Source organism: Castanea sativa, chromosome 8, assembly GCF_040712315.1.
Source record: "Castanea sativa cultivar Marrone di Chiusa Pesio chromosome 8, ASM4071231v1".
Lineage (NCBI taxonomy): Eukaryota > Viridiplantae > Streptophyta > Magnoliopsida > Fagales > Fagaceae > Castanea > Castanea sativa.
In genome coordinates, this window is record NC_134020.1 from 23,665,587 (window position 1) to 23,809,260 (window position 143,674).

The 143,674-nt window shown below is 38.2% G+C and overlaps 6 protein-coding genes, 1 long non-coding RNA gene and 1 pseudogene across 10 annotated transcripts; 5 read left to right on the forward strand and 3 right to left on the reverse strand.

The window, feature by feature from the left end:
• The first annotated feature begins 16,847 nt into the window (after window positions 1-16,847).
• LOC142606044 (uncharacterized) lies at window positions 16,848-18,488 on the forward strand. Its single transcript, XM_075777455.1, has one exon. The coding sequence runs from the start codon at window positions 16,848-16,850 to the stop codon at window positions 18,486-18,488; it is 1,641 nt and encodes a 546-aa protein (XP_075633570.1).
• A 5,721-nt stretch (window positions 18,489-24,209) lies between these two features.
• On the reverse strand, window positions 24,210-25,836 carry LOC142608161 (uncharacterized). Of its 3 annotated transcripts, XR_012839434.1 has the most exons (5): window positions 25,768-25,836; window positions 25,567-25,669; window positions 25,363-25,474; window positions 24,851-24,943; window positions 24,210-24,711 (listed from the first exon to the last, which is right to left on the reverse strand). It is a non-coding gene; the product is annotated as an uncharacterized LOC142608161 (long non-coding RNA). The 3 variants fall into 3 exon arrangements; XR_012839433.1 differs by lacking the exon at window positions 25,768-25,836 and having other exon boundaries at window positions 25,567-25,758; XR_012839435.1 differs by lacking the exon at window positions 25,768-25,836 and having other exon boundaries at window positions 24,692-24,740; window positions 25,567-25,758.
• A 12,821-nt stretch (window positions 25,837-38,657) lies between these two features.
• Window positions 38,658-43,267, forward strand: LOC142608319 (putative disease resistance protein At5g66900). Its single transcript, XM_075780068.1, has 5 exons — window positions 38,658-39,552; window positions 40,280-40,689; window positions 40,978-41,339; window positions 41,886-42,097; window positions 42,203-43,267. The coding sequence occupies exons 1-5, from the start codon at window positions 38,847-38,849 to the stop codon at window positions 43,036-43,038; spliced, it is 2,526 nt and encodes an 841-aa protein (XP_075636183.1). The 5' UTR covers window positions 38,658-38,846; the 3' UTR covers window positions 43,039-43,267.
• Window positions 43,268-67,435: 24,168 nt separating this feature from the next.
• Window positions 67,436-79,048, forward strand: LOC142607694 (uncharacterized). Of its 2 annotated transcripts, XM_075779284.1 has the most exons (6): window positions 67,439-67,662; window positions 68,080-68,173; window positions 69,082-69,160; window positions 69,680-70,372; window positions 77,885-78,216; window positions 78,343-79,048. In XM_075779284.1, the coding sequence occupies exons 4-6, from the start codon at window positions 69,744-69,746 to the stop codon at window positions 78,828-78,830; spliced, it is 1,449 nt and encodes a 482-aa protein (XP_075635399.1). In that variant the 5' UTR covers window positions 67,439-67,662; window positions 68,080-68,173; window positions 69,082-69,160; window positions 69,680-69,743; the 3' UTR covers window positions 78,831-79,048. The 2 variants fall into 2 exon arrangements, with proteins under 2 accessions (XP_075635400.1, XP_075635399.1); XM_075779285.1 differs by lacking the exon at window positions 68,080-68,173 and having other exon boundaries at window positions 67,436-67,662.
• An 8,893-nt stretch (window positions 79,049-87,941) lies between these two features.
• Window positions 87,942-94,278, reverse strand: LOC142606045 (proline--tRNA ligase, cytoplasmic-like; annotated as a pseudogene).
• Window positions 94,279-94,317: 39 nt separating this feature from the next.
• Window positions 94,318-95,243, reverse strand: LOC142606046 (serine/threonine-protein phosphatase 7 long form homolog). Its single transcript, XM_075777456.1, has 3 exons — window positions 94,795-95,243; window positions 94,608-94,698; window positions 94,318-94,518 (listed from the first exon to the last, which is right to left on the reverse strand). Exons 1-3 carry the CDS (start codon window positions 95,241-95,243, stop codon window positions 94,318-94,320), a joined length of 741 nt encoding a protein of 246 aa, XP_075633571.1.
• Window positions 95,244-111,003: 15,760 nt separating this feature from the next.
• Window positions 111,004-111,423, forward strand: LOC142606048 (uncharacterized protein At4g02000-like). Its single transcript, XM_075777457.1, has one exon. It carries the CDS (start codon window positions 111,004-111,006, stop codon window positions 111,421-111,423), a length of 420 nt encoding a protein of 139 aa, XP_075633572.1.
• A 25,067-nt stretch (window positions 111,424-136,490) lies between these two features.
• Window positions 136,491-141,055, forward strand: LOC142607846 (putative disease resistance protein At5g66900). The gene is made up of 5 exons (XM_075779492.1): window positions 136,491-137,405; window positions 138,061-138,461; window positions 138,737-139,098; window positions 139,658-139,869; window positions 139,958-141,055. Exons 1-5 carry the CDS (start codon window positions 136,757-136,759, stop codon window positions 140,791-140,793), a joined length of 2,460 nt encoding a protein of 819 aa, XP_075635607.1. The 5' UTR covers window positions 136,491-136,756; the 3' UTR covers window positions 140,794-141,055.
• The last annotated feature ends 2,619 nt before the right edge of the window (window positions 141,056-143,674 follow it).

Below are 143,674 nucleotides of genomic sequence, written 5' to 3' on the forward strand. Positions count from 1 at the left end.
GTATGACCCGTATTTTTTTTTCAAATAATAATAATAATAATAATAATATGTTTTGAGTTTTTCACATGAAAACTTTATATATATATTTGAGCCATTTAGGAATCTTAAATGGAAAAATAGACCCCACATCTAGAAAAAGTGAAAAACACTTTGTTTAGGAAAAAAAAAATGTAATTTGAGGAAAAAATGGTTGGTCAACAATAACCAACGGTCAACGATTGGCCTGTGGACGGGGAGAGAGGGGGGGTGGGGGGACCGTATGAAGGTTCTATTTTTATTTTTATTTTATTTTTGTACTATGAAGTTTACTTGTAGTATTTATTGAGTATGAAACATTTCAGAAAATGTTTTTAGCTTTAAAAAGCAATAATTTAAAATTAACACTTTGCTAAACTTGTTTTCTACTTGTGATTTCTGTCGCACCAAACAGAAAATACACAATGTACATGTGGAACTAACTTCCCTTAGTTGCAATGGTATTTAGCTGTTTTTCGGTTGACCCTGAGCCTAGGCCACTTAGGTCATGGCTTAGGGCCTCCTATTAGAAAGACCCCAAATGTGGGGGTAAATAAATGGTTGTTTTTTTATTATTTTTTATCAAAAGAAATATGTGAGTGGTATTATTTTTCTTTTACGGGAAAAAATAAATAAAATAATGTTATAATCACAAATTATTTGATAATATTTTTACAAATTGTTATTGTGACCAACTTTTTAATGGTATTATTTTTCTTCTCCTCTCAAAAAGGCCAAAAAAAGAATAATACTGCAACCACAAATTATTTTATAACATTTTTATAAACTATTGGTGTGACCAGCTTCTTATTAGTTTTCATCTAGGCCTGCTATTAATATCAATTTTTTTTTCATTTACCAATTACCATTCACCACATCAATAGTTTGTAAAAAAGAATTGTAAAAAAATTTGTATCTCTAGTATTACTCCCCCCAAAAAAAAAGTGATGTTAAAGATATGAGAAATGCTACAAATACAAATTATTTTATAACATTTTTATAAACTGTTGTTGTGGCCAACTTTTTATTGGTTTTTATCTATGCCCACCACTAACATCATTTTTTTTATTTACCAATAACCACTCATCACATCAGCAGTTTGTAAAAAAAATTTATAAAAAAGTTTGTATTTCTAACATCACTCTTAAGATAATATAAATTTTACTACATAAATCTTATAAATTGATGTATGATTAATCACAAGACGTAATTCAAATACTCACTTATTATCTTATTCAAGTACCACCAATCACATTCATTGCTACATCCTTGGTAAGCTTTAGCATTTTTTTGAGAAAAAAAAAATGGATTAATAAAAATACACTCCCATTCCAAAAAAACCCAACCACCGTTAATTGAATTAGTCATATTAAAAGTAAGAATAATGTATTTTACATAGAAAATAAAATATAGAACTAAATATTATTTAAATAACAAAAAATCCAATTGAATTCATCGCCATAGGCCTCAAAATGCATTGAGCTAGCTCTAGTGGTCTCTAGTTATTTTGATGATGTGTAGTTCTTTGTGAGCTTTTCTATTCAAGAGTTGATTGGTCTTTCAAATCCATGAGAAAATGCAATGGGTAATCCAATTTTATTTGTTTTTGGACTTAGATCTCTCGGTCTAGATTTAATGAAATGACTAAAGTTTAATGGTTAGATGTCATAATGTAGAGCCATATATATATAAAGCATTTAAATCTTCCTTCCTCCACATTTTTGGCTAATTAATTAGATTGGATATTGACATAAAAAAAAAAAATTAGATTGCAGTCTCAATTAACCATCCACATTTTTACATTGAGCTTTGTATTTTGACAGTTCTGTTCCAATTTTTTAGTTTTGTGAACCACTCCACATTACTAGCATTTTAGAGCATCTACATCAGTGGGTACAAAATCATGTAAAATAGAAAAAGAGACCAGTTTTACACATTTTGCCTTAAAAATGCTCCACATCAATGCTTCTAAAAGGGTGTAAAATTGTGCAAATCCATCCACAAGCTACAGTAACCGTGTAAATATACACGGCTACTGTAGCTCGTCCATTTATTATTTTATTGATTTTTCGTTCACACATTTTTTTCTCTCCCTTCTACGTGCTCAACAAACTCAGTAACTGCTCATCTTCTTCTTTTTCCTCAGATGCACACAAACACCCACACACAAACACATCCACACAGACAAATCAACACAGAGATACACTTGCTTAAAAAAAAAATGCAGAGATACACAAACATAGATCAATGCTTGATCGGAACGATCGGTGCTTGTGGAACGATCGGTGCTTGATTGGATCGGAGCTCATGGATCGTGGATCGGAGCTCGTGGATCGTGGATCGGATTGGTGCTTGTGGATCGGAGCTAGGGAGAGTTAATCGAGAGGGAGAGTTTTTCAAGGGAGAGATGGGTATAGAGAGAGAAAGAGCAACAAACAGAAATGGGTAGAGAGAGAGAGGGCGCGTATATATATCCGGGTAGTTGAGAGAAATAATAAAAAATGTGAGGAAATTGATTATTTAATTAAAAGAGGTGATAGAAAATATGAACTGATTTGGGTGTTTTGTAAAAATGGATGTGTACAATAGAAAAAGTAGATTTTTAATGTAAAAATTGATGTGTAAAATAGAGGAACTGATGTGGTTGCTCTAATAATACAATTCAAAAGGAGAGTTAATAGGTTACAGGCTTTGTGTCTTTTCCATCCTCTCAATTTGAATTTTTTTTTGGGTCTAGTAAATATTATTGTTATTATATTCTAAAAAACTTGTTAGTTATTATAATAATTGATAGGGTACTGATTTTGCCTATCTCCAAGTCGTCCATAAAGGTCGTCTGTAACCCGTCTGGAATTGTAAACACCCTTTGGACCCTACCTGTAACTACCTCGTCCAAGCAAGAAGAGCTCCGGACGAGATAAGCACCACCAGAGAATGGGCGCTCGTCCAGAGCGCGGACAACTTCGTCTTAAAGGAGTTTGTCTGTCAGACGAGACAGCCCCTGCGTAAGTGCCAAAGTATACTCAACTAAGGAGTTCCAGGACTAGAGTATCACACTTAGGAAAATCTCCGAATATAATGTGATAATTCCTTATCCCACGCATAACTGTCAAGTATCCGTTGTGAAATAGAAGCAATAACTCCTAAACGGTTGTAGGAGTTACATTTGACCCTTGCGCCTCCTTGAATCCAGGGGGGTTTCCAATTTCGATAACCGCCTATGAAGGCACTATATAAAGACTGATTCAGACAAGGCAAAGGTATGTGAATTTGACTCCAAAAAAGTTGGAACTCCAAAAATATAGAGAGAAAAACTAACTTTGCCATCGGAGGGTTTTTGGCCGGCAGCCCCGGTCACCTTTGATTCGCTTTTCTTTTTCTTTAGGCCGCAGAGAGAGCAAGTGGTCCTTTCAAGTCCGAAGCATCCAGCCTACTGATCTTCTTTGCATCATCAATTGGCACCGTCTGTGGGAACAGTTCTTTTCGTTCGGTTATTTGTTTTGTTTTCAACGATTAGCCTTTCCCAGAAAAAAGGCTGAATGGTTCGAACAAGATCAAGGGCAACAAGCCCAGGCCACCAGGAGAGTAGGGATGCTTCTAGCAACCCCCTTCGCGATCGCAGGTCAGCGCCTGTCATACAACCACCCTCCATTCAACATATACAATCCATGGCCGCCGCTATGGCGGAACTAACACGTCAAAACCAGGAGTTGAATAGGGAGATCAACCTCAGGAGGCAGCGCCAAGATGGGCACGCGGATAGACGGGCACCGAGTCAGGAAGGTGGAGGAGAAAATGTCGAGTCCGAAGATCAAACAAGGGGTACCGCTTCAAGAAGGGTGCCGCACTTGGAAAAGGAGATGGACCAGATGAGAAAAGCCATGGATGAAATAAGGGAAAACATGAGGCGAGCGAACCCAGTGGATGATATGGTTCACCGAACGGACTCCCCCTTCACGGCTTCCATCAGCAGTCACCCCCTACCTCCAAAGTTCAAAATGCCTTCTCTGGACTCGTATGATGGAAATCGTGACCATTGCGATCATATTGCAACTTTCAAGACGACCATGCACCTACAAGGAGTCCCAGACGAAATTATGTGCAGAGCTTTTCCCACCACACTTAAGGGACCGGCACGAGTGTGATTCGGTAAGATACCCCCAAACTCGGTAGGATCCTTTGAAGAGTTGAGTAAGTTGTTTGTCAACAATTTCATTGGAGGACAGCGTCACAAGCGTTCCTCCTCCAACTTACTGACCATAGAGTAAGGGAAAAATGAGAGTTTGCGATCCTTCATCACCCGTTTTAATAGGGAGGCCCTGACAGTGGACGAGATGGATGACAAGCTATTACTGGCCGCTTTCCACAATGGGGTCAATTCTGACTTGTTCATTCATAAGCTCTACGAGCAGGAACCGCAGACCATGGCCGATCTCATCCATTCGGCCCAGAATTTTATGAACGCTGAGGACGCTATCATAGCCAAGAAGAGAAAAAGGGCAGAACGTTCAGAAGCGGGTCACCATCGTTATTCGGATCAAGGACCTCGTCCAAAGAAAGCTCGGGTAGACTAGAGGAAAGATAAGGATGGTAAGAAGGCCAGTTCCTCTGCGAGGAATCAGCAATACACGCCCCTGACTATGCCACTAGAGCAGGTTCTTATGCAGATCAAGGATGATCCGTCCTTGAAGTGGCCAGACAAAATGAAGGGAGACCCCAACAAGCGTAATAGGAGCAAGTACTGCCGTTTTCACAAGGACCATGGGCATGATACGAGCGAGTGCTTTGACTTGAAGCAGCAGATAGAAAATCTCATTAGACAGGGAAAATTGAGGAACTTCCTTGGACGAGACCAGAGAGATGAGAAAATGAAGGCCAAGGTGGAAGAATCATCACGCCCCCCACTAGGAGAGATAAGGGTAATTGTAGGAGGAAACTCGACGGTGCAGTCGTCCAAGTCAAGGAAGACATACCTGAAGGTGGTGCAGAACATCCAACTGTCTGGACGACCTCCTAGGACGAGGGAAGTAGACCAACAGGCTGTTACGTTCACGAACGAGGAGGCAGGATGACTTCACCGCCCACACGATGACGCGATAGTCATCACCCTACTCATCTCTGACAACACGACCAGGAGGGTATTGATAGACAATGGCAGCTCTGCAGACATTCTCTACTACCCCGCATTCCAACAAATGAGGTTAGGACGAGATTAGCTTCGACCAGTGAACTCGCCGTTGGTAGGATTCGAAGGAATGAAGGTGCAACCTGTGGGCACCATCACGTTGCCAGTGGTCGTTGGAACGTATCCGCAGCAGATAACCAAGGAGGTAAATTTCCTCGTTGTTGATTGTGCATCGTCATATAATGCAATTATTGGAAGGCCAACTTTGAATAGCTGGAAAGCGGTAACCTCTACCTACCACCTGTCCATCAAATTCCCAACCGAGCACGGAGTAGGCCAGGTACAAGGAGACCAACTGGCCGCCAGAGAATGCTACTTAGCTATGCTGGCCATGGACGAGCACATGCAGGCGATGAGTATAGACGGAAGAAGGGTCGTGGCTGAGCCCACTAAAGCATTAGAGGACGTCCCTTTGGACGATAACCAGCCCGAGAAGTCTACTAGAGTTGGGGCGAGCATGGAAGAGGGGGCAAAGCACGCTTTGATTCGGTTTCTGAAGAAAAACCTCGATGTCTTTGCATGGAGTCATGAGGACATGCCTGGCATTGATCCGAGCGTCATTACTCATAGCCTGAACGTGTGTCCCTATTCGAAACCAGTGCGTCAGAAGAAAAAAGTTTTCGCTCCCGAGCGAGACAATGCCATTAAGGAAGAGGTGCAGAAGTTGGTCGCCGCGAAGTTCATCCGAGAAGTTCATTATCCGGATTGGTTGGCGAACGTGGTCATGGTCAAGAAAGCTAATGGCAAGTGGCGAATGTGCGTGGACTTCACTGATCTAAACAAAGCTTGCCCCAAGGATAGCTACCCATTGCCACGCATTGACCAGTTAGTGGACTCAACGGCAGGTCACAGGATACTTAGCTTCATGGACGCTTTCTCGGGTTATAACCAGATACAGATGGATGAAGCGGATCAGGAGAAGACTTCATTCATCACGAGCCAAGGGTTGTACTACTACAAGGTAATGCCCTTCGGTTTGAAGAATGCGGGGGCGACCTACCAAAGACTAGTTAACCATATGTTCCGTCCTCAAATCGGGCGAAATGTGTAGGTTTATGTGGACGACATGCTAGTGAAGAGCCAGGACGAGGATAAACATCTGGACGACCTACAAGAGACTTTTGATACGTTGCGATGGTATAACATGAAATTGAATCCGAGCAAGTGTGCTTTCGGGGTCTCATCAGGAAAATTCTTGGGGTTTATGGTGTCGCACAGGGGAATTGAGGCGAATCCGGGTAAAATCCAGGCAATACTGAACATGTAGCCACCGAAAAATATCAAGGAAGTCCAGTCTCTTACTAGACGAGTCGCCGCCCTCAACAGGTTTGTATCGAAAGCTACTGAAAAATGTTTGCCATTCTTTAAAGTCCTTAGGAAGGCTTTTGAATGGACGGACGAGTGCCAACAGGCCTTCCAAGACTTGAAGACGTATCTCATGACGGCGCCACTGTTGAGTCCGTCTGTACCTGGGGAAGAGTTGTACTTGTAGTTGGCAGTGTCCCCACACGCAGTGAGCTCGGCGTTAGTCAGAGAAGAGGGGAGAATCTAGAAACCGGTCTATTACACAAGCCACGCGATGAGAGGGGCAGAAGGAAGATACCCGATGATGGAGAAACTAGCCTTCGCATTAATCACGGCTTCCAGGAAGCTGAGACATTATTTTCAGGCACACGTCATCAACGTCCTAACAGACCATCCCATAAAAAAGGCGATGATCAAGTTGGAAGCTGCTGGACGGCTAGTACAGTGGGCCGTTGAGCTCAGCGAATTTGATGTCAGATACCTCCCAAGGAGTACGATAAAGGCGCAGGCGTTGGTAGATTTCATCACAGAATTCACCCCTAGCCAGGACGACCTGAACAAGGACGAAGGAAATGAAATGTGGGTGGTTAATGTAGACGGATCGTCCACAATGTATGCAGGAGGGATTGGAATTGTATTGAAGTCCCCTGAGGGTGACAGGCTGGAGTACGCGGCCCGTCTGCAGTATCAAACTACCAACAACGAGGCTGAGTACGAGGCTCTACTCAAGGGATTGGAATTAGCCAAGTCCTTGGGGGCAGAGTCGTTAACAATCAGAGGAGACTCTCAACTGGTCATTAACCAAGTGAATGGGATGTGTGATGTTAAGGAAGATCGAATGAAGAAATATCTCAACAAAGTGAAACGCCTTGCACGAAAATTTTCAGCCATAAGTTTTATTCAACTTTTCAGGGAGGAGAATGCGGAAGCAGATGCCTTGGCGAAAGTCGCATCGGCAGGGGTCGTGGACGAGTTCGACAACATCCAATATATGCCGAGCATAGACATCCCTGACATACAGCAGATAGGAGGAGGAGAGAATTGGATGAGTCCGATAGTGATTTACCTCAAAGATGGAAGGCTTCTAGAAGACAAGGATGAAGCAAGAAAGTTAAGGGTCAGGTCGGCCAAGTATGTCCTCATAAATGAAGTGTTGTACAAGCGAGGTTTTTCCCAACCTTACTTGAGGTGCTTGGCTCCTGACGAGTCAAACTATGTTCTAAGGGAAGTTCACGAAGGATTGTGTGGAAATCATTTAGGAACAAGGTCGCTAGTCCATAAAATCGTCTGTGCCGGCTACTATTGGCCTACAATGCAGGCAGATGCTAAAGCTTATGTCAAGGTATGTGACCAATGCCAGCGCTATAGCAATGTGCCTAGACAGCCGTCAAAGTACCAGACCCCAATGACGGCCCCATGGCCCTTCGCACAGTGGGGACTGGATATCCTAGGCCCTTTCCCCATGGGAATCCGACAGATGAAGTTTTTGGTGATAGGAATAGATTACTTTACCAAGTGGGTAGAAGCCGAGCCTCTTGCAGTAATCACTCAGCAAAATGTGAAAAATTTTGTATGGAAGAATATCCTATGTAGGTTCGGAGTACCCAGGGTATTAGTATCTGATAACGGACGTCAATTTGACAACGCACCCTTCAGGGACTTTTGCAATCATTTTGGGATCAAGAATCACTATTCTTCACCCTCCCATCCACAGGCAAATGGACAAGCAGAAGTAGCAAACCGATCCCTGCTAAAAATCATCAAGACTCGGCTCGATGGGGCAAAAGGGATATGGCCAGACGAGCTACCAGGTGTTCTTTGGGCCTATAGGACGACTGCACGAACTTTGACAGGAGAGACCCCTTTTAAACTAGCCTATGGAAGTGAAGCTGTCATACCAACGAAGGTCCATATGGCAAGTCACCAAGTGAGGGAGTACCAAGAGAAAGACAACGGGGAACAACTTCGCCTTGACCTCGATCTTATTGAAGAGGTAAGAATGGATGCGGAGCAAAGGACGACAAGGTACAAAAATCTCATGGCCAGACAGCATGATGCCATGGTAAAACCCAGACGATTCGGTGTGGAGGACCTTGTCCTCAAAAGGGTCTCCTTGGCGACCAGGAACCCAGCTCATGGAAAACTGGGACCCAATTGGGAAGGACCCTGCAGGGTAATCAACTGCAAGAGGCAGGGGTCCTACTACCTGGAAGCCCTAGACGGGCGGAAGTTAGAGCATCCCTGGAACGTGGAACACCTGAGAAGGTACTATCAGTGATGAGCAGGGGCGAGGGAAGTCAGTGGCAAAATTACAGCTATGATTTGCGTGTTTGCTTATATTTACTTTTGCTTTTACTACTATTATGGTGTGTTATGAATAAAAGTGCACTAGTTCTTAAACTTTTGCACTACTTACAGACCAGCTTATGAAAGACGAGGCTATGTACTTAAGTATCTTAATAAGGCACTAGCTTATAAGCATGTGCCGCGTTTGTGAACAATGTTCATGTAATAATATGGTTTGGATTTCTTATGTATTTGAATTCCAGTTTCCACAATAATACCCACGGACGAGGCAAAAGCCTTAGACAAGAAAAATCTTCGGACGAAGGCAAACTCGTCCAAGATTTCCTTTAAATGAGGATAAAGCAAAGAGAAAAATGCTAAGGCATGCTCGTCCAAGCTTTCCTTAAAAAAAAAAAAGGGATAAAGCAAAGAGAAAAATGCTAAGGCATGCTTGTCCAAGCTTTCCTTTAAAAAAAAAAAAAAAAAAAAAAAAAAAAGCCAGAGCCCACTTGTCTAAGAAAGAAATTAGGCGTTAACGCATGGTATTCCAACGACGAGCATATAGCCAAGACGCATGGCATCCCAATGACGAGTATATGGTCAAGACGATTGTGAACTCGCGAAAGTACGAGTAATAATCACCTAAAGGGCAGTCAAAATGATCATCATCGTCCTAAGCGAGTCGTCCACAAGGGAATCGTGTAAACGATCACCCAACACTTGGGAACATTGCTTAAAAGGCAATTGAATAAAAAATAAAAATGCGTAAACTCGTCCATGGAACAACAATAACGATAATCGAAAATAAACATTCATTAGACATTAAAGGGTGGACGACCATCGTCCAAAAACCCTTAAGAAATAAGCCTTGAAAGGCAATTGTTTATAAACTCATCAAAAGTACTCCAGACGAGATAAGTGTACTCTTATACATTTTAAAAAAGAAGAGAGAAAGAAGAGAAGAAAACACTTGAACAAAGAAATAAAATCTTCAAATAACAAAAGCATCAGGCATCAGGGTCATCTTGAGCAGGCTTGGTCGAGGCATCGTCTTTAACATTGACGTCTTCAGAGCTGGTCTGAAGAAAAGAACTAGCAGCACCTCCAAGTTGAAGGACGATAGGGCTGAAATCAACTTCTGGAAACTTTTCTTTCGCCTCCATGCGAAAGTCTTCAAATCCCGCCGTATAGTTGGCGTCCAGAAGGTCAGTTAATTGCTTCGAAGCCTTGAATTCCTCCACAGCTTCGTCCTTAGCCCTCACAAGGGAGTTGCTTAGCTCGTCGATCTTCTTCTGAAAGTGGTCAAGACGAGAGTCTTTTTCCACTATGTCAGCCTTTAGCTCCTCGACAAGGTTCAGCAAACCCTTGGCCTCGTCCTTAGCCTCAGCAGCCGTCTCAGCCCAGCCCTTGCAATCGTCTTTGACCTCCTGGATCCTCCTCTCCAACAGCAGCCTCGTCCTGTCCAGCTCAGTAGCTTGCCTGGACGCAGCTATAAACTTGGACATAGCCTGCACAAGCAAATAAGAATTTTCGTATTAAGCAAAGTAAGCAAGCATAAAAAAAATAAAAATAAAAAAAACTAGCGACGAGAACAAATTCATATTAATTACCTTGAAAAGATCGTGGACACCTGAGTGTTCAAAATCTTTCAGGGACATGTTATAGCATGCAGCCACGTCCTCGTCAGACACTGCTTGTTGAAACCTCTCCCAAGCCAAGCCCTCGCTCTCAAGAAGGTTAGGCACAACGTCAACGGGAGGCTAGGACGAGGCAGGAACGCTGGTTTTGGACGGAAGGGGAACAGGCTCGGACGACTCCACGTCAAAGATCTGGACGGACGGGGACAGCGGGAGAGACGACCCCGGGCTTGGACGACTTCCTGTGCTTGGCTCTCCGGCTGGGGAGGTTTTCAAGATTGATGGCCTTTGACAGGCTTCTCTTGTCGCTAGCAGCAGGACGAGCCCTAGCCTCGGTGTCTTGCTTACCATGCTCGTCCGCGACCCTCTTGCCTTTATTTTCCTTCATGGTAGCCATCCCTAAAATACACAATAATAATGATAAATACAGGTGAATAAGTCAACAAATGTGTCTAAGACGATGTAAAAGAAAAAGAAAAAAAAAAAAAAAAAGAGGAAATGCAAGATGAGAACTCACGTCGATGAACTGTAATCTCGTGGGCTAAGGCTTCTAGAGAGGGCTCTGGGCCAAGTCCCCAAGTCGCAAGACGCTGGAGGGTGACCAAGGAATGGAAGTCCCTCTCTGGGTGAAGACGAGCCTTCTGAACGCGTCCCAGATAGAACTTGTTCAACGATGGCCTTCTAACACCTGCAATAAAGACGAGAAGTTTAACATAGAAGGATATGTAATAAAGGCAATGTTACGGTAGTGGTAAGCATACCTTCAGGACGAAGGTTCCCTATGTCTCCTGTATAGGGGGGAAACGAATCCCTGCTCAACTCAATAGGGCGTCCTGCCCAAAAACCGGAGACGAAGAAGAACTCCGTCTTCCAACTCCTATCTGAAGTAACCAAAGATTTTATAATCCTACAATCTTTTCTCCTAGCCGTAAACTGATAGAAGCCACGAGATTGACTAATTTCAGAGGGTTTATAGCAAAAAAGGAATTCGTCCACGGTAAGAGGACAATCCCCTTCAAAAACCTCTCTCCACAAAACTTGCATAGAAACAACTAGTCTCCATGCATTAGGATTTAGCTGACACAAACCTAAACCTAACTTAGTAAGCAACTCCCTAGCAAAAGCGTTGAGAGGTAGCCTAAGACCTCCTAGAAGATAGGCTTCATAAACCCCAATGCCAAAGTGAGGTTGGCAACACCACTCATCACGGACGGCTAATCTAGGATTTAGCTCGTCTGGAATTTGGTACCAGCTCCTAAGGGACGCTAATTTCCTCTCGTCTGTCTTGGCCGGAACCCCTACAGCACAGCTGTAAACAGTCTCAACCTCGTCCTTTTGAGTGGACGAGGGCGCACTAGAGGGGCCAGCCTTAGACCCAAATGTCATTCTCGTCCTAAGTTCCTCTTGGAAAACTTCTAAGGGAACCCCAGGAACCCCATAAATATACTCGTCTGTGGTATTACCAAAAATATATATATCAAAATGGTAAATATATATTATGACGTTACTTTTGAAATGGTACACCGGTATTACTGATAACGCCTTAAAATGTATACTTGTTATATATTTATGTGGGCGTTATTCCTTATTACTATGCTTAATTTGTATAATTAAACCATAATTTGCATTACTCCCTATTATCTATCTTTACATAATTTCTTGAATAAGATGTCATTTATATATTCTGTGTAATTTTTTACTTTTAAGAAATTATGTGAGAAAGATGAGTTTACAGGAGTTTGTTAGAGAATAGAGGCCAAACTAGAATTAAAGTGGAGTTAGAGGACCATGCTTAAATGTCTAAGGAGGTGCAGCTAGAGTGCTTAGGTCATCTACCATTTTTGAAGTTTCAAATAAGAAAGAAATTAAAGAAGTAGAATCTGAAAAGGAAAAATTAGATTTGAGCACTGATCAGTATTTTAGGCGTATCTCTCTCCTCAAAAATCCAATTGACACAAGGCCAAATGGGGTGGAACTGTCACTTAAATATCTACAACTTTCCAGTTTTGAGTTTTTCAAAATTCACAATTTTTGAAGGCCGAAATTAACTCACAAGTTTCTGTTGTAAATCTGGACGAAAATTGAAATAATAAAAGTTTTATTATCTTTGGACACTTCGACGTTAGGGTTTGGAAGGGAGGCTGTGTAGAACGAATTTTGGCAAAGAAAACCTTGTATTTTCCTTTCTCTAATAGCAGCCTAAACTCTTTGCTAGGGCTAGGGATTATGTTTCTTCTATACGCTATGACAATTCAATGTGATTCTTTCTAGAATTTTATCAACAACATATTTGATTGTTCAATTAGATTTCTTTTGATGTATTAGTTCTTTCATGCTTTCAATAAGTTCAATCATTTTTTCTTATTGTTTAGATAAATTTCTAATAGTTCAAATAGAAATCAGGTTTTAAAGTGAATGAGTTTTTCTAAAAACTTTTCTAACCGATTATTAATCTAGGTTATCATGCGTTTTTGAATTGTCTCAGTTCAACCGAATCATAAGTATTTAATTGTATAAGAACAACCAATTATGAAATATAGTATTTCTTAGGTCACAAAAAATTTCATATCAATATAGAAAAATACCCCGATACTCTGGTATTTACATTATTGATTTTTATATAATTTTTATTGTTATTCTTGTTAACAATCTCCTAGCAAAAACACTTTTTTTCTTTACCCAAATTGTTGTTTAATTGTATTGTCTTTAAATTTATATTGCTATGATCTCCTACACTTGAAAGTGAGCAAGCAACTACTAGTATTGACCGATACCAAAATATTCCGTTCTAATGAACAACTAAAACAGAATCCGAAAGAGTATTCATAACATTGGATTGCACGTTGCCAAAAACAAATAGAGCCATCCTTCTTGGATTTATTTTGTCATGCTTTTTGGGCTGGGCACTTCTGGATTTGGCACTCTAGTGTAAACTGTAAAAGCCTTGACGGCCCGACCTATGTTTGGCCTTCGGCGTTCCCTTCCCTATGCCCACACGATGTTCCAAAAAAACAAGCGTTCCTGAACGACAAGTGGCCATATGTATAGCGCTCTCTAAGAATAAACACCAGTCCACCCATTCGTACGACAAGTAATCACGGTCGTTTATTCCAAAAATAAGAGGAAAATTCTAGTACCTTATAATTGTACCCAACTCATTACTCAACACATAACCCCACCATCACATCTCTACCCCCGGAGAAAATAGCAAAATAACCCTCAGTTGCTAACTATATAGTTAGCAGGCCCGGTTTCTAAACTATATCATTTACTAGCATCTCGAGTCTCAGAGACTCGATTTTAGGCCTAAAAATCGAGTCTTTGAGACTCGGTTTTTTAGTTTGATGTGGCGTTTTTGCCAGGTGGCATCCACCTGGAAATCGAGTCTCTAAGACTCGATTTTTAAAACCGAGTATTAGAGACTCGATTCTTGCCACGTAAACGCCACTTAGATCTCGAGTATTAGAGACTCGGTTTCCTGAAATGGAAACCGAGTCTCATAAACTCGATTTGTAAGTGGGGCTTTTCCACAGCGTTGGGTCCCATCTGTCACTTCCATGTCTCTCTCTCTGGAGAGTCTGAACTCTGATCTGAAGACTTGGTCTTGAATATAACAAAAAGTATCTCTGATCTGAAGACCTGGTCTTGAATATAACAAAAAGTATCACGTGAAGTAGTGTAAATCTTCAGAAAAAATATCTTCAGTCAGAAAAAGTATCACGTGAAGTAGTGTAAATCTTCAGAAAAAATATCTTCAGTCAGAAAAAGTATCACGTGAAGTAGTGTAAATCTTCAGAAAAAATATCACGTGAAGTAGTGTATTGTCTCTGAAAGTAAGTATCACGTGAATTTTCAGGAAAAGAAAGCACGCGTGTACGTCTTCACAAAATAGGTCTCCTAGGTCTCTCAGGAATCTTAAAAAAAAAAACTGTACAGGAAAGCAAACATTGCTCTTCTCTCACACATTCAGCAAAACCATCTCATCATACAATCCTGCAAACATTGGTCCTCTCTCAACTCTCACACAAACATTGCTCCTCTCTCAACTCTCACACAAACATTGCTCCTCTCTTCACTCTCATACAATCCTAGTAGCATATTTGCACATCCTCATGTCAGGTAATGTTCTCCTCACTCTTACCTATATATATATTTACATATTTACATACATACATACATATATATATATATATATATATATATATATATATTTACATACATATATATATATATATATATATTTACATACATATTTATATTTATATAAATATATATATATATATATTTACATACATACATACATATATATATATATATATATATATTTATATTTATATTTATATTTATATTTATATTTATATTTATATTTATATTTATATTTATTTATATTTATATTTATATTTATATTTATATTTATATTTATATATATATATATATATATTTATTTTAGAAAGTGAGGAGAAAGATATATATATATATATATATATATATATTTACATACATACATACATATATATATATATATATTTATATTTATATTTATATTTATTTATATTTATATTTATATTTATATTTATATTTATTTATATTTATATTTATATTTATTTATATTTATATTTATATTTATATATATATATTTATTTTAGAAAGTGAGGAGAAAGATATATATATATATATATATATATATATATATATATATATATTTAAATACATAAATATATATATATATATATATATATATATATATTTATATTTATATTAATCTATATTAATATAAATTTATATATATATATATATCTATTTTAGAAAGTAAGGAGAAAGATATATATATATATATATTTTTTTTTTATTCATGACCTAGGAAGTCTTTTTACTAGCTTTCGGTGAATTTATCTGCTTCATTTTCTCCATAATTTGTATTAAATTTGAGTTTGTATATCACATATGGTATATTTAACTGTATATTAATGCCTTGATTTTGAAATTAGATGATATGTCTAATTTTGATTGCTCATGATCAAATTGCACTCATTCATTTGCACATCCTCATGACTTTTGTTGTTTGGTTTGATATTTTTATTTATATTTTTGTTAGAATTGAGTCGAAATTTTGTAATGGGGGTGAGTTTTGTCTTTAATTTTTTTATTTGTTTGAGTACGAAATGATAATGATTGAGTGTGTTTGTATGTGATGTGGGGTGAGAAGTTGTAATTTTTGTACTTTGAGTAGATATTCAAGGTTTTCTAATTGATGTTAAATAAAAGAGATAAAATATGTCACTAACATATTATACTTTACTCTCTAATAGGTTCACAATCTCTGAAGAATATTGATATAAATGTATACTATGGTGGACCCCTTGACAATCCTGGAGAGATTGACGGATTCCCATTTAGAGGGCCGGGTATTGAATGCTACTACATGATGATACGTCGTAAGTTGAAGACGTTGGATGATTTGAAGAGGAAAATAATGCACTCATTGAGTTTGAACCCCGCTTGGTATGACATCAAGATTATTTATCGTTACCCACAAGAAGTCCTTCATGAACGGATAAATTACGGGTATATGGAGATCAAAGAAGACAAACATGTAAAGATGATGTTTAATAGGATCCAAAAAATGCCCCAAGTAAATGCCTGCGAGTTGTACGTAAGTTCGGAGCCGCTTGTAGAAGTTGATGCGAGGTGGTGCAACAAACAACTACGGCTTTACAATTTACAGCCCTAGATGATGGATGTACTACAATGGGAGGGTATACAATGGGAGGTTATACGCTCCCATCTCAAGATCATGTTGCCAATCCTGGTGAACCCCTCCATCCTCAAGAGACACATTTAGAGGAGGAAGACGAAGACGAATATCATGCGGCGGATGATGGTGAAAATATTGATGATGTGGATGAATACGAAGAGAGGATTGAGCGAGGCGACTTTGAGAACGATATGGATGACCATGAAGTTGTTCCCAATTTTGAAGAGGAAAATATGGAGTACCATGATGAAGGTGATGCAGACCATGATATTGGCATCCGGATGATACAAATGCGACTACCGCCTACGTACCTCCCGCCGACTCATTTTACGCAAATACTTGGGAAAATATGGTTGATCCTTCACGTCTTCGCATACCATTTGTTTCAACTTGGGAAGATGGGATGCATTTTCATAAAGGGTTGACTTTTGCAAATAAAGAGGCGGTGAAGCGTGCATTGATAATATACGCAGCAAATGATAATAGAAATTTTATAATCCGGAGGTCGACCAAAACTAAATTGTGCGCTGCATGCGTTGACGACAACTGCAAGTGGTACGTTGGGGCATTCATGAAGGTTAAACTTAATGGTCTATGGATGGTCACGTCTTATGTGGGTCCACACACTTGTATACCCTTTGGCCTGCGAAGAGACGGTAAAATGATGGATTCTAATTTTGTTGCATCAGAAATTGTGGGAAAATTGCGACAAAATCACACTGCTCGTATACAAGATCTCTGGGACATCATGCATACTAAGTATAAACATGAGCTTTCTTACTATAAAGTATGGGACGCAAAACAAAAGGCAATTGCTAAGATATTTGGGGATTGGGAGGAGTCTTATCAAAGGTTGCGAAAGTTGTTGTTGGCATACTTGGATCAGGATTCGGGTACCCAGTACAATTATCACACCATACCTAGGCCATACGAGAATTCTGCGTTACTGCGCTATGTATATTGGGCATTTGCTCCATGCATTGCTGCATTCCGATATTGTAGGCCAGTGATCAGTATTGATGGGACTCATTTGTATGGTAAATACAAAGGGGTTTTGATGATTGCAATGGCAACTGATGCCAACCAAAAGGTTTTGCCTCTTGCCTTTGCTGTTGTGGATAAGGAGTCAGAGGCTAGTTGGGGGTGGTTTTTAGAGTGTCTCAGGGCTTCGATTGAGCATGTTATACCTGCCAACGGCATTTGCATTATTTCTGACCGACATAAAGGTATCAAAAACGCCATTCGACAGTGGCCTAGAGGGAGGGACGGAACAGAACAGGTATATCACCGATATTGCCTTCGACATGTTGCTAGCAACTTCAACAGACGCTTTGATGACCCGATTCTAAAGGCATTGGCCTTGAAAGCTGGATATGCGACCCATGAAGCTAAATTTGAATCCATAATGCAAATCATTAAGGAGGCCGAGATTAATTTACTGAGGGGTGTAGACCCTACTGCTCGCCATGTTGGACGCTGTATGCCATACACATATTTAACCAGTGAGGATGTGGACAAATGGACCCAGTCACATGATGGTGGAAGACGTTACGGGGCAATGACAACCAATATCTCTGAGTGCTTTAATGGGGTACTTAAAGGTGCCCGCGGTTTGCCCATTGCGGCAATGGTTGAGTTCACTTGGTCCAAACTTGTTGCATATTTCCACGATCGACATAAAAAAATTACGGAAGATCTCTCTCGAGGTAAGGTGTGGAGTGATTATGCAATGGAGATCTATAACAAAAATGCGCAGAAAACCGCAGGCCACACTGTGAGGAATTTTAATCATGAAACTGGTGTATATCAAGTGCTTACCCCGTACAACGACCATAGAGGTGGAGGGGGAAACCACAGTCATGAAGTGCACGCATTTGATAGAATATGTGGTTGCGGAAAGTGGCAAAACTTGAAGATTCCTTGTTCACATGCAATTAAAGTTCTTCAAGGTCTGCACCTCGATGCGACCAGCTATATTGACCCATGTTATAGTTTGAACAACGCCATTCACACATATTCACATCATTTTGTGGTGCCAAAGTCAGAGTCATTGTGGAGGGACGTTCGCGGACCACGGTGGGTGCCTGACCCACAGCTATTGCGAGCCAAAGGTCGTCCTGTGGCCTCAAGAATAAGGAATGAAATGGACGGGGTACGACGAGAACGGGGAAGCCGGAGGGAAGATCCGGACTTGAGGGAGATTCAACCGAGGCAGCGATGTGGAGTGTGTCATCAAGAGGGGCATAACCGTAGAAGCTGTCCCAATTCCCTTGGGGCTTCGACAAGTGGTAGTGCTACAAACTAGGCAAGTGCTCTCACTGTTTTTATATAATATGCTATGAATTTCATTTGGTTTTTGTTCTTCGCATTTGGAAACTAACGATTGTATTTCCATGTTTGTCAGGCGAGCGAAGACTCGATTAAAGTTTTGGCAATGTACGTGGGACTTGTCGTTATTTTCTGTATATGCATGTACAAGTGTTTTTTTTTTCTTTGTTGAATGTTGTTGCCGAATGTAGACTATGTTAATTTTAGTTAGTTGTTTTTTTCTATATTTTGTTTATTGTTGAATGTTGTTGTAATTGAACTATTTGTTATCCATTGTACTCGTCACATTAGTTGCGTTGTGCAGCTTTTGCCTAGCCAGTAATGAATAGTAACTGTTTGGGACCGGTTGTTTGTTTCTGATGTACCCTTTGATTGGTTGTATCTAGTTGTTTACTGCTGTAGGGGAAGGGAAAAAACTAAATCTTGTTTACTGCTGCAGTAGCTGCAACCAAAAAAAAAAAATCCCAGTGGAAATCGAGTCTTTGGAACTCGATTTCCTTTGGGCAGATTCAAACGCACTTTTTACTAATGTAAATCGAGGCTTTTAAACTCGATTCCCCGCGATATATTATTATTTTTAAAAGAACCACTAAACTAAAAATCGAGGCTTTAAAACTCGATTTGCAAAGGCGGCTTTTTAGTGTAAATCAAGGGTTTTAAACTCGGTTTTATATATGTAAATCGATTCTTTTAAACTCGATTTTTAACGGGGCCAATTCCTAGAATTTTGTTGCCATTTACCATTAGATATCTAACATTTTCGTTAGTTGTCACAGTCCAATATAACAATTTAATCTATCATTTATTTTTATTTTTTTTACTCTAGTGTTTCGCATCAACTAGCTGATGGTTTGTGGTATTCACAGGGCTCTTACACTCTCAAGATGACACTGGAGGATGGTAACAATCAACTGTTGACCTGCATTAGCTTCAAATTCAGTATCAGCTTTGGATCCTCTGCGTCTGATAGTTGAATACCTTGCTGATGTTTGCGGTGTTGCAACGTGGTGTTCATTAGAAAATGACTTGTGGCCATGAAGCTACAAGGTATCCAGTTTTCTCATCCTCATAAGCCTTGTCAGAGTCAGAATCATACTGTTCCTCCCCTGCTCCCACAATGGATGTCAAAATATATTGGTCCAAGATACGGTGAACTCTCTTATTTGTATGCTTAATAGGGACATTTCCCGGACGGAGAGGTCGGATAGTGAAGATGTCGATGGATTGGTCGAAGAATGGCCTTCTAAGAAAGACAAAGGCCATATGTTTGAGTTTATAGCATGTTATGTTGCATGTGAAAGAGCTAATGTCTCAAAAAGTGTCCCGAGTCGGATTTTAGAATACTTGACATCACAAAATAATATTCCAACTAGTGTTTCCTCTCATCACATAACTTCAACAAGAAGGGAGAAGCAGGGAACATAACAATTCTACGTTCCTCCCTTCTCCCACAATGGATGTCAAAATATATTGGTCCAAGATACAGTGAACTCTCTTATTTGTATGCTTAATAGGGACATTTCCCAGACAGAGAGGTCAGATAGTGAAGATGTCAGTGGATTGGTCGAAGAATGGCCTTCTAAGAAAGACATAGGCCATATGTTTGAGTTTATAGCATGTTATGTTGCATGTGAAAGAGCTAATGTCTCAAAAAGTGTCCTGAGTCAGATTTTAGAATACATGACATCACAAAATAATTTTCCAACTAGTGTTTCCTCTCATCACATAACTTCAACTAGTGTTTCAACTAAATGATCTAAAAAGATTTCAACCATGAATTTAAAATATGGGATAAATATTGCCACCAGTCATTTCAAATCAATTGTTGTCAAATAGGGAAGTTTATTGATATGCTAAGGTTAAAAATTGTATCTTATTTAAAATTTACAAGAAAAAGAAAAAGGAAAAAGAAAAAGAAAAAAAAAGAAACAAAAGCAGAGAGTTAAGGCGTGACGTGTAGGAAATTATTTGATTTGAGAAAAAAAGCTCGGTGGTTTAGTTGTTTCAAATGTTAGATCTGTTCAGTGGGGCTCATGGAACCTTTGGAAGTGGAATGCCAAAGGATGATCAGAGTCTTTGATGACAATGGAGATGGACGAATTGATTTCAAAGAATTTGTCAAAGAATTTAAATAATGACATTCAGTATTACTTTAGAAAAACGAGTTTTACTCACGGAATATTGAGTTTAGACCATAATTTTCACCAAGCACTTATAATTCTTGCAAACACTAATACAAGTACATCTTTTCATAACATACCAACAACGAACAATAGGATCATTTGCCCTCACGATCAACAACAGATCAGTCTGCACAAAACGTGTAGACATCAACAACAACGTTGAATGTTCGTAGGTAGAAATTTTTGGAAGTCATCATTGCTTGAATCTGAGAAGTCTGAAATGTCACTTTCATCATCTAACGCAGTAATTTCATTAATAGACTTCATGGCTCGCTCTTGCGCCTTCCCCTTTAGATGCTTCCTAGCTTTTTGGACTGCATGAAAACGGTCTAACCGCCTTTGCATTTGATTGTTCTCTTGTTCAAGGCGAGCAAGTATGTTGGCGAGCTCATCTCTAGGTAACTCGGCTGAGCGTGCCTTAGGAACTCGTAACCCGTGCCATCGACAATACACCTCCAACTCACACCTCTTCTCGTATAGGGTTGACCATGGTGGTTCTGCTACGATGAACTCCATTGCGGTGGTATCTCGTACTTAGTTTTGTAGGTTTGCCGACCATGATGTGGCCAACGCTTCCAAGACTCTCGTACGTGTATATTGGCATATTAACGAAATCTCTCTTCTTTCCAACCCATTTCCCTCCATAGTGGTCTGTGTATGTTTGTAGTTGTTGATCCGCCGGAACTTGTGATAATTCATTTGTTGAAGTAGATTGAAACTTGTTTCTACGTGTACGAGATGATGTTGAGGCGTTGCGACTCATAGCTTACTCAACCTACAAAGGTAGTGGTGTAGGACTAAGAAAAGAATTGTGGGACATTTATAACCTCATTCCACTCGTGTATTCAATAATAAAATTTAACATATTCGGGCTTGTCATGTCAATACGGTGGAAAACCACGATACAAATTTTTTGTTCAAATGTTCCCAATGTCATAGTGAGATTCTCTTATTCTCGCGTAGTTGCAGTGTATCGCTATGACTATTCAGCTGAACAAGTATTCATGTGAAGAGTATTTAGCATGCTTGTGTTTCATCCGACATGAACTTGACAAGACAATACCGAGTTGTGTTAAATGCATCATAAACTTTTCGTGGGTCTTCGCATCCTTGAAAACGGTGCATTGCAAAATGATGCAGATCTGTGTATTGACGTGAGTGTGAATGATATGACTAGATAGGGTTCAACGGTCTTGAGCTATTGAGCAGCACATGTAGCACTATGAATATCAGTGTAGCAATGGTGGACAGCTGACCCCCAAACTCGAGAATTTGTTTTAATAAATTTAGATTTTGAATAAGGGCTCTCAACCTAAACATGTTGTCTCCAATTATATATGTAAGTACACAAAGATGGATCTTCCTGACCAAAATGGAACAAAGTGGACTGAATGGACCAAATTAGACCAAATCACACCAAATCAGACCGAATGAGACCAAATTAGACCAAATCAGACCAAATCAGACCAATAAAAAGAATGTAATGAGAGTTGGCCTAGCTAGTTGGGAAATGTGCTAGAATGAGAAAGGAGCATGCAGTTCTAGTAAATCCTTTGTGGACTCTTGAGACGGAAGCAAAGGTTCACTTTTATCCTTTTCCAACTTTTTCTTCCTTCTATATGAAATTCCCTTTTGATGATGCTATTTTTGTTCTTAGAAAGGAAAAGCTAGCTGACTTTTTAAATTAATAATACAACTTTTCATTCCTATATTTATTTGGCCTAGAATGCATGTTTGAACATCACAATTGCGCTTATTAACAGCTTTGATTGCCTTACTAAAAAACTAGGAGTGTGGTCTCGTATGAATCAATGTGTCTCCTTTCGAAGACACAAAAAATGAAAGAAAATTCATGTTGGTATGATTGAGCCTCTTTTTCTTCTAGCAAAATTTGCGAAAATTATGATTTCATCTCTATGATAGTAATGTTTCTGGTCCATCATTTAATGAAAAAAAAAAAAAAAAGTTTGGGAACTTTGTTAAACTCAAAGAAAAGAAACCTGACAATTAATTAAAAAAAAATGAAAACATTATTTACTAGAAGATGGCCGAAATTAACTAGAAAGATAATTATGAGTTTCACTGAGGGAGAAAGAACTGTATTTGCATGATGTAATCAATGGACTTTCACCATTAGAGAGAGTGCGTGTCTGGGACACTTTGAATGGTGAAGAAAGAAAACAAAGATTGGAAATTGGAAGACAACAGACAAAACATAAAAGTAATTAATTGAAATTTGGAAGCTGCTAAAAAAGTACCTCTCTATCTCTTTCTCTCTCTCTCGGAGATGATGATGGGGTCAATAGGGGAATGATTTCCAAATGCGCATGTTGGAGAAGAGAGACATTTTAATTCGTGGGTGGCAAGACATTCAGATTCATATTTTTAAAAGAACCTAAACTGAAAATCGAGGCTTTGAAAAACGATTTTCAATTTAAATCGAGGCTTTCAAACTCGATTTTCAATGGAAACCTAAGTCTTGTTTACCGCTGCTGTAGCTGCAACCAACAAAAAACAAAAAAACAAAATCCCAGTAGAAATCGAGTCTTTAAAACTCGATTTCCTTTGGTAAATCGAGGCTTTTAAACTCGATTTCCTTTGGTAAATCGAGGCTTTTAAACTCGACTTTCAAAGGCGCCATTTCCGCGGAATATTATTTTTAAAAGAACCTACAGTGAAAATCGAGGCTTTGAAAAACGATTTTCAATGTAAATCGAGGCTTTTAAACTCGATTTTCAATGTAAATCCAGGCTTTTAAACTTGATTTTTAAAGGCGGCATTTCCTATATTTTTTTTAAAAAAAAACCACTAAACTAAAATCGAGGGTTTTAAACTCGATCCTAATAGGCAGAACATTTTCACTCTAAGTCGAGGCTTTTAAACTCGATTTTATATGTAAATCGGGGCTCTCAAACTAGATTTATATTTTATCTTTTTCCATTTATGCCAAACCGAATTTGAAAAAACGTACTGTAGAAATTGGACACGTGATTTTCATTTATCTTTTTGATATATTTTTAAAAAGTCACGTAATAATTTCAAAGCTCGATTATTTTTTACTATGAAAGAAAGGATATATTTAAAAATCGACAATTTGAAACTTGATTTTCACATTAAAGCAATCGAATTTCAAAGGCTCGATTTATACATTTGATAATTAATTTCAGATAAATAACAAAACTATGAAATTAATCTAAAATAGAGGGTGTTTAATTTCAAACTTCTGCACAATTACGTGTTTCAAAGACATAAATTAAATAGTTTAGTTTCTAAATTTGATAACTAATTCCAGATAAATAACAAAACTATGAAACACATCTAAACTACAACTATGAAATTTCAAACTTCTGGAATTAAATAGTATTGCAGAGATAGAAGATAAAATTTTTTTCCTCTTATACATGGCTTATCAAGACTGAGAAGTGGAGTTTTTTATATAATAAAAACCATGCATTGGAATAGGTGGCCTACGTGAAGCTGATTGAATTGGATTGAAGTTGATGCAACTGAAGAAGTTACGACATAAAATCTAAATATCTGACCATTAACATAATAACCATTACTTTAGTTTCTAGACTTTACAGTTGCAAATAGAATACCTATACATACAATGTGGTCCACTGGGGACTCTTGCAGCAATACAACAACAAGATCACAGTTTATTTTATAGGTACACCAATACATTTTATGATAGCAAAAAAAACTGTCATATCTCTTTCAAGATGCCTCAAGACAGTTAACCGCAAAATCAGCTCCATATATTGAAAGTGGTTGAAGTCTCCAACGACTATGTGTCCATAAACTGACATCATAACCCACACCGCCAGATAAAATCAATCATTGGGTAGAAATGTTGCTGATTTCGTCATTTTATGGAGGTTCATATGGCGGCCGGTTTTGAAGTTCTGGTTCAGCAGCAGCGAGATTCTCTTTAGCTTAATGATTCTTTCTTGACAAGATTCTTCTTGCTCCTCAAGTCTTCCATTTCGTTATATTTTTCCCTCGTACTTGCACACCCTATAGAAAATGTAAATGAGCTTCCAAACCTGAGAATAAATACAATCGTGTGACAAGAAACGTACAGGTACCACAGGAGATTCTTTCTTGACTAAATTTAGTAATTAACTCTTCAAAAGTTATGAGATAGAAAACTTACGTTAACATGCATTGTCCTTAATTTTGCCAGTGAAGGTAACATCAGGCAAACGCAAGCTTAATAAAAAAATATTGTGACATTAACTCCAACTTCCTGCAGATTAGAATTGAACACTGTAAATGTTCCAACATCTAACACCAGAGTCACAATAGACAAATATATTTCTCATAACAATCAAGCTAAACCTTTAGTTGTGTACCTGATAAGCATAAGCTACTATAGAGAACATAAGATGGGACTATAATGAAGGGGGTTCTCGATTTTCAAGTGTTCTTAGTAGTAATAATGGGAGCCATGAGTTGGAAACTGTTAGAGTAGGACATGGGCCAATCATGTAGGGTATTGCCTATTTGCGTGATCTACTTATAATTACAAAATATTTTCTGACAAAATGCAAGTGAAAGCAGCAAAATTATCTGTCCAACAAACGCAACCTACCAACACTGCTGACTGGATTGAACATGTAAATCATCATGAAACTAAGCAATCAAAGCAATCCCTATGGAACTGACCTTGCATTCTGAGTTTACGTGCAGACATGACATATCACTGACCTCTGACCACCAACCACATAAACAGCACAGGTTCCAGTTGATGTAGATTCATCCTTGGGTAGAAATGTACCTGATTACAATTTTCATAATTGTCTTAACTCCAATAAGAAGGTGAAGACATAACCAACGTTCAGTGCAAGTCTAAGACGAAGAGAAACTCACATTAACACCGGCTGATTTTTAATTTTTTGTCATCTCCTCTCCAAACTTCTCATTTCCAATGGAGCCAATGTAACCAATTGCACCATTACATTTGGAGCATCCACTGGGAGAGACAACAAAAAACCACTAAATTGTACGGAGAATCCTCAGGAAAATCTATTGCAGTAGAAATTTAGCTTCATTTGGAAATGAATAATTTACCTTGATTGAATGTGTCTATAGGGGGTGCAAGTACGAGGGAAAAATATAAAGAAATGGAAGACTTGAGGAAGCTAGAAGAATCTCGTCAGGAAAGAATCATTAAAGCTAAAGAGAATCTTGCCGTCACCGAACCAGAACTTGAAAACCGGCCGCCATATGAACCTCCATAAAATGACGAAATCAGCAACATTTCTACCCAATGATTGATTTTATCTGGTGGTGTGGGTTATGATGTCAGTTTATGGACACATAGTCGTTGGAGACTTCAACCACTTTCAATATATGGAGCTGATTTTGCGGTTAAGCATCTTGAGGCATCTTGAAAGAGTGCGAAACCTGCAAGCTGCCTATTTTCAATGTTTATTAGGGATGGAGGGCCAATTCAGGCTTCAAATCTGTATGTGCTATTGTCCTACAGAAATGAAGAGTGCGTACATTTTTAAATCTAACATGAACCACTAAACAAGACAATTAATCATGTTCCATTGGTCATATTAGTTAGGTAAAATTGGGCAGAAAGGCAATCAGTTGAAAACGTACATTTTTTTTTATCTATCGTAACCTCTTGTTTAATTAACAGTTCAATGCATATTTCACAATCAGATGGTAATGTGAGGATACCAAAAGAACCACTAAAGCACTCAGTTTCTTGGTACTGTAACTCCCTCCAAAATCACAGCTGATTTTCTGACTTTTTACCTCGCATGCATTTACCCACAAACAAACCCCCCATATCTACTTATAATTCAAACATGTGAAAGGCATGTACATCCCAATAAAAATTTAAACTTTGCTAATTCAATCATGAAGCTAACTTCGACTACCCTATTGAGGATTTCTGCCAACCCCTACAATCCTAGACGTCATTGTAAATCAGGCCAGAGGAAATAACGATTTTTCTGAATATATACAAAAGAACTTCATAATAAACCATTGCCATGTTGTATTTAATCATAAGTTACCATCAAAATCCCTATAAAAAATAAATAAATAATTAAACATGAATAAAAGTTGTCCCACATGACTATCTCAACCAACATGTGTCCAACAAACTATAGCCAATGCCCAATTTTTTAGCAAAAAACCTAAATTACAATGTCCTTGTTGCATAGCTTTGTGCTTTGAAGGTTCTTCCTCGCTTGTGGGAGGATTAGAGTTAGGAGGATTTTGGATTTAGGGTCAATTAATAACTAGGGAAAGGATGAGAAAGGATTTCATTTAGGTTTGCAGAAGAGATGGGAAGATACTAAGATCAAATCTACCTACAAGTTGTCAACAGTGCACCTGAATAGTAACGTGGACAGTAATGCGGATGGTAACAGATGCGCGGTACTTTTGATGGCACTTGAATGGGAGTGGTACTTTTGATGAGCAGTCCTACTACCTGGTTATCCGTGGCATTACTGCTCATTCCTTTCCTATAAATGTTAGCAGGAGCTTGAATGGGAGAGGTACTTTTGACGTGCGGTCCCACTACCAGGTTATTTGTGGCATTACAGCTCATTCCTTTCCTTCGAAGAGTATTTAGAGTGTCTGAGTTCCTAGGAGGATGTCTTTCTTTTTGTGAGAAGAAAGAGGAAATTGAAAGTGAACAGAAGGTATTTCTCATTTTCAATTAAACTTGGTACTTATCAAAAAAAAAAAAGTTAAAGAGAAAAGAAAGAGGGAATTGAAAGTGAGAATTGAACATTAAGGCCAAAGTGCCCTCAATACTCAATACACTCAATTTTTCCATTCAGCAACTCCATCTTTCTTTAAGTGCAATGACACTTCTATAGACTCTAGATCTTAGCTTTGCCCAATAGTACTAGAATTCCTACTTTGACTAACAAACAAACTCCTGAACGAATTGGACCAAAGGCCACACATCAAAGTCCATAAACTGAGTAAGACTTACCTATAAATAAATTAAAACCCTATGCCAGCAACACTGACTGATAACTAACAATTATGTAGGTTTTTTTTTTAACATAATTAGAAAAATACCCTTAACACTAGAAAAAAAAAAACCCACACCACCTTCCTAACTTCCCTGTCCCACTTCTCCTCATTGCACCACTGCCACCCCCTTCCACACCCCCCCCCCCTTCCACAAAAAAAAAAAAAAAAAAACAGAAGCTCCTCCCACCACCACCTACTAACTTTTTGTTGGTTTTAACATAGAGATTTTGTGCAACCAAATAGTAGAAAAAAAAATTTAGGATCCCAAAAAAAAATATATATATATATATATAACAATTTATTTTCCTTGAAAATATTGTGTAAAAAACATTTTCACCAGGAAAATGCTTTACTTAGTAACAAACAGAGCTACTAATGCAGTTGCTGTCGGTGGAGCCACTCAAGTTTATTATTAGTTCCAATGCGTAAAACTACTTTCACCAGGTCATCATTTTTTCATATATTTCAAGAAATTTTGTTATTGGTATCATTTTTTTTAAAATATATTTTAACAAATTAAAATTTGTAAATTCATTTCCCAACCATATTTGAGCATTGGGTAAATAACATAATCCATCTTAATCTGTCTCATACTGATGAGTGTATCTAATGCATGTGTGCATACAACAAAATCATCCAAGACAACATCCTTTTCTTCAACCTCCTGTACTAGGACAATCTACTCCTTCGGCTTGATTCATGACCATATAGCTGTCTAAAAATTATATCAAAATCCATACTTATGTATCTTATAATAATCTCTATTATAAATTATCTAGAAAAATGTATATCTAAGTAGGCCCAAGGACATATATGAAGTAACATAAACAATATTTAGAGAAAAACAAGACACCATACAATTGATTACACTACCTCAAATGCTGCCACTTGACCATCATTACAAGCCAACTCCTGCTCTGTTTCTGAAACTAACAATAGTTTTATATCTACAGCCATCTTGCTCAGATATGTGACCAATGACACAAGCTTTGAAAAATATCCATGCATTTTTCTGTACTCAGGGTACTTGTCAACAAAATACTGATTTTGTCAACTACTGATTACGTAAATTGGTCAAACTACCATTGCTGCAATAAAGGAAACTGAAGAAAGCATTAAAATATTTATCCAAAAATAAAGATAGGCTTCTTTTGAAAACCTTGTTGGCTCATAAAAGTTTAAAATCATTAAAAACTCAATTTAGTGTGACTAGCTTGTTGAACATACTACATTACACCCAAATCAATGTGAGATCAAAATGATGGTCACTATGTAACCGATCTATAGGAAAACCTATTTAACTCAACTAGGCGATGCAAGGAATGGCTGAAATTCATCTACACAGGAAAGGATTCACATCCAAATACCATGGTTGCACTGAAGTTTCGGATACACACATAGGGAATAAAGAACTTGCCCATAGTTAAAAAGGCAAAAGAATAATTGAAAAGACAAAATAAAACAAATTAGTTCAGAGCTTGCATATTCAAATGAAAGTCTACACCAAAAACTACACAAAGTGTGATTATTTATATATAGAAGTATATATATAAAAGCATGCACGGCTCGGCGAAGCCAAATGACGAGATTTTCCTTGAATAGATACCAATGCTTCTAAGCAACAAGTACATTCAAAATTCATGTAGAAAATACGGCTATGGCTCACCCTTCTACATCCGAAGTTCCACTTTCGCGTCTATCTTTTTTTCCGGGACGATGGTCTCTATCATTTCCACCGGGATGGTCGGCTCTACGTTTTCTCTCCAATTCTTTCTCCCTTTCATGCTCACGCTCCTCCATTTCAGTCAATTCCTTATGATATATTGCAAAATATAAAACCTTCGGGGCGGCATCAACATCGGACTTTGAAACACTGCCAAGAGAGATCAATTTGTGATGAGCAAGCGAGAAAAACAATGGAATTCCTCGGTTAAAGGTCAATACAAATAAGACCTCTGAACATGAATATTGAACTTAGATTCATTCCAAAATCTTAAGGAGTATAATGAACACAAATCTCATTATATTCTCATTTAATTACAAAAGACATCAAAAGAGAGATGGATCCGGGTACCTTTCTCGCTCAACTTCAATTTGGCATGAGCGAGAGAGACGTATTATGGTTTCTAAGGTTCTAGCGGTGATTGGAAGTGTTCCCCCGGTCTACACACGAATTGGTAAAGAGAAAAACTATCATTAATTGTATAATATGTTTTTCGGTGGATTAGAAAACCCGGATAGTTAATTTCGGATGTTTGTCAATGGATTACAATGCACTAACCTTTGCATTTGAACCGGTATTTCTAAGCTCTGCATATCTTTGTTGCAATCTGTTCGGATGCTGCGGACAAAAAAGTACTAGTATTAGTCGGCTATAGCCTCATTACATTAAGGCGGGAATAAAAAACTAATAATTATAATGACCTCATCGGTCGGATCGAAATTTGAATCCTATGCTTTGCATAATGAATAAATTTCTTAAGAAACTTGATGGTAAGGGTATCACGCTTCCGTCCCCTTTCTACTTTCTTTCCATGTAGCATTCGGTTATACTTGACAAAGACGAGTCGGCATCGGATTCGTCTTCTCTTCCATATCTTGAGCTCCCATCAAGTGTCGCCTCACCTACAATTTAACTCTTTAATCAAGCTCATCATAGAGACCACTAGTATTCGAGCATGAGATTAGTGTTAACACACCTCCAACTGCAGAACGGTACCGGTGCATGCGCAAAACATGCTCGAGAGATTTGACGATCAATATCGGGATCCATTTGATCCAATACTATAAATAGTAAATCAAAACGAGAAAGCGAGAGAATGCGGGAGTCCAATATTCTTCGTCGGAGTCAATGAACGATCATACCGCACAACCAAGAAACGGCATGAAATCAAGCTAAGCAATTAAAGCACCAATCACCTAGCATTTGCGGTAAGGTGCACTTGAATAACTACCATATGTACCACTTACGAGTTCCATATATGGGATTTGCGGCAGCCACCACACCGCATCGAGCATTGAGTGACGCATGAATACCGGCTTTGGCAATAGTTACGGTCTGTTGCTCCATAACTTCATGTATGGCAACACGATCTTGATCATTCATCTTGTCAAATTCATCAATACAGTACAACACCTCGATCGGCAAGAACCATCGCACCGGCTTCTAGCCTTCTTTCTCCCGATCAACGACCATGGTCAATTACCATTTCCTTGAAGAAGAAAAAATGCCACATAATGCAAAATGCTAGAGCACATGGAGATGCTTTACCTGTTTCTTGATACGAAGTAACCGCAAGTCAAACCAACACCGAGAAGAACCCCGACCTGTAGTTGATATGGCCAAGGGAGCAATATTCATAATGGCTCTTAGAAGTTGAGACTTGGCAACGAAGGATCACCAACCATCATCATATTAATGTCGCCGAAAGAAACAATTAATCGGTTTATTAACATTCAACGTTCAATTCTTATGCTAGGGCCTCAAGGAATGGTCCCGAGATACGGAAATAAGAGAATTGCATAAGAGAAAGGGTACAATAAAAAAGATGCATATAATGCCGATAGAATATTAGAGAAGAAGGTACAACTCACCCTCGCAAGTGGGTTCCATTCTTTAAGTTCTTTTCCACTCCACTAAGCATCAATAAAATTACAGCTTTCTTTATCCATGAATGCCCATATATAGAAGGTGCCGGTGAATTCCCGAGTAGGTCAAATGTATCATCTCTCTCGGCTATTTTTTTAATATTTTTTAAGTCTTCGGGACTATAGATAGGTGCATTTGCCTCTTTGTTGAGCGAGAGAAACATTGTTTGCTACAAGAACGAGTCCTACACAACAAGATCGGTAAATCAAGCTCTTTATCTCGGAAACATCATGCTATAAAAGGAACAAGGAAATAACATTAGTACACAATATCTACCTGAATACTCAAAACAAAGACCTTGACAAAATCGGTTCAAGCAAAAAAATTAGACGATCACATAGATAGATAAATCCCATGGGAGAAAACACAACACTAATAATAAGAGCACTAGCAATAACAAGAACACCACTACCAACAAAAACAAAGATGGTAATTCAACTTCAACGTTAGTGGACCAGCAAGAGCCAAAAAGAAAAAGGAAAAGCGACAAGATATATCGAAGGGAGTACTAGTGATATGGGTGTGACTATTGATATAAGAGAAATTAAAATTATTTCCAAGACTTAAAGCGATCGATTTAGTCCCTACCTAAGTTAAGCTGATGTAATTTAGCCATAATGAAGCCATAACATGTTAGTTTTTAGTTTGACCAAGTTATTTCGGGGACTAAAAGCCATCAATTTAAACTTACGGCACTAAACTCTCACTCATGAACTAAACTATAAGGGTTTTTTTTTTTTTCCAAGCGAGATTGTATACATTTATCTGGTTTTGCTTTTGCACGGATGTTCGGCTAAAACAGAAAATTTCTAAATTCATCAATAGGATTTAGCAAGTAGGATGAGATAATGTAAATGGATAAACGAAAAAGACTGAAATGCTAAAGGTGAGGTGACTCGCCTTTCCCATAATGAAATTTATAAATTAGCCTGCATTACTTTAGTACTTTAAAAATTACTAGCACGTTAAGAATACAAAGAATCTAACATATTTTCAACTGCACATGACTCAATTTTCATATGAATTGTCTCTTCCACGGGTTAAAACAATGAGTTAAGTCAAATTAGGAGTTAAAAAGTTGAGAAGACGTTAAAGCATCTAGATGATATTGGATCCAAATAAAGAGTTCGGATGCAACCATCGAATTTTCCACAAACAAAAGTTGATGAAAAGAGGTAACTTAATGAGATCCATAAGAAAAAGTGATGTAAGGGCTACCGGATATTATAGGAAATGGTAATATGCGGTTTTATGTAGGCGGAGAGAACATAAAAGCATAAAGTATAGAAAAGAAACATCATATAGCAGGTAAACATCTACCAAGCACTAGCGAGGCACTTGTCTCTATCTTCTCTCGGATTTCTGCAAACATGCGAGAGTATTTCTTCTGTAGCTCTTTCCGAGCTATTTCTTGGATCTTTCTCTAGGCTGTTCCGGATGTAGCGCCGCAATGCTCTCTACTCCTTTAAATCTTTCATTGCTATAATCCGCTCTTTCAACATCAAAGAGATTTTACGCTTTAGCCCTTCATCTATTTCTTCTAGATCCGGCTCTTCCATATCTACCCGGATGATTGATCCCTCCACATCCAATGCTCTCTTCCAGTCTTCCCCATAATATCTTTCATTGTACTAATCGATCTTCCAACACAAGAAATTCTCTGCTTAGCCTTTCAAAATCTATTTCTTCTAGATCCGGCTCTTCCATATCTACCCGGATTGATCCCTTCTTCAACAATCCCTGCTCCTTCAAAGATTTCACTAGTTCCTCTGGCGGGGCTTTCTCCAATGCGAGCAAATGCGAGAACTGAGTCCACCAAAACTTTCGACCGTCTTGACGAAATCTTTTGTGGGCTTATCCTCTTCGATTTTGCTGTTTCCATGGGAAATAAGATACCAAGCGAGTACAAGTGGCGCCAACAACCCCACAAGTTTGTAAGACAAATGAAACTACAAAACAATAATTCAAAGAAACACATAAATTAACCAACCAACGAACAGCCCTAATAAAATCTAACAAGAATATAAGAAATTAATTAATAAATATTAACATTATATATATAAAATTCAGATTCTACACGGCAATATAAGAAATTAAATAATTATAATTCGATTCTAATTCACCAACGAGAAAAAGCTCTAATTAATTAATTAATTAATCAAACTAACTAGTTAGACTCTAAGAAAGAAATTAATTAATTAAGTAAAAATTACTCAGACTCTACGCAAAATAAATAAATAATTGAGACTCCGCGCTAATTAAACAAAAATTTATTGGCGAAGAACAAAAAGAAAAGAGAGAAGAATGAAATTTTACGTTGTTATTCCAACAATCGAGAGTGAATTGTGGCCTTTAACCGCCAAAGTCAGAGTAGTTGCTTACCGTCTTCTACACCCGCATCACTGTCATTTTGGCCCCCTTCAACACTCGTTCCCATCACCTACGTCGGAAAATGTACGTTAAAACCATATTGACCTCCATAATAATATCATGAAGTAATCAATAGTAGATTGAAATGTGAAAAGAGGAATACCACTAGTTATAAAGTGTGTTGTTTCACATTTAGCTTTGAGTTACCTTTTTTGAATCTTATGTCGTCTAGTATAATAAGGAGGAGGTCTTGCATGTCCTTCGTCAGATGCCTCGGGCCCAGCATTGTGTCCATGTTTGTGCCCCCCTGTCCCACAAGGAGGTGCCTTTGATATGCGTTTCGGCCGACCTTCTGCCACTGCAGGTAACCCAACGATCTGCTCGGCTGAACATGGGGTAGGTCGATGGGCGAAGACGGGGCGAAGATGTCTTGTGGGAGGGTGGCTCTGCTGCATGTCGGGTGGAGTTGGATCAATACCCAGGTCAAAGGATGGAAAGGGTAACAGCTGAGGAAATGACCGTGGAGTAGGTGGACGAATGTCAGACCCAGGACAAGGATGTGGGGTGGGTGTCAGTATGGTGGGGCGAGGAGATGGATGTGGGGTGGGTGAAGGAATGGTGGGGGTAGGGGATGGATGTGGGGTGGATGAAGGGATGGTAGGGCTAGGGGATGGATGTGGGATGCATGGAGAAGGATCAGGGTAGGGACAACCCGAGGGCTAGCAACAGGCGGACGAGGGCGACATCCGGCCGGGGTTGTGCTCGTGCTTGGGCCCGTTGGAGTAGGTGCCTCCTCATTCGGGGCCTCAGGAATAGGAGGTTGTACACGTTCAATTGCATGCACTGCCGTTAGGACCTCAGTAATGTCCTTGTGGTCCTCTGTGCCCACTGGGTGACGCCTCAACAAACGGACGTATCCCTCAATCTGCACATGGAAAAACCACACATATTAGTAATGCAACACCAAATCAACAATGCCAATCGATAATAAAATAAATGTTGGTTTAGAATTGGTTGTGCTAGTAATAATTGCAAATTATAGAGAGACCAAGTGCTAAGCAAAAAATGTGATAGTATACTGTTATCTAAACAGTGGTTTCATGCTATTTCAATATGGTAAGATGTAGAAGACATTGAGAAGTTACCGGCGAGTCACTATAGCACCGGGCCTATCTATGAACCTCCGAGTTATCCTTTTGAACCGGTCATGGTACTCGTCTTTGTGGAGGCATATCACCAAGCACTGCTTCACAACGTCGTTGAAGGCGATTACCCCACTCATCGATATGCACAGCATGCTTTCGCGTCCAATCAACACCGACTTTCCCCCTCAAATCAATGCCATGAAGCACAGTGTCGGTGTCAACATTGCGAGGAATTTCTTGGATCATCCCAAATTGACGAACGACACGATCCGGTGTATGTTTTTCTACTAGGTGGAAACATACAAGCGGCACCGTTGCCGTCCACACGGCCCTCCCTGCAACGCACCATGGCAGAAGGTCCTCTAACTCAGCTTCATATGGCTGCCACACCACCTACAACAACCAAAAAACAAGTACACAACACGTTAGGTAGCAATGTTTATATTTCAAATCCCCTCAATCCAATATCTTGTTCCTAAACATGTAAAACAATGCATTTTCATACCTGGTCTGGCAACATTGAAGCTATTTGCTCGCGATATCTGTCCCTGAAGATGTGGGCGGGCCTATTTTTCTTGTTTGGGACCCACAACCACCTACAATCAGTTGCAATAGATCAATATCTCGATTATTTCGTACAGAGATAATTCCAATGTTATAACTACTAAGATCATCTTATAGATATTTACTTAATTAATAATAACAATAGAATAAGAAACTCGATTATAAAAAACAAAGCACATGCAAGCCACATGACAATCACAAAATTGGAGTATATTAACGTAATCATATATATTGAACCTCTATTTGAAATTTACACAATGTTGACATAAAAAATTGCTAGAAGCCTTTAAAATAAATAAATAAAAGCAAGTTACATTATTATAAGCTTAGGGAATGATCGCATAATGTAGATGACGTGCATGAGGTAAAGACTTACTTCAAGGACAATGGACCACGCACTGGAGGACCATAAGCATCCACTGGCGGACCATGCTCAACTGCGGGGCACAAATAGGGGAACCTGGCCCATGCCCAATACTGGAGTAACAGTAAGCACCCACCAATCTGACTAGTGTCTTCGCTTGCCCTGCATAGCTCTCGGTATAACCATGCAAGGCAAGCACTTCCCCAACTGTACCTTCGTGGGTTACGAAGGTCTTCCAACTGTTGCACCCACATTAGATGCACCCTATCGCCGGATTTGTCCATGAATATTGTGTCCCCCAATAGCGCTAGGATGTAGCATCGTACATACTTATGCAGCTGGTCCTCTTCAGCATTAGGCGGCAATGGATCGGCAACTTGCTCCAAAAGCCGGTTGATGAGAATCCTCTGACCAGTAAGTTGCTTATGGTTGTCTTGATTTATAGGTTGAAAGCCAAGGAAGTCCCGGCACACATCCACCCAACTTTTCTGCGTGCTCCCTGTTATAGCGTCACCATCAACAGGAAGCCCGAGAAGAACCTCCACATCCTGTAATGTGATGGTGATCTCACCATGTGGCATGTGGAAGGTGTGAGTCTCGGGCCGCCATCGCTCCACTAAGGCAGTTATCAAACCGTGGTCAATCTCTCTACCCGGGACCCAAAGGAGTCCCTCCAAACCAACTGCCTTGATGATGTTCCTGACTCGGTCGTCCACCATTGGCTCTCGATTGGAGAACTCTGAACTACGGCTACGGCGAGGTAACGGATCCCGGATCCCGCACAGATCGAACCATGGATTAATATATGGGTGGCATATGCATGTACATTGTATAAATTAAATGCATGTACATTAGTTAAATCTTTAGTTTTATGTTTTACCTGCCCATTCCAAATGGCTTCGGACCGATGCTTGAGCCGCTTTGACAACACCGACCCGTCAATGGGTCCGAGCTCTGTATAGTCAATCCGCCCAGCATTTGCAGCAGCCATACTACACAAAAATGATAAGCAGTTAGTTTGAGAAATGAACACACAATATAAATGAAATTTTGGCCATCATATAAGTTAGCATCCAATTCTGCATCCAATAAGAAATTGTTTGATTGCTATTGGGGTCTTATCAATAGGTGGAGAGACTATTCTTGGTAAGAAGTTTGATTGCTATTCTGCCAACCTACTTTCTTTACCTCATTCGGTACCATCCTTGCAGCAAATACAGTAAGGTCTTAAAGGGACCAGGAGTGTGAATTATAGTTTACCAGTAAAACAACACATGATATGAACTCCAAAACATCAAATACCAAAACGCATTAATAAGCAAGCTAAAATGAAAAACAAAACAGGAGGCAGACAACAATCAAGCATGAACTTAGACTTAAACACAATAGGTGTCAATTGTATAAATCAGACCCTCTTCCCCTCCAAACAAAAAAAAAAAATGAATCACTTCCAAAATATTCCTAATTAAACTCGAAATCCAAATCTACCCACCATTCCAAATCATGCTCAAACGCCAACCTCTCATCAGAGGTCACTAAAAACCAAAATTCTTTCAATAATTATTACCTATACAAATCCAATCACACAGTTAAACAACAACTAGAAAAAATCTCAGCAAACAATTCAAATTCAAGTCTAGTGAAGCAAAAATATCCACACCAAAAATAACCCAAAACTACCAAATCCAGAAGGAAAAAAAAAGCATGAAAATTATACCTCTAACTTGCTTCATGAACTTTAAACTACTACTTATGCTGCATTGGACACAACTGAGATATTGTATTTGATTTTACAGAAAATCATCAGACCCAGAATCTGAAAATTAATTAAAAAAGTCCATAGAATCCCATACACACTAGCCTACATCAATTCAGCATACCAACACGGCCAAAGCAAACCCAAAACCCCAAAATCCCAAACCAAACACACACAGAATCATACCCATTCTGAATCATACCCATTCTGAATCATACCCATTACTTTTAAGTAATGGGAATTGGGTTTTTCTTATTTTGGTGAGTAAAATTGATGAGATAGTGAAATTGAAGACATGGGTATTGTTTTTCTCTAGTTCAATTTCTCGGTAACCAAACAGAATAATTTCATTTTGCACAAAAAAAAAAAAAAAACAAACCTGATGGAAAATGGTGTGGAGGCAGTGGAGGCGCAGAGCAAACCGCGTAGCCTGATGGAAAATGGTGGAGACTGGTGAGTACGAAGAGGGTGAGTGAGTGAGAGTGGAGAGGGTGAGCGAGTGAGAGAGGCTGAGGTTCGGTGTGTGAGAGTGAGGAAGAGTGAGAGAGAGGGAGAGTGACAGAGAGTCTGCTATGTTAGAGAGAGAGGAGAGCTGTGTGAGAGGCGTAAAATTTGAAAAAAACCCAAATTTAAATCGAGTCTCACAAACTCGGTTTCCTATTTTCCACGTGGCACAACCACGTCAGATCCAGATGGCCACGTCACATAAATCGAGTCTCTAAGACTCGATTTCCAGGTGGACGCCACCTGGCAAAAACGCCACATCAAACAGAGAAAACCGAGCCTTAAAGACTCGATTTTTAGCCCAAAATCGAGCGTCTAAGACTCGAGATGTTAGTTTATGATATAGTTTAGAAACCGGGCCTGCTAACTATATAGTTAGCAACTGAGGGTTATTTTGCTATTTTCTCCTCTACCCCCTCATTACCTCTAGTTTTTAGCCAAATATGCATACAAATATATGTTACTATCATTGCTAAAAATAAAAATAAAAAAATAAAAAAGAAACTTCCACTTACCTTCACAAGAAAATAATTCCCTTTTCCTAGTTGCTACTATGTTAAGAGCAGACTCAAAGTCAATAGTCAACTTGTTCTCACCCACACCCAGAAACCCAAGAAGCATAATAAATTCTTCTTTTTCTCAGATTGTTTTGCATCAAAGCTAAGATGGAGCAGAACAAATAGAAGAGCTTTGAGATCTAACAATCTCTGTTTTTGGTAAAGTTGGGTATATATAGATATATATTAGTATTGTATTTGTTTCTTGGTTGGGGTAGTTTCCAAAGCTATGGCAGGAGCCCTTGTTGCAGGGGGTGTTGTGGGGGCGGCTTTTGGAGAGGTATTTGCTACTTTGCATGAAACAGTTAAGCATGTGGTGGGCCACATCATCATGTTCAAATCCATTCTTAAACGCTTAGAATCCACCCTAGATGCTATATCACCACAGGTCCAAGAGATAAGAGAATTCAGCAAAGCTCTTGATCGCCCAGAAAAGGAAACAAAAAGCTTGATCGAGGAAATGGAGAAGGGCAAGGAGCTGATTCTCAAGTGCTCCAAAATCAAGCGTTGGAGTTGGAATTACTGTTTCAAAGCCTATTCTTATTCGATAAAACTCAAGAAGTTGAACAATGCCATTGAAAAGTTCTGTCAGATTGATTTGACAGTACAGAATACAAGGACTGGGTTGGAGACTTTGACCAAGGTGAATCAGATCACAACGGCTGTGTTGGACACTGGGGCCAAGGTGGATCTTGTTTTGGAGGAAGTGACTAAGCAGAATTCGGAGTCGTGGAAGAAGAAGAAGTTTGGGACTCGGACACTGTCGTGTGCGGTTTCTAGACCCCGTGACTATTTTGTTGGGTTGGAGTTGCCTTTGAAGGAGTTGAAGAAGCGGCTGTCTAATAAAGAGGAGTCGCTTCTTCTATTGACTGCTCTTGGAGGTTGCGGGAAGACCACACTCGTCAAAATGCTTTGTTGGGATGAGGAGATTAAAGGTACTCTTTCTCACATTAATCCTCTTGCCAAGTAAAATAATTCTACTGAATACAGAGTTCATCGATACTAACATGTCTTGCTGCGATTGAGTGGTACATAATAAAACTATAGAAGTGATGACAGTGATATAACCCATTTAAAGATTTTAACGATTGTGAAAATGTACATAATAAGAGATTATTTTAGTTAAATTGTGATAGTATGTGGGTAGTTTTTGGTAAAAGTAAACAGTTAGGTAGTTTAAAAAACAAAATGCGTAGGGATGAATCCTAAAATGCACCATTGATTCATTTTTATATGTTAAACTATAACTGGAACAAATGTGAATACTTCATTCACACATTAAGATTGCAATTGATGTAAATGAATTGAATTACATTTTGTAAAGAAAAAAAAAGCATGTCTCTTGAGTTAAGATATGGTAGGCCATTGCTATATATTTTCATTCTTTTCTTTTAGTCCTTTCAATAGTCATATTAGTGGTTTTGGCATACTTCATCCTTTGGATCTACTTCCTTAAGAAGAGTAGTGATCTAGAAAACGTAAGGAGAAAAAAAAATTCTTATCTTCATGATTGGTAGAAAATTGCTTTTGCTCACTTCTTACCCTTTTCTGGATTGGGAATTCTGTTCATTTCGCTTCACCACTTTGTATGTAGATGTATAAAGTTATTAGACATGAAATGTTCCTTTCTGGCAGCTTTCTAACTGCATTGTATTTGGATAGGCATATATGGGGAAAATATATTTTTTGTCAACGTTTCACAATCTCCCAACCTGAAGGCCATGGTACAAAAACTGTTTAAGCATAATGGTGAGGAGTGTCCTGAGTTTCAAAGTGATGAAGAAGCAATTGACCAGCTAGAGCAACTGCTGAATGAAATTGGACAACAACAACCGATATTGTTGATATTGGATGATGTCTGGCCCGGATCAGAATCCCTTATTGAGAAGTTCCAGTTTAAAATTCCAGATTACAAGATTGTGGTGACTTCAAGAACTGCATTTCCAAGATTTCCGTATAGATATAACTTAAATCCATTGAATCGTGTAGATGCCATGAGTCTTTTTTGTTACTCAGCATCATTGCAAGACCGAGACGAGAGCTCATACATTCCAGAAGAATATATCGAAAAGGTACTCTGTCAATCTATTATATATATATATATATATATTCTTGTGTTGATGGGTGCATGATAGCCTATATACCTGCCAAAATCATGTTTTCATACTTGCACATACATGTAAGCTTGTTTGTTTTGTTTCCGACAAAAAAATTGTACCCAGCACTTGAGTGAAGATAGGGCAAGAAAAAAAAATGTCATATTTCTGAACAAAGTGTGGTTTAGACAACTAAAATCATGGCCAATATTACCCTTTAACCTATAGACAACAACTGATTTTATATGGTTCCTTGAATTGCAGTTTGTAAGCGGTTGTGGAGGGTTGCCAATAGCCCTTAAGGTGATTGGTGGTTCACTCCGTGGGCATCTTGCAGGTTTTTGGCTCAGTACGCTAACAAAATGGTCTGAGGGTCATTCTATGTTTGACTCTGATGCAGAGGTGCTTAATTGTCTCCGAAAAAGCCTAGAATTTTCTGCTGACAAGACCATCCTCAAAGAGTATTTCATGGACCTAGGCTCATTTCCTGAAGACCAAAGGATCTCTGCTACTGCCCTCATTGATATGTGGACAGAATTACACGAACCAAGCGAAAATGATGTCCATGCAATTGCCAATTTGCATGAACTCCACTATCGGAATTTGGCTAGTCTTGTAATGACAAGGTTTGCAAGTTTTTAATTTCTTAAGTGTGATTTTCTAGTATGATATAAATTCTTCTTGTAATCATTTCTAGTTGCTAGTTGTTATATGATATAACTCTATAAATGACCTAAGGCCCAAAATATTACGTTATGTCTTCCAGTTTGATTAACTTCTTATCACAATTGATAATATATTATTGTAGCTTCTTTGAAATGTCAGGGGCCAATGTAGAATTTTTTTATACCAATGATGCTAAAGGTGATTACTACAAATATATAGAGAGAAGTAAACTTATATCAAATCAGAAACAATAAGGGGCTCCAATTGCTCTGCCCAAGTAAAGAACAGAATTCCAAATTTTAGTAGATGGAATGCCTTTATGCCTTTTTGCTTCTTATAACCATTTGATTTCAGCTGTTATGGATGGAAACTGGTTGTGTCAAATTCCCTTGGATTTGTTATCCTATCTTTATCTTTGTTTGAATATCATGGAATTCATATTTTTCTTATGTGAGGACTGTAAGAATTTGAATCTCTTCTAAGCTTATACTTTGTGCATTCACTAGGAAAGATGCAACTGAGATCGACGACTGTTGCAACGAAGACTTTATCACACAACATGATGTTCTCAGAGACCTAGCTATCCATCTAAGCAACCAGGAGCCAGTACTACAAAGGAAAAGACTAATTGTGGACATCAGTGGAAACAAACTACCAAAGTGGTGGACGGAACAAAAGCAACAACTCATTAATGCACGCTTATTATCTATCTCAACTGGTTGGTTAATTTTCTCCCAAACAGAGATACACACAAACTTGCACACATGCTATGTAACCTAAAATTGAGTATATTTTTACACCATGTAGAATATTTTTCTTGCAGATGAATTTTTTTCATCAAGTTGGTGCAACATTCAAGCTCCCGAAGTTGAGGCTTTAGTTCTGAATTTTCAAACAAGGAATTATGCCTTACCCGAGTTTGTGGAGCAAATGGTTAAACTCAAGGTTATAGTTGTCACTAATTATGGTTTCTTTCCTGCTGAATTAAGCAATTTTCAGCTACTCAGGTCCCTCCCCAATCTAAAGAGAATTAGATTAGAGAAGGTTTCGATTCCTTCCCTATGCAATACCCTTGTGTTATTGAGGAATTTGAAGAAATTATCTTTATTTATGTGTAATATTGGTCATGCTTTTGGGAATTCAACCATACAGGTTTCAGATTCATTGCCAAATCTAATGGAGATAAACATTGACTATTGCAATGATCTAGTGGAATTGCCTGGATGGTTGTGTGAGGTTCTCCCCCTGAAAAAACTTAGGATCACCAATTGTCATAAGTTGCCTTTACTGCCCGAAAGAATTGGAAACTTAACAAATTTAGAGGTGCTAAGGCTTAGCTCTTGTACCGAATTGTCAGAGTTGCCAGGGTCAATCAGAAGCCTCCATAAGTTGAGCATTCTTGACATATCTGACTGCCTAAGCATTTGCAAGTTGCCAAAACACATTGGTGAGTTGCATAGTTTAACAAAGTTCTACATGAAAGAGTGCTTCAAGTTACGGAATCAATTGCCATCATCAATTATGGATCTCCAACAGTTGGAGCTTGTGGTATGTGATGAAGAGAGGGCCAAGTTATGGGAGCCTTTCAAGGAATTCCTCTCAAATTTAAAGGTAAAAGTGGCTAAGAAAGATATCAACTTGAATTGGCTTCCCAAATAATGATTAGTTTCTTCTTGAAAAATTTTGTAGGTTTATTATTTGAGATTGTTCTCTTCCGTTCTTTGTTCTTTTGTCCTTTTTTCTTTTGTAAAGATCATGAAATAAGTGACTTGGTACTCTCAAAAAAGGAAATGTTTTTTAGGAGTTGCAGTTGTAGATATATTATATGTACCCCTTAAAAGTTTTGGGAAATTTAATGCTGAGGGATGTAAATGCATAGTTTTCATTATGTATGGTTACGTGGAAAAAGAATTTGTAAAATTCATTTAGTAAAGCCTTTTTCTTTGGATAGGGTTGTCCACGGGTCGGGTTTGTGCCCAACCCGCAATCGACCCACCGGAGATCGGCTAGACAGGTGCTAGACCCGCAACCAACACATATTAGGGTCGGGTTTTACGGGTCGGTTTCCCGCCGAGTGAGCAGTGGTTTCGGGTAAGGCCGAAACCCGCTGGAAACCACTGAAAAAGGCGAGATCTCTCCCGATCCGGCCAAGATCCGATGAGATCTAGTCGGATTTGGCAGAGATTTCGCCAAATTCGATGTTTTTTCCCCCAAATCATGTCGAGAATTGTCGGATCTGGTGTTTTGGTACCCGAAATCTGCCAAATAGTGCTAGAAAACTTGTCGGAAGGCCTAGAATTTGTAGCGGGTCGTTCTCTCTTTGGGTTGGTCAGGTTGAACGGGTTTTGAAGAAGGGAACCCGAAACCGACCTGCTAGCGTCGGGTTTTAGAGCTCGGGACCCGTGTCCGATCGCCGGAGCAGTCAAATCGGGTTGTAGCAGGGCGGGTCGGGTACAAGTAGGTTGGGCAGGTGGGCAAGTGAGATGGACAGCCCTATCCTTGGAGAACTTGCACATACACTTTGTTAGCTCATTGTCTTCTCTTTTTCTAATTTAGGGTCCATTGATTGGGAGGATGAAAAAGAAAGAGGATAGAAAACAGAGAGTGGATGGAAAAATAGGAGGATATAAAAGTTTTTAATTTCTCTCGTTTGTGTTTGGTTAAAAGGGTGAAAAAGTAAAGGAATGGAAAACTTTTTTATTTTGTTGAAAATAAAGTTTATATAAATTTACCATCATATCCTTATTAAATAAAACAAAAAGTAACACATTATACTTTCAAAAATTATAAATTTACCATCATATCCACTAACACTCAAGATGTGTGGTCTCTTAATCAGTTTTCCAATGGAGAATATCAAAGTGTCTAACACTCACATACCCCACTTCACAATAGTGTTCTTACAATTTTCTCTCTACAGAAAATTCTGTATTTTTCTCCCATTGTATCTAACTGATTATCTAATTGGGCTGGCCTTTTGGGCCTTTCCAATTGGGCTGAAGTGTGTGGCTTGGAGTGGGACCAAAATGGACCAATAAGACACTAGCTCTAATGGGTCTTGGACTTTTCTGTCAACTCTTGACAAGTCCAAAATTACCATTAATTATATTTAATACCACTATATAAATATAATTGCACTATAAGCTTTATTAATAAATTATATCCCAAGAAAATGGAATGGAATGGAATGAAATGATCATTAGGGAATGGAAATGAATGGAATGAAATTAAGTAATCTTGATCGGATGTTTTAAAATAAAGGAATGGAAAGAAATGAAGATGAATGGAATGTAAGTAATTTTATTTGGGAGCAATATGGAGGGAATAGAATGGAATCATTTTGTGACAATATTATTATTAAACTCATATTTTAAAATAAATAGTTAAATATATAAGGGTATTTTGGGAGTTTCAATAAAAAAATCATTAAATCTAATTACATTCCCTCCCATTCTTCCCAATTTCGAGAGGAATGAAAATTTGAGGTTTTAAAGGAATAAAGAGGAATGAGTGTTCCCTCCTACCCATTCCATTCCCTCCCACTTAAACTCTCAAACAAGGGAATGTGCTTTTCATTCTCTCCATTAAAACTCTCAAATAAGGGAAGGGAATGATATTCTAAAATTATTCTTTTCATTCTTTTCCATTCCATTCCATTCCCTCCTCCCAAACGAGGCCTAAATATTTGTAGTAACACAAAGTCATGAATGTAGACTGTCACTTTGTAAATTACTACATCTTATCATTGAGTACCCAGTTTAATCTTTTAAGTTATTCATCATATATTTATGAAATCTAATTTCATAAATATATACTCTAGTAACTATTTACTAAAGTAGTTAGGTCTAACATTCTGAATAACAAACCCATTAAACTTATCTCAAGAGAATATTTTATATCTCCGTTAAGAGATTATGAATTTCATCTTGAGAATATATATTCCATTAACATTAAATGTGGTTGCCCAACATATTGAGGTTTTGACCGTAACTCTTGATCTCACTCCTGATATATCAAAGCAACTTACACCTCATGATCAAGTCCATTATTCTCTTAGGATTAAGAATTCATGCAAATATAAGTCGTGAGTTTATTATTCATTTGACAGTCGTTAGGAGAATAATAAATCTCACAGCGGTCCAGTTCAATATGTCTTCACTCTTAAAACATATCAACATATTAACTAGAAATCTTCATTTCCATGATCAAGACAAATCATCTTAGTTGATATGTTATAGTCTTCACAGATGAAATGTCCAATTTTATCATCGATTACAAACTAAAATTCTGAGTTTACAAAGAACTTGTGATTTATATCTTCTGTGACTAAATCACATATTACACATCTCATGGACTATATGATAATGTTCCAATATTCATGTTACCATTTTTTTTTAGATAATAATAAAACAACTTTATTAAACACAACATTAAGTCATACATAATAACATGCATAGTATCATACAATAGAATTTAAGGGCACACATCCTAACAAAAAGAAGTTAACACGTTAATAAAGAAAGAAAAAATCAAAGGAAAAAAAAAAAAAAGCCAACACGTTGGAGGTGAAATCCAATGTGAGCGGTATTTTGGAAGCTCATTTCATAAGCTTCCCCCACTCAGTTTTCTCCCCATTTTGGAGAGAACTTTTTGGTGGGCCTGGAGAGAAAACACCTGAACCCTGTCATTTATTTTCCTTCCTCTCCACCCAACCAAACACACTCCAAAAAAGTTTTCTTTCTCATTTTCCCTCCAAAATTTTCCATCCACTCTATTTCACATCCAAACAAACACACCCTTATTGTTACAAGAGGATCAGCAGCTTTAGAAACTTTTTTATGGTGTCACCAAGAAATTTAAATTATAAAAAATCTAATAAAAAGATAACCTGAATATATCAACCTCATAAAAAAAATGTAAATATATAAAGTATTACAATTTCTTTCTACTAACAAAGAGAAAAAGAAAAAAGAAAAGTACTGATAATAAATAAAAATGTAATTAAGAATGTTGAGATGAGAGTTATAAAGTGAGAAAATTTAAAATGATAATATAGAAGAAAAAAATGGAGATAGAGAGAGATAATATTTGCTACAACTAAAAGTTGAGGAGTCGCTAAGGAAAGAAAAATTGTTGTAACTGCAAAGCTAAAGAGAGTATAACTATTGTCGTTACCAAGAAGAACTCATGAACTGCAATATTTCTCTTGATACATTTTTTTTAAGGAAAAATGAAATTATAAATTATTTTAGAAAAATGAAATTATGAATTATTTTTATTGAATGGCTAAATGAGGTATAAATTTGAATGATGAAAAAAAAATTCTTTTTTTTTTAAATAGGCATTTTGTTGAATAATTTGTTCACTTGTTGTTGTTGTTGTTTAGTCTAGTCTTGTTTTTGTTTGGGTTATTTAGGCTAATTTTTATTGATGTTGTTTAAGCTTTTAAATTTTTTTTAAAGGGGTTAAAGGATTATGTTTGAGATGCCATAATTATTATTGGAGTAATACTACATCCATAACATTTTTATAACAAATCTTATACGAAAGCTATTATTGGTGGATATAAAAGTAATGTCAATATTAGGTCCAAATTAGAATCTTACTACTTAAATTTGTTATAAAATTATTGTAAAAATGTTATCAATGTAACATTACTCTTATTTTGTTGAACCCAAACTTTTGTGATTCTCAAGTCAAAGTAACTAACATTTTTATTAGGGTAGTTATAATATGTTAATTTAGTATATACATTTTCTGAAAGATCCTGGCTATGTGCTTTGGTGGGTCTTTGAGATCCTTTCGATGACCTATGTTGTGTTGAAAGTATATCTATATGATCCGATCGATTGCGTAAAGCCCGAGGTAGCAACGAAACCGGGGAAAGTATACAGAAAAGACAGTTCTTTTCTATTATATTAGTATTTTCTATTATATTAGTATTAATTTTAGTATTAGTTAGCAATCCCGGCTCAGTGAGTCCTTTCTTTCGTGATGAACTGTTGGCACTAGTCCTCCATTTTTTCTCTGTGGACCAAGAAGAAAGGGGACTCCGCGAGAAGGGGATTGTAATATGAGAAAAGCAAGGAGGTCAACGACTTTCAAATATACAACATGGATTCTGGCAATGCAATGCAATGTAGTTGGACTCTCATGTCAATTCGAATGAATCATCTTTTCCACGGAGGTAAATCTTTGCCTGCTCGACAAGAGGACAGCAAGTTACAAATTCTATCTCGGTAGGACATTTATTTTTATTACTATGAAATTCATAAATGAAGTAGTTAATGGTGGGATTACCATTATCCTTTTTGTAGTGTATGTATACATTTTTTTGCAAGTCAGTTGGTCATAGGACTACTCACACTTAAACGTGCCCGAGGGGGTTCCTGCGTCCTCTCGTGGGGAGGGGGGGGGGTTGGATTAAGACCCACATTGAATAATTTCTTAATATTGTCTAGTTTGGTTTTTTCTTACGTGAAAAACTATAATTTTGGTTCATTTAACTGAAATTGAAAACTTTTTGTTGAAAATATAGAAAAAAAAAAGTTAAAAGTTAGTTGAATAATACAATGAGACTCATGAATAGTACCAAAAGGCTTGGTGGTAAATTGTTATTCTAATTTAAACTTACCAATGAAATTAATTTTTTGCTCACTAATAACAACCTGTAATAACCTATTACTTATAATTTGTAATGAAAATATTGTAGACATAATATTTATCTTGTGAAAAATGTTAAGACATCTTATTGTCGTCACAATATTTTCATAACTGCTGAGGTGTCAATTCTTTACAAGTCAAAGTAAAATATAACAAAGTTATAAAGCTATTATGAAAATGTTGTGTCATTCTAGCTTTGTGTTTCTAGATTTTTTTTTTTTTTATTAGTTAATTTTTGTTGAGCCAAAATTTACTGTTTCATGTATAGTTTTCTTAGGCTGATTTTTTGTAATTTTTTTTCTTTTTGCACCATTTTAAGTAAAAACACATAGTTTTACAAACAAAAACAAAACAACAAAAACTTAGGATTAAAATACTTTTCATCCTTTATGTTTAGGGTAATTCACAATTCCTTCTTAAACTTTAAAATTAAGCAATTTCCCCCTTAATATTTTGGAAAAAGAACAAATATGTCTTATTGTTGTTCTCTTAATTAAACTCTAATGAAAGCTTATACTTCTTAAAATATTCCATTGTTTAATGTCTAAAATACTCCTCCTAAATTTTAACATCCAAAGAATTTTCTTCATATATTTCGAGTTTTAGATGATAGTAATGTTTAGAAAGTTGAAATGGTAATATAAGGAATTTTATTTCCTTGCCTTTTGTTATCTTTTTTTTCTCCTTTTTTTTTTTTGCCTAAAATGGATGTTCATTAAAAACTAATTAAGCTAAAGATTGCACCTAAACTCATGTGGAATGATAAAGAAGAAAATATGGATGAAAATATGAATGAAAACATTTTCATTGTGTATGTTTGAAGGTATTTGATGAAGAGTTTCAATTGTAGCATATAACATCATTCATTGTGAAAATTTAAATATTATGACAAGGTTTTAGCAAAACTCAGTTGCTTTTTGTTGGAAGATAATGATATTTATTATCATTCTTAGAAGTTTTTAATGAGTAGATATTGCCTATAGCAAATAGGTATCAAAATTCTTATACGAATGGGATTAACTTTTTATAACATACATTTTTTTTTTATATAGTTTCATACTTTTTTCAAATAAAAATACTATCTTAATTTTTTCACTCAAGAGGTAGCACGTGTTTTGCATGGAGTCCAAATCTTTTATCCCACTTTTCCTTCTCCACTATATACTCCACAAATAAAAATATGTCACATATCCATCTATTTTGTTAAATGCTAAATTTACGCCTTCTATTATTTCAATTACCTAAATATGATGAGTTATTTAATAGAAGGCATAAATTTAGCATTTACTAAAATAAATAGACATGTGGTATATTTTTATTTGTGGAGTCTATAGTGAAACAGAAGATTTTTTTTTATACAAAATAGAATTTCTACTCTAACCTAATCTAAGTGTATATGTGTGTAAAGCTCCCTCTTGGAGACCTGAACCCCGGCCTTGCCCGTACACCCAACAAGCATTTATACTTGTAGAGTGACCACTGCACACCAAGGGAGAGCGGTGGTGTGGAACATAAGATTTGAACTCCTTTGCATGTGCCACTCACACTAGTTAAACATAAAAGCTCTTATAAACCTGTGATACCTATAGGGCTGTAAATGAACCAAGTCGATTATGAGCAACTCGGGCTCGGCTTGATAAAAAGCTCGTTCATGTTTGTTTTTTTATAAATAAGTCAAGCTTGAGCCTTAGTTTTAGACTCGTTTAATAAACAAGCCGAGCTCAAGCAAAAAAATTTGTTCACGAACAAGCTTGTGAGCTATTAGGCTTGATACACAACAATTCAAGCATAAACTTATATATAAGCTTATATGTGTTAGTTAAATATACTCGTTACACATATCTTAATAATGACATGGCCAACATGAAACTATTATCTATATTACTTTAATTTTTTCCTTCCCTTTAAACTGATCAAGAATCACTTTAGACTATAGTTACATCTAAAAATAATTAATTAATTAAGTAGGTCACATATGATCATTTCCTATCAATCATCTAAAGTAAAGTTATGAAACAGGTTAGTATTTTCTCATTCATAATAGTTACAAACAAGCATTTTTTTAGTCTTTTACCATCTAACGTGAATGTAAAAATTGTATTTTGAACAATTTCTGAAGCTGTAAACAAGGAATGATGAATGAATGAATTTAATTATGTAAATTATTAATTTGAATAATAGCTAATCATAAGTAAGATTAGATGCATGATAAAATGAGTATACTATTTTATTTTTCTTTTTTCTTAATTTTAGAGATTTAAACATTTAATAATGTAATTTTTTTAGATCTTAAGCTTAAAAACTTGATCTGAGCTTGAGTTTGAGCTTGATATTAAGCTTGAGTTTAGCTTGAGTTTGAGCTTGATATTGAGCTTGAGTTTGAGCTTGATATTAAGCTTGAGTTTGGCTTGATTAATTAATCAAGCCAAGCCAAGTTCAAGCTTTTTGGCTTTCCCACGAGCTCAAACTCAAACACTATTTTTACGCTTGTCACAAGTTCAAGTCAAGCTCAAGTTTTATTTTTCTTGATGAGCCAAGCTTGAATATGTATTACTTGACAAAGTTCGGGTCGTTTACCACCCTAGATACCAATGGATACTTTCTGTCTTTAATAAATTAATGCTTTTTTTTTCCAATAATAAATTAATGCTTAACATGAAACTGCCTTTTGTAATTGATTTGTATCCATGTATATAGTACATCCCTAGGTTTATGAACACCGCGGTGTTCCTACGTAAAATCGATGGATATACTATGTTTAGCGTATAAAACAATTAGATGTACCCATTTTTGTTTTAAAAAAACTTGAATAGTAGTTTGCTGTGTGCACCCATTTTGCAGTTTTCCATGACTTGGAAATTTACTTTTATTCAAGGATGGCCAGCCATGACGCGCTGCTGACTGTCACAAGCCAACAAAGGAAACCGTTAATTCTTCTATTCTTTTTTATTTTTTGATAAACAAAAAAGGGGCGGGGGTGACCATATGTGGCTTACCCCCCAGGGCGTGACCTAGTAGGGGGCACCCCTCTGCTAGGGAATGTTGGATTGAGCCATAGCTACTGTGATCGGGGTGCCACAAACCTCACCCTAGCACCCCAAGAGAGCCAGCGGATGGGCGTAATGCAAGCTAGGAACCCACCCCCCACAGTAAAAAATCCTTATTATTATCATCTTCAAAATAAGTTTTCATAAAGTTTCAGACCTAAAAAAAATTTGCTTCCATAGTACAAAAAAAAAGGAACAAAAAGAGATGATCATATGAGAATATTTTTTCGGTCCGGCATCTTATTATTATTATTTTTTTAAACAATGATATTAAAAAATATATTTTCTTGGAAAAGGTCTACAAAAGCTAGAAAACACATGGGAGCGAGAAACAACACTTACATTAAGCTTTAAAAAAAAAAAAACACTCACAACTAAGAACAATTATTGGTGGGTCTTTATCAAAATAAAAATTATTGGTGGGTCTCGATGTGCAATGTTGACTTAGTTCCCGGGTTGGTTCTCACTATATATATTTTACTGTCAAAAGAACAATTATTGGTTTATATTAACTGTTCATGTAAGCTGCGCCACATATGGGGTCTGTTTGGATATAACTTATTTTGTTGAAACTGAAAACTGAAAACACTGTAGCAAAATAATTTTTAAATGTGTAAATAGTGTTGTGGGATCCATTTTTAATGAAAAAGTTGATGAAAAGTGAAATTTGTGGGACCCGTGAACAGTGCACGGGTGCACTGTTCACTGCTGAAAAGTCAAAACATGCGGCTAAAAAAAAAAAAAGCAAACGTGGATCCAAACGGATACATAGTAATAATAATAATTTTTTCTTTATTTATTTACTCTTAAAAAAAAATAGGAATACCCTCAAAAAAATTAGGAACACCCTCAAAATTTTTTTATGCCAATAAAATTAAAGAGAGATTCTACGTCTACAGCATTTTCACAACAAATCATAGGTGGTTAGTTGTTATTAGTTCAAATTTGAACCTAACACTAAGATTACTTTTTTGTGACAACAATAACAACCAGTAACAACCTACCACTTAAGATTTGTGGATTTGTTGTAAAAATGTTGTGAAAATCTTGTGGACATATCATTTCTCAAAATTAAATTTTGGTGGATTATTTGTTACATTTCGACCGGTACCAGTTTTTAGAAGAAAAAAAGAAAAATCCCTAAACTGACAAACTCGTCAACACAGCATGTTATTACCTTCGTCCCAGACGCTTTGCTAGTCTACCTCTTCTTTCTTTTTTTACTCTAGTTTTTGCTTTGTCAAGTTTTTTCTTTAGTTTGCGTTTTAGACTTTTAGCTTACTGGCTCCACCCCCGTGACAAAGCTTTGGAAATGACAAAACTCAAAAAACTGACAAAAGAGTTTGATTTCAAACTTATTTATTGAGTCTTGCCTCTTCCCAATATGATATACATGTATACTCCCTCCATCTCAATTTGTTTGTCCTGTTTGAAAAGTCAAACTTTTTAAGGAAATATCATCTATTGTCTTGTCTACCTTGTAAAAATGTATAAGTTTACAAAACTACTCTTAAATAAATTTATCAGTTTTTTTAAAAAAGAGTTATTCTTAATGAAGCAACTAAAAAACTGCCCCAATTAGATTGATTTTTTAAATATTTGTTAGTTTTCTTTTCAAATAGTTTTGAAAATAAAGTAGGGGTATAATAGGAACATTAGTAAATTAATGACTTTTATTTTTAGAAACAGGACAATATTTTGGGACATCTCAAAATGAAACAGAGGACAAACAAACTGGGACGGAGGAAGTATATTCTTATTGATGATGCCGAAAATCGTTAGTAGGTCAAACAATTCTCACGAGCTCAGGACAACACCTGCATAATACCAAGAAAGAAAAAGACCTCAAGAAAGTACCAGTGTGGTACTGGTCGAATACCCTCCGAATGTCAAGTTAGAGAGATTGTCACCACTCTAGAGTACCAGAGTTGGGGTCAATTGTGCGTACCTGTTTTTCGTGGGTTACGGCCTTTTTATAGTGACGAGGGACCGGCCTTGGTTCCTTGGAGAAGAGGAATATTTCATTGTAGAGAAGATCTTCATAAATGCGAGTGATTTAAGGGACCCTTTCCATATAAGGGTTTTATTGACTAGGGTTAAGCATGGTTCACAAGTTATTATCATTCGAAATGTTCTTGGAAATTACGTAAGCCACATCATCGCCACATGTGCTTGGTCCCGTCGACCTCAATGTCCGTCCAGGGGATTACCCGTCCGTGTCAGGCGATCCATCCTTTTAGGAACCTTTCATAAACTGGAGGTGATCTGTCCTAACACACTGTCCGTCCACTGCTTATGAGACTCGTCGTCGCATGATTTGATTCGTCATCCAATCGTTGGTTTTGCAAGTTCTGACTGTCCACTTCACCTTTACCCTCTTCAGATGCCCCCTCACTCCATAGGTCCGTCACTTGCTTCTCACAGATCCATGGAGTGACGATACGCCTCTATCCTTGAGAAGCGTGTATTGATTGACAGGCTAGTCTAAGGTCATTAATATGGTAGGGACATGTGTCGAGTTTTTAATAGTTGTTTGCTCAAACCAAAGTGTCCCTTTGTCTTCCGCGCCGTTCCCTCTCTCTCTCTCTCTTTTTCTCTCTCTCTCTCTCTCTCTCTCTCTCTCTCTCTCTCTCTCTCTATATATATATATATATGTTGGTAGTTCCTTTCATTTTCACATTTTGAAGAAATTATTGCTGATCAGAGCGCTTTTGTTCACTCTTTTCTGTTCATCGCTATGCTGATTTTGGCCTACCGTGCTTCTCAGACTCCCGTCGTTCTTTTCATTCCGTCAATTAGTGAGTATTCTTTTCCTTAACTCAAGTTTTTCTCTTTATTTATTCCGTTCGTTTGTTTGTTGTCAGTGTAGACTTAGAGTCTTAGGGTTTTTATCCGTCATTTGTAGGTTAGATGTCTAATGAGTCGTCAAGTGGTCAATCGTTTGTTGGCGATGGAGCGAGCTACGATGAGGTGTTTCCGTTAGGTCAAGCAGACCCTAGCACCTCCAGTAAGGAGAGGGAACCATCAACCAACTCACCTTCCAATACGGAGGATGAGGTGCAGGATGAGGACGGGTTAGGGTATGACTCAAATGATGACATAAACTGCATAGACCCTCCCATCCAATTCATCATAGGTCCTGATGGGTTCAGGGAATTCATCATGCTTCCCTTATGGACGGTGAATGACTTTGTCTCTACCATCAAGCCACCACACTTCAACACACTTAGGGAGAAGTACCAAATACCCGTCAACATATCTATCCATCTACCCTTCAAGTCAGAGAAGTGCTATTATAGGGGTCTTGAAGATATTGGGGTATACGAGCAGATGCTGAAAGCTGGGCTTCGCTTTTCGTTGAGTGCTCTTCACCGTCGTCTTCTCCAATATCTGGGATTGTCCGTCTCCTAGATTTCTCCGAACGCCTGGAGGGTTTTTCTGGGTGTAAAAGTCTTGTACGGAGTGATGTCAAACGGTGCGCGACAATTGACAGTGGAAGAATTTTTCCATTGTTACCGTCCTTCTGAGATTGCCCAATCTAAGGGGATGTATAGTTTTCTCCCACGGAGTCCGATACTTAGGCTAGTGTGTGAGACCCCGGACTCTAACAGGAACTGGAAGGGTCGTTACTTTTTTCTTCGTGGGGACAACTGGATAGGTTGTCTAGGTGATCATAAGTATATGTCCGTCGATACGACATAGGGTATAATGCCCTTGTATGGTATGTGTCCGTCCTTATTAGGTTTTATCCTTATATTTTTGATTGGTGGTTCTAACCATCTCTTTTTTAGCTCGCAACCATCCACCGGTTACCACTAAGCAGTTCTGTTTTCTAGAGAAAATTTTTAAGACCACTAGGCTGTCGGAGAGGACTTGGATAAAGCTCGTCACTTTGGATACCTTTCATTGGTACTATGACGGTCCAGAACCCACCATCGCTGCCCGCCGATACGACGCACGAATTCGCAAACGTAAGTCCTTAGCTTGTTGTGCTTGTATTATTATTTACCATCATTTTTACCCATCCACTTTTTGCAGAAATGGAAGATGCCAGGAGAAGGGCAGTCATCAAGCAGTCGGTTGCTGCTAAGAAAAAACAAGGTGGTGATTTTGCCCCCAAGACGTGCTCAAGTCTCCCGTTCACTAAGAGGCAACTGCCTGAGAAAATTGACCGTCATAGTAAGAAGGAGAAGGTGGTGACGGGGTTGGCTCTGGTCAAGCTTCCGGCGTGTTTAAGTTCCCCCCAAGCTTGGGTTAGGTAGAGGTAAGGGTCTAATGGTTAATCCAGACCCCGTTAAGGAGAAACCTCCCGTCCTGTTTCGAGAGGATTCCCAATATTCCCTTCAACAAATTACCTCCATTATCAAAGATGAAGACTACGAGGATCTGGGTAATCATGCTACTGAAGCGATGGGGGAGATGGCACTGTTCAACCTTACCTAGGTTTGTATCCATCATCCATCATTCCGTCGTGGTTTCATTAGCTCGTACTTATTATTTGTTTCTAGTGTAGGGGGTCCTGATGGCGAAGGGATTGATGGATCGTTGCCTCTCTCACGAGAAGACGTAGGAACGCGTCCGTGCAAGGGCAAGTGCAATGGAGGAAAAGCTGGCGAAATTGAAGGCCTGGAAGCTCCGTCATGAAGAGAAGCTAAAGCTATCCGAGCAGGTTTGTGGTGAATTGGAGAAGCAGGTAGAGTCGCTGAAAGAAGCGTTGGAGGAAAAGAATGATAGCCTCTGTCATGCAAAAGCTGATGCTATTAGAGAGTATCGGGAGTCTGACGCCCTTCTAAGTGAGTTGGGCACCTCTTTTGCTGACGACTTTGACGAATGCATCCATCAAGTCAAGGCCTCTTTTCCAGACTTCAACCTTTCTCATATCACCATTTATCCTGAGGGTCAGACTTTGACACTGAGGGGACGGACGAGCTTTTTGGTGAAGACCAAAGTGACGACGAAGCCCAAAAGGTTGGTGCGAAGGGGTCCATCGAAGGTGATGCCCGTCAACCTTTAACTCAGGAACCTAATGGCAAGGAGAAAACCGTTGTAGTCTCGGAGTAGTTTACATCTTGTTTTATATTTTTGTTTAAGTTTTAAAATGTATGGAAGGACAATATATTTAACTTGTTTCAACCATTGTCTTTGGTTGGTTCTTTTTATGTAGACATTTATCATATGTATAATGCAGGCTCATTTGTTTTTCATATGAATTTGAACGAATTTTGCCCTTCTTATACCAATCCTTATATACAGTTAACCATCCAATTTATGGTGACGTATAAATTTCATCCTTCTTAGGATGGCCGTCCAACCTTATGACTTAGTGAATATATCTCATCCTCTTAGGATGATTCGTCCAACTTTATGGACTTAGTGAAGGAATCTCTTGCTTTTTAGGATGAACCGTCCATATCATGGACTTGATGAATAAACCACCCTTCTTAGGATGATCCGTCCAATTTATGGACTTGTAAATGAATCTCACCCTTGTTAGGATGAATTGTCAAGTTTATGGACTTTGTGAATAAACCACCCTTCTTAGGATGATCTGTCCAGTTTATGGACTTGTAAATGAATCTCACCCTTGTTAGGATGAACCATCTAGTTTATGGACTTTGTGAATAAACCACCCTTCTTAGGATGATCCTTCCAGTTTATAGACTTGCAAATGAATCTCACCCTTATTAGGATGAACCGTCCAGTTTATGGATTGTTAATGATTTCATCCTCCTTGGGATAACCCGACCACATTATAGATTGAGTAAATTTCATCCTTCACGGGATTATCCGTCCATTTTATGGACTTTGTAAATAAATCTCAGCGATAATCATTCAATATGTTCTGAATAAACTTCTCTTATTATGATGGATAAGCAAGTGGAATATTGTTCACAAAAATAAGCAAATTGCCCTTTGGGCTCTAAAAGTACCGTAGAAAATAATAAAAACTAAAACTGTCTGTTGAAAAAATAAACTGAAAATGAGGAGTGCCGGCGTCCGTGCCTCTATCTACTGGTAGTATCTCTTCAAGTGTTCCGCGTCCAGGGATGTTGTAGCTTCTTTCCGTCCAACGTCTCGAGATAGTATGTGCCCTTCCTGTTCCATGACGTGATCCTGTATGGCCCTTCCTAGTTAGGTCCTAGCTTCCCGTGTGACTGGTCCTTGGTGGCGCCTCTTATCTTCCTTAAGACAAGATCTCCTTTCTCGAAGTCCTTGTGTTTAACACGGGAGTTATAGTGCCTGGCTATTAGGTTTTGATACCGCGCTTACCTCTGTTCAGCCGTCGCTCTGATTTTTTCCACTAAATCAAGCTGCAAGCGCATCGCCTCGTCATTCTTCTGCATGTCGTGGTTTGCTATCCTGTAACTAGTGAGACCTACCTCAGCTGGAATAACTGCTTCGCTGCCATACGCAAGTCGAAATGGTGTCTCTCTTGTAGGTGTCCTCGCTGTCGTTCTGTAAGCCCATAGTACACTGGGTAACTCTTCCGACTAGATACCCTTTGCCCCCTCGAGCCGAGTCTTGATGATTTTTAGCAAAGTTCGGTTTGTGACCTCAACCTGGCCATTGGCTTGTGGGTAAGCAGGAGATGAATAATGGTTCTTGATTTCGAGTTGTGAGCAGAAGTCCCTGAATTCCTCGTTATCGAATCACTTTCCGTTGTCCGAGACCAGGACCCTAGGTATTCCGTATTTGCAAACGATGTTTCTCCATACAAAACTGCGCACATTTTTCTCTGTGATGTTGGCCAAGGCTTCAACCTCTACCCACTTAGTAAAGTAGTCTATGCCGACTAGTAGAAATTTTAGCTGCCTAATCGCGAACGGGCCCATGATGTCAAGACCCCATTGAGCAAAGGGCCATAGGGCTGTCATCGGAGAGAGTTCTTCCGTCGGTTGCCATATAAGGTTGTCGAACCTCTAACATTTGTCACACTTCCTGACGTATGCTTGGGCATCCTTCTACATAGTAGGCCAGTAGTATTCGGCCCTAATCAGCTTATGGACTAAGGATCGCGACCCCATGTGATTCCCGCATACTCCTTCATGTACTTCCCTCATGACATAGTCTGCTTCTTCGGGGACGAGGCACCTCAGATAGGGGCAAGATAAATCTCTTTTGTATAAGACATCTTTAATCAATACGAATCGTGTAGCGTTTACTCTCAGCTTCCTTGCAGCTCCCTTGTCACTAGGCAACAATCCATCCTTCAAGTAGGAGATGATCGGTGTTGTCCAGTTTTCCTCAATTCCTATTTCTTGTAAGTTGACTGCGTTTATTATGGGTGAGTTCTGAACGAAGAGGAGTACCTTGCTTGAGGAAGGCATGTTATTAGCTAATGCCGCCTTGGTAAGTTAGTTAGCCTGTTCATTTTCCTCCCTTGGGATTTGAATGAACTCTATCTTCATGTTGCGCATCCTGCCCTTTACTTGTTCGAGGTATCCTTCATCCGTTCTCCTCTGCATTCATAACAACCGGTGATTAGACTAGTAACTACCTGGGAGTCGCAACGTATCATTGCATTCGTGGCTCCTGCTGCTTGCGCGAGATCTAGTCCCGCTATTGAAGCTTCGTATTCGGCCTTGTTGTTTGTTATGGGGAAGTTGAGTCCGATCATGCACTGAGCCTTATCTCCCTCGGGGCTAAGAAGTACTATATCGCCTCCTCCCGCATGTTTGACCGCTGACTCATCCGTATATATCACCGACCGGGGGTTTCCTTCTGCTTCCTACTCATCTGTTTGAGCGAATTTGGCAATGAAATCGGCAACGACTTGACCTTTGGTGGCCGTGCGTGGTCGATACTGCACGTCAAACTCACTTAGCTTGATTGCCCATAAAGCCATTCGTTCAGCTACCTCTAGACTGCTCATTACTCTCCACAATGATTTTTTTGTCAAGACGACTATAGTGTGGGCCTGGAAGTACGGTTTGAGTTTGCGTGCTATAGTAACTAATGCGAAGGCGAGCTTTTCCATAGGTGGGTACCTTTCTTCTAGTGCTTGGCTTGTAAAGTATACAGGCTCCTAGGTTCCATCCTCCTCCCTAACTAGTGCTGCACTGACAGCAGTTCAAGAAACGACCAGATAAAGGAAGAGCTCCTTTCCTGCTCTGGGCGGACTTAGCAAGGGTGGGGAAGAGAGGTATTCTTTTAGATCCTCGAATGCCTGCTGACACTCAGTTGTCCACTCAAAATCCTTCTTTAATGTACGGAAGAAGGGGAGGCACTTATCTGTTGCTCTTGAGACGAACTTGTTCAAGGCTGCAATCTTGCCATTTAAACTTTGTACCTCCTTGATGTTTCTTGGCAGTGCCAATTCAATGATAGCTCAAACCTTGTCTGGATTGACCTTAATACCCTTCTGAGTTACCATGAATCCAAGGAACTTTCCAGTCGTCACCCCGAACGTACATTTGCTAGGATTCAGTTTCATGTTATATCATCTGAGCGTCTCAAAGGTTCCTAGAGGTCGTCGAGGTGGCCATCCTCCCGTACGCTTCTTACTAGCATATCATCCACGTAAACCTCAACGTTCCTCCCAATCTGGTGTGCAAACATTCAGTTTATAAGCCTCTGATAGGTTGCACCTGCATTCTTGAGGCCAAATGGCATCACCTTATAACGAAAGAGTCCCTGGCTCGTGACGAAAGAGGTCTTCTCCTGATCAGCTTCATCCAGCTTTATTTGGTTGTACCCCGAGAATGCATCCATGAAGCTTAGCAGTTGGTGTCTTGCCGTTGAATCTACCAAGATATCAATCCTTAGTAGCGGATAGCTATCCTTGGGGCATGCTCTGTTCAAATCTGTGAATTCGGCGAACATCCTCCACTTTCCGTTGGCCTTTTTCACCATTACTACGTTGGCCAGCCAATCGGGGTAGTACACTTCCCGTATGAACCTTGCTTCCTGCAACTTGTGTACTTCTTCAGTTATGGCCTTATCCCTTTCTTGGGCAAATACTCGCTTTTTTGTCGGATGGGAGAGAAAGAGGGTGAAACATTTAACTTATGAACTATGACGGAGGGGTCGATTCCTGGCATGTCTTCATGGCTCCATGCAAAGACGTCCTGGTTATTTCTTAGAAATGACTTCAAGGCCTGACAAACCGGTAGGCTAGCAAGGGTACATATTTTTGTCGTCCGTTCGGGCGTGGCGTCATCAAGGGGTACCTCTTCAATTCCTTCTATTGGTTCTGCTATCGCCCGCCTTTCCTCTATACACATAGCTGGAAAATGGTCGTCCATTTCGAGCATAGCGATGTAGCATTCTTGTGCTGCTATCTGATCACCATGTACTTCCCCCACCCCATATTTAGTTGGAAACTTGACCATCAGGTGGTAGGTGGAAGTCACGGCCTTCCATGAATTGAGGGTAGGGCGGCCTAAAATAGCATTGTAAGCATATGAGCAATCTACTACCAGGATTGTAACATTCTTGGTGACTTGCTGGGGGTAATCACCAACTGTAACTGATAAGGTGACCGCGCCTAGTGGGTATACCCTTGTTCCTCCAAAACCAACGAGTGGCGCATTAGTTGGGATCATCTGTTCTCTCTCAAACCTCATTTCTTAAAAAGCTGGGTAGTAAAGTATTTCAGCAGAGCTACCATTATCTATCAAGACCCTGTGAGTGTTGTAATCACCAATCCGTATGCTTACGACAAGTGCGACGTCATGTGGGTGGTGGAGGCGCCGAGCGTCTTCTTTTGAGAATTAGATCACTGGGTCGTTCATGCGTGCCATCCTTGGGACCAATCCTGTTAACTGGACATTTTGGACTAGCTTGAGGTACGTTTTGCGTGCCCTTTTGGTTGAATAGGGAGCTGCTGTGCCCCTTACAATCATTCTTATGTCCCCGACGAGTAGCTTGGGGCACTCACTTTCCCTCTTGGAGTCTTGCTCTTGCGACGGGTCTCTTTTTTCTTTGCATACGAACCTTTGTAACTTCCCCTGCCTAATCAGGGCTTCTATTAGCTGCTTTAAGTTGTAACACTCAAAAGTATCATAACCATGGTTGCGATGGAAATGGCAATATTTGTCCCTGGACCTCTTGTTAGGATCACCTTTCAAGTTGCCAGGAAACGTTAGCAATCCTTTGTCCTTTATCTACATCAGTACCTGATCGATCGGAACGTTCAGGGGGTGAAATTGGCAAATCTTGCTGAGGGGGTTTGGGGGCATCTATCTTCTCGCCCATTGCTTGTCTTTAAGATTTTCCGTCCTCTTTCCTGTCTCGCATTTTCTTGTCTTTCTCTCTTTCTAGGCTTTTCTTCCCGTGCTGGTAGCGCGTCCTCCGCATACATGTATTTGGTAGCCCTGTAAAGCACATCCAACATAGTTTTTGGATCGTTCTTGTATAGAGAAAACAAAAACTTACCCTTCTGTAGTCCGTTAATGAATGCTGCTACGAGTATCTTGTCGTCTGCCTCATCACCTGAGAGTGCTTCCTTGTTGAAACGAGTGATGTAAGATCTTAGCGTCTCATCCTCTCGCTGCCTAATGTTCATCAAGCATTTTGTTGACTTTTTGTACCTGTGTTTGCCAATAAAGTGCGAGGCGAACTGGACACTTAACTCTTTGAAAGTGCTGATGGAGTTTGGTGTCAGCCTGCTAAACCACACTCTTGTAGGACCTCTCAAAGTGGTGGGAAAGGCCCTACACATGATTTCATCTGCTACACCTTGCAGATGCATGAGGGTCTTGAACGTCTCTAGGTGATCTAAGGGGTCTTTCGACCCGTCGTAGGCCTCTATCTGTGGCATATGAAACTTTGGAGGTAGAGGGAACGAAGTGACAGGTGCGGTGAAAGGCGAATTCGTCCTGTGTACCAGATCGTCAAGATCGCTTAACACCCTCCCTTTGAGAGTGTGCATCATCAAGTCCATCTGCTCTCTCATCATCTGCATATCTGTGACCAGGTTTGGTGGGGCAACATCCGTGGTTGTTGGTCTGCTCATAACATTACTGCTTTCCAGCCCTTCTTGATTCTGCCTGGTGTCATTGCGCTGGCGGCTGTTTCCTTCCTCCTCCTCCTCTTGGTCCTGAGGCTCGGCATCCTTTTGCTGCAATTGTTCCTCCAAGTCATGATTTTGCTTGGTAAGGTGTTCAACTGCCGCTGCTAGTGTCTAGATCTGTTTCTCAAGAACCGCGGTGCATGGCTTGTCTCCTTGGGCATTGTTGTTGGTTGCCATCGAACGGGTAAGCACCATGCAACCTTGTCGTCCAAGAATAGTAGCTTGACTTATCTACTCAAGCAGTCACTTCCCACAGATGGCGCCAATTGATGATGCCGAAAATTGTCAGTAGGTCACACAATTCTCACGGGCTCGCGACAACACCTACACAATACCAAGAAAGAAAAAGACCTCAAGAGAGTACCGGTGTGGTACCGGCCGAATAACCTCCGAAGATCAAGTTAAAGAGATTGTCACCACTCTAGAGTACCAGAGTTGGGGTCAATTGTGTGTACTTGTTTTTCGTGGGTTACGGCCTTTTTATAGTTGTGAAGGACCGACCTTGGTTCCTTGGAGAAGAGGAATATTTCCTTGTAGAGAAGATCTTCATAAACGCGCGTGATTAAAGGGACCCTTTCCATATAAGGGTTTTATTGACTAGGGTTAAGCGTGGTTCAGAAGTTATTATCATTTGAAATGTTCTTGGAAATTACGTAAGCCACATCATCGCCACGTGTGCTTGGTCCCGTCTTTCTCAATGTTCGTCAAGGGGATTACCCGTTCGTGTCAGGCGATCCATCCTTCTAGGAACCTTCCATAAACTAGAGGTGATCCGTCCTAACACACTGTCTGTCCACTGCTTATAAGACTCGTCGTCGCATGACTTGATTTGTCGTCCAATCGTAGGTTTTGCAAGTTTTGACTGTCCACTTCACCTTTACGTTCTTCACTTATTGTACTATTTTTTGTTGTTGTTTTTCATTATTTAATTACATATTTTTGTTTTAATATTCTAAAACAGTATTGTTATGTAATAGCTAAATGGTTTGAGTGTCAAAAAAGAAAAACTAAATGATTTGTTTTATTTGAGGTTTACTTATTTGGATCAATAGTTTTATGTTGTATAAGAAAATATAAATATATATTATTTTTAATTATTTTTTTAGAAACCCCGAAACACCCTGAAACGGTACGTCAAAATAGATTGGTATCGAAATATTTCGTTCCACTAAACAAATTGAAACAGTGTCCAAAACGGTATTCATAACATTGCTTTCAAGCAAAAAGAAAAAGTTAAAAAAAAATTGAACTAAAATCTATAAAAAAAAATTGTAACAAAGAATCAAAAGAAAAAAAAATGGTAATAGAGCAAGTGTATAATATTATACACTATTCATGCAAGTGTATACAAGAAGTACACATGATACCATATAGCTTTGTGCACATAGAATATAAATTATATAACATATAGCTTCTTTGTAAATTTGCAATCACCCTACCTGCTACATTTTCATATTTGGATAATAATTTCCATTTCCCTTTTATAAAAATTATAGAATCTTGTTTCAGCATCATTAAAATTACCAAACATTTTTTTTTTCTTCAAAAACATTTTTTATTTTATTTCAACTAACCAAACATGTTTTTTATTTCAAAAATACAAGAAAATTGTTTTTTCTTTCTATTTCTAAAAATAAGTTTTTAAAAATAGAAAACAAAAACTATTACTAAACATAACTTAAAAATTGTAGTGAGTTTCGTTTTACTTTTAATTAAGGGCCAAATGAAAAACCTCATGGTTTTGATCTTAACATTATTATGAGGTATATTTGTCATTTATGATGGTCTAGATCTTATAATGAAGTGTACTCTAGGGAGGTTGTTGTTGCAAATTGATAATTTTATGTCTTAAAGGAAAATATTATTTACTTCATGTGTACAAATTATATTTGAATAAAAGTCTGTTTGGATAAGCTGTTTTAAAAAGTACATTTTTAAAAATGAGCATTTTTAAAATATGCATTTTGAAAACACATATTTTAAAACCACGTAACAACGTTTGGCAAAACTTATGAGAACATTGAGAAGAAGTTTTTTTTTTTTGGTCAACTAAGCATATGATCTATATTTGTCTAAAATTATTGTTTGAGCATAAATTACCAAACTAGGACACAACTCTTGTCAAAGGCCTTGCAGCTGAATTGGCACTTCCCCATGTACAAAGTGCTTGGGGGTCTAGATGGGAAAGAGTTTGAGCTGCAGGGTTAGCAGCATGTTGTAATTATTTATAAAAAAAAGGACACAACTCTAACACCAAAGTACACTCATAACATAATTTTAGTCAAATTATAGTCATCCCACCACTATAGCAGTCCACCAATCTTTTTTTCTTTTTTTTGAGAATCAGCTATTCACCAATCTCAATAATAATATAACTTCCCACAAATCTGGCCCAATCATCTATTCTAAACCACAAAAACAAAATAGATTTGAAAAGTTGAAACCCAAATCACAAATAACGTAGTGAAAAACTAACGGGAGAGGGAGAAAGAAAGAGCTTGTAGCAACAACGTTCTCTAATTGTGGTGATTGAGCTTGCAGATGGTGCAATTGAGGCTCTGCCAGTGTGTCTTCTTTCTATTTCCAATATATGTTGCTACATGCGATTTGGGTACACCAAGTTTAGAAGCCTCTACCCAGTGTGTCTTAGCTACCATTGGAGCTTTACTGTGATGTTGTTTTGCAACTTGCATAGAGAACAACGAGAAGTAGCAGGTACAAGTTGTCATTAAGCAATATTTTCGTCATTAAGCAATATTTTGAGGATATTTTAGGTATTGACACCCTTCAAATTTGGATTTTGATGAGTTTTTAAAATTGCGGTTTCAAAAATGTTTGACTGCCAAAATTGACATTTTTGGAAATGCAATTGCTAAAAAATGGCAATGCCAAATGCTGGGAATTTTGCGTTTTGATTCAAAAACGTGTGTTTGCATGGTGCAAATGCTTAGCCAATCTTTCTTCTTCTTTTTCTTCTTTCTCCCTCTATCTTGGTGCTTAGCTGATCGGTGGGTTTGTGTTAGGTTTGATCGATGGGTTTGTGTTGGGTCCGATTAGTGGGTTTGTGTTGGTATGGTTGAGAGATTGAGTTGGGTTTGTTCAATTTTGTGGGTATTTTGTTAGTGATTGTATTGATTTAATTTTCAAATTAAATCTATTTTTTCTTTTGGATAATTTGGCTCGTGTATATATATGGATTTATTTGTTTTGTACAATATTCTTTTATGATTCATCTGTGTTTGATTTATGGGCTTGTATAATTTTTTTGGGTTTGTGCTCTTGTGTGTTCTTGATGGGTTTGTATGATTTTTCAGATCTAACGTGGCATTTATTTTGAGAGTAAATAGTTTATGTTTGTTATTGTGTTCTTTGTGTTTGCAATCTTGTTCTAATGTTTAAATTTGAGTTTGTGTTTTTTGTGTTTGGTTATGGGTTTGTGCTCTTATGTTCTTGCGTTGGTGTTTAAATCTGTGATTGTGTTCTTGTTCAAAATGAATTAGAGCTAAATTTATGTATTTTATTATTTTTAATTCTATTTTTTCCTTTTTTTATATTGTTAAAATTGATTAATAAATTTTTTTATATTTAGAAGCTAACATGTCATTTTTTAAACGCCCATTAAATTTTTATTTTTTATTTTTTAAGAGGGGGTGTTATGTCCATAACATTTTTACAACATTTTCACAACAAATCATAGGTGATTAGTTGTTATTGGTTTAAATTTGAACCTAACACTAAGATTACTTTTTTGCCCCAATAATAACAACCAGCCACTTAGGATTTGTTATAAAAATATTGTGGTCATGTTAGCGGTTAATGTGCCAGTAGTGCACTCAGTTTGCCATATAAGCAATTTTCGTTAGTGGACTAACGGTAAGGGCCAAAATGGAACACGTTTTTCATTTTAGGGACTAAAAGTGGTAAAATAGAAATGCAGGGACCAAAATAGAAATGACCCCAAAATGTAGAGACCAAAAGTGTATTTACACCTTGTTTTTTTATCCCTCCTAACATGGCATTAAGAATATTTCTTGTTCTTTTTTATTAATCAAAAACATGGTTTTATTATTAGGGTTTTATTAGTGTATGTGGTATGCCTTTTGGGCGTATGTTAGTAAACTATTTAATTTTTTTTTTAATGTAAAAGCATAAAAGTGATAAACTTTTTTCACAACTTTTTCAATATTTTATAAAAAATTTCTTTAAATGGATGATTAATTCATTAACCTACCTGAGAGTATCCACATTAGTGAAGTCATAAATTTAGCAATATGGCTCCGTAAAAAGTTACTTTATCTATTTTACCTTCTCATTTTACAAAACATCCTTAATTTTCAATACAATAAAATAATATATCTACTACATTAAACAATTTATTTATTTATTATTTTTTTCTTCACTATTTTCAAACACTCACGGCACCGCCCCACCACCACCACCCTGGCACCACTGCCACCACAAACACCCAGCAACCCTAAACACAAACACAACCCTAAATCAGCCACAACACAAACACAAGAATCACCTCCATAGTCCTCCATTCGATTAAACACAACACAAACACAATATATGCACGGTGGCTTTCATCGAATAGATGACTTTCCAAGCCAAGTTGAACTGGCGAACTTTTCCAGCGAGGTTAATCATTTCGTTGTAATGGTTAGGGTACTGGGCCGAAATATCGTGGGCTATGGCCCAGTTGAAGAACGATAGGGTTTGGAGGAAAGAGATGCTGTGGCGAACCCCGCCGCATTTCTTGATGATGTGGTGGATGATGGAAGGGGCGATGGGATGAATGGTGGAGATTTGAGAGGAGTTAAGGGAGAGAGTGCTTTCAGTCAGCGGTGATGGCTGACCAGTGGCCTGTTTGGATGGAGCGGGGAAGGAAGGGGAGTGGAGGGGAGTAGAGTAAAGTTGACTAAAAATAAATTAATTTTGTGCTAAATCTACTCTACTTCCCCTCTCATTCAATCCAAGAGTGAGCTTGGGTGAGGAAGATGATGAATCGGAGCTTGGGTGAGAGTGGAGAATGCTGGAACAAAGGAAAAAATAGAAAGAGAAAAAATACATATATTATTTTAATGAGAGAGATAATAAAATATATACATATTTCTTTTGAGAATCCATAAAATATATTATTTGATTTTAGCTTTTGAGTTACAGTGTACAACTATAAATAACTATATACTGTAGTTGAGTAGGTAAAAATTTTACACTGATGTAACACATTTTTTGTATATGATGGTGCTCATAATAGCTATATATCTTTATAGCACCACACTACTGGTGATCTTATGATCTTATTATTAAAAATCTGCTTCTTATAATAACTGTTATGAAATTGTTAAAGTTTTTATAAATCATTACCGTAGTCCCTCTCTCTCTCTCTCTCAAATCAAAATATTTCTCTACCTTTCTCTCCTTTTCTTTCTTTCTCTCTCTTTCTCTCTCTCTCTCTCAAATCAAAAGTCAAAATAGCAGTATATCTTGCATTGCGGGAGCAATTCGAACCAGAGATTGACCTCACAAGCTTTCTTTCTCTCTCCAAAAGCTTATCTGGTAACTATTATTAATCAATTTTTTCGCTGATTGTTTGATCATGTAGTCTGGGTAGGTTGTGTTGGATTTTGATAATAGTTGGTTTGTGTATGATGATTTATTTTGGTGGATAATTCAACTTAATATGAGTTTTAAACAAGAAGGATTTGGGTATTTCTGGGACAAGTCTCACGAATTCCATGAACACCAAAACCTAAACCTTTTGGGCACTCCACTCCTGTGTTTGACAAAATTCCCCAAAGAACACAATCTTCAAAAATATCTCTAAGATTGTCATTGAGTTCTTGTTTATCCCTCAAATATCTCAGGCATGCTCTCTAAATTTCTTTCATCCTGGAGGAGAGTTGGGGTGGGCTGTCCTGCTAAGTTTCTAATCATGGGCTGAATTTTTCTAATCATGCTCTTTGTTTAATATAGTTATGATGGGTTATTCTGTGTATTCAAGCTCCGACAATCCAATGCTCCGCTAAAAATAGAAGGGACTGGATTTTTTGATTTTCACCTTCAAGAGGTAAAGCTCTGTATAATTGGGAGAGGAGGGTTATCAATTTTTGGCAAAAATGAAAACATTTCTTTAAAAGTATAAATCTTCCTAACCAAGAAGAGTATTTATGTGAGCATCAAGCATGGGTTATAAACTTTCTAAAGCAAAGAGTAACTTATTAATTTATCCAAGAGGACTTAGCAGTATCAGTATGCAGAAAATTTTGTGGTTGGAAAAAATCTCATGAGGAAAAATTTTATAGGACCTGTAATTTTTTCTCATCCAGAATATGAGCCACCATCTCTAACACAGCCACCAGTCAATTTTTTCATGACTATTTATTGAGAGATTTGTCTGCAATAATACTGCACTATCAGTCATTTCTCAACTTAAGCTATTCATCTCTTTCAAAGATATAGTTTGTCATTGATATGTCAGGTACTCTGATTATTTGTTAATGCCAAATAAGACCTCATTGGCAGTAATACCAGTAAATTCATTGAAAAATTCTTCTGGCAGCTACTTCAATACTTTTTTTTTGCAAAAACATTTATTTACTCCTTATACCAATGGATAATGCAGTTTTTTGCATCAGTAAATTTGTTGATTGCCTTTGACAGTGCATGAGATAGCAACCGCTCACGGTGCAAACAAACTAAGGACCCCTCTTTCTCTATTATTTATTCATTCACACACACACACGCATCTTGGTTTAGGCTTTTAATTTCTTTATGGCCATCTAATTTATTTGATATTATGATTATTATCAAATGTCAATCTAATGATATGATATATGGGTACATTGTGTAGTTACGTCTCTCCAAAAGACTTGTGTACTTATAAACATATTATAATGTTGTCTTGTGCTACACAATATCACTACATTGCTTTCTATTTTGTAAAGGTCATGCCTTTTTCCCAATATTATTTCACAGATCGAAGAGTGTTGTCAAAACTGGTGGAGCTTTGTTAGATGAATTGCAAGAGAACGGGATGGATGCATTGAAGTACAAGGTTATATTATTCTTGTTGAAATGCATGAACGATGTGTAGAATCTAATCTTGTTCTTGTCTGTCTTCAGTAGTTTCTAATGAAGCACAATGATTTGAGGTTGACATTTTCTTTCTTATTGTTGTTCTTGGTGGCATTTTTAATGCACTGAGTTCTACTAACCTACAGTGGTTGGAGGACTTAATAATTTATTGAAGTTTGTGCCTTGACAATTTGGTCATTTTACTTTACATTAGGTAATTTACATATTCAGAGACCACGGTTTCATAAAACTCTATGTTTGTTCACTCTTAAATCTTAATTGCAAAATGAGAAAGATTCCGCAAAAAAAAAAAAAAAAAAAAAAGGCAAAATGAGAAAGTTATAGCATAAAAAGCTATGACAAAACTTTTGTTAATTGTTTGTGCATGTTTCAGTGTTATTGTGCTGATCAACTCAAGTTAGTTTTGTGATATAAGTTCCTATGCTCTGTTTTTTTCCCTCACTGTTCACTCCTCTAATACATTTCAATGACTTTGCAGTTTTGAGTTGGATGCATTTATTTTACCTTTGGCTATGGAGAGATGAATTTGCTTAATTACAAACATGGGTGCAAGTAAGAAACTAAAAATGGCAACCCCATTAGGGCCATTACTCCTTCAACTCTTCCTCCTCATCCTGCTCTTAATCTCAATCCACCAATCACACTCAGCCACTGCATCCACAATCCATCTCCCATTCTCCATATACCCTTACTCACTATCAGTCACTGACTTCGGAGCCACTGGCGACGGCCTCCACTACGACACAGCTGCCATCCAATCCGCCATCAAAGCCTGCCCCACCTCCCACCACACCCAATGCCACGTCACGTTCCCTCCTGGAACCTACCTCACCAGAACCTTGTTCCTCAAATCCGGTGTCGTGTTGGACATCAAAGAAAATGCAACCTTGTTGGGTGGTACAAAAATAGAGGACTACCCAAAAGAATTGCGGGAATGGTACGTGGTGGTGGCGGAGAACGCAAGTGATGTGGGGATCACTGGCGGAGGCGTGGTGGATGGACATGGTTTGGGTTTCGTGAAGAGGTTTAATGAGAGGAAGAACGTGATGGTGAGTTGGAACACCACCGGAGCTTGTTTAGGAGATGAGTGTAGACCCAGGCTTGTTGGATTTATTGACTGTAAGAATGTCAGGGTTTGGAATATCACACTCACAGAGCCTGCTTATTGGTGGTGCGTATATACTATGCTATACTCTTATTACACTCTAGCTTTTCCCCCTTTTTTTTTAATGATTTTGTTGTTGTTCAAAGTTAGCTATTCTTCTAGGATTGATAGTTTATATGTGTCGTTTGTTGGAAGAGTTGATGTTTGTTGCATTTGTATCCTTTGTCTTTTCAATATTTCTTCCACCGCCCACCTTTTTTTGTCCTTGTGTGTTTTCTTTCTGTGCAGTTTTGAGTTAATTGTATTTATTCTAAATTTTTACAATCAACTCATTAGGTAAGATTAATTTGCTATGCTTCTCTCATCGTTCAAAATTAGTGGGCTGGTTGGGTGGTTAGATGCATTAAGTCCAAACTGATATACTTTTTTTTTTTTTTGGATAGATAAGATAGAATTTCAACCTAAGAAATTGATATTTTTGTTTTATTAATCTGTAATGTCCACCAAATCAGCCTAGTAATATGCTTGATATATATTTTATTTATTTATTTATATTTAACGAGATTGTTAATTTAGATATTGATTCGGGGGATATTGCAAAATAATCTCAAATAATAGGGTTGATTGTAATTGAACAAATTTTATGGTTTAGGGTTAATATTACAAATGACCTCTCATATTTTAAGGTAACACTTTACCTATAGCTTTCCTCCATGTTATGAACGTATGCCTTCATGTAGAATTCCTTAATTAACCTGTATACATGTTACTTTAATGGTATATATATATATATATATATCAAAAATAAAATATAAATATTGATTGACAGTTGTTTATTGGTTAGTTGTGAATAAGTTCCCTTTTAAAGAATTTTTGTTACAAAATGTATAATGGGAAACTATAATAAAATTTTTTTTCTCCCTTGTAGAGATTTGTACTTACCCAAAAGAAAAAAGAAAAAATTTGATATTTCTATTAGTGTATTATTGCGATAATTATAGATATAGAAAAACCATTCCAAAACAAATGAATTGTTATTTCATTTTCATTTTCTTATAGAAATTGAACCCTTCATAACAATGCACAAGGTTAGCACTTGCAAAAAAGTATTATAATCCTCTCCAAGTAAAACAGACTCAAATCACATGAACTTGTCAACAACGTGAACGATACAACTTTGTGTGGGTCCCACTTAAATGGAATTTTTTTTTGGGGGGTGGGGGGAGGGGGGGGGGGATTCCTGCATAGGGGATGGTATATGCCAATCTTATATAGCATTTCTCTCACTGACACGTGGGACCCACATGTCAATGAGAGAGATGCTGTATAATTGGTGCGTATGAAAATTTCTCCCTACATAGACTTGTTTGGTGACACATTTCCACCATCAAGTTGCAACTGGCCAAAAGGATTGGAATGTTGGGATGGGCCATCTAGTCTGTTAGTGTAGGAAATAAAAAATTTCTACTAACTATTATTCCATAAACCAAGTTTGAGTGGCATCTGATATTCGAGTTCTAATGATTCTTGTCACAACTGGTGAAGAAAACTAGAAGTGAGAGCACAATGAGCTCCTTTGTCCAAAATAGTTGGATTGCCTATGGTTAGTTGAAAATGATCGTTTCATTTGAGATTGATCAATTTTATGGTTTAAATTAAATATTACAAATCTAACCATGTACAAATTTTCATGTTGTTTAAAATTTTTAAATGTTGTGGCAATTAATATCTTAATCATAAAATGGACTCTCATTAGGCTACCAACTCATGTACAAAATCTTTTTATCTAAGTAATAGATGGGATGTACACTTTAGGAATTTTGCAAGTTTAGAAAATAGATTACGAGAATGTTTCTATCCTCTTTACAAGAATGTTTTTATCTTCTACATTATGCACTCCCAAAAGCATCCTGATTTTGAGCAATACGAAACAATTAAGGAAAGGAAACCTTAAGGGTATAATCACCACACCAAACATATGTCCAGAATGGGTTGATTAATCGTGCAATTCAAGATTGGGAATTGGAATCTCTCTCTATGTTCTTAGATCTACTGTATTCCATTAAGGTGGGGAAGGCTGAGTAGATAAGTTATGCTAGAAGCCTGCCTTCGATTCAGAGAGGCTTTGAGGTTCAATTTTGTTATAGAGTGTTAGCTCGCATAGTTGGCGACATTTCCCATGGAAGAGTATTTGGAAACCCCTTGTCCTTAGTAAGGTGGATTTTTTCCTTCAGGTTTTGCTTTGGGGAATATCCCCACCGTGGAAAACTTGGAAAACCTGAGGAAGCATAACATTATTTTGGTGAGCTGGTGTTGTATGTGCAAGAGGGATGAGGAGACTGTAGACCGTTTAATGTTACATTGCCCTCTTGGTAGAGAATTATGGGGTTTGGTTTTTAAACTTTTTGGGGTGGAGTGGGTGATGCTTAGAAAGGTTGTCAAACTTCTAGTTTGTTGGCAAGGTAGTTTTGGGTGTCATTGAAGCTGTGATATATAGAGAGCCATTCCTCACTGTTTGATGCAGTGCATTTGGAGGGAAAGAAATGCAAAAAGCTTTGAAAGATGTGAGCATACAACTTTAGAATTTAAAGCAAATTGACCTTGCCGAGTGGATGGTAGCTGCAGGGAAGTTTTCTTTTTCAAATTTATTTTAGATCTCTTCTATAACTTTCAGCTAGAATACTTCCTGTGTACTTGGTTGATTCTTTTTTGAATAAATATTATTTACTTATCCAAAATAAAAATCTTAAGTAAACAAGTAGCGACTTGTGCTAGCATCTTGCAATGATCAGTTCCAATTTAGCTACAAATTGAGGTTTTTCTTGTTCACTGTATTTTATTGTAAATTTTGTTTTTTTTTTTTTGTGAAGACAATAGATGATCAGAATCCCATGGTTGAATTTCATCTGAAACACGATTTCGAAGTTGTAAAGAAATATGATAAAATCTAGGAAGTCCAATTTTTTGGGCTAGGTTAGGGGGGGGGGGGGGACTTGGTAAACAACCTATATAAAATTAGTAATGGATTAGAAAATTTAATCATTTAATCGAGAAGATATGATGAGATAAAGGAAAAATGTTATTACTAAGTTTGATAATTTATATTAAGAAAAGAGAGAAGAGATGATTGATATTTCAATCTAATACTTATGTTTTTATCCTTTATTTCCTTAGGGCTTAAGATGTTAATACTTAATTGTTAGGTAGTGGGACAGAGACTGGCTACTAGAGCATTGGAAATTGTTTTAAACTAGGCACTAACCTATGCAGGAAAGTTCAATGAAAAAGATTTATATTTACATTATGTAAAAAAGAACATACTTGACGCAATTAGAACTTGTTTAGAAACCTAATTTAATTAGAATTTGTTAAATTTTGGGCTGTTTTATACAAAAAGATGGTGAGTTCAAATTAGTTTAAACTAACATAGTTTAGCACTATTTGTAACTCTCTCTCTCTTACACACACACACACATATGAAATGACAATAAGGACAAGTGTGAACTTTCAAAACCTTATAGAGAAAGCTACTCTGTTGGAAGAAATTTGTTGGAGGCAGAAATCTAGAGTTCTTTGTGTTAGGGAAGGAGACAGGAATATTAAGTTTTTCCATCGTATAGTTAATTCTCATAGGAGGGTTAATTCTATTGATAGGCTAATGGTGGATGGGGTGTTGTCTTCGGACCCGGCTGCTATAGCAAACTGTATCTCTCAATTTTATAGGCAGCTTTATTTTGAGGAGGTGGCTCACAGACCTGTCGTAGATGATGTGGATTTTTCTAGCATCTCGGTGGAAGATGCAAGTTGGCTAGATAGGCCTTTTGAGGAAGAAGAGGTGTTTGAGGTGATCCATGACTTTAATGGTGATAAGGCACCTGGCCCGGATGGCTTTTCCATGGCATTCTTCCAGTCTTGTTGGGGTGTTTTGAAAACTGAAATTATGGCTGTATTTCACAATTTCCATACTCAGGCGGTGTTTGAGAAGAGTCTTAATGCTTCGTTCCGAGCCCTTATTCCTAAGAAAGTGGATGCTGTGGAGGTAAAGGATTATCGGCCTATTAGCTTAGTTGTTGGGATGTATAAGATTATTTCTAAGGTGTTGGTTAATCGGCTTCGTAGGGTGGCGCATGGACTTATTTCGGATTCACAAAATGCTTTTATGACCGTCTTGATTGCTTCTGAATGTATTGATAGTAGATTGAAGTCAGGAGTTTTGGGTGTGCTATGTAAGTTGGATATGGAGAAGGCGTATGATCATGTGAGTTGAGATTTTTTAATGTATATGCTGTAGCGTTGTGGTTTCTCAGAAAAATGGAGAAACTGGATAAGGTATTGCATTTCAACTGTAAAGTTTTCCATTCTGATCAGTGGTAGCCCAACTGATTACTTTGGAAGTTCTAGGGGGATCCTTTATCTCCATTGTTGTTTGATATTATGATGGAGGCATTAAGTCGTATGTTGGATGTGGCTACCTCCATTGGGCAATTCTCAGGCTTTTCTGTGGGTAGTACGGCTGGTCCATCAGTGATGGTGTCTCACATTTTATTTGCAGATGACACTTTGATTTTTTGTGATGCTAAACCTTCTCAGATTGCTAATTTGAGGGCGATTCTTGCTAGATTTGAGGAGGTGTCAGGGCTTTGTATTAATTTAGGGAAATCTGAGTTGGTACCTGTTGGTGGGGTACCCAATTTGGAGGCTTTGGTGGGTCTGTTGGGGTGTGGGCAGTCTTCTCTGCCCTTGAAATATTTGGGCCTTCCTTTAGGTGCAAAATTTAAGGACTTACCTGTTTGGAACCCTATTCTTGAGAGAATGGAGAGGAGATTAGCAGGTTAGAAGAGAATGTATTTATCTAAAGGGGGTAAGGTGACACTCATTAAAAGTTCATTATCGTCCTTACCTACATACTTTCTTTCCCTTCTTCCTTTACCGGGTAAGGTGGCTAAGCGTATGGAGAAATTACAGAGAGATTTTTTGTGGGATGGGATTGGTGGTGAACCTAAAATTCATTTAGTTAATTGGGCCAAGGTTTGTAGGCCTTTGCAGGATGGGGGGTTGGGTATAAGACAGTTGGGTAATTTTAATTATGCCTTACTAGGTAAATGGTTGTGGAGGTATGGGACCGAGACTGATGCTTTATGGAGGAGGGTTATAGAGGCAAAATATGGGAGCATTTGGGGTGGTTGGCGTATAAAGAAGGTGACAAGTCCTTATGGGGTCAGCTTGTGGAGATATATTAGAAGTGGTTGGTTGAACTTCTCTAAACTCCTTGTTTATGATGTGGGGGACGGTACTAGAGTGAAATTTTGGAAGCATGTGTGGTGTGGGGATTGTACTCTCCAAGAGGCCTTTCTGGAGCTTTATTGTCTTAGTAGGTCCAAGGACTCCTCAGTGGCTGAAGTTATGGGTTGGTCTGCTGGGAGGTTTCACTGGAATGTGCAATTTCGTCGTCCACCACAAGATTGGGAAGAAGAAGCCTTTGACCGGTTTATGGGGCTAGTCTATTCGTCGTTAGTTTGAGGGTTTGACCCAGATAAGGTTTGTTGAAAGTCTGCAAGGAATACAGGATTTGAGGTTAGAGGTTATTACGGTTCCTTCTTCCCTCATAATCTTGTTTCCTTTCCATGGAAAATGATATGGCAATCGAAGGCTCCTCCAAGGGTAGCCTTCTTTTCTTGGTCTGCTTCCTTAGGTAAGATCTTAACAACAGACAAACCTTCGTAAAAGACGAGTGATAGTGCTTGACTGGTGCTTTATGTGTAAGAGGTGTGGGGAGTCGGTGGATCATCTTCTACTTCATTGCACCATAGCTTGGGATTTGTGGTCTTTGGTTTTCTGCTTGTTTGGTATTCAGTGGGTTATGCCTCATACTGTTCTTGAGTTGTTTGAGGCTTGTTAAGGAAAGTTTGCGCGACATCGTCACATTGATGTTTGGAAATTAGTACTTCACTGCTTGATTTGGTGCATTTGGCGAGAAAGGAATGCTAGAAGTTTTGAGGGCTGCGAACGCTCTTTATTGGAGATTAAGTCTTTTTTCTTACACACTCTCTTTGAATGGAGTGTAGTTTTTTCTCATTTTTCTTGTTCTTCATTTTCTATTTTTCTTGACCGTTGTTCTTTTGTTTCTTGATTTGCACCCATAGTACATCTCCAATGTACTCGGCTTGGCAATTTCTTTATTATTATTAATAATATTCTTACGTTATTTATAAAAAAAAAAAACTTTTCTTGCAATAGAAAGAACACATTTCTCTTTACATAGAAATAAGTCAGTATTTCTTTTCCATTAAGAAATAGGAATTAAAGTTTTATATTTAGGCATTGCTATTAAGAGTTTGGTGGGCTCGATCATAATAGGAATTTTGGGGTTGAAATATATGCAAAATGTGATTGTGTTTGGATGCTGGAAGATACCTAATAACTTTTAGGGTGTGATTTATATGTATTGAGATTTTCCTTAGTTTGCGTTGGTGAGGGATTGTAAGTGCTTGTGGTTTACTAGGTTATTGCGTATAGTTAATATAACATATACTCACCACCTAAGCTCTGATACCATTTTGTTGTGGAGATAAACACTTTAGGGAGGCTCCTTGGGTAGTTAATATAGCATATAGAGACACACTTAACCCAAAAGACCTAAGTTCAATGGGTATGAGCTCAACTATGTTATATTAACCACTTATTCTTTTCATTATTATTCAATGTGGGACTTATCAGACGTGTATATCCAACAGAAACAATGATTGTCTTGCGCAAGGAGAGCTTCACTTGGATTAATGTGGAGATGTCACTGCAAGAAAGAAGATTACTTTAGGTGGAGATTTATGGGAAATTGCCTCAGACTCCTATTTTAACTTAGTTACTCATTACATTTTCATTTTTTTGGTCATGAAAGGAAAGTATTTTATTTGCTAAAGAAGTAATTTGGTATCACTTAACTGCCAAGAAATTAAAATTAAAGGCTTATATATAGATATTTTGTTAAGAGTTTGGTGGCTCCAAAGTCCAATCCAAGATATTCCCCCTTGTCTGGGAAGTAACTTTGTAGTTTTATTTTTATTTTTGCTCAAATGCTTTGTAGTTTTACTTAGACTAAAAGATGCATGCATTAAAATATATGCATAGTGTGAGAACATAGGCCTATGGTTGCTCCTTCTCACAGGTGACTTTGCCGTTGTGGTTCATTTCTTTCTACCATGGATCTATGATCAATATAAATTTGAGATTGAAAGATGTCTATTACAATTTGGGGTCAAAAGATACCTACAGTGACTGAATTGAGTGTGCTTTGGGTGGATCAGGATTTGAGTTATTTTGTGTTTGTGAATGATTATGAGTTGTTTGTGTTTATAAGGTTTTTGAGCGTTGTTTGTGAGGCTGGTGTTCATAATTTGTATTTTTGATAGTCAAGTTTGAATGCAATTGCCTCGGTTTTTTAGTCCGTGAGTCATTCATCTTCCTCTTCTATGTATTTGTGCTTGCAACTTGCTATTGGATTTATAAACTATGATTCATTGGTCAATTACTTTGTTTTTATATTGTATCACTCTTAATTATAGCCATGAATCTGATGAACAGCTTGCATATAGTACGGTGTGAAAACACATCAATTCATGATGTTTCGATTTATGGAAACTTCAATACACCTAACAATGACGGGATTGATATAGAGGATTCAAATAATACAGTCATTACAAGGTGTCACATTGATACTGGAGATGATGCTATATGTCCAAAGACATACACTGGCCCTCTTTATAACTTGACTGTGACAAACTGTTGGATTCGAACAAAATCTTCAGCAATCAAACTTGGTAGTGCAAGTTCATTCAATTTCAAGGGTCTAATTTTTGACAATATCACAATTGTACAGTCTCATAGAGGGCTGGGATTGCAGATACGTGATGGAGGTAACACTCATATTGCTTTTCTTGTATTATTGAGAATTTTTCTTGAATGATTGACAAATTAAGCTCCATTTCACTTTTACACTATATTTTTTTTTTTTTGAAGTTTTAAACATTCACCCTGTGTAGGAAATGTAAGCGATATTACTTTCTCAAACATAAACATAAGCACAAGATACTATGATCCTTCATGGTGGGGAAGAGCAGAGCCTATATATGTGACAACATGCCCAAGGGACTCCAGTGCAAAGGAGGGTTCAATCTCAAATGTAGTTTTTATTAACATCACTGCAAATTCTGAAAATGGTGTGTTCTTATCAGGTTCTAAACATGGGCTACTAAGCAATTTAAGATTCATAAATGTGAACCTAACTTACAGAAGATGGACAAATTATTCTGGTGGATTGATAGATTACAGACCCGGATGCCAGGGACTTGTTAATCATAGCATTGCTGGGATCATCATGGAACACATTGAAGGTTTGGAGGTTGAAAATGTTAACATGAGATGGTCTGATCAACAATTTGGACACTGGAACAATCCTCTTGATTTCAGGCCTTCAACTATAAATAATATTTCTTTGTTTAATTTTCGTTCAAGTTTGTACATAAAATGATAGTGGCATACATGAGCGTGGTTTTGAAATCATTGTTTAAAGAACCAGAATAGGGAGAAGTTCAAAGATTTTGAGGTCGAATCGAGGTTTAACCGAGGTCAAACCGTTGTGTCATTTAATTTTTTACTGGTTTTTGTACCTAAATTGTATTTATATGTATTAATTTCCTATTCCATACCAATAAAATGCATGTGGCCCAATGGTTTGGGCTTTGGAAATTCTTATTCGCCTGTTACATATTCATCTTTCCTCCTTTAGGAGGTAAGGATAATCAAAGTTTGAATCCTCCTATCTCATTATTGTGAGTGTTGAATTGTTGAAAAAAAAAAAAAAAAGAGAGAAAAAGACGTGCATCTATAGATGTATCATGGTAAGTGTGATAACTTTTCCCTTAAGTTGGGTCTTTGTTTATTTATTTATTATTATTAGGCGAAAACAATATTTTGGTCCTTATATTTTGGAGTTACAGTCAATTTAGTTCCTATATTTTGATAGAAGTCAATTTGGTCCCTGTTATTTTTAACTTGTAGTCAATTTGATCTTTAGCGTTAACTCACTAACAGAAAATGTCTACGTAGTAAACAGTTTGAATTGTTAGCATGTCTAATATTTAAATATTAAATAAAATGTTGACGTGGCAGAATTTTAGTGGCTACATCCGTGCTTAGATGGGAAGAAAAGTCCACATCAGCTTTTAAAAAGAAAATTTCTTTTCTTTACCAATTTTGTTCCCATCTTTATTTTTTCTTTTAATTTTATTACAATTTCTTTAACCATTCATCGTTTTATTGTTTTGGAAACGGGTCACCACCACGAGAGACCACGAGAGGCTATGTCCAGTTGCAACCCCTGGGTAAAATCTTTTTCTTCTAGAAATGGATTATAAAAGAACATTTCCTCTGATGACAGTATGACACACCTTTTACCAGTTCTAAACAGGAATGGGAGGATGCCTCCATTTACCATTTAGATTACTGCACTAGAATTGAACCACCTTTCCCAAAGTTGAAGCAACATTTTGAAACCCAATCTTCACTTCCTAGTAATCCCAATAATCAAAATATGCTTACAGATCAAGAAGATGGTCGCATGATCCATGTACCCCAAAATCACTACATCTAAAAAAGAATACACAACAAGAGAACCCAAAACTGAAACACATTTCAATCAAATCCATTGGGGGAATGTGCAGATTAGGCATGTGAATGGCATGAATATAGTAAGTTAGGCATAGTTTGAAACTATGTAGGAAAATAGCAACTCGAGTTTTTGAAACTCGAGATTTACATAATAAATCGAGTTTCAAAAACTCGCTTTATGCGCGCTTGGGCTTGCTGAAGTGGACAAAATGCCACCAGGATCTCGAGTTTTTAAAACTCGTTTTACTTCCGGTAGAACTCGAGTTTTATAAACTCGAGTTTTACTATATCTTTTTTTTAAAATTAAGTTTATATACGCATGGAACTCGCGTCTTAGAGACTCGAGTTTTTATGAGTAACTCGAGTCTTATAGACTCGATTTCCTCTGGGCATATTATATACACCTCAGCCCGTGGCATTAACTCTCACAGAAACTCACACCCTCAGTAACACACAGAGAAAACCTAAAACAGAGCTCTCAGCCTCACTAACTCTCTCACTCACTCACCCTCACTAACTCTCACTCACCCATAACTCTCTCACACCACTCTCACACCACTCACTCTCACAAAACCACATTCTCCACTCTCACTGCTCTTCCCTCTCAGCAAATTCATATCTAAGGTAAGGGTTTGCATAATTTGATTGTCATTGTAGTTGGGTATGTTGTCTATGGGTGTGGGTTAAAGAGTTTTACCATTTATTTTGTAGATAGTTAACATAACTTAGTTAATTTATCAATATTGTGAATTATAGAACTTTGTTTTGTTAGTGTTAATTTTTTGAGTATTTATTTGTATAGTTTTTGTTATCAAAATTTTATTCATCATTTTATTTTTATCATGATCTTACAAATTTCTTTGACTTTATTTATCATTGGTTTGGGTATGAAATGGGTAGTGAATGAATGTAATGAATGGGAATGGGTATGTAATTATCAAAATTTTATTAATCATTTCTAGGCTTTTATTTTTATCATGATTTTTCAAGTTTTTTTTGACTTTATTTATCATTGGTTGGGGTATGAAATGGGTAGTGAATGAATGTAGTGAATGGGTATGTAATCATGCTCCTCTACCCACCTAGTTCTTTCAGAACCCTTTTAGGCATTATAGGTCACCACACAATGGAGTAATAGATAATTCCGTCTCTCCATCCACTAGGATTAGAAGGTTTACGTCTTGGCCTTTAGATATTAATGGGCACTCTATAACCTGGCTTGAATATGTTCATTGGTAAGATTGCATTACTTTTTTCCCTCACTTTACGACCATGTGATTTAACTAACATAGGACTTGACTTGAACAGGTTCACAATGCCTGATATTCTTATAATCATATACCATGGTGGTCCACTTAAGAATCCCAATGCCAACAAGGGATTGCCATTTGAGGGGCCGGGTATGAAAACCTATTATGCTGAAGTTGATCGTAGGTTGAAAACCCTTGATGAATTGAAGATACTTGTCATGGAAGAGTTGGATAAGAATCCTGATGCGTACAACATGCAAATTACTTATCGTATGCCAAATGAAATCATGAAGCACCGGATTAATTACAAGTATATGCTGATAGAAAAAGACAAACATGTGAAGATCATGTTTGACAAGTTGGAGAGTATAGCTGAAGTAAGTAATATTGAGTTGTACATACGTTGGAGCCGCGTGCAGATGGCAAGAGGATATCCAACAAACAACTAGAAGCTTACAAGTTGCGCTTCCGGATGCTCAATATGAGTATTCTACACATGTAGAGGATGATGATGTTCATGCCGATGGAGATGATGATGATGATGACGACGACGACTATGTTGATGAGACTACTGCCGTTAACAATGATGATGACGATGATGATGACGACGACGACTATGTTGATGAGACTACAGTCGTTAAAAATGAAGATGACGATGAAGATGATGATGATGATGATGACGACTATGTTGATGAGAATCTTGCCATTAACGGTGAAGATTTTGCCGATAAAGATGACTATGAAGACATGATTGAGAGAGGGGACTTTCGGGACTTTGGGGACTTTGAGAGGGACATTGATGACGATGAGACATTGGACGGCGGTGAACCTGATGCGTACAATGTTATTAGTGTCCAAAACATTACAAACACAATCCCCGCCTACGCACCTCCGCGTTGTCATTCTCGCAAATACTTGGGAAAATATGGTTGATCCTTCGCATATTGAGATGCCATTTGTGTCTACTTGAGAGAGGGGATGAATTTGTGCAAAGGGTTGACTTTTGCGAGTAAAGTGGAGGTGAAGCGCGTATTAACAATTTGTGCCCTCAAGGAAAACAAAAACTTTAAGATCACTAGGTCGACGAGGAAAAATTTTTGTGCGAAATGCGTGCATGAGTCGTGCAAGTGGTATGTCTACGCGTGCTTATGAAGCCCGAGCTCCAAAATCTATGGATGGTCACCGTGTATGTGGGTCCTCACACGTGTATACCGACCGGGGTGCGAAATGATGGTAGAATGATGAGTTGTAATTTTATTGCAGAAATCCATAACAAGTTACTTCGAGGATCACACCACTCAAATTAAGCATCTCGATCTCGATAGAGGCGAAATATAATGGCCATAAGCCTTCTTACTACAAGGTATGGGATGCGAAACAAAAGGCGATTGCGCTTATGTTTGGAGATTGGGAAGAATCTTACCAAAAGCTGCAAAAGTTGCTAATGGCGTATATTGATCAGTGACCCGACTACCCAGCTTTTGCTATCGTGTCACACCCACCGATGAAGATCACACCGTATTGTTGCATTATGTGTTTTGGTCTTTTCGGTCCATGCATATCGGATTCAAATACCGCAAGCCGGTTATCGATTTGATGGGACCCATCCGTATGGTAAATATCGTGAAAGTTGTTGGTCGCAATGGCAACCAATGCTAACAACAAGGTATTCCCTCTCGCCTTTGCTGTTGTGGATTGTGAGTCAGGGTCCGAGGTTGGAGGTGGTTTTTACGATGCCTCGGAGAAACGATTGGCCAATTGATATTCGACGACGGCATTTGCATAATTTCCGACCGACATCTCGGTATCAAAAACGCCATTGCAAACTGGCCTAGAAGGGATGATGGAAAAGCAAAGGTATTTCATAGATATTGTCTTCGACATGTTGCTAGCAACTTCAACACCCATTTTCAGAACTCGACTCTAAAGTCAGCGTTGAAAGCGGGATATGCTAGTCAGGTAGTTAAATTTGCTACCATAATGGACTCCATTAAGCAGGTGGAAAGAAATTGAGGCCATTAGGAAGAAGAAGAAGGTGACGGGGAGGGATGGTAAGGAAAAGAATCAAGATTATCTTCCATACACATACCTAATGAGCGAGGATGTGGACATGTGGACCCAGTCATACGATGGTGGGAGACGTTTTGGAGCAATGACAACCAATATATCAGAGTGTTTCAATGGTGTGCTGAAAGGTGCACGGGGCCTTCCTATTGCCGCGTTGGTTGAGTTCACTTGGAGCAAACTTGTTCAATATTTCCACGACCGGCGCAAAGAATACCATTATGAGTTGTCAGAGGGTAAGAAATGGAGTGAATATGCCTTATCCACGTGGGATGGAAATAAGTGTAAATCTGAGAAACACTATCTCAAGCCATTTAGCGATGAAGAGCTGATATTTCAAGTAGTTACCCAACTCAACGTGTCTAGCGCAGGAGGGGGAAACCACAGTTACGAAGTTCGGTTACGGGAAAAAACATGCAGTTGTGGGAAATGGCAAAATATAGGGATCCCGTGTTCACATGCAATTAGAGTATGTGACTATTTACATATTGATTCGACCACGTATATTCACCCATGTTATGGTTTGAACCATGCCCTTAACACTTATGAGCATGCATTTGAGGTTCCTAAGTCACAGTCATTATGGAGGGATCCCATGGGGCCAAAGTGGTTGCCTAATCCGGCATTGTTGCGGGCCAAAGGTCGACCGGTGAAGTCACGAATAAGAAATGAGATGGATGGAGTGAGGAATAAGGATCAAGAACCGGGATGGCGGAGGGAGGACGCATTTGATAGAGAGTCAACCGAAGCGTACATGTGGACCGTGTCATGCTTCCGGCATAACCGCGTAAAATGTCCGCAGTCCCGCGGTGCTTCCACAAGCGGCCATGTTCCACACTAGGTAGGTTGGCAAAAATTTATGCATCGGTTAAATAATTGTTGTTCATTCGATGTTTACCTAATGTTTACTATCTTGTCTCCTAACGTAAATACTCTACGTTTTTCAGGCATCCTTCCATGGACGACGTTGTATTGGCTCTATGTGAACTTTTTGATTGTTGTTGAATGTACTTGTAATTCTCTATCCAATGTACCTCTATGAAGATTGTGATTTGAGTAGTATGGTTAGAATTGCAAATTAAGTGTGGTTGGACATGTTTAGAATGGTGATATATGGAGAATGACTTTTGTTGTGATTTGAGTGCATTTACATTGTAAAACAATGCCTGAAACAGAGCATTTTCTGCTGGGAAAAAAAAAATTTGCCCAGTAAAAATCGAGTTTTAGAAACTCGAGTTCCTTCTGAAAAAAAATTTTGCCCAGTGCAAATCGAGTTTTAGAAACTCGAGTTCCACTGGGCAAATTTTTTTGAAACAGGGCATGCCTTCTCTCGCCTCGCTCTCGAAACAGTAGCAGGGGAAAAAAAATTGCCATGAAAATCGAGTTTTAGAAACTCGAGTTCCACTGGCAAATTTTTTTTGAAACAGGCATGCCTTCCCTTCTCGCCGAAATGATAAATGGGAAAAAAATTGCCCAGAAAATCGAGTTTTAGAAACTCGAGTTCCACCGGGCAAATTTTTTTGAAACAGGCATGCCTTCTCGCCTTCGCCGTGAAACAGCAAGCTTGGGAAAATTGCCCAGTAAAAATCGAGTTTTAGAAACTCGAGTTCCACTGGGCAAATTTTTTTGAAACAGGGCATGCCTCTCTGCCTCTCTGCCTGAAACAGAGCAGTTGGGGAAAAAAATTGCCCAGTGGAATTCGAGTTTTAGAGACTCGAGTTCCTTAGGTATCTCGATTATTTAAATCGGTCCATTTGGTCTGATTTGGTCTAATTTGGTCTGATTTGGTCTATTTTGGTCTAATTTGGTCTTATTTGGTCTAATTTGGTCTAATTTGGTCTAACTTGGTCTGATTTGGTCTGATTTGGTCTGGTCTGATTTGGTCTGATTTGGTCTGATTTGGTCTAATTTGGTCTCATTCAGTCTGATTTGGTCTGATTTGGTCCATTCAGTCCACTTTGTTCCATTTTGGCCGGGAAGATCCATCTTTGTGTACTTACATATATAATTGGAGACAACAAGTTTAGGTTGAGAGCCCTTACTCAAAATCTACATTTATTAAAAGAAATTTTTTCGAGTTTCCTGGGTCACCGTCCACCATTGCTACACCGATATTCATAGTGCTACATGTGCTGCTCAATAGCTCGGCAACCGTTGAACCCTATCTAGTCATATCATTCACACTCACGTCAATACACGTATCTGCATCATTTTGTACAATGCACCGTTTTCAAGGATGCAGAAGACCCCGAAAAGTTTATGATGCATTTAACACAACTCGGTATTGTCTTGTCAAGTTCATGTCGATGAAACACAAGCATGCTAAATACTCTTCACATGAATACTTGCGAGTTCGAATAGTCATGGCAAGACACCGCAACTACCGCCCTGTGAATAAGAGAATCTCACTGTGACATTGGGAACATTTGAACAAAAAATTCGTGCAGTGGTTTTCCAGCCTGTATTGACATGACAAGCCTGAATATATTAAATTTTATTATTGAATATACAGTGGAATGAGGTTATAAATGTACCACAATTCTTTTCTTATTCCTACACCACTAACTTTGTAGGTTGAGTAAGCTATGAGTCGCAACGCCTCAACATCATCTCGTACACGTAGAAACAAGTTTCAATCTACTTCAACAAATGAATTATCACAAGTTCCAAAGATCAACAACTACAAACATACACAGACCACTATGGAGGGAAATGGGTTGGAAAGAAGAGAGATTTCGTAAATATGCCAATATACACGTACGAGAGTCTTGGAAGCGTTGGCCACATCATGGTCGGCAAACCAACAAAACTAAGTACAGATACTACCGCAATGGAGTTCACCGTAGCAGAACCACCATGGTCAACCCTATACGAGAAGAGGTGTGAGTTGGAGGTGTATTGTCGATGGCACGGGTTACGAGTTCCTAAGGCACGCTCAGCCGAGTTACCTAGAGATGAGTCTGCCAACATACTTGCTCGCCTTGAACAAGAGAACAATCAAATGCAAAGGCGGTTAGACCGTTTTCATGCAGTCCAAAAAGCTAGGAAGCATCTAAAGGGGAAGGCGCAAGAGCGAGCCATGAAGTCTATTAATGAAATTACTGCGTTAGATGATGAAAGTGACATTTCGTACTTCTCGATTCAAGCAATGATGACTTCCAAAAATTTCTACCTACGAACATTCAACGTTGTTGTTGATGTCTACACGTTTTGTGCAATACAAAATGTTGTTGATCGTGAGGGCAAATGATCCTATTGTACGTGCACCTTTTGCAAATCTAAAGATGAATTGTTCATTACTTTTGGCTAAGTTTATAGGAAATCACTTGCTCATTTTTTCCCTGTTGTTCGTTGTTGGTATGTTATGAAAAGATGTACTTGTATTAGTGTTTGCAAGAATTATAAGTGCTTGGTGAAAATTATGGTCTAAACTCAATATTCCGTGAGTAAAACTCGCTTTTCTAACGTAATACTGAATGTCATTATTTAAATTCTTTGGCAAATTCTTTGAAATCAATTCGTCCATCTCCATTGTCATCAAAGACTCTGATCATCCTTTGGCATTCCACTTCCAAAGGTTCCATGAGCCCCACTGAACAGATCTAACATTTGAGACAACTAAACCACCGAGCTTTTTTTCTCAAATCAAATAATTTCCTACACGTCACGCCTTAACTCTCTGCTTTTGTTTCTTTTTTTTCTTTTTCTTTTTCTTGTAAATTTTAAATAAGATACAAATTTTAACCTTAGCATATCAATAAACTTCCCTATTTGACAACAATTGATTTGAAATGACTGGTGGCAATATTTATCCCATATTTTAAATTCATGGTTGAAATCTTTTTAGATCCTTTAGTTGAAAATCCACCGAAATTATTGATTAATTATCAATTTATCTCAATTTTGTCTTCCGCAAGATTGGGATTATTAACCACAAATTGGCAATGCACCAAATGATAAAGTAGAAAAAACATCTCCAAAAGAAAAACCATTGCAGGCCTGTTAAGGCAATTTATACTATATAAGGAGTTTACAAATTATAAAAGTAAAAAATAAAATCTTTGTAACTAGTCTCTATAACCCAAACACCCCGCAGATAACTCATTGATGTCATCATGGAAATTTAACCAAATGTGAGATTATCAACCAAGAGCTTTGTGGCTAAATGACCAATATGTATTTCCCCTTTCCTTGACTGCAGCTGTAAGAACTTTTTCCCCAATAACCCCAAAGAATGTCTCCAAAAGATTTCGTCCATGACCTTGCAGGTACTTCAGGAGTTGCTACCATGAAGAAGCCATAAACAATGGTGGAAACTCGTTCCCAACATGCAAACATAATGTTTGGGTAATTGTGTGACACAGCTCTAAGTGCCTGTGACCAATAATATACGATGAATGTCAAGTTCCAAAACAAGTTATTACCAACAAAAGCAAAAATTTAAGTAACATCTTTAAGATCCTTCCACTTATCAATATGAAAATAAATTACATCCTTAAAAGCAAACAGACATGATTTTAATTCTTTTTAAAATGGTGTCCTTGTATTTGTTTGTAGAAAATACTATTACTCGCTAATTCTTGAGAATCGCAGATTCCATAACATCTCAATCGGATTGAGGAACAACAGGAGAAGAAATCATGTCAAAAATCCATAATCTAGTAACTCCTTCCCCAGGAGGTCCATTTTTTTGCAGGCTTTCCCGATGCAAAGCATTTAGTACCTATGAGAAATTGAACATTAAGTTAAGGGACAGAATATAAAAGAACTTCATACAGAAATATTGAATGAAATATACAATCAAATTGCAATTTATCATAACCCTAATAAATCATTCAAGATAAATTGATGTCCCAGGGAAGAATATTCATTCAACTTCACAATGAGAATCATTCTGAAGCCAGTGACATAAATGGTACCATGGATTGGGAAATGCCATCATCATAAATGCAACCAAACTTACACAAAAATATGGTGGTGGCTTCAGCCTTTTTAGCCAGGCATTTTATTGGTACATTCAAACATCATACAAGATGATAAAAAGCCACTCGAATTAACATGCAATTTCTAGAAAATAAAATACAATAACTACTAGATTACACCATATCAATCTTTGATGATACAATGATTTTTTTCCCTAGTATGAAAATCTTAAACACACATATTGCATGAGTCTTAGATCCCCTTCAAAAATGGGAACCCAAATTTACAATATTGCAACTGTTAGAAAGATATTACACTAGGAATTGTACTTTTTGAGACATGAAAATCAACATATTCTTCCATCATTTTCGCAGGCAAAAACAGGAATGCTTGTAGCAAAATTAAAATTGAGTAACCACCCACCCCAGTCATAGGGGGGGGGGGGTTAGTTTATTGGATAAAGAGTCAAGGTTTGAAAGTTGTAATAGAAAAACAATAAATGAAATAACCCCTGACATGAAACATAAAGACTACCTTCTAAGAGCTGCTGGTCAAATGGGGAACAAAGGCTCTTACATGCTCCCATCTCACCCTTTGTCCTTGCTTTTACTTCTATCTCCACCTCCTAAAAGAGTTGCACAAAAGATTTGATAATTATATAAAAAGCACCAAAAACCAAAGAGGGGGAAGGCTAAAGTAACGTTCTTCGCTCATGGGGAGAGAACATTCGCTCTAGTTGCATGACAAAACATAACTTACAGTATCCAAATTTGCATAATGTTGGCATAGAGCAAAATGAACAGAAAATCTAAACAAAAAACATTTCAAGTCTTATGGAAATGCAAATCTCCATCGAACAAGTTATCTTTTTCGCAAGTAATATAGTGCTCATTTGATGCAAACTCTTATTTTTTAGCATTTTGAAAATGGGATTTATTGAAGAAGCACGTAGAAAAGGTAAAGTTTAAAAGAACTTTACTTGAAAAAGAGCAGTTTGGAAACATGTTACCATACAAGCACATAATCTTACTAAAAAGAGATAGGTCAAATACACAATATGTGCATTGGCCAACTCCTAAGGACCCATTGAACATATTAAACTTATACATACTTGTCCAAAGCACAACAATAATGGAGCATTTATGAGACAAAAAAAAAAAGTATAGGGGGAAAGCCCAATACAATAGAGTAGAAAAAGATTTCACTCAATCAACAACCCAAAACAATATGCGATCTCATGATATCAATATTTTAGTAAATGAAACAACAATGAACTTGAACACACAAACAAACTAAAACACCTTAAAAGTGTATTAGTAAAATTATCAAATTCAAATCAACAACAACAAACCTTGTGATACTTTGCTTCAAATAAAACTATTTAGGAAATGCATAAACTTTAAAGAAAATTAATATCAGACCTCCTCATCACACCGAGGTGCTAAGATCATTTTCCTTTGGCCGAGTGCTTCCACAAATTCATCCCAAGTTTTTACAGTCTAATGCAAGCATCTCGTTTTTGTTTGGCATCAAAGGCTTTGTTGGATATTGTCCAGATTTTTCTTTTACTTGCTCAACCAAATGCTTGCCCCTAGGGATGTCTCGTTTTTGCTGAATTATCACGGCGAACAAAGACGTACCGTGAATAAAACCAGCATGTAACGATCCTTACAGTTGGTCAACTATAGGAACCAACGAACAGCTAAGGAATGCGAGAAAAATAGATACATACTAAAGCAATGGAAGTAAAAAATAACAGCAGAAAATCAAGAAAGACTAGCTGACCCGACTATTTGCCAAGTCTTTTGGACCAATTTCAATTCTTAGAGGAACGCCTTTCATTTCCCAATGTGAGTACTTCCAACCAGGAGAGTAATTATCTCTGTGAGTCCGCTCTTAGCACGAATACCTCGCCTCGTACAAGGAGGCCATATGTGAGAAAACAGGCATCAAAGATTGCCCGAGTATCGCATCTTTATAAGGCACAGGAATTACAATAACCCGGATGATGCTACTTTTGGTGGCAAGACTAAGCCTCCGTCGTCCCCATGAACCATCACCATAACACCAATCCGAGCACAAAAAATAAACACTACAAAAGTGACAAATCCGTAGTCGCGCACATTTATCAATAAATATTTTCTAATTCGCAAATACACCACACCAACCCACCCACCCAAGTGCTATATGTACCAGCATTAATTATAACCAAGTCAAACGTATAATAAATGCCATAAGATTACCGTCCGAGTGCTATAGGCCCATGAGTTCGCCGTACCATACCCTTCTCTCCCTTCTCATTTTCAAAGTTTATCTCAAACATTTTAGCAAAATTTTGACCCGTACAATGCGAAGTTGCACCTTGTATGCCACGACCGGATTTGGAACAAATGCCTCGACACGAGATATAACACACAAAAAAATCTGATGTTTGAACTCGCCATATATAACATAAAATGCATTATATATGTGCACAATTAATTCTCTTGTACCTCAACACTAGTTGTGTAAAGTCCACCAGCAAACTTCTCCATCTCACTCTTCTTTCCCTTTACAACAGAATAGCCAAGTACTCTTCATATATGCGTCTATACGTTCCAAAATATCTAGCACCGAAAAAAAAAATTAAAATTAAAATTAAACAGAGCACATTTGTAAACAAAGGCCAATGAGCTTTAGCTCCAATGGCATCTCCCTTTGCAAGAGCACGGCAGATAGAGGGTGAGATTGTAGGTTTAGGACCCACTGGCGCATGTGTAGTTACCAATCAAAAGAAGGGGAAAAACAAAGGTTCCCATGTTCCAATGTAGAAATGAAAGATCATAATCATTGTTCTATTGGGAAAAAAAAAAGAGGATACCGACACTTGGAGAGTGGAAACATATAATACAAATAAATCTAAGCACTTATCTCGGTCATAATATAAATAAGTTAGAAGTATGTTAATTAGGCACATCTGCACTTACAAAAGAAACCATACGTCCGCATTCTAACATTCGATGCTTATATGAGAACTCACATTAGTCCATCTTTTTCTTTAGGTGTTATCACAAAACTTTGTTAACGGCAATTCATTCGCTAGATACACCAAATTATAAGACCATAGAATACAACAAAAACATAATGGTTTATGACTTATAAAAAAAAAACATAATGGTTTATGACACTTTGGATATTAATCCAAAGACCATGGGCTTTGATTTTTCAAATGAGTATGGAGGTTAGGAACGGAGCAATATACCTTGGGATGAAAGCACATACCAAGTTTATAAAATGCTTAGTTCAATACTCAATTCAAGAAAAAGAAAGAAATACCAACAAATCTCTTGCTTGTCCACCCCCATTAATTTCTACGTATAGACCTCCAGAATCAAAAGTGGACAGACGATCAAAATTTAAGTGCCGAGTTTCATATACCTCTCGCATCGCCTCTCGCTTTTGTTGCAAAAGCAAATGTGCCCTTCCCACAAAGAAACTCACGACTCCTACAATCTGAAATCATGTCCAAAGTATTAACAAACCTGCCATCAAACTTGAAAGACAGCTATTATACATATTAGCAAACACATTGATGCCTAGCAAAAAGAGTAAATGGTTTTTTACACTAATTGTAAATTGACTCTAAACAATTTTTTTTGATAATTTGATAGTTGGGGGAGGGGGAGTTTTGAACCCTAGACATCTCCTTTGGAAATACCAAAAGGTGCCAGTCTGATCTACAAGGCTCTTGGCAAATTGACTCTAACAACTTGGGGGTGCAACACAAGAAAATCATACAAAACCTATCACAACCGATGTGAAATGCTTTGCCAAGATGACAAGTGACAGCACTCAAAGAAAAGAATGGCTTCAATAGATATAAGTCTCTGCATATGAAAATTTCCATGCTAAGAAATAAAATGTAAATCATTTCCACAAAAGATGAGCAGTAAAAAATATGCCAGGATGAAGACACAAACACTAGTGCTAAAGATACAATTACCTAGCACAATAAAGTTGAGAAACTAAAAACACAGCCACTAGTGCTAAAGATAAATTGACAAACCTTTTGAGCCAACGTGATTCTAGAGCCTCCCCAAACCTCTCGCTTCACTAGAGCTCCACTGCGACAGTCCGATGCACTTAGCTAACAAAGCAACAGATAAGACACATTTAACTTTCACTTGAAAGGCTGTTTCCATAAAGTTAAACTATACAACAAGTTATTGAATTGACTTTTAACGGTATGTTAAAATGGTTGAAATTGTTGATAGCAGTAGTGGGATATACCCCTAGCTATATCAAACAGCAACAAAGAAGACAATTCTGCTTTCGTCCGTAGCATACTTGTTGCCGAAGTTCGGTAATAAGAAGAATCAATAAGTAGATTAGAAGTGAAAGCAAAACCGCTACTTTTGCCGTCCTTGGGAATAAGGCAAAACAAACCATTTCTCATAGCACCGATGTAGTGAATAGAAACACTTCTACCGATAAACACAATAACTCCAAAATGACTAACTAAAATTTTTTGTGCTTTGCATTCATACACAACAATCAGGGGGGTAGTCAGTTATTTAGAGGGGAAACTAGAGCTTAAATTTATTGCAAGCAGGATTCAATGGCAAGCATCTTTGCCCACAGTTTCTGCAACCTACCAACACCATATAGATATTTTTTCAAGAATCTAAAGATGATGTCTGAAAATCCCAAACCAAAAACAATATTCTTTCCAAAGTGTCCTATACAATAGGCTATAAAGATCACATTAGACATTACCTCTGTAACAAACCTCTTTTTCAAGGTTCACCAATTTTGCGTTTTTTAACCCTTGTGTAATGTTTGGGCGGGGGAGGAGGCTACGGGGCATCATCCTTAGGCTCATCATCATGCTGCAAAAACATTAGATGCATACAGTCAATATTTGGTGTAATGATAAGATAAAATGAACTGCAAAATAGGCCTATACATGGTAATTAATGGTATCGTACCATAGAGCTGCCTTTGTGTCCTATTTTGTGTCCACCTGTCCCACAAGTGGGAGCTCTTCTAGCACGTTGCGGTCTACCTTGTGGGGGTGAGGGCTGATGAGGGGGATGCTCGTCCGGTACATCGCATCTGGCCGAAGAGTGTCAATCCCAACCGCAGTCCTAGAGATGAGGATGAGGTAGGTGGGTAATGATGCTCGTGTACAGGCTAGGAGTGGGGATCATTGTCATGGGTTCGACGGGGTAGGTCTATGGGCAAAGTGGGTGCAAGTAGAGCTAGTGGATGGGTTTGAGGGTGTCTCGGGGTGCATAGGAGGGGTTAACTAAGAATGAATACCGAGATCGAAACTGGGCTGTGAAGGTGGGGTGGGTGAAGGGACCTCGGGCTGAGGAGATGCATCTACCATGGGTGGAGGGACCTCAGGCTGGAGAGATGCGTGCGGGATGGGTGCAGGTATCTCAGGACTACTTACAACCCGAGCGGTTGTTGCACACCGACCACGGCCCCTAGCTGCACTTGTCCTTCGGCTTGCTGTAGCAGGCCGACCATGGCCCCTAGTTGCGCTTGTGCTTGGGCTTGCTGTAGCAGACCCACCACGGCCCCTAGCTGCAGTAGCACGGGTCGGTGTACGTACCGGTGCTGCGCTTGTGCTTGGGATTGCAATATCCGCCGATTCGCCTCATGCCCATTGTTTGCCTCTCCATTTGGTGCAGGACCACCACCAAGCCCAGCCAGATCATTTAGGACGCGTCGGACATGGTTGTGGGCTCGGCTGCCTACAGGAAGCATCTCCAACAGCACTAAATGGCTTTCAATCTGAAACCGAGAAAGAACCAGTACAATTAGATTTGAGACATTTACGTATCAATTGTAGAATGGATAATATAGTATAGTACTTATTAATCTACCCAAATACTCAACTAAGATATATCTAATTAGAACACATTACCGCTATATCTAATTTTGCGCTGTTGCGGTCGACATACTTTCGAGTGACTGGACGGTACCAGCGGTAATAGTCATGATCGCGAGGCATCTCACCAGTCTGAGGAGGTGCATGGCAAAGTCGTTGTTGTCTCGCATCCCATGTAAGGATATACGGTCCATGCTCCTCCCTCCAATTCTTCTCCACCTTCCCACGCAAGTCTATTCTATGCGCCTTTCATCGTACACAACATGGTCGGGCCGCTCTTGCGCCAACCCAAACTGACGAAGGACACGATCTGGGTGGTGTATCTCTACTATGCAAAAACACACAAGTGGCACCCTTGCCGTCCACGTATCCCTCCCTGCAACGCAAAAGTCAGGAAGGTGGCCGAAGTCTGCCTCGTATGGCTGCCACACAATCTACAATAGAAACAAAAAACAATTATCATAACATCAAGTTTATTAAAACAAAAATTAACATAACCAAACAGAATTTTTGTTTGCCATACTTGGTCCGGCTGAATTCTAACTAATTGCTCGCGATAGTGGATCAAGGCCATGCCGGATGGCCTACTCTTCGAGCTTGGCACCCGCACCCACCTACAGTTAGAAGCGAATAACATAAGATAAGATAATACCCATGTTATAGTTACTAAGAAGAGTACATTGCACACATAATATTAGAAAAATACTTACTTAAATGCAAGTGGAGCATATGGCCATGGGCCATAATCACATCCAGGTGGGGGCTCTATCCTCGGGCACAAGAATGGCAACCTTGCCCATGCCCAATACTGGACCAATGTGCACGCCCCACCAATCTGCGATGCCCCTTTCTCGCTTGCCCGACACAACTCTCTGTACAACCAGGCCAAGCAACCACTACCCCAACTATACTGTGGCGGATCACGAAGGTCATGCAGGAATGCCAAGAACATCAAATGCACCCTATCTCCCGACTTATCCATGAAAAGCTTATCCCCTAGCAGCGCTAAAATATAGCACCGAGCATACTGGTGTATCTGCATCTCCGTTGCGTCATGAGGCAGTGGCACTGCAATGGCGTGAACAAGGCGGCTGATGAGAATTCTTTGCCCCACCAAAGTTTTGTTGTCATTCGCCGGAGTAAAACCAAGCAACTCCATGCACGTATCTCGCCAATCCCCATCCACCACGTGCCGGCCCAACCAAGACCTCACCGTCTATAGGAAGTCCGAAAATGACCTCCACATCTTGTAGGGTGATTGACATCTCACCATGTGGAAGATGGAACGTATGCGTCTCCGGCCGCCATCGCTCAACTAGGGCTGAAATTAGGCAATGATCTATCTCTCTGGAAGGGGCCCTAAACAATCCTTCCAGCCTTAGCAACTTGATAATGTCAATCACCCGATTATCTTCCATCTGAATGCTTGCCATCTCCTTAGTGCGACCACGGCACGTAAGTGGGCCCGGGTCCTGCAAAATCCATAAAAATTATAGCGGTTATTACAACTACAAATTGTGTTTTGAAAGAACTTTCTAACTAAAAGTCAAAGACAACGTAAAAATTAAAGCAATTGTTAGAACTAGATATTTCACCTCGCCATTCCAAATGTCCTCTGATCGATGATATCGTTGTCGCGTCAACAATGACTCGTCAAGTGGACCAGGGTGCAAGACCTGTGGCTCGTCATCAATCCGAGGCTCCATACTGCAAACATTCGTATACTTAACCGTGAGATCATTAATAGTGTGGGGGCAAAATGTATAAAGTTGATTTGGAAGAACCATTACTATTCTCTTAAAATCAATTAATGTACATGTGGTTTGTAAAATGTATAAATGTTTTAGTAACTCAACATAATGAAGTGATTCCATGGTATATAAAAACACATATGAATATGTATAAGCAATTCTATCATGTATACGATTTGTCTCCCCCTTCCCCTCCCCCTCCCCCCCTTATGATATTTATGATTGACTAGAGCTACCACGCATTTAGATTTTCCTCAATTTTTCACATTTTTAAAATTGTGTGGAAAGGAAAAAAAGAAAAAGAAAAAAGAAATCAATATATGTTTTGGGGAGGAAAAATTTGTAATGGTTGCTTCTCATATACGAGTTTAGTGATTATCAAAATATAAATCATTATAGCTTTGCTTAATAGTGTTCTTATGTGATAAAATGGAAGAAAAAGCTTTTATAAATTGCTCATTAACTTCTCCAAAAAAGCAAAATAATGTTAGGTTTCATATAAAATAATCAAGATTCATTTTCACGTTCTAATAAAAATTATACTTTCTCCAATTTTTTATTGTTTTTTGCTTTGATGCATATCTCACTATATTATAACATATTAAAAATATCTTGCCATATATAATAAATTAAAAGTAAAATGCAATATGTTTCCTTGCAAAAAAAAAAAAAAAAAAAAAACCTTACAAAAAATCAAGATGTAGAATTCTTTACTTACATAATATATATTATATATTCCAATATAATCACATTATTTTGAGATGGGTTTAAGACTATTACTTTTAAGTCTCAACTACTATTCTCAGTTTTCACTTAACAAAAAAAAAAATTATGTCAAACTTTTTTGCGCATTGAGCCAGTTTGTGACTACTGATGTTAATATTAGGCTTATTAGCATCATTCTTCGCGGTTAGTTCCCTATTGTTTCACTTGTTAACATCGGCTCCTATTTAGTTCGGGTATTCATATGAATCTTCACACAAAGATAGAGAAAACAAGAACACAAGAATGAAGGTTTATAGTATGCTCTAGCCCATGTGTCGAGAAAAGATACAAATAAAGGTACGGCATTGTAAGTGAAGAAAAATTTCCTAGACAGCCTAAAGCTTGATCGATTCATTATCTGAAGTTACGAACTATACGATGTCAACAATAGGATTTCCTGAAACAACCTGTAAACAAATCGACAAGATAATTGGGGACGTTTGGTGGGGAATAAAGAAGACATAAGAGGATTCTACATAAAGGTTGGGATAGCATTTTCAAGCCTAAACTTGTTATGGGACTTAGACATATGGAGCACATCAACAGAACAATGATAGAAAATTTGAATGGAGCATACTGACAAAGATAGAAATGGGGTAAGGACTATAACCTTAATGTTGGAGTAGGAGTGGATGTTTTTGGAGCTCCTCGTGGATTCTTTACATACCTGGATATAAACTGCCTCAACCTTAACACGAGCCAGGCGATTAAGTGGGTGTTTGAGCTCATCTTGACAAAACCATGAAGATGGAATAGACAAAGTGTACTAGCTATTTGAATCAGTAACTACAAAAAAACATGCTGAAGATTCTGCTAACTCAAGCACTACAAGACCCCTAATTAGAGTGGAGACTTCTCAACAAGAACTGTATATCGGACTGGCCAACGCAACTATTGAGAGTGGTCCTATGCCTAAAGTAAAATGGAAGAAGTCGTGGAGACTCAAAATTCATGACAATTAAAAGTCATTGGAAAAATCCCATAACAATAAGTGATGCTAAACCTGATATTTTCAATGGAAGACCTAAACTGCATGATGTGTAATGCAGCCCAAGAGTCCATAGAGCACCTATTCTCAAAGTGCCTAGTGACTCGGAATTTGTGGTCACCCCCAACGACCTTTTAGAATTGAAGAGCTCAACTTGTCATCTATGGAGGAATGGATCCGAATAACTCCGTCATCTATGGAGGAATGGATCCAAATACACTTCAAAGCTATACAGTGACTTCTTGGATGAAAAATAGCCACGCACGTCCTAAATGATAATGAATAAAAATAACCACAAAACCAGGAAATCCCAGACAAACATCTGATTAAAAAAAAAAAAAAATCCCCTAATGTGTCCAAAAAAGAACAAAGAAAAAACCAATGTATAGAGGAGACATAAACAAAACCACAATCAGAGTCATTTACAGAGCTAATTAGCAAAAAATTAAAATAAAATCTGAACATAATAGATAATTTATATCCATCAAACACCCAACTTCGTCCACATAGCAGAGCTTAAACATATTGCCAATAAAAATACGAAAACCAATCTCATATAAATCCAACCAAAACCCAGAAAAAAATCAGCCAAATAAAACAGAAATTAACCATCAATTCCCCATATGATCAAACAAAACCACCAACATTAGACAGGAAATCAACCTTCACCAATTAAAATAAGAGAAACCCAGATCACATTTCTTCACAATTGAACACCCAAAACAAAAAAGGAACAAAATTTCAACAAAAAACCGAAAAACCCACACTCGGCGATTGAGCTCAAACACTTGGCAAAACCCGGATGGAATTATTATTAAAAAAGCTCAAAAACGTACCTGCAAACTTCCGTTGAAGGATCGCCTGAAGCCGGTTGTGAGGAAAGAGGAGACCGTTTGAGGGTGAGGGTGATTTCCGTTGAACGCCGAGGGGTTGAGGGTGACTGCTTTGTACGTTGAGGGAGAGTGTTTGAATTTTTAGTGAGAGTGTTTCAGAGAGAGCGTTTGAGAGATTGAGAGAGTGTGAGTGTTTGAGTGAGGTTGAGAGAGTGTGATTGTTTGAGCGCGGGGTTTGAAAATGGTCGTGTGGATTTCGAGTCTTATAAACTCGATTTCTACGTGGCTACACGTGGAAAGTTTGTCCACGTAATGGTATTGCCGACCACTGCAAATCGAGTTTTAAAAGCTCGATTTTTTCATAGATCTCGAGTTTATAAAACTCGAGATGCTAGTTTCCTACATTCTTTTAAACAGTGACAACTAACGAAAATGTTAGTTATCTAAGGGTAAATGGCAACAAAATCCCAAATCCATTATCCTTGTACCCATTTTGCAGATCACGCGGTGACGGCAACAGAGAATACCAGAGAGAGAAGCATCGGCCTCCCAACAACGCTCATTGCCGCCACTACCGCCACCACCACAGCCCAAGCATCCCCTCTCTTTGTCTGCTAATCTACATGGATCTCACCACCGCCGAAGCTCCTTTTTCATTTTTTTTAATCTCTCTCTCTCTCTCTCTATAAGCCCTCTTTGCCTCTCTTGACCAGCCACCATGGCTAGATTTGCACTGCCACCACCGCTAACGTCAGTGGCTTCTATCTCTTCCCCTTTCCTCAAATAAATCCTCAATTCTCACAATCAAACTTAAATCTAACCCTTTATCACTTATTCTGATTCTCTCCAAACACAAGGCTCCTGTTCTATCTCTCTCACATGGGTTTCCTAGATCTGTGATGGAGGAGATTTTTAGGTGCTACGGAGGACTTGGTTGTCAAAGATTGGTAGTGCGAACGGGTGTTTGGCTAAAACAAATTGTAATAAAATTAAAAAGAAAAAAAAATAAAGATAGGAACAAAATTGGTAAAGAAAAGAAAATTATTTTTAAAAAGGGTTCGGTCAATACTTTTTCAATTCTTGAGAAATTTTTGTCCAAAAATGGACACTTTTTGTGTGCCCTAAGGGCACACGTTAACAAAATCTTTTTTAAAAAACTGATGTTGAGTTTTTTGGCCATCTAAGCACTGATGTAGCCACTAAAATTTTGCCACTCAGCATTTTATTTAATATTTAAATATTAGACATGCCAACAATGCAAATTGTTTGCCACGTAGACATTTTTCGTTAGTGATTGAATGGTAGAGACCAAATTGACTGCAACTTGAAAATAACAAGGACCAAATTGACTGCTACTAAAATGTAAGAACTAAATTGACTGTAACTCCAAAATATAGGGATCAAAATAGTGTTTTCACCTTATTATTATTATGGGTCCGGTTAATGTATACCCTTGGGGCATACATTAACAAATCCGTTTTGAAAAATTTTTATCATGAATTGAAAAAGCTGTCAAATTTTTTTCAATTTTCGATAAATTTTTTTCCAAAAATAATATACTATTGTGTGCCCACGTTAATAAAATCCTATTATCATTACTATGTTTTTATTTTTATTGAGAAATTTGAAAGTATATGGTCATTCACTCCTTTTATGGTTTAAGTATCACCATCTTCTTCCTTGACAAAAATTACTCTTAACATGGAAAGTAACAATTAATTATGATCTAGTTGAAATTCCATCTCCAATTATTGTTGTATAGGCTCTAGGAGGAGCTTTGACACCTAATTGTCCAAAGTTAGGCAGAAGGATGTTGGCAAAGGCGTTAAACATGACGAAGGTATATGGAACTCCTTCAACCTCATCTCTGGATGCTAGCCTTGAGCTGAAAAAAGCTTGCAGTTGGCTTGACTGCATTGACATTGTGGGAGGGTAAGGTCCAAGTACGGAATAAAACTAGTGGGCCCAGTTCGAGGAGGTGGAGGGGCCTACCCATACATCATTCCTAACTCAACACAAGGATAAGCATCCGATGAGGAGACGACGAAGAGGCTGACTCCCTGAGGAGGCCGACTCCCCGAGGAGCCCGAAGAGCAAGCATTCCTCAGATTACTTCGAACAGGCCACTTGCACCAGAAGACAAAATACTGAAGAAGACGGTGAAAACGTGCAAACAAAGAAGAAAGAAAATATACAAATAAAATAGTCATCACCTCTGCATTCAATGTAATGCACCAACTCAGTTGGTCGCATTAATAGAGGAATGACTCCTGAATAGTGTCTTCACAACTTGCAACACATTTTTCCATATCCAGAAAATGCTGATAGGACAAGCATCCAAAGGAAGGTCAATAACTGTATAAGTGAAAGGCTAGGATGCAATTCAGGTGACTATATAAAGAAATGAACCCCCCTAAAACGGGGGACAAAAAAATGAAAAGAAACACATCTTGTGTAGCACTATCTTGTAGTTGAAATTTGAATATTATATGAACTAATGTTCCTCGGCCTAATCCTAGGAAGTGTTGATCTAAGAATTTGCTACTCTCTGGTACCTTATGTTCTATTTTTCCATTTACTATCTTCTAAAACCATATAAGCAAATCAAGGTTGACCTCGGAAGTCCACTCTCTAACAAATTAATTATATTGGGCCATCATACTTAAACTTTCTATTCTAGAAGGGCCTAAGTATATAGGCCACACCTACAGACGCTATCCAAATCCATTCCAAACTCTGATGGAAGAGTCATTGAAACTTGGGGCAAAACTAGGATTTTGGTTTTGGGGGAGGTGACGTGTGAACTTAAAAAAAAAAAAAAAGAATTCAGGAATAAAGATATATAGGCATTTAGACCAAATACAAAATATAAACAAAAGAAAAAGATAAAATATTTGTTTCTTAATAAATTTTAAACCAATCATTTAAATTGGACTTCCACTTCCTTTTAAATTCAGAAAATATTCTATGATTAATTTTGTACCAAATTTACAATAAATTTCTTTTCAATATCAAAGTTTTTCTTAAAGGGAAAATATCAAAGTCAAGTAGTCATTTAGAATTTCTTTTTACTACAAAGCCTAATTTTGACAATATTTATAAAGTCTTGTCTTGTAATTGTGTAAACAAGAAAAGTGAATACAAGTACAATCACTCTATGAATAAGTTAGTAGATTGCTTCTTTTTCAATTCTTACCAATCATTAAACACAATTCATAAAAAAAAATTATGATGAAAAAAAAATTGTTTCGGATCTACTATAATCTTTCATTAAATTAAAATAATAAAAAATCTAATATTGAATATATTGATTATAAAAATATTATAAAAGTAAAAAAAGAAAAAGAAAAAGAGAAAAGCACATACATACACATATAAGAGACAAATTAATTTAGAATATATATAAATGAGTGATCTTACTAAAGACCCATAGTCTCTTATTTGTCAATTTGCCCTCAATATTTTACTCATCAAGAAAATATTTTTTTTACTAAAGGATTTTAGTTGAATATAGGGTTGTAAATGAACTAAATAGTTTGGGTTAACTCAATAAAAAGGTTATTTATGTTTGTTTGTTTATAAACAAGCCAAGTTTAAGTCTTAATTTTAGGCTTGTTTAATAAACAAGTGAAGTCCAAGCAAAAAAATATGGATGGATAAAAAAAAAGCCAAATTTAGGTTGGATGATGAGTTTAGTAATATTTTTGATATAAACTTGAATAATAAACTCAAATCTTACTAAATCTTTAATTAATTAAGAGTTGAGATCACTCATCCAAACCAAATAGGTTTGTTATATGCTTAATATGGACTTGATAATATACTTGTATTGGATCTTGATCTCAAAAATTTTATTTTTGAGGTTGATATTAAGTTTGAGCTCAGCTTGACTAATGAATCAAGCAAAAACTAACTAAACTTGAAATATAAGAACACTAATAGAGTAGTGGGATTAAAGCAAAGCAAAGTTGTCGCAATATTTGTGAGAGTTCATAGTTTATAACAAATGAAACCACAGTTCCTTAATACATAGCAAACCACATCCCCCAATACATTCAAGGGTATAAATTGATGATGCAAAGAAAATCAGTAGGCTGGATGCTTCGGACTTGAAAGGACTACTGATTTTTTCTGCGGCCTGAAAAAAAGAAAAGCGAATCAAAGGCGACTGGGGTTGCCGGCCGAAAACCCTCCGATGGCAAAGTTAGTTTTTCTCTCCATGTTATGAGTTCCAACTTTTTTGGAGTAAAAATCAACCTACCTTGGCCTTGTCTGAAACAGCCCTTTTATAGTGTTCTTACAGGCGGTTATCAAGATTGGAACCTCCCCTAGATTCGAGGAGAGGTAGGAATCAAATGTAACTTGCATAACCGTTTGGGAGTTATGCTTCTGTTCCACAACGGATACCTAGCGGTTATGCGTGGGATAAGGGATTGTCGCGTCATGCTCGGAGATTTTCCTAAGTATGGTACCCTCGTCCTGGGGCTCCTTGAATGTGTACTGGTATGCGCAGGGGCTGTTTCGTCTAACAGACGAATTCTTTCAGGACGAGGTTATTAGCGATCTGGACGAGTACATCATTCTGGTGATGCTTACCTCGTCCAGAACTCTTCTTCCTTCGACGAGGTAATTCTGGGTAAGTTCCTGAGGGTGTTTACGATGGTAGCCGGGTTATGGACGACCTTTATGGACGACTTGGAGATAGGCTAAATCAGCACCCTATCATAAATGAATGACTCTTGTTTTACTTTTCTCAGGTTTTTAAGACAACCGGTCAAATACTCATTGCTTTGGTTTCCCTTGTCATTTCAATCTTCCTTTCTCTCGGCAGGAATTCTATTTCCAATATTTGACTGGAATTTATATGAAGTATAAACGTAGATTTTAGTAATGATGTATAAATTAACAACATTTAGTTTCTACATTTGTATCCATATGAAGTTAAGAAATATGTATGTATGTATTTGGTCTTTCTGTAAATTTACAACATTTAGTTTCTACATTTGTTTCCATAAATTTTATATTTTTCTCCAAATCAGTAGTTTTTTTTTTAATCCCAATTCCACAGCCTTTGCATGTGCCTTGTTTTCTAGTTACCATTATGAGTTATGACACTCATGACTCATGCAATGCAAGGGTTCATTGTGGCTTCTCTTTCGTAGGTTTATTTTTCATTCATTTAATTTTTTGGTTAAATTTAGAACCATATTTGTTAGGGAAGCGCTACACCCATAACATTTTTACAACAAATCATATGTAATAAGTTGTTACAAATTCTAATTTAAATCTATCACTAAAATTACTTTTTTGTCTGTCAGTAACAGCCATTAACAACTTGCTACTTAAAATTTATTGTGAAAGTAATGCGAATATATTGTAAGCATAACATTTCTCTATTTGTTACAATTTTCTCAACAAAAAAGATCTTTGTAATAATTTTGTAGTTAAAAAAACTAACTAGATAAATAAATTTCTATCAGTTAGACTTATCAAAACTAACCTACATTAATTGAGGGTTTTAGAGAAAGGATTCCTCAAAATCTCCAAAGAAGAGAAGATTTGATGGTTTTTTTATTTTTTATTTTAATTTTTAATTTTTATTTTTCGCTGAATGATTTGAAGTTGATTTTTAGTGCCAGAATTCAGTAAATCCATCCTTAAGTTAAGAAATATTTGCAAATATCTTTAGTCTTTTCAAATTTCATAGTTTATAGCTTTGGAATTGAGGATTCTTTCATAATTGAAATGATCTAAGTCGTTCTTTCTAAGTGCTCTCATGCTCTCGTGCATGTAGTGACAAGTAGGGTCTTGCGTTTTACTGCAAGAGGTGTGTGGCTTCCCCACGAATGAGGCCAACTTTTCTGTACCCTTCCGTTATTGTAGGGTTTGAGTGGGTTGTCTAACCAAATGGCAGACGAGCTTAAGGAACTGTGGAAGAAACTGACTGTCACCGAAGAAGAGGGTGAAGATATAGTGTTGGGGAGCAATAGTACGAGAGTAGAGAAAGAAGAAGGGAAAACTGCATAGTCATGAAGATTCTAACCCAGCGAAGTGTGAACATGGAAGCACTGAAGAAAAATATGAGAATGCTGTGGAAACCAAACAAAGGGATACATATATCAGAGACTGAAGACAACTTATTCCTTACGGAGTTCGGAGATGGTCATGAAAAAAGAAAGGTTATGGAGATGAGACCCTGGAGTTATGAAAAATAGCTAGTCCTCATGCAAGAGTTTGAAGGGAAGCTTGTCCCGAAGGAGATATCTCTGAAATGGTCTCCATTCTAGATACAAATCTATAACCTCCCCCTTAAATGCATGACTAGTGGCTCGAGCCATGAGATAGGGTCAAAGATAAGGTAGGTGATAGAAGTAGACGTGCTTGAGAATGGGGTGCAGTGGGGAATGTATCTTAGGGTGCGTGTAAGTATTGACATAACTAAGAAGTTAGTCCGGGGAAAAAAGGTTAGCATAGAGGGTGGTGAAGGCAAATGGGTGTTTTTCAAAAACGAGCGGCTTCCCAAATTTTGCTATAAATGTGGCATGCTTGACCATGGTGAAAAGGAATGCCCAGAGAAGGAACAGGGGAGGACAACGGTGGTCGAGGGAGTGTGCAGTACAGACTATGGATAAGAGGCGAACTAGGTAGACATTTTGGTAGAGAAGCCGTAAGAATGGATGATGGAGGTTGGTTGAATAATAGAAATAGGGAGGAAGGGACGAAAACGAAGCTAGGGATATCGCCAAAAAAGAGCACTAAGCTGGTGTGGAAAACAAGGGTAGGTGGAAAAACAGTGACAGGGTTTGGTCGGCAAAAAGGGAATAGTCCAATACTTGGTGGCGAGGTGCTAGAGGCCTCGGGCAAAAGCATGGAGAAGGAACATGAAAATGGCAAGGTCAAAACGTAGGTGGAAAAGCAAGGGAGCAACTTAAGCATACATAGTATAATTTCTCTGGATGAGGCTTTGATACGCGAAGACCTAGAAGAGAGGATGAAATGGGAAATAGCGATGTATGAAGGCTGAGAATTTTTTATCTAAGGAAAAAACCCCACTACAAAAGATGCTTATGAGGCTCTTGAAAACCTAGAGTGGGCTAAGGAGACCGTAGGCCCAATTGCAATGAGTTACGTCCAGAACAAGGGCTGGGTTTTAGAGGAGCTGGGCCCAAAAAGTGGGCATTGGAAGAGACTGGCAAGACAAAATAAGCAAGCAAGCCCAACAAAAGAATTAGGCCCAAGTAGGGAGAAGAGAGAAGGATCTGTATAAGTAAACTCTTCTTTAACTTATGTAGCACTGCTGAGCCCAGTGAGTGTGTAAGCGTGGAATTGCCAGGAATTGGGGTCGTCTCCGGCAATTCGATTACTCACATAGGAGGTGAAAACAAAAAACCCCATCTTGGTTTTCCTAGCCGAAACCAAGGCACAAACTAGTCGAATGAAGGGGCTCCAACAAAAATTGGAGCTCACGTAAAGGATTGTAGTTCCAAGTGACAATAAGAGTAGTAGTTTAGCCATGCTGTGGAAGGAAGGCACATAGGTAATATTTAAGAGTTGCTCCAACTCTCACATAGATGTAGAGGTGCTCGAGGAAGACGGTGGGAGCCCTTGGAGAGTTACAGGGTTCTATGGGCACCCCGATGCGAGCATGTGGCACAATTCGTGGGATTTATTGAAAGCTCTCCACACCCAAGCAAAGATGTTGTGGGTGGTTTTTGGGGACTTTAATGAGATTGTCCACCTTGATGAAAAATTAGGTTGGAGAGATAGGGATGCCAAGCAGATGAAGGTGTTTAAGGAGACACTAAGTGGATGTGAACTTATTGATTTGAGTTTTGTGGGGCAAAGATATACATGGTGAAATGGACGATTTGGGGACTAGCGTACTCTTGTTAGGCTTGATAGGATGGTGGCCAATGAAAGCTGGAGGGAAAGGTTTCTGGAAGTGATGGTCCACCATGTATCTATGATAGCATCAGACCATTGCCTCTTGGCCTTTGCCTTGAAGAGAAGCAGACCCCAAAGGAAAAGAAATAAGTGGTTCTTCTTCGAAGCAATGTGGACGAGGGAGGCAGAGTGTGAAGGTGTAATTGAAATGACCTAGGATCCTTACAAAGTGGACTCAGACCTCCCTATCCAAGATATATTGACGAGGTGCTAACAACAGATGATGAGGTGAAATCAGATCGTATTTGGAAATGTAAACAAGACTTTGAACAAGAAGCAAAACCACCTTCAACAACTGGAAGCTCTTAATTCTCTTAATGAATCGAAGGAAGAAATAAGTGTATTGAGGAAAGAGATTAATGAAGTGCTTATCAGAGAAGAGGTGATGTGGAAGCAAAGGTCGAGGGTGGAATGGCTGAAGAATGGGACATAAACACGAAGTTTTTCCATGCAACAGCTAGCCAGAGAGGGAGAAAAAACCATATTGAAGGCCTTATGGATTCGATGGGAGTGTGGCCTGAAAAGGATGGGGAAACGGAAGCAATAATTCTGGGTTATTTCATGTCCATATTTAGCTCAGATTTTCCAATTAGCTTTGATGCAAGTTTAAGGGCTATTGAAGAAAGAATTTCTCAAGAGATGAACAATGAGTTGCTGAAAGAGTTCATGCTTGAAGAGGTCTTGAGGGCTCTCAAATAGATGCACCCTACAAAATCACTGGGTTCGAATGGTATGTCTATTATATTTTACCAAAAGTATTGGGATATTGTTGGGCCATGTGTGTTAAATCGTGTTGCATGCTCTCAACTTAGGCATCATGCCTAGTCGAGCTAATGACACCTACATTTGTTTGATCCTAAAACAAAACCCCCCCTAGAAAATTACCGAGTACCGCTTGACCAACTTAAATAATATGATATACAAGATCAAATCCAAGGGGTTGGCCAATAGCCTTAAGAAGATTTTGCTAGAAGTGATCAACAAATCGCAAAGCGCATTTGTTCTTGGAAGGCTTATAGCAGACAATGTACTTGTTGCATTTGAAACGATGCGCTCCATAGATTAAAGGAGAAAAGGGAAGGAAAGGCTAATGGCCATTAAACTCGACATGAGCAAGGCGTATGATCGAGTTGAATGGCTCTATTTGGAGGCAATGATGCAAAAATGGGCTTCCAAGAGAAATGGATATCTCTGGTGATGATGTGTGTTACTACTGTGACCTACTCGGTGTTGATTAATGGGGAACCAAGGAGTGTTATTACTCCTTCTAGAGGCCTCTGCCAAGGAGACCCAATCTCCCCATACTTGTTCCTCCTGTGTGCAGAGGAGTTATCGGCAATGTTGAGGAGGACAAAAAGGGATGATAATATCAGGGGCATATTGGTTAGAAGAGGGGCATCCAGAATATCCCACCTCTTCTTTGTAGACAATAGCATTATTTTTAGCCAAGCCTCATTTGGGAATTGTGAACAAGTTGCTAAGGTGTTGTCTAAATATGTGAAGGAATTAGGGCAGAAGTTGAATAAGGAAAAAACTTCCCTCTTCTTTAGTAAGAATATGAGACAGGATATCCAAGAGTTTGTCAAGGAAACTTTTGGGGCTCAGATTGTTCAACATTATGAGAAGTATCTAGGCTTATCACCTTTGGTGGGCCGAAGTAAAAGGAAAGCTTTCAACCACATCAAGGACCAGATGGGCCGAAAAATTGTTGGCTAGAAAGGCAAGCTTTTGACCAATGCAGGCAAAGAAATATTAATAAAGGTGGTGGCTTAAGCTACCCCCACGTACACAATGAACTATTTCAAGCTCCCGGACTCTATGTGCTCGGATTTGAACTCTATGATGGGAAGTTTCTTGTGGGGGCAAAAAGCAAATGAAAGAAAACTTGCCTGGGTTTTGTGGAAAAAGCTTTGCTCCCTAGAGATCGAAGGCGGAATGGGGTTTAGGGATATTAAGGCTTTTAATATGGCTCTAGTGGCAAAACAGGGATGGAAAATCCAGTAAAATTTAGACTCATTAGTCCTCAAAGTGTTCAAAGCAAAGTATTTTGCGAAGACATCTTTTATGGAAGCTCAATTGGGGAAAAGGCCATCCTACATATGGAGGAGTATCCTGGTAGCTAGGGAAGTAATTAGGGAAGGATACAGGTGGGTGATTGGAAATGGGAGGAATGTTCATATTTGGAATGACAGATGGATCCCAATTGTGGAAACATATAAAGTAATAAGCCCAAAAGTCCCGATCAGCGGAGGAGGAGAAATGGAATCAAGTTTGCTAGATGAAGAGAGTAGAGCATGGAACACGAACCTAGTTCGGAAAACCTTTCTACCACATGAACCAGATGTGATTCTAAGTATCCCCATAAGCCCATGGCTTTGAGAGACTCTTAGGTATGGGCCAAAACCCCAAATGGAATTTTTACAGTCAACAGTGCATACAAAGGCGCATCTAAGTTGCTCAAGGAAGCTAAGGAGATGGACAGTAATCCAGGATGCTAAGACAATACCAAAATGCGAGCTCTTTGGAAATCTATTTGGGATTTAAAGTGCCCTAGAAAAATTAAGCACTTTATGTGGAGAGCTTGCAGGAACATCTTGCCTACAAAGCATTGCTTGCAATGACAAAAGGTGATTATGGATGACAAATGCAACTTGTGTGGGGGAAAGAGAGACATTAGGACACATTCTGTGGAGCTGTGAGACCACTAGGGAGATGTGGGATGTATTAAACATCAAGGTCACCAACCTAAATGCACCCATAAAAGAGTTCATTGAAGTGGTTTGGTTGCTTCGGGAAGATAGGGGATAAAGATTGGGAGGTGATAGCCATTAATACGTGGAGCTTGTGGAATAACAGGAATGCGGTAAGACACGGTGGGCAATGCAAACAGGGGAAAGTCATAGCTATGGAAGTGCAGAAGTATGTCGAAGAATTTTGTGCAACCATACCTATCAATCCCCCAAATACCACACCGCCCCTTAAGAGGTGGTCACCTTCGTCGCCTGGTTGGGTTAAAGTCAACAGGGATGGTGCTAAGTTTAATGATCAAGGAAAGATTGGTGTGGGAGTAGTTATTAGGAATGATTGAGGAGAATTGATGGGAGAAATTAGCAAGAAAATCCACTTCCCCTTGGTAGCAGTTGAGACCGAAGCAAAAGCAATGGAAAAACTAATTATGTTGGCCTGGGACCAGGGATTAAAAAACATCGTTGTGGAAGGCGACTCCTTGGCTGTTGTTCAAGCTCTAAAAGGCATAATCCCTTGTTACCTCTATCCAAACGGTTATTGAAGGTACTAGCTGGTGTTTGAAGAAGTATGATGCTTAGAGGATCTATCATTCAAGACGAAGCAGTAACACAACTGCTCACTCTATGGCCAAAGATACCATTTCAATTTCAGATTGTGTAATTTGGGTTGAGGATATTCCCCCATATTTGCTAATTAGATTCTATGTTATCTAATAGCTATGGACTCTTGTCCTGTTTAATGAAATCAAGTCTAAGTTTTTCATCAAGAAAAAGAAAAAAAAGAAATGATCTTAGTCAAATGATTGTTCTTCATATTTTAATAAATTTTGGGTTTGGGAACTAGGTTATTGATAAGACGTTAATATATTAACTTTTGGATGAATTAGTAAGAAAATTAGCCTGACATTAGAATTTCATTGAAGTAACTACATATTTGTATTCTACTTGAACGTTGAGTGGGGACCTCAGCTAGTTCATGAAAATAAATTGTAGAATTATTTTTATTATATTAAATTCACAAATCTAGGGAAGTTAGAATTCCTGACAAATCTCATTGGCTAAGTCACATGGTTAGGGAGTGTTTGGATCACCCCTACCCTAATCAAGTCCGATAAAGGCCTATTATAGTTTACTCGCCCAAAAACAAGACATAAACTCTACCTTGGGTCAAAGTTAATTTAAAACTTGTAATTCCTAAAATGTTTGAAGCATTTATAGGTGATATTTTTTTTAGGTGATATCATATGGGTATATTTAGCATTATTAGATCAAATTGTTAGGATAGTCTTACTGTATTTCTAGAAATAACATTGTTTAATTTGGTTATGAAATCCAAGTTAGATTGAAAATTCATAGATTTAGTTAGTTACTAAATTTTGAAATTAGTAAATTAATTCGCTGAAGTCTTTACTAACAAATTCTCCATTTACAATCAACCCAATCATCATTAGTGTACTAGGATTGTGTAGCTCTCCTCTTGGTAGGAGTTCTCTCTCTCTCTCTCTCTCTCTCTCTCTCTCTCTCTCTCTCTCTCTCTCTCTTGTTTTCTTAACTAGTCCCTCCCTCCTTTAGGGATTTCTCTAAGGGCTTGAATTTTTTCCTTTTCGTTTCAACACTCTCATAATAGTGGAAGAAGTGATTGATGGCTTAGGGAACATGAAGTTGATAGCAGAAGAGGAAGAAGTCATTGCAATATCGGATGAGGGTCGTCTGCATGATATTGAAAGCTGCAATTTAAGTCTGATTGGTAAATTCTTGACTTGCAAAGCTTTTAACAAGTGGGTAGCCATGAGTAAAATTTTAGACTGACTTTGATTTGAATCGAGTGTTGAAAGGTGGACCTTGGAGTTTTGATAATTAATTTCTCAAGCTCAAGAGATGGCATAAAGGGATGACTGTGAGCAATGTGAATCTAGATTGCGCTTCCCTATGGATCCAGATTTGGGGGGCTCCATTCGATATGGTCACACCTCAAATAGCAATTGAAGTCGGAAGTTTGTTGGGGATTGTGGAAGATGTTGAGAGGTGTAAAAGACAAGATACTCCGAATTACTTCATGAGGGTTCGAGTTGCTTTGTCCATATCAAAACCTCTAAGATGTGGAGGATTTATTGTGGATTTAGATGGCGAACATACATGGGTGAACTTTAAATATGAGAGATTTCCTATATTCTGCCATTTTTGTAAACAACTGGGGCATGACTTAAATCATTGTGCTTACTTTGTAGCTAAAAAAAATGGTGGGGTTGTTGATTTTCAATACAGAGATTGGCTGAGAGCATGTAGTGGCCACCAAAGATCACCACCATGAGATGGCTTTGCAAATCCAAACCACCATTTAGGGATGGCCGAGAATTAAGGAGAGGATATCTCTCACCGAGATGATCAAGCTGAAAATCATGGGATAGACACAAGAGTCCAACAGAATTGCCCCGAGGATAAAGGTGTTCAGGATGTTAATGATGTAAATTTTATCCCTAAAATCGTGGATGAAGTTGCTGATAACTCAAATTCAAACTCTACAACCTTACTAGATTCACACGGTAATGGATAGAGTGGGCCGAAACTACCTAAGCCTAAGGCTACTTGGACCAGAATCATGAGGATGGATTATGGGCTAGGAGATATTATAAGGGCAGTTAAGGGTCCATTGCTAGGAAAGAGAGGCAGTACACAACGTCAAAAAACCCATACTGGATATGGAGGAGGATATATAGAGAGCAACGAAGTGTGAGAAAGTCACTCGAATTTTTGATGATATATTGGCGGGGGTGGACCTTCACCCTTGCTAGGAGCAATGAGGCTCATAAGCTGGAATTGTCCAGGGCTTGGGAACCCTTGGACAGGTCGTAGCCTTCGCAAACTTGTAGGGAACAAGTTCCCAATATGTGTTTTCTAATAGAGTCATGGTTGGATAGGGAATGATTTGACAAACTATATAGCGAGCTACCTTTCCTGAATAGAATTATTGTCAAGAAGTTTGATTCAGGGGGAGGCTTGGCCTTAATATGGAAGAATGACAAGATGTTATAGTTGATAAATTACACAAACAACTATATACTGGTGAAAGTAAAAGAGGATGATGGGTTTGAATGGTGGTTGACATGTTTCTATGGGAGGCAAGAAGCAAATCAAAGATACAAGTCTTAGGAACTACTAGGACACCTCAAGTCTTTTGTGGGAGAACCTTGGATATGTATTGGAGATTTTATACCATACTTCAATCTGCGGAGAAACTAAGCAAACGACCCCTCCCCCCCCCCAAATGAACCATATTGATGCATTTAGAGGTGCTTTGGAGGCATGCCAGCCTGAGGATTTGGGGTTCAAGGGCTGCCAGTATACATGGAATAATAAAAGACTTGTAGACGCGAATACAAAACTTCGGTTAGATAGAGCAGTAGCTATGAGGGAATTGAGAAATAAATTTCAGCTTAACTCAGTAACCTATCTACCTCCCCATGCTTTAGATCATCTATCTATTGTTCTTCAAACAAACCAATATGGAAAGGGTAGAGTGCAGATTTGAAAAGGCTTCAAGTTTGAAGAAGCTTGGTTGTTATGGAAGGACTGTGAGGATATGGTTAAACAGGCATGGGATGGTATAGATTTGGGTGGCCATGGGTTAGAGCTCCTACATAAAAAAATACAGTTTTGTGGAGAGGAGTTGAGGACCTAGGGAAGTTCTAAGACAAGTCCGAATACTGAAGAGGTCAAGCAGCTTCAAAAGAAATTGGAGAAGTTGAATATGGAGGAGATATATGAGAAATCGAAAGCAGAATTCTTAGGGGTGAGCAAGACATTGGATGATTTATTGATGAAATAGGAGAATTATTGGGCTCAACGATCCAGAGTTTCTTGGTTGAAGTATGGAGATAAAAATAAACAATTCTTTCACTCTAAAGCATCACAATGTAGAAGGAGAAATCATATACATGGAATTAAAAATAATGATGGAATTTGGATGGAAGAGAAGGAAGATATAGCTGAAGTGGCAACTAACTATTTTGATGGTTTGTTTAATGCAAGTACATGTTCTCAAATTGATGAATGTCTTAACACAGTGCTGCATAGGGTGACCCCAAATATGCAGCAGATACTATCCAGTGAATTTATGGCTGATGAGATTAAGGGAGCGTTGTTCCAAACGGGACCAACAAAGGCACTTGGACCTGATGGTATGAATGCACTTTTTTACTAAAACTTTTGGAATGTAGTGGGTGATAGTGTTATTGTTGCTGTATTGGATTGTCTGAATTCTGGTGTTATGGTTCCTTAAATTTACCATACAAATATTGTGCTCATCCCTAGAGTAAAGTCACCTAAGAAAATGTCTGATTTCCGGCCTATTAGTTTGCGCAATGTTATTTATAAAATTATATCCAAAGTCTTGGCTAACAAGTTGAAACAGATTCCCAAATATTATCTCCTCGACTCAGAGTGCTTTTGTCCCTGGACATCTCATTACTGACAATGTTTTTGTGGCTTATGAGATTTTGCACACTATGCACTCTAGGAAGAAAGGTAAACTTGCACTGAAGCTAGACATCAGTAAGGCATATGACAGGGTAGAATAGCCATTCTTGCAGGGCATAATGACCAAGTTAGGCTTCCCAGAAATATGGATTAACTAGGTGATAGGGTATGTAACCACCCCCTCTTTCTCAATCCTAATTAATGGGAAGCCCTATGGCAACATCAAACCATCTAGAGGAATTCTCCATGGGGATCCTCTTTCACCATACTTATTCCTGTTGTGTGCAAAAGGTTTCACTTCACTATTGGCAGAGGCAGAATTGGAGGGATGCATTAAGGGACACATTAAGGTTTCATCATGATGTTTGCTGATGATTCTATTTTATTTTGCCGAGCTACCCATGGAGAGGTGGAGGTGATCAGTGAAGTCTTGCAAAAATATGCCAATGCATCAAGGTTGTGTATTTACATGGAAAAATCTTCAATGTACTTTAGCATCAACACTCAAGCTAGACAAAAAGCAGAGATTGTGTCAACGTTAGGGGTGAAGGAAGTGAAGCACTTTAAAACATACTTAGGGTTACCTACCTTAGTTTGAATGGCTAAATACCGAACTTTTTCTTTTTTGAAAGATCAAGTTTGGAAAAAATTGTAGGGATTGAAAAGCATGATGTTATCTAGGGCAGGGAAGGAAGTGATTATAAATGCTATTGCTCAATCCATTCCCACTTATACTATTGTGAGAGACCGCGCCCCCGGCCCATTTTATGGGAATGTTGGGGCCAAACCCACGTGAATGGGTCGAGTCATGTTATTGCCTCTCAAAATGGAGATTCAACTAGTTATATTTTCCCCTTTAGATTAAGGGTTTTACAATAGAGTCGCCACTTATTTAATTATTGAAAAAATAAGAAAACTAAAATTGAAAAATTCCTTATTTTATTAATTTTCAATTGAATTTACGTTGATCATAGAAAAATTACATGGCTTTGGTCCTAGATACAATCTAAGATAAAGTACATGGCTTTATTTCCTAGTTACAATCTAAAAATTGAAAATTATATGGATAAGCATTTGATTTACTAACTCTTGATCTAAGTTCGTAGGCTATGTTACAAGGTGAGAAGGTGTTAGGCATCCACCTTGCCCGGTGAAACCGGTCTTCTAGACTATGGTGGCCAACATTCATATCACATCATCCAATATGTTATCAATCAATTTGCATGTTGAATTTAAAGTGTGTGCATGTGATAAACCCTAATTCAATTTATTAAGTATTTCATTTGGATTGAAAAATAAATTCTAGTGAATGTGTGTGGATGGTGATATCCTAGATTCAAGAATTTAAAAGAATTATTAAACAAACATATTTTTCATATTTTTGATGTGGATTTAAGATTAAAACTAGTGTTATGCATGAACATGTAATGAACAAACAAGAACATGTGAAGAACACATAAGAACATTCAAACATATTCAAGGGAATTTAAATGATTACTATCATGCTTTAATCTTAAACTCTCATCATGGCAACAAAAAAAAAACAATTAAGGAAAGAAATTATACCTTTATGCAAGATTCATATAGTGGATGAGGAGACTCTTGAGGGAAGTCCTAAGGGTGGAGGAAAAGAAGAGTTAGGAGAGGAAGATTGAGTCTCACTCAATACCTTGAGTCTCAAGAAGACCAAGATATAACAAGACTACTCAACTTCCTAGAACTCAAGAGAGGAGAAGAGATGGGGTTTTTTTGTGTCTTGGAATGAAGGAGAGGGGGGGTTTATATAGTAGTGGTGGAGGAAATATGAATGGAAGGCCATTAATGAGGGTTGACAAAGAATCATGAACCTAGACCTCATTTTAGACTTGGAGGAAATCTGGAGCATTAAATGTAGAGATTGGTGGGAGTGAGGAGCAAGCCAAAATTCGATTTTCCCGTAGCTGCTGTAACAGCATGTAGAGCCAACTTCAAAAAATTATATTTGACTCAATTCTGATCGGAATTGTCTTATTCTTGTGCTCAAATTGAAGCCCCAGATGTCTAGTTTCTGGGAAAATTAACCTCATTCATAGATTCAAAAGATTTAGAGAGATATCGATGAAATAGTGAGCAGAGGTCATTTGTCAGAAAATGGTTTCATCACAATTAACATTAATAGGTCCCTAATTAATTTTCAATTAACATTAATAGACTCCAATCACTCCCATTTCAGACCTAATTAGTTCCAAATTTACCCTAATTAAAAGATAATTGCACAAATTACTCATTGAATGATTAATGTTTAACTATCTAGTTAATTAGGCGTGTGCAATCCTACCATAAAATGTAGTCCTAACCAATCGAATTATGACACATCATTGATCTCAAATTGATTATACATATAACCAATTGAAATCAATTGTTCATAATCACATATGGTCGGACTCAACTTGTGATAGTGCATCTCAGTCATTAAAACTTGTTTTGATGATAACTTTTAATTTGGTGGTCCGATTAGGGCTTATGACCAGTCAATTTGATCGTTACAACATCAAGATCATTTTGGTGAAATGAGATTAAGGATCTAATGACTAGAATCATGATGCATATTTCCAAGTCAAAATTACCCTTTTACCCTCCATGTGAGGTTAAATGTGGGTTGCAAAATGGGGTGTCAACAACTATGGGGGTGTTTTGGTGGAGTTGTATGACAAACTTAATGCATTGTGTGCTAGATTTTGGTGGGGTCAAGTTGGAAACAAAAGAATAATTCATTGGAAGAGTTGTGATAGTCTTTCTTAACCAAAAAATGAAGGGGGGATAGGGTTTCGTGATTTAAGGTTGTTTAACCTTGCCATGCTTGCTAAACAAGGGTGGAGAATGATGCATGATCATGAGTCTCTTCTTTTTAAATGCTTTAACGCGAGATTCTTCCCTTGGTGCCATTTTCTTGATTCAGTTGATTCATCTAACAGTTTGTCTGTATGGAAATCCATTATGTTAGCCATGCCAATTTTAAGAAGTGGTTGTTGTTGGAGAGTGGGGAATGGATACTTAATTATCCATCTAATAAAATCTTGCATCCAGTCAATTTGGACCTACATTGGTGGAGACGAGACATAATTATGGAAAGGTTTAACAGGGATGAGGCCGAGCTTATCTGCAGAATCCCCTGAGCCGAAGGTATGTGCCAGATTCTATTGTTTGGTTGCATAATACAAATGGAATTTATTCAGTCAGATTAGGATATCATTTAGCTAGGAAAGTGATGAGGAAAGAAAATTAGGCTGAGAGTTCGAGAAGGGCAGAGGGACAATTGATATGGACGACCTTATGGAAAATGTGAGTACCTAGCAAATTGAAGGTATTTTGTTGGAGAGCTTGCCATGAAATTCTTCCTACTCGAGTGAACCTAGCAAAAAAGAAGATTATAGAGGATGATCTCTATCATTGCTGCAAAAGGGCTGCTGAAATGGCTATTCATGCTATCTGGGATTGTGGGGCTGCTCATGATGTATGGGCAGGAAGTATTCCTATGCCATAGAAAAGCTCTAATATTTATTTTGATTTCAGGCACCTATTTGAATGCTTTCTGGACAAATTGCCTTCACTAGAACTTGAGCTTTGTCTTGTGCAAGCTTAGCTATTATGGAACCAGAGAAATGTCATGGTGCATGGAGGAAAAATGAAGGACCCAAGGTGCTTGAAAAAAAGAGCTGCTGAGTAAATTGAGGATTACAAAAATGCTCAGGAAAATCTTGCAGTAGCAGGCACAGTGTCAAGCAGAAATGTGTGGTAGCCTCCAGCGCAAGAAATGTATAAACTAAAATTTGATGCTGCAATTTTCTCGGACTTAAAATGTTCTGGATTTGGAGTAGTTATCAGGAACTCAACGAGCGAGGTGATGGCTGGAATGTCAGCCAAGGGACCACATGTATGCAGCAGTGAGGAAGCAGAAGCGTTGGCATGTCGGAAAGCTCTAGAATTCTCCATGGAAGCAGGCTTCTTTGAGCTAGTTATTGAAGGAGACTTTTAGAATGTGATGAGGACAATCTCGGCTTCAATAGCTAACAAGTCCAGGCTAGGCCATATTTATGAGGACATTAGATGCTATATGAGAAGCTTGCGTTCTGTGTTTATCAGTTGGGTGAAAATGGGAGGGAATATGGAAGCTCATTCATTAGCTAAAAATGGTAGGAATATTGTCGGTGATCTGTATTGGGTAGAAGATACACCACCACCTGCAGTGAAAGCATTTACCATGACCCTTTACATCTTAATGAATGATTGAATTGTTTTGTTCTAAAAAAAAAAGTTGTAATTTGATTACTCAAAATAAATTGATTGAGAAAATAAATCTATATATATATATATAAATATAAGCTGAATCGTAGCATTTATTGTTGCTACGCTCCAGTTAAACTACATCAATGCCATGTCATCATTTTTTTTCCTTCTTTATTTTTTATTTTTTGTTTTATTGATTGCTATGTATTGATTCTCTTCTTAAATTCAAGTGTTATTTTATCTCCAAATCTATTGGGTGTCTCTCCATTAATGCAGACTCCTAAGATGCCACTATTATATGGAATTCTTATATTCACTAATACTTTATCTCCAAATGTATCTTGTGTCTCTCCATTAACCAAAAATCTTAAGATGCTACTATCATATGGAATTCTTATAGTCACTAATAGATTGCAACCTCCTCACCTCCCCACCTCTCATTTTTTTTTTCTATAAATTTTCAATTGTTCTCTCTTTACAAATTGACTGGTATGACCTTTAATGGGATAATTTCATGAGTATTTTTTCTGTTCTTTCAGTCATGGCTCAAGTCCATCTACCAAAACCTAATCAAATGAGTGCAAGAGGCAGATAGTGACTCTAGAGCTTGCAGACAAAATTGAAGCAAATGAGATGAGAGGTGAACATTAGTAGCCCAAGTCCAAAGGGTATAAACTCGCAATGAGTTCCGCTATTTGTATTATTCTTATTCTTTTTATTTATTTATTCCCATCTCATTAATAGAAAAAAAAAATGTAGTTCAATTTTGGGATTTCATGATGAAAGAGACTGAGTTTTCATGGTCTCAAAACTATTAAAATATATATATTTTTTCTTTTTCAAAATTGATTTGAGTTGGGCATTTGATCATGTTTGTTATAAATTGTTTTATGGTTGCCTTTCTCTAGATTGTAGGAATATTACTCTCAATATGTTTGCTATAATGTATGATAATTAACCTCAATGTGATATTTTTATTTTGGTCTTTGTTTTATAGTAAGAGTGTTATTATTCATCAAAGAGAAATTGCTATTGTTCTCTTTTTCTAGTTGTCTTATATGCTGAACTAAATTTCATTTTTATCTCGGTTTTGTTTGTCAATTCCTTAACAGACGTCAATGATCAAGACTCGCAAGCACTGGAGACTTTTTAATCCATTGATGGTCATACTAATCAGTTGGTAACCATTCTTTTCTTAGAACCTTTTGAAGGAAAGAGGAATAAATTTGTTGTTTTTCTTGGGTGGTGCTTGATAACTTGCTTTTTATGGTTCAATACACATCAGTTATATTAGATTTTGAATTCCTTATGCTAATAATTTGTTGTTTATTGTTTAATTTGATTGTTTGGTGTCTTACAAATTGTGGGAAAATGGAATAGAAAAGAGAGTAGGGTTTGAATATTAAATTGTTTTGTGAATGGAACTTGGGATGTAATAGTTTAAAATTTTTAATCTTAATTTTTTAAAGGAAACTCTAATTCTTCAAAGCACATCAGCTTATGTAGACAGTTGTGTTGTGGCTAAAATTTTTGTGTTTGGGCCTTAGCTGGCCTGTTTGGTTGATGAATAACTTTGGGGATTGTTTAGCTTATGAGAAATTTTTTGGTATTTTAGGAGTGAGGAAATTCAAAGAACTAAATTATTTTTAAATTCCATTAGTACCTAGCTTTATGCTATGTGTGGATAGAAAAACTAATTGGTTCTTGATTTTTGAATACCTATCTATAATACTGTGTACATGAACAATAATTGGGTTTTTAGTTCTAGATTTTGAATTATGCTATTTTTTCAACAACTTGATTTTCTTTTTAGAATTTTCTCTTCTTGAATGTCTAGAATACTATGTACATGAGTTTTAGACAAAACTTAACAATACTATTTATTTTGGATTTTACTATTTCTTTCCTTATTAAACATAATATGATAAAATTGATGTGTTCTAATGAAGGTAGAAACAATTGCTATTTTTGGGGCATCGCAACTGATACAATCTGATAACTTCTCGTAGCCATTTGAAATTCATAACCTGGAATGCTAATAGACATCTTCTCCGAGGCAAGAACAATTGGCCGAGTTTAGCAAGTTTGCCACCAACTTTGACCATGTTATGGCAATACAGGTGACATGGGTGGAATCAATGACACATTACTATTTGACAATTTGGTCTTTGATGGAAATTGATATAAGTAAGGGTCTATTAAATTTGATCCTTTTGCTGAAGTAAGGTTTGCTTAATATGTATCTTATTTGTTTACCTTATTGTAAATAAGTTTTTGTACATGATGATTCTAACCTATAAAACTTCACTTTACTTTTTTTTTTTTTTTTTTTTTTTTTTGTGGTCTAATTCTTTTCTGTTGGCAACTAACTAGACAACACTTTTAGGAATTAAGGATTTAGCAACTGGTATGAAGGTTGCACCTCAAAATTTAGAAGAATTAAAATATGATACAATGATACAATCTCATCATGGGAAGAAAAATAGGAAATCTAATGTTGTGCTGGCTTGTCCCTTCATTATTGGGTTACAAATATCATATCTGAAAAAAAGAAAAACCCAAAATAAGATAATGATATATTTGTAGAGATAGAGAGTTGGAAAATACTTTTAGAATTAGTTCAATTTTTTAGGAGAAAACTATCTTCAATAAATTTTAGAGAATAAATTATGGATTATATCATATTATAAAATAATTATATATTCCCACGCACCGCGTGGGTTTGCGACTAGTTTATGTAAAAGGGTAGTAATTTACTAGGAAAGTTATACACCTCCACACTGCCTTGAATGCTTTTAAAAAATTATATGGAATTCAACTTTTTTTTTAATCTATTATTTTAATCATTTATTAATAAAAAAACTTAGAGTTTAAGACCATGAAATGGTCAAGAGATTGAGGGAAAGAATTTCTAATAATTATTTAAAATTTGGCACCTGCTACTCTTGACTTTTTGAGATAACGATAGAAGTATATGTTATTAACTAAGAAAATAAACAGTATTACAGGGAGTTTTTTTATCATAGACTCGTGTCCACCTACAATCTAGTTCCAAGTCTATTATATAACTCCCTACCCCACGTAGTGGTCTCAAATATATTACTAACACTAGCCGTTAGAGGAAGATAGCCAAGCTTCTTATGGTACGACTTCTAAGGTGTTCTGGGATGATGCAAGACGCTGATAGTCCTCCAGAATTCCAGTGGCGTGATCCATGATGGACCTTGGCTAGATCTGCACCTTCTCAAAGTAGTATTTGTTCCAAGCATTCCAGATTGCTCATGCTGTCGTGGCCCATCTCTCCAACTCTGTCTTTGTTAGCTTACCCTTCAACGTTTGAAATAAATGGAAGAAGTCCTACACTTGGTTGCTACATTTCTGCACCCTTCCTTTCGATATTGCCCGCACATTCCGTGCCATTGGACACAAGGCCGGCCCTAGGCTTAGGCCAATGAGGCTATTAGCTAGGGCCCCCTTACTAGAGAAGGCCCCAAATTTGAGGGCAATTTTTTTTTAAATTTTTTTATATTTAAATATTTTCAGGAGATATTAAAACATTTTAGTTTACATATTTTTTCATAATTAAGAAGGCTCAAAGAATTAAGTAATGATAGAGATAGAGACAAGACAAATTTAAATAAATAGGTCTTATAAATAAACGTGTTACTAATCACAAGTAATTCAAATAGGAAAATGTTAAAAATACTATAAATTTTACTACATAACTTTTATTGATTTAATTATTTTTATACAAGATAAAAATTCTACTCTAACTTAATCTAAGTGTATATGTGTGCGAAACTCTCTTCTAGAGACTAAAATCTCAGCCATTGCTCCCTCACACCCTACAGGAACTTATACATGTGGAGTAATCACTGCACCAAAGGTGTGTGGTGGTTTCCATAACTTTTATAATTTGATGTGGCAATGAATATGATAAGTGGATTTCAACAAACTATTGAATGCATTTTTGAATGAATATTTGTGATTGGTGATATATCTTTGTAATTCTCATGTTGTAAATTTTATAATATTTCTAGTATTTTTGTAAGCCTTATGTCATTGATCACATTCATTACTGAAGGGGATAAAAATAGGGGACGGTTATCTCCATTGAACTTGAAGGGACGGAGAGTATGAAGATGGATCGACAGCGTAGGTGACCCGACTATGACGGTTCAATTTTGCTGAGTATCCGTCATATATGAGTTAATTGCAGATTCCAGGTTGCATGTCATTTGATATGTTTCAAGTCAACTTTTGCTTTATCTCCACGCAAGCGTGCACACTTAGACTTCTTGCGACACGCGTTTGAGAAGACTCCCATATGGAAAGGAACTTGAGGAGGAAGTTGTATCCTAAAAGAAAGGCAATTCTACCCAATATAAATACCCCAGAAACCCTAGATATCAAGGTACGCACATTTGACTCAACTCTGGCATTCTAGGGTTGTAAAAAAATTCTAACTTGACCTTCGGAGGGTTTTTGGCCGGCACCACACCGGTGATCTCTTTTAAGTCTCTTTGTTTTCTCTTTGCAGGTATTGACTCGACTCGGATAGTGCTTGCAACTTACTGGTGATTTTTTCGGCATCATCAGTTGGCGCCGTCTGTGGGAAATCGAGAGCGTAGGGAGGACTATTTAGCCTTTGCTCTATTCCTAAGACAAAAAGTTGCATGGTACTCACCAGATCGATGGCGATAATCAACAACCAAGGCGAAGAACTGCGAGCTACAGCGCTAGAAAGGCAAGTCCAAACGCTTGCGGCGGCGGTTGAGCGCCTCACCAAGCAGAATCAAGATTTGGAAGAACAGCTGCGACAAAGGACCGCACACCCAAGCGCACCAGAGGAGGACCAGGAGGGTGCTAGTCTGGAAGGAAGAAACGCAGAAGGACCTGAGGGCAGCAACGCTCCAACTAGACCCGAGCAGCAAGAAACCAATCGACCATCCGTCTCAGACACTTTGCCGACTCACATAGCTGCCGAAATGCAGGAGATGAGGGAACGTATGGATGTGATGATGAACACCCTTAAAGGACGGGTATCCAGTAACCTGGACGACCTAGTCTACAGAACGGATTCGCCTTTCACAGCGCTAGTGAATTCATGCCCCCTTCCTCCAAAGTTTCGCATGCCTCATATGGAGAACTACGACGGATCTAAAGACCCATTGGATCATTGGAATCTTTCAGAACATTAATGCATCTTCAGGGTGTGCCGGATGAAATCATGTGCAGGGCTTTCCTCACCACTTTGAAAGGGCCTGCGAGAGATTGGTACAGTAGACTGACACCCAATTCCATCGGCACTTTTAAGGAATTGGGCGCACAGTTCGTATCACACTTCATCGGAAGTCACCGACATAAGAGGTCTACTGCGTGTATATTGAGTATTAAGCAAAGAGAAGACGAGACTTTAAGATCATACATAGCCCATTTTAACAAGGAAGCCCTCTCGATAGACGAGGCAGATGACAAGATACTTGTGGTAGCATTCATGAACGGGCTGCGACAGGGTAAGTTCTTGTTCTCTCTATGTAAAAATGATCCGAAAACTATGTCCGACGTGCATTACAGGGCGACGAAGTACATGAACGCCGAGGATGCCTTGATGGCCCGAGAGGACTATAAGCCAAGAAAAAGGGAAAGACAGGAAGATACGAAACCGGACAACGGACGAAAGATGGCAAGAACTAGAGACCGACGAGAAGACCGGAGATCCAAACCACCTTCGGGAAGATTTACAAGCTTCACCCCCCTCACAGTTCCAATTGACCAAGTATTAATGCAAATCAAAGATGAAGGAACCTTGACGTTCCCGGGCAAGTTGAAAGGAGATCCGAACAAGAGGCCAAGAGATAGATACTGCCGTTTTCATCGCGATCACGGCCACGATACGACGGACTATTATGACTTGAAGCAACAGATCGAAGCCCTTATCAGGCAAGGAAGGTTGCAGAGGTTCGTAAGGAAGGAGAGAGCGGATCAACCCCAGGAGCAGAATCCTAGACGGGAAAATGAGCGTCCCAGGCCACCCGTAGGAGATATACGGATGATTGTAGGGGGCGATATTTTTGCCGGGTCATCCAAAAAGGCCCGAAAAACTTACTTACGGGCGGTTCAAAGCGTCCAGTCGACAGGTTCCTTACCAAAAGGAACACGACGGAACAGCTCCCGCATCGAGTTTTCGGAAGAGGAAGCCCGGTGCCTTCACCACCCCCATGACGACGCGCTCGTGGTTAGCATACAGGCAGGGGACTTCAACATCCACTGAGTTTTGGTGGACAACGGAAGCTCAGCAGATATCCTTTATTACCCCGCGTTCCAGCAGATGGGGATTGCTAAAGAGCGCCTGATCCCGGCGTGCTCGCCCCTCGTTGGCTTTGGAGGAACCCGGATCTATCCTTTAGGATCCGTCACGTTGGCGGTGACGGTAGGAGACTACCCGCAGCAAATAATCAGGGATGTTTCCTTTCTCGTGGTTGATTGCTCCTCAGCATATAATGCCATACTCGGATGACCCACTCTAAATGCTTGGAAGGCTGTCACCTCTACCTACCATCTGATGATCAAGTTTCCAACCGAATACGGAGTTAGAGAACTGCGCGGAAATCAGGTGGCCGCGCGGGAATGTTACGTGGTCATGATGGAGATGGATGACCACATACAGGCAATGAACATCGAGGAGCAGAGAACAGTAGCAGAACCCGTGGAGGAATTGGAGGAGGTACGACTAGATGATTCAAGGCCCAATCGGACCACCAGGATCGGAACCTCAGTCGACCAAACGGTTCGACATGCGATCCTGTTGTTCCTCAAAGAAAACCAAGACGTGTTTGCATGGAGCCATGACGACATGCTGGGAATAGATCCAACAATCATAGTTCACAAATTGAATGTATCACCTTCCTTCTCTCCAGTTCGACAAAAGAAGCGTGTGTTCGCCCCCGAACGGGATCGAGCCGTGGCAGAGGAAGTGCAGAAGCTGCGAGAAGCAAACTTCATAAGGGAGGTCTACTACCCCGATTGGCTGGCCAATGTGGTAATGGTCAAGAAATCAAACGGGAAGTGGAGAATGTGTGTTGACTTCACGGATCTGAATAAAGCATGCCCTAAAGATAGTTACCCACTCCCGCGCATTAATACCTTAGTAGACTCCACTGCAGGACATGAATTGTTGAGCTTCATGGACGCCTTCTCAGGGTATAATCAAATTAAACTGGAGAAAACAGATAAAGAGAAAACATCATTTGTGACAAGCTAGGGGCTTTTTTGCTACAAGGTGATGCCGTTCGGGCTCAAGAACGCAGGAGCCACATATCAACGATTAATGAACAAAATGTTCGCGCACCAAATTGGCAGGAACGTCCAGGTTTACGTAGATGATATGCTGGTGAAAAGCGCAAAGGTGTCTGAGCACCTGAGAGACCTCCAGGAGACTTTCAACACTCTTTGGACATATAAAATGAAGCTGAATCCAAGCAAATGCGCATTCGGAGTAACCGCTTGAAAATTCCTAGGATTCATGGTGTCCCAGCGGGACATTGAAGTCAACCCAGAGAAAGTGAAGACGATTATGGAGCTATCTCCTCCGAGGACGGTGAAGGAAGTGCAAAGCCTGACAGGGAAGATAGCGGCCTTAAATAGGTTCGTGTCGAGAGCGATGGACAAGTGTCTCCCCTTCTTCAGAACACTAAGGAGATCTTTCGAGTGGACGGACGAATGCCAAAGGGCATTTGAGGAGTTGAAGGCATATCTCTCTGCCCCGCCATTGCTTAGTTCGTCCACACCGGGGGAGGAATTGTTCCTGTACCTAGCCGTCTCATCAGCAGCAGTAAGCGCAGCTCTCATCAGAGAGGAAGGGAAGGTACAAAAGCCCGTGTACTTTATCAGCCGGGCGCTAAAGGTGCGGAGGAGAGATACCCATGGATGGAGAAACTCGCTTTCGCTCTTGTTACTGCAGCTCGAAAACTCAAGCCCTATTTTCAAGCACATACCATAAAGGTCCTGACGGATCAGCCCTTGCGGAGAGCAATGAACAATCTTGAAACTGCAGGACGGATGGCTTTGTGAGCTATCGAGCTGAGTGAGTACGATATCCAATATCAGCCGCGAACGGCGGTGAAAGGACAGATACTGGCAGATTTCATTGCGGAATTCACTATACCTGAGGAGTAGGGGGCAAAAGGGACGCCCACATGGAGAATTCACACAGACGGATCTTCCAACAAGCATGCGGGAGGAATCGGGGTTATACTCCACACCCCGGAAGGAGATAAGATCGAATGCATGATCCGTCTGGAATTCACCACTACAAATAACGAAGCAGAGTATGAGGCCTTGGTGGCAGGATTGGAGCTTGCGATAGCCGCTGGGGCTAGAAAGGCGGTAGTCTATTCTGATTCTCAAATTGTAGCCAGTCAAGTTGATGGGAGCTATGATTGTAGGAATGAACGAATGAGAAGGTACCTCGGAGAAGTGAAGGGTCGAACGAGTGACCTCCAATTCACGATAGTTCAGATCTCAAGAGAAGAGAATCAAGAAGCAGATCGACTCGCAAAGGCTGCTTCGGCCGAACCTATGATCGTCCCAGAACAGGTATTGTCCTTCGCCCAACATTCATCGCTACTAGATAATGTTCGAGTGCAGGACGTAAGCACTAAAGACGATTGGATGGTTCCAATTGTGGCGTACCTCAAGGACGACAAGCTGCCCGATAGGAAAGAAGACGTAAGGAGATTGAAGGTCAAGGTTGCCCGATTCATCCTGATTAAATAAGTCCTCTACAAAAGAGGATTCTCCCGACCATATCTAAGATGCCTTGGCCGTGAGGAAGCAGACTACGTGATGAGGGAATTTCATGAAGGAATTTGTGGAAACCACTCTGGATCAAGGTCTCTGGTGCACAAGCTACTTCGAACAGGATACTACTGGCCGACAATGCAAAAGGATGCCCATATGTACATTAGAGCCTGCGATAAGTGTCAACGGTTTGGCAATCTCATTAGACGGCCAACGGAGGAACTCACATCTATGACAGCTTCATGGCCATTCGCACAATGGGGATTGGACATCATGGGTCTATTTCCAATAGCGGTAAGACAACTGAAGTTCTTGGTGGTTGGTATTGACTACTTCACCAAGTGGGTGGAAGCAGAAGCTCTTGCTACTATCACGGAGAAAAACATTCGCAACTTTGTATGGAGAAGTATTATCTGCCGATATGGGATCCCAAGAGTGCTTGTTTCAGACAATGGGAAGCAATTCGACAACGATGCATTCCGAGACTTTTGTTCTCAGTTGGGAATCAAGAACCATTACTCGTCACCTGCCCACCCACAGGCCAACGGACAGGTTGAAGTCACGAACCGGTCCTTGTTAAAGATTATCAAGACCCAGCTCGAGGGGGCAAAGGGAATATGGCCGGACGAACTACCAAGTGTACTATGGTCGTACAGGACAACGGCAAGAACGCCAACAGGAGAGACACCGTTTCGATTGACGTATGGTGCTGAGGCCCTCATACCGGCAGAAGTGGGATTAACGAGCTACCGCGTGGAAAGCTATGACGAAAGCAAGAATAATGAAGCATTGCGCCTAGAACTCGACCTTATAGATGAGGTCAGGGCAGCCGCAGCACAGAGACTGGCGCGGTACCAAGACATGATGGCAAAATACTACAACTCCAAGGTCAAGCACCGGAACTTCAAGGTGGGAGATCTGGTGTTACGAAGAGTGCTTGGCGCTACGAAGGATGCATCCCTGGGAAAGCTGGGTCCTAACTGGGAAGGCCCATACAGAATTATCTCATGGCATAGGAAAGGAACGTACTACTTGGAGATGTTAGACGGAAGGAAGTTGGGCCATCCCTGGAACATGGAGCACCTGAAGAAGTACTACCAGTAGTGCGACAGTTATAAGACAATGTCTACTGCCTTATTTTTAGTTTAATTTTAAACATTCATAAGTTTTTACTTATTTATTAGAGCCCAAGTTTTCTTTTCCATAAACAATTTGGTATGTTGAACTGATATAATGAGAGGAATTTTTATCTAGAAAATATGAAATGCATGGCGTTGAAATTCTACAAGTCCACAACATGGACGGATCATCCCAAAGGGATGAGAAACCTAGTTCACAAAGTGGACGAGTCTCAAATCCACTAGTCCACAAAGTGGACGGATCATCCAAAGGATGAAAAATCTACCACAAAGTGGACGGATCATCCGAAGGATGAAAAATTCTACGAGTCCACAGTGTGGACGAATCATCCAAAGGATGGAAATTCTACGAAGTCCACAAGGTGGACGGATCATCCAAAGGATGAAAGTTCTACTAAGTCCACAAAGTGGACGGATAACCAAAAGATGAAGGTTCTACGAGTCCACAAAGTGGACGGATCATCCAAAGGATGAAAGTTCCAGTCCACAAAGTGGACGGATCATCCAAAGATGAAGGTTCTACGAGTCCACAAAGTGGACGAATCATCCAAAGGATGGAAGTTCTATAAAGTCCACAAAGTGGACGGATCATCCAACGGATGAAAACCCTACAAGTCCACAAAGTGGACGGGTCTCGAAAAATACATCTGAAAGTAAAGTCCAAGAAAGGACGGACATATACAGTTCACAGCAGACGGGTTATCTAACCAAGATAAATATGCATATAATGTGCAACGGATGATAAGCAAGCAAATAGGCAAATAAAAGATTAAACAAGTTAAATTGTATGAATACAAACGACGGTTCAACAAGTTTGCTTACAGAGGTAAGAATTCTTAAAAAAAAAAAAAAAAAAAGCTACTGATTCTTTGGAGAAGGGTTCTCAGTCATCTGGCCGTCGTTTGGTTGACCTGGAGGAAAGGCTTCACCATCATCAGCTGGAGCAGTGACGGCAAACACTTCGTCTGTACTTTCTGAACGGACGGACTGCGCGAGTGTTTGCCCTTGAGCCTCAATTGAAATGTGGGATACGTCCAGGTCAGGATAAGACGACTTCACCTGACGGATGGCGTCGTCGAATCCGTCAGCAAAGGAGCTCCCAAGCTCTGCCAGTAGGAGGTCGGAGTCGCGGTATTCCTGGACGGCTATCTCCTTCGCATTATGGAGTTTAGCCTTTGTGTCCGTCAGTTCCTTCTCCTTGTCCTTCAAAATTCCGCGCAACTGTTCATTCTCCTTCTCCACCTCTCCTCTGACCTGCTCCGAGCATTTGAGCTTTCTGTCCATATTGATTTTGTAGGTCTTCAGCTCGTGAAGCTCATCCTCCATCGTCTTGTTCTTCTTCCTTAGACGGTCCATTGTCGTCTCGTGATTGAGACAACGGCCAAATAAGCCTTTCATCATCAGCATTGCCTAGGAATACAAACATCATTTTAATGACGGGTGAAAAAGAACTTGACGGAATTAGAGGATGGATTTAAAATTACCTATGCAATGGTGAAGAGGCCCGTCTCTCCCATCGCCTCCATCGCATGGTTACCGAGGTCCTCGTAATCATCGGCTGTCAGGATAGACAACAGCTTCTCAAGGGCATAACTTGAATCCTCCCGAAAGAGAACGGGTGGTTTCTCCCCGGTGGGTATTGGACCCTTCATCAAGCCTTTGCCCTTTCCATGCCTGACGGGCGTTTTCTCTGCCTCCAATGCCATGACGGGTTCAGGCGTGGTCTTTTGCTTCTTTGGAGGACGGTCCGTTTTTTCATGCTGAGTTCGTTTTGACGGTACAGGTGGGACCGTCCCCTTTGTTTGACTCACCTCCTGCTTTTTCTTTGCTGCCTGTTGTTTAATGAAGGCTCTCCTCTTGGCGGCGTCCATCTCTGTAAATCAAAGACGGATGAGAAAGGCAAGGTCAAAAAAAAAAAAAAACACTTAAGGAAGACGGATAGAGTTTCGACGAACTTACGTTTTTGAACTCTGTTATCGTATCGACGGGTGGCGGATGAAGGTTCGGGTCCGTCACAATACCAATGTAGAGTGTCGAGGGTGACGAGTTGAGCCCAAGTCCTCTCTTGCAGTTTCGTCTTGTTAAAAATTTTCTCCAAAAAACTCCACTACTCTAAGTCAACTTGTGGACGGTCCCAAGCTGCATTAAAAGACGGTTATACCTTAATGAACAAACCAAAGATTAACTAGACGGAAACAAAAGGAATGCATACCCGACGGAGGCATTATGCCCCATGTGGTGTCGACGGGCATGTAGGTTCTATCCCCTGGATGACACATCCATTCGTCCCCTTCCAAAAAGAAATAACGACTCTTCCAATCTCTATTCGAGTCCGGCGTATCACTGACGAGCCTCAATAATGGGCTTCTAGCCACAAAACTATACATCCCCTTCGATTTGACAATCTCTGTTGGACAGTAACAGTGGAAGAATTCTTCCACCGTCAACCTTCGGGCACCGTCAGACATTGCCCCATACAAAACTTCTACCCCAATGAACACCCTCCAGGCGTTTGAGGAGATTTGGGTGACGGACAGACCAAGGTACTGAAGAAGATGACGGTGGAGAGAACTTAAGGGAAATCTTAGCCCCGCCTTTAAGGCTTGTTCATAGATCCCAACACCGTCTACCCCCCTGTAGTAACACTTTTCGGATTTTTCGGGAAGACGTAGACGGATGTTATCTGGTATTTGATACTTGGTCCTAAGCGTGTTGAGATGGGATTCAGTCATTGACGATCTGAAATCATTTACCGTCCAAAGGGGCAGCATGACGAACTCCCTAAGACCATTTGGGCCAATAACTGACTGAACGGGGGGATCCACACCATCTAAGCTACTACTGGACGACTCTGAACTCTCCGTCTCCAGACCTCCATCTAGGGAAGAAGAGGTACTGGACGGATTCCTCTCTTCACTTAAAGTGTCAGGATCTCTTGGACCTGACGGGAACCTTTCATCGTAGCCCGCCCCTTCGCGGACAAACGACTGGTTACTTGACGCACTAGACATTACCTACATTTATGACGGTATAACCTAAGACACCGACGGATCTAAAGAAAGCGCATATATGCAAAACAATGAAATAAAAAGAAAGACGGAGAAGGTTTTGGAGTACATACCGGATTGAAATGGCTTCTAATGAGAGACGACGAATCAGTTAGCTGAACGGCAAGAATGCACGGTAGTTATGACGGTTGCGCTCTGCTCACAAATTTTTGGTAGGAAGAGAAAATGAAGGTAGAAATGTCTGGCTTTTATAGAACGAGGGGCACGGAATACGAAGCGACGCCTTGTTTTGGGGGAACAGCCAATCCACAAGGACCACATGTTTTTCTCCAGACATGCAGGCCACGTGTCCTCTGTCATGGTATACTAAGGCCGTCCCATCTCTATACATTGCTTTATGAGTCAGTCCATGAATCCGTCAGGTTTCGAAGACGGATCCAAGGACTGAAGGGGGCAACTGAAGGGGATAAAAATAGGAGACGGTCATTTCCATTGAACTTGAAGGGACGGAGAGTATGAAGACGGATCGACAGCGTAGGTGACCCGACTATGACGGTTCAATTTTGCTTAGTATCCGTCATATATGAGTTAATTGCAGATTCCAGGTTGCATGTCATTTGATATGTTTCAAGTCAACTTTTGCTTTATCTCCACGCAAGCGTGCACACTTAGACTTCTTGCGACACACGTTTGAGAAGACTCCTATATGGAAAGGAACTTGAGGAGGAAGTTGTATCCTAAAAGAAAGGCAATTCTACCCAATATAAATACCCCAGAAACCCTAGATATCAAGGTACGCACATTTGACTCAACTCTGACATTCTAGGGTTGTAAAGAAATTCTAACTTGACCTTCGGAGGGTTTTTGGCCGGCACCATACCGGTGCTCTCTTTTAGGTCTCTTTGTTTTCTCTTTGCAGGTATTGACTCGACTCGGATAGTGCTTGCAACTTACTGGTGATTTTTTCGGCATCATCAATTACAACACTAGTTTGTAGTAAAATTTGTTATAACTTTAGCATTTTCTTAAAAAAAAATCAGATTAAAAAGATAAAAAGAATGGATTTAAAAAAAATTATTATATAAAATACTAGTTAAATATTATTTAAGTGATAACATAAAGGCCCCATTTGAAAATTTTGATCGCCTTAGGCCTCCGAAACGCTTGGGCCGGCCCTGATGGGACATTCCCATAGCAAGTGTGAGGTTGATTCAGGCTGTTGACAGCAGATGTCGCATCTTGGATCCACCTTCACCCTTTGGCTGTGCAGATTCTCCTTAATGGGAAGAATGTTTGAACACGCTCTCCAAATAAAGTTCCTGACTTTCGGTGGTAGTGGGAAATTAAAGATGAACTCTGAGTTGAAGTAGTCGGAAAGATGAACTCTAATTTGAACTTGAAACTTGTTATTATATTGGTGAAAGACCGCAAGTGCCGTGAGATTTTTTTTAATGTTTTGTTTTATTTTTTTAATAACTAATTAGTACTTATCTCTCTTTTATTTTTATTTTTATTTTTTGGCTACTCTGGTAATTAGAAATTAAATGTGAATTGGGAAAATTGACTTACTAAATTGAGAGTTTTTGAATTTTACAAATTGAAATTTTAGAATTTAGATTTGTTTCCTTAAAATTATATTTTGTTTGCCTCAATAACTATTCTATTTATATTTTCTATTTAAGTGTTGCGTAAATTTGCTATGTATGTTTAGTTTTGTCCAATAAATTGATGTCACGTTATTTTTATTATGTCACATCAATAAATTATTTAAAATTTTTTAAGGCTAAAAAATGAGTTATGCTTCTATTCTATTGGACCTGGCACTTCCGGTGTAAATTCTTGACGGCCAGAACTACTGGTATACTCGGTCGTCAACCTTAAAGATTACTAAAATTAAGGAAAAAAGAAAATAAAAAGAGAAGCTTCTATAGTCAACTAGTGGCAATCGATAGTACCAACGTACTCCAGAAAATACCTTGCTTTTTCATTAGACGAATCGGACAATTCAACTGTCAAATTATTCTCAAGAAGCATTAAAAATTATTCTTTATCTAAAATTGCTTTGCATCAAAGCTAAGAACAAATAGAAGAGGTTTGATATCTAAATGGGTGTCTAGCTGCTTCTCTCTGCACTTTTTCATTTGTTTGAAAGAAAATCTAAATTCAACTAAGCAAAAACTGTTTTTTTTTTTTTTTTTGGTGTTAAAGTTGGGTATAGAACTATAGATAGATGTAATTGCTATTTTAATTCTTGCCAACCATTTGGCACAATTCAGAAAAAAAAAATTTAATTAAAAAACATATGTGTGTGTTCTGAAAACGTGCTTGCATACACACACATAAGGCCAAAAAAAAAAAAATTTAAAATAGAAATAAAAGGGTAATTTTGCTTAAATAACAGTCTTTTTTTTTTTTTTGGTTTTGTCCTTAATTCTTTTTATTAAGGAACAAATTACTTAATGATTAGTTCTGATGCCAACTTCACTCTACTCTCCTTCTCTCCCCCCTCCATCTAAATTAGTCATAAAGAAATTTAGCTACAAATACCGAATAACATAGAATACAATATTTACAAAATGTTTTATGTTACAAAGTTTCATATTTAGAATAGAGTTACAAGTTACAAATTAACTTACTATTTTTTTAAGCACTTCAACTAATCAAATTTTAAGAAGATAACTTTAAATTTTATCATAAAAAGTTGAGTTAAAGAAAAATGGGGGGAGGAGATGTTGGGTCAGGGGGGCCAACTTTGGTCCATTGCACGAATAAATAGTAGATTTAAAGAAAGGGTTTTACTATCGTGTGCCTTTAGGGCCTACATTAGTAAAACTATTTTAGGAAATTTCTTATAGAAAAATGAAAAAATAATTTACTATTTTGACAGCATTTTTAATTCTTTATAAAAACTTTATCAAAATGGATGATTAATATATGCCATACATTAACCGGACCCTTTAAAAGGGGGAGGCGTGAGACCCCTTCAGCCCCATGGTGGTTTTGTCCTTGCTCTTGATCACTCGTAAAGGAAACAAAGATCTTGATCGGACAAATGGAGAAGGCACGAAACTAGTTCTCAAGTGCTCCAAAATCAAGCGTTGGAACCTACTGTTTCAAAGCCTATTCTTATGCAAACAAACTTTCGGAGTTGAACGATGCATTGAAAAGTTCTATTAGGTTGATTTGATCATACTGAATGCAAGGACTAGAGGTCTATTTGGATACTGCTTATTACTGAAAACTGAAAATACTGTAGCAAAATAATTTTTAAATATGTGAATATTATCGTGAGACCCAATTTTAAAGTTATTTTTGTTATTGGTCTCGTGAACAGTGCACAAGATCCACTAAAAAAACGTAAGTATGTGCAAAACACGCAAAACGCGCTTCCCAAACTCACGCTAGGTTAGAGACTTTGACCAAGGTGAATCTTGTTTTGGAACACGTGATTAATTCGGACATGAAGTAGAAATATGGGATGCAATCATTGTTACGTGCGGTTCCTAGGCTCCGGGATTTTTATTGTTGGGTTTGATTTGCATTTGAAGGAGTTTAAGACGCTGCGGTTAAAGAAAGAGGTGTTGTTGCTTCTGTTTGTTGCTCCTTGGTTACAGAAAGACCACTTTGGTCGGAATGCTTTGCTAGGATCAGGAAATTAAAGGTACTTCATCTCAATTACGCAAAAATCTTTTAGATAATTCCGGAGTAGTGCTCCAGTCTAAGTTCTCACGTAAGTATGGGTCCTTTATTGAGTCTCCTGTTTTGAGTCTCACATGTGGGACCCATCTATATATATAAAAACTTATATATTTTAACAAAAGATGTTTTTATGCAGCTAGAGTTTCAATAATTTTTTTGCAACCCATTATATAGCGGTTAAAAAAACAATCCACATATACATATAATTGTGTCATTTTTAATGACTCATGTGATTTACTTAAATAATACTTGTGAACAATTTTTTTTAACTGCCACGTAGTGTGTTGCATAAAAATTCCTACAATCCTGATTGCATAAAAAACTTTGTTCTATTTTAAGTGCTAACATGACTTTTGATTAATTGGTACATAGCATTGCTCTTGTATAAGTTATTTAAAGTGCTTATGTGGATACTTTATTGTAAGAATAAATGGCTAGGAAGTATAAAAATATAGGCTAAATGCTTTTACACGCAATTTTTTAAACATCCGTCTTGAAAATTTTGACTTGAACTTATGATTTTAGTCCTTCTTTTTTCTTTTTTCTTTTTTTTTTTGCATTTGTACGAATGTGTAAAACAATGTGTATAACACAAACATTGCTCAAAAAACAATTATAGTAAATGAACCAATATGTTTACACTTTGAGCTCGGTTAAAAAATATTATTGTTTATGTTCATTTGTTTAGCAAACAAGTCAAGTTAAGCTGTGAGTTTCAGTTAACTCAACTACTAATAAAGTCTCTAATGGTTGTATACGAGATTTGAAGTTCGATCTCTGCCTATACCAAAAACTAATTGGTGTCTTGATCTGATGATAAAGAACTATTATCAGGAATAGACGCTATAGGTTTAAACTCCTTTAAAAAAAAAAAAGTCAAGTTAAGCTCGTGAACGTGAGACTATTTAATTATATATAATATTGTATTTTTATATGTAATATTGTCTAAAAAATACTTAAATATACTTGAGATTGGATTGTAAAAATTCATAAATAATTTCATTGATATCAAATTATTAATTGCAGTTTGTTGACTATATGTTATAAACTTATTGGTAGAACTCGCTCTTGAAAACTGGCTTATAAAGAGAAGGGTGCTTAAGAGCTTATATACACATATTTAAGTTTACAATTAAGTAATGTGAGACACTAAGATCATAACATAATATAAATAGTCTATTTGTAACAAAATTTCTTAAATTGGTAAAGGGGTAGGATCCTTTAAATAACAAAATGCTCAGTTGAATTTATCTCTTTAAGCCTCAAACTGTATTACGAGCTTATCCATTCAAGAGTTGATTGATCTTCAAATCCATGACAAAATGTAATGGGTACTCCAATTTTATTTATTTTGGTCTCAGACTTCTCAATCTAGTTTTAATGAAATGAATAAAGTTTGAAAGTCAGATGTCCTAATACAGAATCTTATAACTTAGTGATATTGTCTGGTTTTCTTATAAGAAAAATCAGACTTTAAATCCTCCTACCTCGAGCTCTACCTCGGGCTCTTGTAACAATTGAATTACCAAAATAAAAAGGAGCGGAAAAGTAGGGGTTTCGACTTTTAGATGTCTTATTTTTGGCTAATTAATTAAATTACATATTGACATAAAAAAAAAAAAAAAAAAAGCTTTTTGGAATGTGCTCTAGTGGACTTGGCAGTTGGCACTCCCGGTGTAAACTGTAAACCCTTGATGGCCTGACCTCGCTTTACCTTCCATATGGCCACACGAGGTTCCAAATTAAAGGGCCAAGCCTTCCTGAACGACAAGCGTCCATATATAGGTGTTCTCTTGGAATTAAACACCAGTCCACCATTCGTACGACAAGTATTTACGGTCGTTTACCCCATAAACTAAAAAGTGAAAAGAAACTTGCACGGGAACCTTTGCTTGGTAGTCATATTTGACGACTTCTTCACTGAAATTTAAAACCATATTGGGCGACTAGTTCAAAATCAACTTATTCTCACTTGGCGGAAACACAAGCAGCATAAATATTCTTCTTTTTCTTAACTTGTTTTGCATCAAAGCTGAGAGAACAAATACATATATATATATATACATAGAAGAGCTTTGAGATCCAAATCGCTGTACAACAGCTTCTTGATCGTTCCCTCTGCACTTTCATTTGTTTGAATGAAAATCTAATTCATCCAAGCAAATATTCGTGTCCATTTTTTCTTTTCTTTTTTGGCATAATTGGGTAGACAGGTCTTGTATTGTATTTGTTTCTTAATTGGGTTTCCAAAGATATGGCAGTAGCACTTGTTACAGGATCTGTTGTGGGGGGAGCTTTTGGAGAGGGATTTGCTATTTTGCATGAAACGGTTAAGAATGTTGTAGGCCAAGCCATTATGTTTAAATCCATTCTTGAAGACTTAGAATCCACGCTAGAGCGTATAACACCAGTGGTCCAAGAGATAAGACAATTAAGCCTGGCTCTTGATCGCCCAGAAAGGGAAACAAAGATCTTGACAGAACAAATGAAGAAAGGTGCGAAGCTGGTTCGCAAGTGCTCCAAAATCCAGTGTTGGAACTACTGTTTCAAATCCCATTATGCAAGCAAACTTTCGGAGTTGAACGAGGCCATTGAAAAGTTCTGTCGTGTTGATTTGATAGTACAGAGCACAAGGACTGGGTTGGAAACTCTGACCAAGGTGGATCTTATTTTGGAGAAAGTGAGTAATCAGAATTCGGACGTGAAGAGGAAATATGGGGTACGGACACTGTCGTGTGCGGTTCCTAGACCCCGGGATTTTATTGTTGGGTTACATTTTCCATTGATGGAGTTGAAGGAGATGCTTTTGAAGAAAGAGGAGCCGCTGCTTCTATTGACTGCTCTTGGAGGCTGCGGGAAGACCACTTTGATCAAAATGCTTTGTTGGGATCATGAAATTAAAGGTACCTTTCTCACGTTAAACCTGTTGGCAAGGATTGCAATAAGTCTCATAACATGTTTTACTGTGATTGGTTTTACCTAATAAAAGTGATACCCACTTTGACAGACTGGGAAAATATTGTGTTGGCATTGGTTTTTTAGAAAATATAGGTGCCCTTTTTTTTCAAAGTTATTTATTGTGGTGGGATGCGGATAATTTATTGTAGAAGTAAACGGTTAGGTATTATAAAAAATAAAACACGTTGAGAACATCACTTTGATGAATCCTAAAATGTACTGTTGCTTGAATATTAGAATATGTTTAACTATAATTGGAACAAATATAAGTACTTCATTCACTCATGAAGATTTCAATTTATGAGAGTGAAATGAACTGCATTTTGAAACAAATACATGTCTCATATGGTAAGATATGTTAGCCCAAAGCTATTTATGTTCATTATTTTGTTTTAGTACTTTCAGTAGTCATAGCAGTGCTTTTGGCATGTTTCATTCTTTGGAATTGCTGCCTTAAAAGGAGTAGTGATAAAGAAAATGTAAGGAGAAAAAACAATTCTCTCATCTTCAAAATTGGTTTAGTTTCTTAGAAAATTGCTTTTGCTCCGCTTCTTACCCTTTGCTGGGATTGGGAATTCTAACTATATTGTGCTTGTATAGGCATATATATGGACAATATATTTTTTGTCAACGTTTCAAAAACTCCCAACTTGAAGGTCATGGTGCAAAAACTATTTAGTCATAATGGTGATGAGTGCCCTGAGTTTCAAAGTGATGAAGAAGCAATCAACCAGCTGGAGCAACTGCTGAATCAAATTGGACCAAAACCTATTTTGTTGATCTTGGATGATGTCTGGCCTGGCTCAGAATCCCTTGTTGAGAAGTTCAAGTTTGATATTCCAAATTACAAGATTGTGGTGACTTCAAGAACTGCATTTCCAAGATTTAGGTTTAGATATAACTTAAATCCATTAAATCATGAAGATGCTATGAAACTTTTTTCTCACTCAGCATCATTGCAAGACGGAAGCTCTTACATCCCAGAAGAAGACATCGAAAAGGTACTTTGTCAATATATACATTTTATTTTGTGTTGGTAGATACCTGCCAAAATCATGTTTTCATACTTGCACATGCATTTAAGCTTGTTTATTTTGTTGCTGGCAAACCAACTGTCCCCAGAACTTGAGTGAAGACAAGGGAAAGAAAAAAAAAAAAAAAAAACGGCATTTTCATATTTCCGAACAAAGTGTGGTTTAGAAAACTAAAATCTTGGCCAATATTACCATTAAACTTATAGACAATAACTGATTTTATTTGGTTCCTTGAATTGCAGATAGTAAGAGGTTGTGGGGGGTTGCCAATAGCCCTTAAAGTGATTGGTGGTTCACTCTCTGGGCAACTTCCAGAGGTTTGGCACAATACACTAGCGAGATGGTCTGATGGTCATTCTATTTTTGAATCTGATACTGAGGTGTTTGCTTGTCTCCAAAAAAGCCTAGAATTTTCTACCGACAAGATCATCCTCAAAGATTATTTCATGAACCTAGGTTCATTTCCTGAAGACCAAAAGATCCCTGTTACAGCCCTCATTGATATATGCACGGAATTACATGAACCAAACAAGGATGATGTCCATGTTGTTGCCAATTTACATGAACTCAATACTCGGAATTTGGCTAGTCTTGAAATGACAAGGTTCGCATGCTTTTAATTTCCAAAGTGTGATTTTACTGTTGGATAATTCTTCATGTAGTCATTGCTAGTTGCTAAGAATCATTGCTAGTTCCCAGTTGTGATATGATATAACTCTATGCATGACCTAAGGCCCAAAATATTGAATTGTCCTGCAACTGGATTAACTTCTGATCATAATTGATTATATATTATTACAGCTTCTTTGACATGTCTGGGGCCAATGTAGGATTTTTTATACCAATGATGCTAAAGGTGATTACTACAAAAAGTTAGGAAGGAAGGAAACTTATATCAAACCAGAAATAATAAGGGGTTCCAATTACTTTGCCGAAGAATAGAGCGGAATTTCAACTTCTAGTAGTTAGAATACCTTTTAGTTGCTTATCTTATAACCATTTGATTTCACTTATTATGGATAAAAAACGGATTGTGTTAATTTCCCTTGCCTTTATTATGACATCCTTAACTTTGTTCGATTGTCTTGGGATTCATATTTTTCTTATGTTAGGAACGATAATTTTGAATCTCTTCTAAGATTATACTTTTGGCCATTCACCAGGAAAGATGCAAGCAAGGTTAACAACTATTACAATGAAGATTTCATCACACAACATGATGTTCTTAGAGACCTAGCTATCCATTTGTGCAGCCGTGAGCCAATAACAGAAAGGGAAAGACTGATTGTGGACATCAATGGAAATAATCTACCAGAGTGGTGGATGGAACAGGAGCAACAACTCATCAATGCACGCTTATTATCCATCTCAACTGGTTAGTTAATCTTCTCTCCAACAGAAACACACATAAATGCACACACGCTATGTAACCTACAAATGATATAGAGAGTGTTTTTTTACAGATGAATTGTTTTCGTCAAGTTGGTGCAACATTCAAGCACCCAAAGTTGAGGCTTTAGTTCTAAATTTTAACACAAGGAATTATACCATACCTGAGTTTGTGGAGAAAATGGTTAAACTCAAGGTTATAAATGTCACTAATTATGGGTTCTTTCCAGCTGAATTAAGCAATTTTCAACTAATCAATTCCCTCCCCAATCTAAAGAGAATTAGATTAGAGAAGGTTTCAATTCCATCCCTTTGCAGTACCCCTGTACCTTTAAGGAGTCTGAAAAAAATATCCTTGTTCATGTGTAATATTGGTCAAGCTTTTGGGAATTCTACAGTACAGGCTTCAGATTCATTGTCAAATCTAATGGAGATAAACATCGACTATTGCATTGATCTGGTAGAATTACCTGCATGGTTGTGTGAGGTTCTCCACCTAAAAAAACTCAGCATCACCAATTGTCATAAATTGTCTGAATTGCCCGATGGAATTGGAAACCTGGTGAATTTAGAAGTGCTAAGGTTTAGGTCTTGTACAGAATTATCAGAGTTGCCAGAGTCAATCAAAAGTCTTCATAAGTTACGCATTCTTGACATATCTGATTGCCTAAGCATTATCAAGTTGCCAAAATACATCGGTGAGTTGCATAATTTAGAAGAGCTACACATGAAAGAGTGCTTCAAATTGCGCCAGTTGCCACCATCAACTATGGATCTTGAGCAATTGAAGCTTGTGGTATGTGACGAAGAGAAGGCCTTGTTATGGGAGCCTTTCAAGGAATTCCTTTCCAATTTAAAGCTAATGGTGGCTAAGAAAGATATCAACTTGAATTGGCTTCCCAAATCATGATTTCTGAGATCTGTTTCTTCTTTGGAAAATTTTGTTGGCTTATTTTGGATTGTTCTCTTCAATTTTTTATTCCCTTTTTCTTTTTTCTTTTTTTCTTCTGTAAAGATCATGAAATAAGTGGCCTAGTACACCAAAAGAGGAATTTTTTAAGGAGTTGCAGTAGTAAATATAATATTTTACCCCTTAACAGTATTGGGAAATTTAATGTTTGAGGGATGCAAATGTGATTGTCTTCATTATGTTCAGTGCTTTATAAAAAAAAAGAGGAACGTATAAATTTGATAAGCTTTATTCATTTTCATCTTGCACATAGAACTTTGTTAACTCCTTTTCTTTTCTTTATTCATTTTTAGGGGAGGATTCCTCCCTCCTCTCACAAGGGATGTGGGACCCGTGAAAGGGCCCATATTCTCCATGTGAGAGGAGAAATTTTCATATGTGCTTAGTCTATGAAGCACTTATCTCACTGACCTGTGGGTTCCACACGTTAGTGAGACATGCGTTTCATAAGTTGAGAGTAGAAGATACATTTCCTTGTGAAAATAGTTTGAACTCTGTTGTAGAAGTGAATAATTTTTCAATATTACCTAATATCCTTTATAAGGAAAGCTATAAATTAAATCCTCATTCCTCCATCTTGTGTAAGAATTGAATGATTAAAAAAAAATCCAGATGTCCCATTTTTTGGCTAATTAATTTGATGGCACATTGCCAAATTGAGCCCATGCTTCTTGAAAGCTCGGATTTATGTTAAGAACACAAGAGCTGATCAGACCCTAAATTAAAATATTACGGCTCGGTTGATTTTACTCTAACTTTACTAAGTGCAGAATAGAGTAAATGCGAGCGAACAAACAATAAAACTACTCTAAGCCATATTCACCAAATAACAACAGTAAAATGAAAAGTAAAAGAGTAGGGAAGAAAGATGTAAACATAAGATAATATGACAATGTGTTATTGAAGAGGAAACTGAAGATCTCGGTGAAAAACCTCTTCATCACATTCCAAGCGGTAAATCGATCCACTAGACAATAAGTTGGGATACACGAATAGCAAAATACCCTCCAAGTCTAATCTACCCAATGCACCTAAGCCCTCTAAGCTCTTACTCCACCAAGGCTTCTCGGAACCATGTCTTGTTTAACTTTCCGGATCCTGCAATACGCCCGATTGCATCAGCCAAGTCTCACCAGCTTCTTTTGGCAAATCCCCAAAACTTCCCAAGCTCCAAAACACTCTCTATACTCTGAAAAGGTGTGAGTTGTGTTTGTGTACAAATCTCCTCTCAAGGAGAAGAGGCTACAATGATTTTTCACTAAGGATGAGTAACTCTCTCTTTAAAATATGGGTGTGTGTATTGTAGAAAACCTATCTAGGGTTTTTCTCTCTGAATGACCTCTTATACTTTTGTGAGTAATGATGGTATATATAGTGTGGGTGAAGAGTAAGAAAGTCACACTTAAAAATCCTCCAGGCAAAATGTTTCGCAAGTACTTTGCGGGAAGGCCTTACCCGCGAGACACTCATGAAATCCTCTAGGTTGGCATGACTCTTTAGCTTCCAACATGTGCTTCTCACGTGCCCTTTTCGCGGGAACCCTTCTCGCGAGCTTCTCGCGAACTAGATGCGAAATTGTACTGATTCTTTATTTCATGCTCGGTTCTTCACCAACTTAATACTAAACACAATACAATAAAATCCCACAAAATACAAAGAACAAAATTAAAGCAATTACAACACTTTTTGTCATGAAATAAAGCCAACATAAGACATAGTTGTAAATCACAACTTTACAATCTCCCCTTTGGCTATTCAGTGACAAAACACTCTATAACAGATTCTAGACTTAAATGTGAGTTTGAGAACAATGGAAAAACTCACTCACACCTAAATCTAAAACCTGTGATGAACTTGGAACATATATACCTGTAACCTGAAACACTTGCACAAAGCGCATTAAACTTTCAAGGTATATTAAGTAATAAAAGGATAAATATAATGTAACAAGTAAACATACGATCAAGTAAACATGTTGTAAAACATATGAGCAACTTGATCAGAAACAAAATAGTCATATGGAAAATACTACAATGATCATAAGCAAAACAAATGATCATCCAAACATGCAACCAATAGAGCACAATAACATAAGGATGTATGTATGTCCAACACATAAGCATGATGCCATGAGAGCAACAAAACATAGATACTAAACATAACTCAAAACATCGTAAAACAACAAGAAAATAAGCATAAAGAAAAACAAAGCAACACAAGGTTTTCTAAAAAAAATGTTTTCTCTCCTTTGGTATATGCATCTCCTCTATGGCTTTCTCCCCTACGAATGTGCCCAAGGTAGAATTTCTCCCCTTAAAATTGTACACATAAGCTATATAAAAATGACGATACACTCTAATATACTCTCTAGTATACTTCTCAGTCATGGCTACCAGACTTGGCACTCCTAGTGTAAACCATTAATTGGTGGCCATGTGAGGTTCCAAAAGGACAGCCTAGTGCACGTATATTGTTCTCTAAGTGCCCATTTGGAATGCACTTATAAGCCATTTATTGCTTATTTTTCTTACAATTTTCGAGTTCCACTTGATACCTATTTATTTTATTTAAATGTAAAAAAAAAAAAAAAAAAAAAAAAAAAAAAAAATCAACACAAAGCTAAATGTATTGTTCTTAAATGTAAACTTAAAAAAGACCATCCTTTCGTGGGACAAGAATCCACGGTCGTTACCTTTTCTGTGACAAAAAATAATCGCATACCATAAAGATTACTAAAAAGAAAAAGAAAAAGAAAAAAAAAAAAAAAGCTTACATGGTTAACAAATGAACCAACTGCAGAAAATACCTTGCTTAGTTCTGA

Excerpts from the sequence above, each read along its gene's own strand:
- LOC142607846 (XM_075779492.1), top strand. The coding sequence starts at position 136,757 with ATGGCAGTAGCACTTGTTACAGGATCTGTTGTGGGGGGAGCTTTTGGA. Across the intron at positions 139,099-139,657 it reads GCTAGTCTTGAAATGACAAG|GAAAGATGCAAGCAAGGTTA; the intron begins GTTCGCATGCTT and ends GCCATTCACCAG. Across the intron at positions 139,870-139,957 it reads CTTATTATCCATCTCAACTG|ATGAATTGTTTTCGTCAAGT; the intron begins GTTAGTTAATCT and ends GTTTTTTTACAG.
- LOC142606044 (XM_075777455.1), top strand. The coding sequence starts at position 16,848 with ATGGATTCTAATTTTGTTGCATCAGAAATTGTGGGAAAATTGCGACAA.
- LOC142608319 (XM_075780068.1), top strand. The coding sequence starts at position 38,847 with ATGGCAGGAGCCCTTGTTGCAGGGGGTGTTGTGGGGGCGGCTTTTGGA. Across the intron at positions 39,553-40,279 it reads TTGGGATGAGGAGATTAAAG|GCATATATGGGGAAAATATA; the intron begins GTACTCTTTCTC and ends GTATTTGGATAG. Across the intron at positions 41,340-41,885 it reads GCTAGTCTTGTAATGACAAG|GAAAGATGCAACTGAGATCG; the intron begins GTTTGCAAGTTT and ends TGCATTCACTAG.
- LOC142607694 (XM_075779285.1), top strand. The coding sequence starts at position 69,744 with ATGGGTGCAAGTAAGAAACTAAAAATGGCAACCCCATTAGGGCCATTA. Across the intron at positions 70,373-77,884 it reads ACAGAGCCTGCTTATTGGTG|CTTGCATATAGTACGGTGTG; the intron begins GTGCGTATATAC and ends TCTGATGAACAG. Across the intron at positions 78,217-78,342 it reads ATTGCAGATACGTGATGGAG|GAAATGTAAGCGATATTACT; the intron begins GTAACACTCATA and ends CACCCTGTGTAG.
- LOC142606048 (XM_075777457.1), top strand. The coding sequence starts at position 111,004 with ATGACTGTGAGCAATGTGAATCTAGATTGCGCTTCCCTATGGATCCAG.
- LOC142606046 (XM_075777456.1), bottom strand. The coding sequence starts at position 95,243 with ATGGAGTTGCTTGGTTTTACTCCGGCGAATGACAACAAAACTTTGGTG. Across the intron at positions 94,699-94,794 it reads TATGCTCCACTTGCATTTAA|GTGGGTGCGGGTGCCAAGCT; the intron begins GTAAGTATTTTT and ends TTCTAACTGTAG. Across the intron at positions 94,519-94,607 it reads TTAGAATTCAGCCGGACCAA|ATTGTGTGGCAGCCATACGA; the intron begins GTATGGCAAACA and ends TTTCTATTGTAG.